Source organism: Pseudopipra pipra, chromosome 25 (genome assembly GCF_036250125.1).
Source record: "Pseudopipra pipra isolate bDixPip1 chromosome 25, bDixPip1.hap1, whole genome shotgun sequence".
Lineage (NCBI taxonomy): Eukaryota > Metazoa > Chordata > Aves > Passeriformes > Pipridae > Pseudopipra > Pseudopipra pipra.
Genome location: NC_087573.1, coordinates 3256034 through 3380208, shown reverse-complemented (window position 1 = coordinate 3380208; position 124175 = coordinate 3256034). Strand labels below are relative to the sequence as shown.

The following is a 124175-nucleotide window of genomic DNA, read 5'->3' as shown; positions in this document are numbered from 1 at the left end:
GAATTTCTTCACAGAGAGGGTGATTAGACATTGGAAGGGGCTGCCCGGGGAGGTGGGGGAGTCCCCATCCCTGGAGGTGTCCAAGGAAGGACTGGACATGGCTCTCAGTGCTCTGGGCTGGGGGACAAGGTGGGGATGGGGCACAGGGCGGACTCGATAATTTCAGAGGTTTTTTTCTCAGTGATTCTATGACACCCCCCGGTGTCCCCATCCTCCCTCAGGTGAAGGTGACCCCCGAGGGGAGCCCTGGCAGCTCCTGGCCGTGGCCTCTCCTTGCCCTTTACCACCCAACCGAGGGACAGATGGAGACAGCCAAGAGTGTCACCAGGTGACGGCAAACAGAGCAGGGACCGAGCGGATCACTGGGCTGAGAGTGTTCCCATATGGAGGGGATGATGCTGCACAGGGCACAGAGGGGACAAGACAAGAGCAGCAGCAGCTTTGAGGTCACCAAGCACTAACACATCACTGCTGCGGGGCTCAGGACCAGCATCACATCACCTTCACCCCTTAAAAAGCGTTTCTTGAAACACAGCATTTAATAGTGCGATTTTTTTTTAATTTATTAAAAAAAAACAAAACATAAATAATAAAGAATTGTAACATTGACGTGAAATACATCTGTAACCAAGAAGAAACAGGCAAAAGCAGGAGGAGGAAATAGCACATGTACGTCCCGGTGGTGGGTTTGTGTGGCTGAGGGTTTGGGAGTGACAGCAGCCACACAGAGAGGAGCAGGTCACAAGTTCAGCGCAGTCACTGCACGAGGTCTCGTGATCTGTTAGATGGTTTCCTCAGCCCCATCTTCAACCATAATTCAGCTGTAAAATACACACTCAAGAAAAGCTAATGTCAACAGTTAATAAATTTCAGGGCTTTTTTTGTTTCTGGTGAAAAGTGTATAAATACCCCAGGAAGAGCTGTAGTTGTGTCCATGACTTTAATGCCCAGCTCTCCATGGACATTACCTGAAATGCAGAGGGATAGCTCGTGTTTCCAAGCAGTGCCACCTCCTTACATAACCAGGGACAGGATGAGGACTGCAGCCACCATCCCCGGGGACTCTCCTGCAGAGCACTGTGCCCGAGGCAGCAGCGATGCACCCGCTGCCCTCCCCACACTCCTCCATCCTCACTTGCAAGACTTCAGGGACACGAGCAGATTTGTTGAATTCTGAGGCAAAAGCAACAATATTTTAGCTCTCACGCCGCCCTCCACCCAGAACAAAATGCTAAATAGTACTTGTGTGGCTCTACAGATGGGAAAACTAAGACAAAGATTGAATGATTTACCAAAATCCCCAGCAAGTGCGTGGCCAGGAGACACACAGAGCTCAGAGTCCCCACTCATCCTCTCTAACTGAGAGGAAACTGCTCTGGTTCTCCCTCTCACAGCTTTGTGTGTGCAGCAGGAATAAACAGCCGAGAATTTTGCTTCCAGGTACAACTCGTGGCTGCTGATACTGATCTGTAAATCCCTGTTTTTATGGCTTAAGTCCTAGCAAGGTGTCTCCTTCCCCGGGGACCACCGTGCTGGGAGCGAGCAGGTGAATCACTGTTTAATTTGTGTTGCTGGAGGCAGGGCAGTGTCAGCAGAGGGATTTCCACATTTTCTGTCTCTGCAGGACTTGGCAGCCTCGGCAGAGGCTCAGTTGCTCCCCTCACAGAGGGACAGTCGGTGTGGCAAAATCATCTGCCTTGAAGGATACTCAGCACTGGTGGTGGAGCAACTTGTTTCCTCCGAGTACAAACCTTATCGTGAAATCTGTGAACTTAGGAAGTTACAAGCTCGATGTTTAAAAACATGAGGTTGTTTCTGGAAAACATGCAGAGACAAAATATTTGCAATAACTTTTGTTTTGAAAGCTGCCAGTCAGTAAAAACATCATTTCTACTGACAGAAACTGAACAAGAACGCTCAATTCCTTTGAGGGGCTCGGAGTACATGGAAATATTTGAGCATTCTGCAAGGCTTTACTTTAAATTTCCTCTGAAATTAAATGTTTAATAAACTTTGCCCCAAATATCAACGCATTTGCAGTTTTTTCCCACTCAGCACTGTCTGAAGAGTTTTATTGTATCCAATGAACCACACGCTTATCTATTGCAAGGCTTGTGGACTGTCTTCTAAGTTTCAAAACAATGAGGGTCCAGGCACGCTCAGGGCCTGACTCAGCAAGACAGAGCTCCCATTTGATGTCTGTTGTGGGAAGGTTGACTTTTTTCCCCATTTTCTGCAGGTTTGAGTGGAAGCTGATAACATTTATTGCTGAGTCAGACTTTGCAAGTACATGACATTAGATCTGGATGAGTCTGAACCTGGGTATGAAACGATTAGAAGGGAAGGAGAAAGAGGTCCAAGTTCAGCTGCAATCAGAGGCACTTTTCCTAATGAGTCCAACAGGGAATAAAAGTGGATCTTCATTTGTCCCAGCCCCAAATTCTGCCCTCCTTCAGCAGGACAATGCAGTCCCACAGACAGAGCCTCTTTCACTCCTGAGCTGCTGCACTTTATCTCTTGTACAACAGTTTATCTCTTGTACAACAGTTGATTGCTCGTCAGCAAATCCAGGCTGTCAACAGGGTTTGTTAAATCCTTTGTCCACACCTTGATTCTCCCTCGGTGCATTTCCCAATTTATGACAACTCCCATCATTTCTGGGACATCCAGAGTGTTACTGACATCAACTTACACCTGCTTGGGGGGTGTAAAACCTTCTGACATCCCCAGAGCGTGGATTTCTGCTCCACACCATCTCAACAGCAGCACAAGGTTATAAAGCAAAGAGAATTGATTCTCTACATCCTGTCACACACAGGATACAACCTGTAATGTCCTGGACACAGCCCAAGAAATCCAGTGACCCTTCACACTGCAGTGTTATAAAAAAATATTGTACTTTATCACAACCCTTCTGTTATTATAAAACATGAGTTTCCACATTAATGTTTTTTCTAAGCTTTCCAAGTCAAATTCATTGATATTAAATTATACCAGCATTTCACTCCCCTTTTCCTGGTGTGTTGGAACAGTGAAAGACTAAAGGAAAAACGTTATTTATCCCCAAAACCTGCAGCAGGATTGCAGTTTTTCACCTGATTTTGCAGCCAAGTTGCAGGGGTTGCACTGAGACTTCTGCAGACAAATTAAAATGAAGCATAATCCCTCAGGACTACTTTGATTCCAAAATAATAATTGCCCAATTGGATAAATTATCACAAGTTCAGCTGATGTAAATATCTAGCTAAGGCCCATTTGCTGATTTAATGAAATTCAGAAACAATTTGTGATTGCATAATGACCTTGGATTCCTGGCTGATAGAATCAGAGGGCTGGAGAGTAAATGAAAGCGTATTTGACACCATGCAGGCTAATAACACATTATTTTATTGCTCTAGCTGTTAGAATAAAGGTAGTGACTGCATGATGGTCCTGTTCTGAGTGTCTGCACAAAAAAAAAAAAAAGGAACTGGTCCTCTCTAAACTTAAAATAATAGTTTTTAAAACTATAATCGTGGAAGAATTGGGGGGGGGGGGGGGGAAACGCTCATTATAAAGACCTCAGCACAATCTTTTGAAGTGCAAACATAATATTTTCTTTACAGATGAGATTGCAGTGTCTCATTAGGAGTAATGACTTAATGGTGTAATTAACAGTGAGCACCCACATCGCTGCCAGCACCTCCCTGGGCTGGGGCCGCGGGTGCAGGGTCACTGGGCACACACCTCCCGTCCCACCTCCAGCCCCGATCCCACATTCCAGAGGGTGCCGCGTCCTTGCCAGGGATGTGACCGTGACGGATCGTTCACCACACGCCAGCATCCCAGTTCTGGGGAGGCAGGGGAGCTCCAGAGCCTGTTCCCGGAGCAGACAGGACCAGATCTCCCCTGCTGAAAGCCCCATCCCTCCTCAGACTGCAGCACGCCCGGGGTTTTTCCATCCCTGCTGTCTCCTGGGTGAAGCTACCGGGTAATTAGGTGGGAGGGGTGGAATCTGGGGAGGGGTGGCTGGTCCCAAGGCAGTTCTCCACAAAAAGGTCCAACAGGTTTCCAAAGGGAAAGGCTGGACTGGCTTTTCCATGAGCTCCACCCCTGGGGCCGTTCTCCTCTCCCAGCTCAGCCAGGATGGTTAAAGTTGCCTGAAAACATAGGAAAGGCTGAATCCCAGCTGGGAGCTGCAAACATGGAGGTGCTTTCCAGGTTGAGCCCCACAGATGTCCCATTTGGGAGCACAGGGAGAGCAGAAAGGGTGAGCAGGCAGGAACAGGGCTCCCTTTATCAAAACCACCAGCAAGCCTGGGCTCTCCTCCTTTGTGACTGTCACTCTGGAAGGGACATAGGATGGAGGCTTCTTAGGCAGCTTCCCAAACACTTCCTACCCTGCAAGGAGGCCAGAAAAGCCTGGAGTCAGTCTGGTGCCTGCAATTCTGCAGAGTCAGGAGAAAGGCAGGCCCTGATCGGGGTTTCTGGTTCAAGGATTTTATAAATATCATAGGAGGCTGTGAAACTCTCTGGGGAAGGAAGTGCAAATCCCACTTCCCGCTGCTCAGCTCTGGCAGGGAACTGCTTATTATCATACACAGGGATTCCCATTTTTCAGTCTAACAACAACATAATGGGCTGCCTTTAATATTTGCTTTCTACAGGCAAGAATTAGCTTGTCCAAAGCTGTAGCAGCCTGGCATTTACTACCAGAGGGGCCTGTTGGCAAGGAAATGACCCTTGGAGAGCTAAACCAGGAGCAGAGACAGGAGCCTGTGCATCTCTCCTGGCTTTAATCACAGGTGTTGGTGCTGGAACTATGCTTGAATTAGCCTTCCCAGAAATCTGGTATCCATGCATCTCCAGGGTGTTTTATCCCTCCTCCCAGCCCACTTGTGAACATGCAGAAGGGAAACACCAGAGCAGAACTACCCCATGGCCAGGCAGAAAGTCACCTCCCTCTTGCTTGTGCCAGCCAGCCAAAGAGAAAAGGACAACAACAACAAAAGATTTTACTCATCCATAGAAAGAAAAGTGAGTTACCCCAGGCAAGGGCCCTACAAGGCCATGCAGAACAAGCCAGGATTCACTCCCAGCACCGTAACTGATGGGAATGGAGCATATTGGGACAGGGTTTTGTAGGATGCTTGACAAATCCTCAACACAGCCCAGCCCAGGGCCACAATTTGCAGAGTGACTTGATCAAAGCTGCTGGATTTGCAGGAGACAAAGAGACATGAGAGGGGACTGGAGCTCCCTGATCGAGGCACAGTCTCCAGCAGGAAAAACTGGGACAACGGAGCTCAACATGAGCAATAACAAGTGTTATTCTTTCAGCTGACAAACTGAGCTCTCTCTGCTCGAAGGCAGCTGCAACCACATATTTTCTGCTCTTACCCAACTTCTTCCTGTGCAGCTCTTGGGAGCCAGGCACTCGCCCACCCCGTGGCTGGGTGGTGCCTCAGTGTGTCACCCTGGTGCCAAAACCTTGTCCTGCCAGCTGGGCTCACCCCTTTCTAGGGCAAGATGCAGCTTCCATTTTTCTACTTTTATTTTGTAAAATTCAGATGATATACTATAGAGTATATCCACAATGAGATGTACTCTATACTATAGAGTATATACACAATGAGACAAACATTGCCTTGAAATTAAATGTCATATGTATTGAAATGAGAGAATGTCTAATTCAATCAGTACTTGCTCCCCTCTTTCCTTTCATGGCGTTTAAACACTTGTTTTCTTTAAACATGGTCACACAATGACTGTGTTGTAGCCAAGGGGTAATTTTTGATTAGCAGGTAAAAGCAGCAATCCAGGTATTTGTCTGCCAGGGGCTGGAAGCCCTTTAAGATCCATGGAATTCCTTCATTACCTGTTCCTGACCTCTCCCAGGGGCTAGCTGGTCCCATCCAGGGTCAGACCTAGTGACTGCCAGTATCCAGGGATTGGACATGGCAGGAACCACAACTCCCCAGACACTCCTTCTGCCCTCAGCCAAGCCCCAGGCCAGCAGCACACCCAGGCCTAGGGCTGCAGGACAGGCTTTGTAAAGGCACCAGTGAGGTAATAATGAACTCACCTGGACCTGGATAAGAGATGTGTGTTTCTAATTAGTGCTTCTGTGTTGTCCTAAGTGGACTTAATCATCCCATGGCCTTGGAGACCCTCCAGCATCTCCAGCATCTCTCACTCCTCCTGCTGTCAGGTGTTAGCGGGAGCTTGTCTTAAACCAGCTGTTTCAGGAGAGGCTGTTCCTCAGCTCTTTTATTAGTTGCTCCCACTATAATTACAATTACAATAACACTTAGACTTTTGAAAGCACTCTTTGTTTTCTGATTGCTTCCTGAACACCGGCGAATAATCCCGGCTTTACGCTGCTTCCTGGGGAGGAGCAGGAGCTTTCCTACAGAAAGGCTGTTATGGAGTGGTAGCAGTAAAGCAAATGGTGAATAGAAGGGAACACAAGGCACCAGGAGAACATCTCAGCCCAGTCATCCTGGGTCCTTTTGGGCAGAGGCAGCGTGTCCCAGTCCCCATCCAAGCCGTGAATTCATCCCTGGAGTCAGCTGTTGCCTCCTCAGCGGATCGTGAGTCATTTCCACTCCAGTTATGACTCAGTTGACTGGAAACTTTGCCTGAGTAAGGGCTGAATGTCTTGCTCATGTTTCTCCTGAGGTTTCTCCCCCTGGAGCCCCTGGGGCAGGGGGTCAGTGCTGCCCCTGCCACCGAGGGCCGGGCAGGTCACCCAGCAGTGCTCAGAGACCCTCAGCAGCACACACTGATCTGCCTTTCTGAGCTAAAGATCACGGGAAGGGCTAAACTCATGGGGTCTGCAGCTCACGAACAGCATCCCCAGTGGAAAATCCCAATTACATCCTCAAAACATTTGGGGGTGCTTTGCTTTTCAACACCTTCCCTCTGCTGCCCTTTGGAAGGAAGGCGTTCGCATAAATAACAGCAGATGCGTTTGCAAATAGCCCAGTCTCCCAGCCCGTGTTTAGCAATAGAAATGAGCGAGGAGGAAACAGTCGCATCTGAAGTGAGAAAGCCGGCAGATGGTTTGCAGGAGCCGCTGCCGGTGCCGGCGCTCGCTGCCCGCGCAGACTGAGGCACCCGGGGCAGCCCCAGCTCCCTCCCGGGGCTCAGCGCCAGCAGGAACATCCTCGAAGTGCTGCTTGGTTTATTTGCCCGCTTTTTTCAGGCATTAGAGAATGTCCCTGCTTGAGGTACTAGCTCCATCCAGCCCCTTCTGCCTCCCCCCGGGCCAGCCCTGGAGACCCCTTTGTTGCACTGCCTGGTGAGTCCTGTTCTCCATCCTGAGCCCTCTGAGCAAAGCACAGCCAGGCCAGGGAGCTGCAGCCTCCCCCTGTCCCCTCAGAGGACTAATAACTGAGCCCCGAAGGTGGGAAATGGGTTATTGCCTACAAGCAGCTTGGTAACAATTTCCATATTGCAAGGAGTGACTCTGAACTCCCACAGCAGGACTAGTTCAGTGTCTGTCTCTGAGAAGGAAGGTTTACCCTGGGACAGGCTACAGCTGGCACTGCTCTGTGACCAACTGCACTGAGCAGCAGCTCCTCTCCTCCCTTCCATCCCAAACCCTCAAGATCTTTTCCTTCAGCTCACGGACCTTCAAAACCCGTGCAGCCATTTGTTCTCACACCCAGCGCTTTCATTTCCTTCTCCACTGGTCACCAAACCCTCGAGCTTTCCAAAGGCGTGTCCACTTGGAAGTGACAAACTCCTGTACGTGACTGATGAGGGTGTGGGTGCAGCCCTGACAGTGGGGAAGATTAAGATGTCATGGGCTAAAGTTGTATCAGCATTTAGCCAGGTATTGGGAGAAAAACTGAACCACTGACCCCACAGCACACAGGCCAGCAGTGACATGAGCAGTGTGGGGGCAAACAGCAGGGGTTTGGGGCACCTGTTCTCCTGGCTTCCCACTAAAAATAGGTGGGTGGGTGTTGGATTGAGCCCAGCTCCAGCCATCAGGCAGCAAGGAGCAAGTCCCCAGCATTGTACCTGCTGGGTGGGGAGGGCTGGGACGAAGCTGTGCTCCCAGGGCTGTTTTCTCAAGGAACAAATGCCAGGGATGAGGGTATTTATCTGCCACATCTCACTTTTACTCAAAACAGCCAAAAAGTCTGCCAAGAACCGCCTGCCCCGTGTGATAAACCAGGATGGGTGCTGAGCTCGTGGGGCGACGGGGGCAGCTCCTAAGGTTACCTTAATAACAGAAAACTGCACTTGCATTTCCAGAGTTGCAGAAACCGCAGAGATATCAGGGCATTTAATCACTTGTTCGACTGCCTGTGCCGTGTGTTGTGGTGAGGTGCTGCATTCCAGGCTGACGGGTCCTGTCACCACCGGGTGCTGCTGCCGGGGCACGTCCCCGGGAGGGACCGGGGAGGCACCGGGGCTCGCCAGCCCTGACAGCACCTCCTGTGCTCATCCTCCCCTCTCCATCCCGGGATTCTGTGACTCTCAAAAATGAGCTGTTGAATCGCAGAGTCATAAAACATCCTGAGCTGGAAGGGTCGTTGAGTGCAAGCTTTGAAACATCCACCTGGGGAAATGGCACCGTGTGGGCGAGGGGTTGGCACACCAGGCTGGCCAGAAATGACCCATTTGTCAGCGGCCTGGCTGCTCTGAGAGCTGATTACAGTGTTTGCCCTGGGTAACCAGGGAACCTGCAGCGCTGGGGTTTATCTGCCCCTTGGCCAGGGTCAGGCTGGTGGTAACGGGGCTGCCCTGGAGATCCTTCCTGCCCTGGTGACTGCAGGAGGCCGTGCCCGTGCCAGGTGGGCACGAGGGGACAGGATTTCCTCCCCAGACTGAACTGCCAGGAGATAAGGAAAGCAAACACACTGGTGTGCATGGGCAGGGCTTGCAGATGGGTCTGGGTGCTGCCCTTGTGCTCGCTTGGCCCCACAGCCCAGCACTGGGGTTTGGGGGTGAGGAGCTGCCTGAGGGATGGGCAGCTGTCCCTGCTGGAGCTGGCATGGGCTCTGGGGCTGGGGGGATGCCAGGCCCACACTGCCTGGACTCCATCCTGAGTCAGCACCTAATAACAGTGATTTCATGTATTTTTATATGTGTATATATATATATGTATGGAGGGAGAGAGAGAGAGAGTATAGTATATAGAATATAGTATATATGTATATATGTATATATATGTATATATATTTATATATGTGTGTATATGTATATATATATGTAGTTTTATATATATATTATATATATTTATATATATAAAACTACATAAGAATATATAAATGCATATTTTTTATTATATAATATATGCATATGGTATATATGCATATGGTATATATGCATAAGATATATTATTATAATATAGTAAATAATATATAATATAGAATAATATATAAGAAACTCTATTATTGTACATTATATAATTTATATTATTTACCTGTAATAAATTTATATATGTTTATAGATATTTATATACAACAAATTATTATATGTGGAATAATAGTCTATTATGATATATTATATTATAATACATATATAATCTGTATTATAATATAATAATAAATTATTATAATATGATAATAAATTATAATGCATAGAAGCTTATTTTTATATAAAGATATATAAATAAATAAATAAATATATTAAAATCATAAAAAGATATGTGTTGGAAGGGACCATATATATATTTTTGTCTTATATATCTTATATATAAGATATATATGTCCTTCTGTCTGTATCTGTGTCCAGCACAGCTCTTGGCTCCTGTGCCCCCTCCATGCCCTGCTCACACAGAAATGCAGCCACCCCATCACCTCCCAGCTCCTGCTGGGCTCTGAGGGGCTGTAAAGCTGCACAAAATAGGAACTAAATCTCATTCTCACACCCGTCAGGAGTGTTGTGCTGTTATTTAGCCAGTTGAAATTCCCTTCCACTCTCAAGTAAGTGAGTTGTGATTCCTCCAGCACTGACAAATCTCGTGGGCAAACTCCAGATGCATCATTATGAGGCTCCAAAACTTAAAGCAAGGGTTTAGGAACGATTTATTTCCCCCAGATCGGGGCAGCAGCCTTGGCAGGGACTGTCATGAACAAAACTGACTTTTCTACTGCAATAAGAGATGGGTGTGTTTTGCTGCAAAGAAAAATAAATCCCTTTTTTTTTTTTTTTTACTGAGGAACCAAATAAGATCTCAGAGTTAATTGTAGAACAAAAGAGGCCTCGATTTCTGCCATCCATCATGGAAAAGGTTGGATCCAAATATACATACATTAAAAATAAAAAGGTATAAACAATGCTTCCTTCCTTAAGAGCTTCCCTGGCAAACCTGGACCCTGCTGGAGCCTGGCTGCCTCCAGCTCATCTTCCTGTTGGTGGAGGCTGCTCTGATGTGGAGCTGAGCCCCCAGGGAGACTCCAGGCACCTCTCAGGACCATTTCCTTGGAAAATGGTCTGTTTTCAGCAGCATCTTTGATCAAATAAAAGCCCAAAGGCTTTCCTTGGCTCTGTGTCCCAGGAGGCTGTTGCTATGTGAGGGTGTGAGATGGGCACTGAGCCTCCCTCGTTCCTTCTCTGCTCTGAGGCCCCAAACCATGTTGGATTATCAAACAGGACCGAATTTCCCTGCAGAGCTCGAGCTGGAGGGACCAGCAAGGTGTGGAAGCCTGAGTGGGATCCCTGGGGGATTGGGGACACCCCACCCACCTCTCTGCTTGGGAGCCATCAGCTCCTTCCCCCTCCAGGAGGGCCTGGGGGGGTTCATTTGTTCCTCTGGAATTCCTGTTCCTCAGGGGAAAGCCTCTGCTTCCACCTCCAAGAGGATTACTGGGGCCACAGGACCAAATCCCTCTGTTCCTTACACCCCTGTAAATCTGGAGTAAATAAATCCTGTTAAGCCATTGGGGCCACTCTGGGCTTACCCAGACAGAAATGGCAGGACTATAAATAAGATCTTGGTTTGATTAGGGAAAGAAAGGCAGGAAAAAAACACTTATAAGATATGCAGAGGAAATATAAGCTCCCCCCCTACAAGTAGTTATGCTGACAATGATGAATTTGTCCATGAATGCCAGTCAGAGAATGAGTCATGTTTCATAAATAAATTAGAGCAAGATATTCATAGAATCATAGAATATCCTGAGCTGGAAGGGACCTACAAGGATCCTCAAGGTCCAGCTCCTGGCTCTGCATGGGACAACCCCAAATGTTCTTAGGAATCTTAGGAAATGCCTTGGTAATATTCATTTAATCCATGAAATCTGTGGCCTGAGATGCCACTAAACATTCAAAATTAAGAGTAATTCAGTGACTCCACATCAAGCACATACAGTTACTGTAGTTGATGTTAGAGCCACACATTTCTGGCAGTGCCCACTCATCCCTTGCTGGAGCCAAACTGATATGGAGAAGCTGCTGAATGGGGTTTACACCCCCTGTCCTCAACCCCTGGGGCCAGGGGGGCAGTGGCAGCGCTGGGTGCTGCCTGTGCCAGGTGACTTGTCCCCTCCCATGGCTGCTCTCCACAACAGCTCTGCCCTCCCTCTCTCTTCCCAGAGAAAGGCTGCTTTTGCAGTCCCTTGCAGTTAAATGACTTGCTGGTGATCAAAACCAAGAGCTGGGAAGAGAGCTCAGGGCCTTGGCTTTGGTGTTCCACCCCGTCCTGCCTCCCCCAGCCTTGCCAGACTGAGAGGCAGAATTATCAGCGGAAGAGTTTATAAAATGTCAAAACAGTTTCTCTCCTGTCAGCCAGAGAATTCGTGTAAATAGAGCCCCTTTAAAGAACCTCTTGCCAGCTCAGAACTCCCTTTCATCTCCCCAGGATTTATTTTATGCTGGTTTTTTGTGGGATTTTAAAACAATCTCTGATGAAGAGCGAGGATGGAAAGTTCTGAGCCCTCGGAGGTGGTGGGTGTGGGGCACCACGGAGCTCCAGTGGGATCCTGGGTCTGCTGTCACCTGCCGGGGGTGACAAAGCCGGGCAGAAAGGCTGTGAAACAGAAACCGAGGGGTGATTTCCTCTCGTGATTCACAGGAGGTGACTGCTCAAAGCTGCCATCGCCTGCTGGGTAATAGCTCTGCGTGCTCTGCAGCAAGCTGGAAAAGCAGCTCTGGGAACAAAACAGTCCAAAAAGCTGCATTTCCCAAGTCAGCAGAGAAAACACAGCGTGACACGGTTCATTCACAGCCCTGGGTGCTCTGAGAGAGAGCAAGAGTGTGGGTCAAGGAGAGCTGGATAACCGGGGGGGGGGGGGGGGGGATCGCTGCTCCCACGGGCTGGGAAAGGTCATTGCCACGTGTGGGAGCCGAGTTGGCATCACACGGGGTCAGTGCTCTGCCCTGGCTGCAGCTTCACCCCCTCCACAGCCACACCCGCAGAAAGCCTCAAAAAACTCCCATGAATTTGAAGACACGCAAAAATATCATTTGTCCAAGCCCCTGTCCCTGCCTTCCTGCCCTGTCTGTGCTTGGGATTCCAGGGGCTGACGAGCAGGAGCTGTTTCAAAGCTGCATCCCAGCCTGTCCCAGCAAACCCACCGAGCCGTACTGGTTTGACAGCCCCATCTCCCTCCTACACTGGAGCTGCACTCCCGAACGAGCTGAGCAAGAAGAGCAAACACACGCACTCACTCCCGGGTTTCGGGAGGTTTAAAATCCAAAGCCACAGAATCCAGCCGAGCAAGAGCCCGTCGGGAGCGCGAGCGTCGCTCCCGTCCTTGCTGTTCCCTGAGCGCAGGTTTCGGCTCTGGAGCAGCGTCTCGGGGCAGTGGGAATGTCTGGCTGTGCCCACAGAGAGCAGCCTCCCGGGAAGGGATGCCATCCTGGGAAGGGATGCCATCCCCATACATGGAGACAGCTGCTGCAGGGAGCTTTACCGGGCCCCTGGACTTAAAAGGAGCAAAGCTCTTCCCGAAGGCAGCTGCGGGGCAGGAGCTGGGAGCCTGCTAGGGAGAGGTGAAACCCACTGCTGGCAGTGCCCCTGCTCGGCCAGAACACAGTTTGGGGCCGTGTTTCCTGCCATCCTCAGGTTGTTGGTGTGTGCTCAGTGCCCTGGGGAGCCCTGGGTTGTTCCACTCCCAGTGTCAGACAGCCGGGAGGAGGGATGGGCCGTCCCTGCCGGGAATGCCGAGGTCGCCACACATGCTGCTTGAGAAACCGGGCAAAGCCACAGACTGCTGTCTGGCAGGGATTAAAATGCCGAGGGAATGCCAGCCATGCAGGTTATCCCTGCTCCTCGGGGCATTTACGCTTTATTTCCACCCTGATCTCTCCCGCTGGGAGACCCCGAGCTCGGGCTGTCCCAGGGGCTGTATGTGGTCACACGTGTCGTGGGCTGCATGTGCTGCTGGTGCAGGGGTTGGAGCAGGGATGCAGAGGGTCAGGGGGCTGTGGGAGCAGAGGTTGGGGCTCCATCCACCACCAGACACGGTCACATCCCACAGCACCATCTGCCAGCTCCAGCCCCCGCGGTGCTGACCCAGCTCAGCCTCCACACACTCCCTGCTCTGCTTTAAATAACATTCAGGACCAGCCAAGGCTGAGGCTCTGCCCCAGAGTCAGTCAGCAGACAGCAGCAAACAGGCATCTGCACCTTTTCTGGCTGTTCCAAACACAGGGGTGAGTCACCGGGAGAATCCGATTTCCAGCACAATTCAAGCTCAGGGAACGGGATGTGGAAGGGAAGAAGAGCTTTCCAGATCTGATCCTCCGCTGACAATTTGCTCTTGACAGTGGTTGAAATCATCTTTGGAACCAAAGCTGCATTCTGAGGGCAGTGAACTTTGCCTTCCAGCACAGCTGTGTGTGTGCCAGGGGAGAGGTTTCTTCAGGTTTTCCCATCTGTGAGAAGCACCGACAGCGCTTTTCTGACACCCCTGTGCCTCTGCATGCAGGGGCAGGTGAAACAATCCCAAATGGGGAGTTTTGAGGGAAACCAAAAGGGCCCTGCTCCTGTCCAGCCCTTCCCAGCTCTGGCAAGATCAGACTGACCCTCCTCTTGCCATGGATGGGGAAAGTGAGGCACAGAGTGACACGACATCGGTCACCCACACCAGGCTCCAGCCTCTCACTCTGGCTGGTTATTCAGCAGACACAATCCCTCTCTGTCACACCAGATGTGATCCTGTTCCACATTCACATCCTCTCTCTGCTTTGCTTTCACTTCCTTCCCAGGGCAGGGAAGAGCCAGGACAGTTCTCACCACTCGCAGCCTCTTGGTTTATGAGTTGCTTTTTTTTTTTTTCCCTATATAGTTAAGATTAAATTTTAAAATCCCAGAAAAAGCCCTCCTCCACAGCTCCTGGCAGCTGCTGGGATGTGAGGAAAGAGGAATGAGGAATTGATGCCTCCCCAGCACTGTGTGAGCACAGGTTTGGGGGGCAACCAGGACCCCCAGAGCCCAGCTGGGGGCCCAGGCAGGGCATTCCAAGGAAGTTGCCTTCAAGAAGGCTGCCTTCTCCTCCCTGCAAGTGTTTTACAGCCCCACCAGAACAAAGGCAGCCGTGGCTGTTGTTGACTCACACGATAAGATCATTGTTGTGGGATTTATTTTTTTATTGTGTGTCACTTCGAAATAATTTTTTTTCGAGCAAATTCGTTCTCCTCCCCTCCGCCCCCAAAGTGAAAAGGGAATCTGTGCTCAAAGCCACAGCTGAGATTGCAGAGAGACCTTCCCTTCCTGATCCTTATCTCACCAGGATGTAGGAGGATCCTTGGGGAATAGCTGGAAGGCTTTCGCTGGAGCCATCCAAGAATCCAGCAAGCTGAGCACGGCCTTTAAATGGCAAAACCATCAAGTGCTCAGGGATCAGGATCCGAAATGCTGTTTAACCCCATCTCACTGTGACATCCCTGGGTTCCATCCCACAGGAATCGCCCTGCTCTCATCCCAACCTGCCCAGCACAGGCTCCTCCTGGAGCCGCCTTCTCCACAGGCTCAGCTAAATGATGTGAGCTAAAAATACACCTCTGAATCCTAATCTAAACCAAAGCCTTAAACTGCAGGCTCACAATGTTCCTCCAGCTGCAGCCCCGCTCACAGCCGGGCAGGTCTGGGGGGCAGCAAACCCAGGGCTGGGTTTCTCTTGGGCTGCAGCCTGGGCAGGCAGGGTAGGGGAGGGCAGAGCTGGGTGGGTGCCACACAGCAGCAATGGGAGCCAAAGGTGGTGGGGAACAAAGTTCCTTCCATCTGGTCCTTTCCTCCACCTCGGGGTGGGTCACACCTGGACACAGGTCTGAACTACAGCTCTCGGCAGCAGCACAGCCCAGGGGAAGGACTGAGCTGCTGGGGGACAGGGGCAGGTTCCAGTGATAGCCAGGAGCTCAGAGGCTGGTGAAGAACTGTATCATCCACCTCAGCATCATCCTCCCACTTATCCAGAGCAGACTGTGCCTTTGCTCGATGGCTGATGCCCCACTGATACCACGGAGGAAGGGAGAGGTGAATCCCGGACCCTCATACGGCTGAGCCTGATCCTTCTCGCTGCCAGTCCCTCCTGCTGCCAGCTTTACTGGCATGTGCTTCCCTAAGCCTCCCAGTGGGAGCACAGTGCGTGCTTAATGAGCACTAAAGGGGAGAGAAGTAGAGGAGAGAGCCCTCCAGCCGGGATCTGGGGTTGGGTGCCGGTAAAAAGCAGCCAGAAGGGGGGGCAGAGCTGATTTCCACAGCAAAACGCTCCCTGATCCCACACCCCGGCCCCATTTGGCTCCTCTGTGCAGGGAGTGTTTAAACACTTTGCAAGCTGTAAAAACCTCCAGCCCAGTGTTTCCTGAGAGTGGGGCTGCAGGAAGGCAGTGGGAGAAGAGCTCAGTGCCCAGGGAAGGAGGATGCAGCACCCACAGCACCCCAGGGCTGAGGGAAAGCCGTGCTCATGTGGGGCAGGGACAGGAGAAGGACACAGGCTCATCCTGCTCTGGTGACAGAGGAGTCACAGCCGCCCAGCACCCTGGTTCTGTCATATTTAGGACAGGAAACAGATGCTGCCTGGTGGAGGAAACATCTGAAGAATATCAGTGCACCTTGTGCTGTCCCCAGCAGGAACCTGTGGGAACAGGAACAGGGGGTGCTGGGTGGAAACAGCCCAGTTCAGCCCCAGCCAGGGGGTGCAGCTCTGCTGGGTTTGGTGGCACCTCCCTCAGAGGCAGTGTCCCCATGGGAAAGCACCTGCCTGGGAAGGAAAAGGGAGGGGCAGATCCAGGGCTGTGGAACCTCACGGGCTGGTCCAAACACCACCTCGCCCAGAAGCCACTCGATTCCTCCCATCCCAAAGCACCTTTCCACCAGTGGGTGCTGCTGCCCCGTCGAGCCCAGTCAGAGCATCCTCAGATGGTGAACACTCTGCTGCCAGCAGCCAGTTTGGTTTGATTTCTCGTTATCCTACTCTGATCTGATTGGTAATTAATTTTTCCACAAGTTTTGCCCATCCTGGCAAAGGCCTCTCCCTGTCCTTACTTTAACCCACAAGGCTTTCCTTATATTTTCTCTCCCCTGTCCAGCACTCGATCCCTTTGTCTGCCATCAATGAAGGCATTAAATGACACTGGTCTCAGTACAGACCCCTGAGGGACAGCACTTGTCCCTGATGTCCACCAGGACACTGAGCCATCTGGATGTCACCACCCAACCAGTTCCTCAGGCACCACAGTCACAGGTTGTCATGATACAGATCTGATCCAGGCTGCCCACTGACATTTTGGATATCAGAGGCTGTTTATGTCCAAAATTAAGAAATACTGTGCTGAATTCTGTCTTCTAGAAACCTCATCTCCCTTAAATTAAGTTCCTCAATCTGATTTTTGCCAGCACAGCCAAGTTCAGTTGCAGGCTGGGACTGTCCATGTTCCCAGCAGTTATTCCACCAAAACACCCTCCAGTCAGGGAGCAAGAAGCGCTCAAGTTGATTTCAAGGAATCTGAATTTGTCCAACTCTTTGGATAGCAGGGAAGAAAGAAGTCTCATTTATTTCTGGCTCTGTCTGCTCTCAGACTGATTTCACTTCCCCATCCTCAGTGTTTCCAGAAAGTTGGGTGGCAGTGGAGGACTCAGTGTCTGGGAAACCAAGTACCACCCCTGGTCGCTTCAGGATTCATTATGCTAACGAGGCACCATCCTCCTAATCATTTCCTTGCTCCTTGCTCATCCCTGGAGAAGGAGCATTCCTACCTGCCCAAGAGCCATGTCACTCTACAGCTCATGTCAGGGAGCTCCTGTTTGCCTCTCTCCTCAGTTCCATCTGGGATGGGAGCAGCTCTTTCACTGCAGACCCACGTTGAGAGGAGTGGGGCATCACAACTGCCGGGCTCCCCGCACATCTCAGCTTTCACACCCTCTCCCTGCTACTTCCCATCACTTCCCACACCTTCCCTCACTTTTTCCATCTTCCACAAACCAGGCACAGGAAAATATGGCCCCCTCTGAACATGACAAGCTTGGCTGTCATACCCATTTCCAGCAAAAAGGGGGGCTCTCACTGAAAACATCACCCGTGCTACGGGTGTTCTTGTCAGGCTGAGAAAGGCCCAAGTAAAAAGTGTTCTTCAGCCACCTCAGGGCCTTAACTGGAATGGTGCAACCTGGATTAAATTGGGTGTTGGAATTTAGTGCTGTGCTCTTCAACATCCTCTGAGCTGCCTCATTTGCCACAGTGACTGCAGAGTGATTATCTCCAGTGATAAGTGGCAGCTTTGCACATCAACTGGGGTTGAGTTCTCGGACTTGTAAAACTGTGGTTTGAAAGAGGAAGCAGTTAAAGCCTTTATTTATGAGTTGCTGGTAAGCAGGAGTGTGGAAGCTTTTCCATTTTTTTCCTTCAAAACAGCCTTCCAGAGCACTTCACTGCCACGATGCTGCTGAAGGGAAGCTGTGAGCTTCAGGAGATGTCTCCAGAGAGGGGAACAGCCCCTCAGTGCTGAGGAGTTTGCAGCTCTGTGGGAAGGCAACACCTGATTTTGCTGCCTGAGCACGGAGGACGCGAGATACTGAAAGAAGTTTGCACCTTGAAGTCACTGGAACGACTGAGCAGCAGCCACTGAAGACAAATCCCACGCAGGGTTCTCGATGCCCGGGTCTCCTCCCGCAGCTCAGGCCAGGGTGGGAGCACCATCATGCCAAACAACAGCCTGGCACTGAGCAGCCTGGATGGCATTTACATCGGCACTGAGTGCTTGGTGGCTTTGTTTGCCACTCTGGGCAACGTCCTGGTGATCTGGGTGGTGAGGCTGAGCTCGGCCTTCCAGAACACCACCCTGCACTTCATCGCGTCGCTGGCGCTGGCCGACATCGCCGTGGGGGTGCTGGTGGTGCCCCTGGCCGTCGTGGTGAGCCTGGGCATCCCCCTGCACTTCTACACCTGCCTCTTCATGTGCTGCCTCATGGTGGTTTTCACCAACGCCTCCATCCTCTCCCTCCTGGCCATCGCCATCGACAGGTACCTGCGAGTGAAGCTGCCCACCAGGTGAGTGCTGCACCTCCACGCTCTCTGAGAGGAGTAACAGGATGATGCCACTCCCTTTTCTGCTTTATCTGGACTGCTTTTATTAGTTAAAGATGGACAAGAAAGTAGCCTGGCCTTTAATGCTCCTTAAAAATTATTACACCACAAATTATTATGTCACCTGTGGTGTAATAATTAGTGCCATTTTCGTGCCATCCTAGGCAACTACAACTCTGCAGGCTGGTTTGTTTTGATTGTCATGGAAGGATTCAGCAGGCTGAATCAATGTAAAATCCATCTAATAGTTATTATTAGGGTTTCTGAGGCAGGTCTTGTAAATAAAACTCTGTTTAGTGTTTGCTGAAAACACAGAAGTAGTAACAAACACACTAAGGGTTAACTTAGGTCATTCACCCTTTATATTTGAGTGGAAAAGCACATAAACTAAAAATGCAAAGCATAACCTCAAGCAGCAAAGAAATCATCATTTCAAGGGAAAGGGCATATGAAATTGAAAAGCAAAATAAAGACTAAGGTACACCCAAAGAAGGTGAGAAATAAGATGGAATTGCTAATGGCAGCAAAGCAGTATCTTGGCAAGAGAAGCACTAAAATCATAGTTAAACAATAAATAATATGGATGAAAACATCCAGTTATAAACAGGGGAAGTTAAGCACAATTCTTACTGATGCTGCAATGTAACTGTTACAAATGTAGGGTTGGGTCTTGTTGCAAGATAAGGTTTGTTTTCACCCCCTAAAGAAAAAAAAAAAACAACAAAAAACTAATGCTCCATTTTCTGATGATGAAACTTTAGTATCTGAAGGTGTGAGTGCTTGAAACCATCCTTTACTATTTTAAACCCTCCCGTTTAACACAGCCTGGGTTTTCTTCCCCCACAGGTATAAAAGAATCACTACAGAGAGAAGAGTTTGGTGGGCACTGGGGCTGTGCTGGGCTCTGTCCCTGCTGGTTGCACTTGTCCCCATGTTTGGCTGGAACAAGTCAAGAGACTCCAACTTCCCCCGGTGCCGCTTCATGTCCGTGATGAGCATGGATTACATGGTGTATTTTGGCTTCTTCACGTGGATCCTTGTCCCCCTGCTCATCATGTGTGCCCTGTATGCTGAAATCTTCCACATCATCAGGACAAAGCTGAGTCAAGGCACAAGCAGCGTGAGAGGGGCTGGAGCTTTTTATGGGCAGGAGTTCAGGATGGCCAAGTCTCTTGCGCTCGTTCTCTTCCTGTTTGCAATATCCTGGCTGCCTCTGTGCATCATAAACTGCATTTCCTATTTTTACCCTGAGACTCAGATCCCCCAGTTTTGGATGTACTTAGGAATCCTGTTATCCCACGCCAATTCTGCCATGAACCCCATTGTCTACGCCTGCAAGATAAAGAAGTTCAAAAGCACGTACCTTTTGATTTTAAGGACCTATATCCTGTGCAAAAACCCAGACCCGGCTCTTACAGAGCAAACAACAGACCCACCATCATAAATTAAGTCTGTATAGACCAGGCAACTGATAAACCACTTGGCTTTGCTAAGGAACTCATGGGAAAATGAAGCAACATGTAGATCTGAAGGTTACCCTAAAGCTGTATGTGAATATATGTCTTTGTATTATATCAGTCCAAAACACAGAAGGAAATACTGTCTAGTGTCGAGGGGTTTTTTGTTCTTTTTTAACATAAGGGTTGGAAGAATTGACTGAAAAACAGGCTAAATGTGTTCCTTGCTGTTTGTAATCCAGCAGCTCACAACCTCACTGTTTTCACATCTTTTGTCTTCTCTGTCCATTTAGACTAAAACTTGAGTCTGGTCAACTTGTGCTGCAGCCAGGGTTGTCACATTGTCATGAATAATAATAATAACTATTAGATGGATTTTACATTGATTCAACCTGCTGAATCCTCCCCTAACAATCAAAACAAACCAGCCTGCAGAGTTGTAGTTGCCTAGGATGGCACGAAAATAGCACTAATTATTACACCACAGCTGACACAGCCCCCTTTTAAGGAACATGGGTCAAACTGAAAATAGGTCATTAAAGGCCAGGCTACTTTCTTGTCCATCTTTAAATAATAATCCAGATAAAGCAGAAAAGGGAGTGCATCATCCTGTTACTTATCTTAGAGAGTGTTGGCATCTGCTCCTTTAGCTGAGACCAGACATCTCATTTCTTATCTGATGCAACCCTTGTCCCAGCCAAAGCTCTGCCTCCTTACACAGTTCAACTCGATAGATAAACAAGCCAAAGGAAGGCACTGCACAAGTACATCAGAGTTTGGTGCATGATCTCTAATGATCAGTGATGGAACCGATTGCTTTCAGCAGAAAAACAGGTCCCACCTCACGAGCAGGAAATTATTGGTGAGAACAATGCACGGGGGGGACTTTGCTGATGTGTTTCTGGTGAACTGAGGAAAGAGGGAGCAACACTGCACCAAATTCCTGGCAGGCTGCCTGCCAAACTCCAAGGGAACAAGGTACAAGGATTGGGAGGAAGAACAGAGAGGGGACTGAGAGCAGGGGAAGTCATCCTGCCTTCTGAGAACAAGCTCCCTGGCCCTGCTCTCCCTTCTGACGTTGCAACCAGATGTCAGCTCCAAAATGCCAGGGAATATCACAGGCACTGCTGTCCCTGCATCCTTCACAGCACCATTTACCCCATGAGCTGTTTCCACTCACCCTCCTAGAGCTGGACAATTTATGCTGGACACAGACACACTCAGACACATTCCTGCTGTGAAAGCTTGTCCTGAGGGAGAGAAAAGTGCAAACACTTTGAGCAGAAACCTCCTGAAACAGTGAAAATGGGAGAGCCAGAAACAGAGGACACAGAATCCTCTGTTCTGATTAGCAGATGCACTTGTCACAAGTTCCTGGAGCTACAGGAATTTTATTTAAGAGTTTGCTGGTGGCTGCCATTACAAGCTGTGTATGACCCTACAGAGCTCTTGGCACAGGAAAGGGAGAGACAGAGAGATGCTCTGGGATGAGTTTGGGGCTCAGCAGCAGCCACACAACAAAGAGGTTCTGTGTCACCTCCAAGGGCTGTGCCACACTCAGCCCCCCAGGTACACACCCACAAGGGCTGTGCTGGGGTTGGCAGCGTTTCACAGTGGACATGGAATGGTTGTGCTGAGTCTCAGTGAGGAAACACCTGCATGAAAACCCAACACCCCCGAGCTGGGCTCGAGGAGGGGGAAGCCTGTGGTGAGCCACCTCCCTTTGTTTTTCTAACTTATTGGTGTGGGGGAGTAACCTTTGTTCAAGCCAGGTAAATCTTCAGACCTTATTTCTCTCTGTTATTAATTTTAAACAAAAATTAAACTAAATTAAAAAACACTGTGCACAAACCACACTCATCCCTTATGAATCTCTTCACAGCAAAAAATACTAAGGAGTAATATGGTATTTTTCTCTCTTAAATAGAACTTGAAGAAACTGCCACGACTGAGATGAGAGCAGATAACAGCAAAGCAAAGACCATGGGCTGTACTGTGGAACAGTCTGTGGCCTGACCCACACACCAGATTTCAGAACATAGAAGTGTTTAGCCACACTTTTTCACGTGGTGGTCCCTTGGACCTCCAGCAGCTGCCGGGAGGAGGAGACAGGACAACCCACCGAGGGTGGCAGAGGTGGAGCCCCTGCTCTGCTGAGCGGGGCTGGAAAGGCACCAGAGCCCCGCGTTTAAGCGGAATTAAACCCAGCCCAGGCACGGCTTGGTGCTGCCATCAGGTGGCACATCCAGCATCGCTCCTCTGAAGCCTCTCAGATGTTTCGGCCGCAGCTCACAGGAGTTTGTAGGGCTCTTGTCCTGCCCCGGAGATCCCGCTGGAGGAGTGTTTGAACAGCACGCATGCAAATATCAGCGTTCTCAGAAAACAGAAGTACCTGCAAGAGTCTGGCACTCTCTGGTGACCGCAAACAAGGAGGTTTCTGAGGCCCCGAGGGCTGAGCCAGCAGGAAACATCCCTCCCATTCAGCCTTGAGCAGTTGGAGATCCCCGAACTCCCCGGGACGACAAACCTCCCATCCGGGGGAACGTGCAGAGGAGCTTCTCTGTGGCTGCTCAGAGTCACTCGTGGTAATTTATTCCCCAGCTGACGATGAAGGGATGATTTTTCCCTCTTTGCAACGTGTTTAGAACATTGTGGGTAATAACACGTGAATGAGAAATTTTGGCTGTCACGCTGTGATGGTGCATTGCTTTTATGGGACCCGATCAGGAAGCAGCATTTGCACACAAATATTTCATTATCATCACCTCAATAACAGAAAATAACTAATCAGAGCACTTGGCAATCAAAAAAATATGCCAAGTGCCATGGCTGGTGACAGAAAAGGGAAACACAAGGGCCCAGACGTGGATAGATGCAGTTCTCTTTGGTAGCTCAGTAATGGAAACTTTACAAGTGCAGGGAGATTTCTACAGAAGAGGAAATACTGTATTAAAAAAAAAAACCAAGGCACCTTCAATTTGCCCACATCCTTTGGCAATCGGTTTGGAACGGGAGACCTGCATTTCCCCTTGTGACTATAAAAAGAGCTGATGTTACAGATGGCAGTGCTGGCACCCTCAGGGCACTGCAGGCCTTGGTGGAATGTTCTGGTGGCTTTTGATGTTCAGAAAGTGGAAAAAACCATTTTTATTTCTCTTGGAACTTCATCATCACACAGCCAGTGGTGTCTGATTCTGCTGGAAGACCAGAGTGCTGTAGGTAACCTCGTTCTGAGGATGGGAGAGAAGCCACAAACATTACAGTGTTTAAGCACTGCCTGTCAGCAGGAATTTACCACTTTTAGTTTGTCCTCAACACCACACACCACAAACAGTCTGTCCTTACACATGGGGAATTAATATACACTAGGCTGGTTTGTGCCAGTGGTTAGTCAGTCTCAAATTTACCAAAGAATTAATATCACAAAGGCAAACTGCAGAAATCCTTGCCTTTTAAAAAGATTTCTCCTAAGCTGCCTAATCAGAGGTTTAGTTAAACCCTTGAAATACATGGAGAGTATAATATGGTGTTTCAGCTCTGTATTTTTCCTCCTAGTGCCCAGGGACCTCCTCAGTACATCCCTATACTTCTATAAACACAGGCTGAAGCCTTGGATGCCCAAAGTAAGCCCTTTTCCTTAGTCAAAAGAACTCCTGACTAACACTCAAGTCTCTCAAGCAAGTGACTTTTCTCCCTCCCACCCCCAAATTAATATTCACCACCCTGTCAAGAACGTGAAGTCTCTGCATTAAAGGTTAGAAATAACAGTTGTGACCTTTACCTGGGTGTTCCTGGCACATTCTCCAGGTGCTGTTTGCTGGAAGCAAACTTCCCCTTGGAAATTTTGGTGGGATTTCTTGCAATCTGGGAAGGAGAGGGATGTCAGCCTCAGCTGTCTGCACTGGGTTTGGAGGGGCTCGGTGGTGGGTGACAGACACACAACCTGTAAAATCTGTCACAGACCTGCCCTGCAAAGTGGGCATTTTGGGCTGCCAAGTCCCTGCCCACCTGCTGGAAGTGGCCAGGATGAAAGGGACTGAGAATTTAGTGTGGCCAGGGTTGGGATGAGAAAAACCCACGAGCAACAAAAACCTCCCCAGCTCATCAGTGGTCAAGTTAATTCTCCCACGAAAACAGCCCCTGAGGAGTTATTGGCAGGGGTGACCTGTTCATCAACGCAGGAGTTACTCCAGGCAGACACAATTTTAAAATTTCAAAGTAACTTCTGTAGTTATCACCACTCTGCTGTTACTCCCTCCTCTGTGCTACTTACTTTTTCTGGAGAGGTAGATGATGGCAAAAACCAGGACAGTCAGGAGGATGCCAGAGATGAAGGCCAGTGACATGTACAGTATTTCACGACTGTTCATACACAGAAAATCGTGTCAGAAGCCCCAGTTTTAACAGAGGTGTTGGAGCATCAGCAGTGCTCAAATTCACCAAACTTTATGGAGTGTTAACACATTTATCCCAAGCAGTATGAGATGAAAAGGTGCATATTTGCCTTAAGCATCACTAGTGCACAGACTAGGAAACTGCAATGAACTTTTTAAACCCCCAGGACATTAAATATGTGACATAAACCCCCTCCCTTGCAGAAGGAGGCTGCAGTCTCAGGGTTTGGAGGCAGGAAATAAAGGTGGAGCATTTACCTCTCAAACCAGCATTTAACTTGTGAAGCTTCTAATTCAGTGTGGACAGTGGTGTGGACAGTGGTGTGGATGGTGGTGGGGACAGTGGTGGGGACAGTGGTGGGGACAGTGGGAGTAGTAGAAGTGGGTGTAACTGGAACAGAAAAAAAAAATTATCAAATATTGGTTTTAAAACATATAAATTTCTCCAAACAACAAGAACTACATTCAGGCACGTGTCTGCCCAGGGCAGTGTTATTTTGTGTATAATTCTCTCTATCAGGGGGCTGAAAGTGGAACCACCAGACAGGAAAATGCAGTTGTTCATGTCATTACTGTCCCAGGGCAGCCTCTGGCAGCCATGCAGTTCTTCCACACACCCCCAACATCAGCTCAGGCAAGAACACTGCAGCTAAAAAAAACTGCCTAAAAACTAAAATACCTGGTTGTGAGGAACGGCCTCCCATTCTCTCCAAGCACTAATGGACAGGAAGAGAAGCTGAAAGGAGGGGAGGGGAAAAAAGTTGTATTTATATATACAGGTATGTAAGCAAAACAAACCTGTCGCCCTCTTTTAACTCGAAGACTTGATTTAGTTTTTATCCATTTTTTTAGGAATCTTATAAAACTGGCACAAAGCCACACAAACCCAGCAGTTCCTCAGCAGCAATCCTGCTTCCCAGTGTCTTGCTCCTGGCACACGTGGTCACTACGCCCTGATGGGCACGTTGCCTTCTTCCCCCAAAAATGGAGGATATTTAAGACTTAAAAAGCACCCACAGGATTATTTTTGCAAGAGCTAAAACCCAGTCCACTTTGTGAACCTTTTCATAATCAGCAGCTCTGAAAAATTCCCCCCTTGATGTTTTCCTTTCTGAAGTTAAATTGACTCTTCCCACCAAGGCAGGAACAGTAAGTTTCTTCCCAAATTTGGGGGTGGAATCTTGAAGAGAGGGCTGAAAGATAGGGAGTCTTAAAGACAGTCTACTACAAAATCCCTACCCTGGTATTTCTCACCACGTGGGTTTGCAATATGCGTGTTGTGAATAATGTGAAAAATATCACAACATGAAAATATCACAACATGAACATATCACAACATGAACATATCACAACATGAAAATATCACAACATGAAAATATCACAACATGAAAATATCACAACAAACTCTGCTGCTGCCACTTTTCCTACTGCACCCCATTGTTGCCCACATTGCAGAGGACTCAAACCATGAAGAGCTCCCAGTTTCCAACCCCAAACCTCCCAGTTTTGTGTTTGCAGGAACTAAAGGAACCAGAAATGATACAGCTCCATCTTACCTCCCACCATGGAGAACTCCCGGGGTGCCAGCACACCAGTTCAACCACTTGGCTTTGTGCAAAGAATCTGTCACACCAGCGAAAAGCCCCAATGTCATTGAGACGTGGGGTTACAAAAATGTGGAAGTTGAGCAACTTCACTTTTCTTATTTAAATTATCACAAGACAGGAAATTATGCACCTGCATTTTCTGGAACTGCTGAGCTAAAAAAAGTAAGGCAGGTTGAGTTTAGACTGCCTTAAAAGTCACGTTCTGACCCCCCAAAAACACGTTTTTTTGTGCTGTTGTATTGAAAAGTGGAGAAAACTCACTTTTCCCCCACTGAGAATTGTAGCAATTCTTAAAGAAGTGGGTACTGGGCACACCCCACTCTGCTCCCTGCAGTTCATGTACTAAATAAATCACTGCCCAGCACAAAAAGGATGAACTTATACAGGTCAGTGCTTTGCTCAGCTGAGATATTTGAGTTATAACAAAATCCTGCAGGGAAAAGTTTCCTTTGGAAAGAAAATGGAAGAGGTTTATCCTGTGTATTTTATCATAACAGACATGGAATTGTTTCTCTTGAGGCACAAGGAAAAAACCAAACCAACAGCTTTTTTTTCTCCTATGAAAATCCAGAAAAATCCCACCCTCTAAACTCACCCATTTCCCTGTTTTAAACTTATTACTGAAGTCATGTTTTCCGGTAGCTTTTGACATATTTCCTGCCAGATCACTCTTTTCCCAGAACCAAAACACTTTCATCACTACACAAAGCTTTGTTGTGAAAAGGGGGTTTTCAGCTCATTTTGAGAACAAGGACATTCATTCTGAGACACTCCAAGCCCAGGACCAGATCAACGGCAGCACAAATCACCGATTTTAGAACATTTGCAATGACAGCAAGTATCTGTGGGTTGTTATCACAGAGAATTCTAACCCAGAGATCACTTTGAGCACCAGAATTTGTCTCTGTGAAGTTGTGTATCTGATCTCTGCAAGTGTTCATGACCACACCAGGAATCCAGCACACACTGTGGCTGCAACTAACCCCCCCCTCTAAACAGCAGTGGTTGGGGTGACCCATCCAGCGACTTCAAACACAACCAGGCAACGACTGTTGGTAGTGAAACACGGCAGAGGGGTTGGGTTTTGTTTGTTTAATGATGTTTTAGACTCATAGTTTCCACCAGCAGTGCACTGAGACATGTCAGTGGGCTCAGATGAGGTCACACTGCTGCGTGTGCGCCCTTGGACAGCGCCTTCAGGTCCATGATGCACTTGGCAATGCTCTCCTTCTGCTGCAAGAGAGGGAAAACAGCTGTCAGCACACATCTCAAGCAAACTAGATTTTTAGTGCATTTTAGATAATCCTTTTTCACACCCCTGAGTTACAGATTTAAAGGGATGTAGCGAAATCAGAGGTTACATCCAAACAAGGACCTGCACTGAAGCAGGAATGGAAGTCATGGAATCCCAGAATGGTTTGGGTTCAGAGGGAGCTTAAAGCTCATCCAGTTCCATCCCTGCCATGGGCAGGGAACACCTTCCACTAGCCCAGGTTGCTCCAAGCCCCATCCAACCTGGCCTTGGACACTTCCAGGGATGGGGCAGCCACAGCTGCTCTGGGTAACAAAAGCACACAGTGCTGGAAACTTGGTTTTGTTCTGTTTCTTTCCTTAAAAGCAAGGACATCCAGAGCCCACCTGCAGACCTTGATCTGCCAAGGTCCTACACAGAGAACTCTGAGTCCCCTGCCCTGTGAGCTGCACATCTCATCACAGCTCAGCTCTGAGCTGCAACAACAAATGCTACACACAATTCTAGTTTAACACAAGCACCTGGTACCCAGGAACTGGGCTCCTTAGCTCTTCCTCAGCAGTAGGAATGTGCTGCAGCCACATTTGGAAGTCACCCAAGGACACCCATCATCTCCTGGCTTAAATTAGAATCCTTTGTAGCAAATCTTTGTACAGACTAAAACATAAAGCAGATAAAAAACAGCAAATACCTGTTGGGGTGTGATGCTCTGAATAACATTCTTCTCCACCCACTGAATCATGTAATCCTGTTCCTTCTGCCTCTTTAGGGTCTGCAGGGCCACTTGGTAGTCCAGCCTCTTCTTCACCTCGTTGTACACCATCATCATCCTCTCCCGGTAGTTGGCTTCCAGCAGCATCGCAACGTTATTCTGCACAAGCAGATGAAGTCAGGAGGTTAATGTTTGGCAAGAACACAAAGCAGCAGCAGAACTTGTTCTGTAGCAAAAGGGACAGAATCACAGGATGGTTTGGGCTGGAAGACACCTTAAAGATCATCCACTTCTACCCCCCTGCCATGGGCAGGGACACCTTCCACTGGCCCAGGTTGCTTCAAGTCCAGTCCAACCTGGCCTTGGACACTTCAGGGATGGGACAGACACCACCTCTCTGGGCAACCTGTGCCAGGGCCTCCCCACCCCCTGAGTAAACAATTCCTTCCTAATCTCTAATCTAACCCTTCCCTCAGTTTGAAGCCATTCCCCCCTGTCCTGTCACTATCTGCCCATATAAAAAGTCCTTCTCCCTCCTCTGAGTCTCTGGGTCAGGTGGTGGAAGTGGCCCTGTGTGCAACACACAGACAGCAAACAGTCTGTAACCTGCTGGGAGTACAGGAGGCTCCCAGATTGGGCAGGGCAGGCTGCAGGGGGGAGGGCAGCAGAGCTGGCACCACGTACCCTCTTTGCATCAAAGAGGTAAGAGCGGCCCTCGACCCGCCACTGCTCCTTCTTCTCCGCCTCAATGGCCTTCTGGAGCCCCTCGATGGCCTCGTTCTTCACAGCCAGAGCTTTGGCTACTTTCTCCTGGAAGAAGCAGCAAGAAACACCCTTCAGAATGAAAGTCAGGCTGAAGGAAAACAACCTGCAATTAACTTCTGGAATGGTGCATTAAGATTTGAGAAACGTCTGTGTGAACTGCCCTGCGCCAGGGCTGAGGTTCCAGGGTGGCAAAGCAGAGTTAAGGTTCAAAATCACAGAATCCCAGGATGGTTTGGGTTGAAAGGGACCTTAAAGCTCATCTCATTCCACCCCCTGCCACAGGCAGGGACACCTTCCACTAGCCCAGGTTGCTCCAGGCCCCGTCCAACCTGGCCTGGGACACTTCCAGGGATGGGGCAGCCACAGCTTCTCTGAGCAACCTGTGCCAGGGCCTCCCCACCCTCACATTTCTCCCTAATATCCACCCATCCCTGCCCTCTGCCAGTTTGAAGCCGTTTATACTTTAACAAAACCACTCCTTATTAACTACTACAAAGTCAGATTGTGGTTTCTTTGTTACCTCGTTAAGTTTGTCAGCAAAAGCTGCCACATCAGGCCCGAATCTCTTGATGCCATAAATGATGACTGACAATATACAAAGAGCTGCCACTGTCTCGTGGTTAACAACATAGATTTCCTTGGAAAGGAGGTAAAGCACGAGGCCAGTTCCCAGCATGTAGGGCCCTAAAGAAAAAAAAATAAAGCAGCATTATTTGTACAAGGCATGAAGAAACTCAATAAATTCAAACACCTGACAGGGAGCCAGTTTAAGGCTTACAAGAAGATCAGGAAGTGTTCTTTTTTTCCAGGACAAAAAGCAGAGTCGCAGTTCCACTCAGGGAAAGGTGCCAGGAGGAATCTCACCAGAAATGGAAGCAACTTGCACCTGGCACTGCTGCTTCTGCTCACTCAGAAACAGGCAAAAATCCCTGTTCAAGTGTTTTGAGGACCAAGAGGCAACTAAATCTTCCTACAAAATCAGGCTCATGGCATTTTTTTGCCTTTAAATGAAGTGTCTGACTTCAGAGCCAGGAGTGCAGCACTGGGTTGTCCTTCACAACCTGCACATGCAAAAAAACTAATTTTCACTAATATTTTACCTTTTCAGCAGCCAGAACTGGTGGACAGAACTACGTAACTAAAAATGGTAAAAGCAATGTAGGAAAGTTAAAACCTGTATTAGTAAACAGTAAAATAGCCTATATTAACCTGTGACTCCTGTTTTAGGGTAGAGAAACTGGAAAAACTCCTCGGGGATCAAACCATGACGAACTTCTCCTCCTTTCTCAGGCAGAGGTGGCAAAGGAGCCAAACTCTGCTGAGTTGTGTGTACTTGTCTTGTGGCGTGCAGCACACTATAAACAACAACAAAAAGTTTCAATTATGGCTCTTATTAAAAAACCAGACACAAATAATCCCCAAAACCACTCTCAAATGAGGCTCAAAGAGATTTCCAATTAAATAAGCAGGTAACAGGTGAGGCACTAAAATAGGTTCTCCAGAGAAGCTGAGGCTGCCCCATCCCTGGAAGTATCCAAGGTCAGGTTGGATGGGGCTTGGATAATGGAAGGTGTCCCTGCCCATGGCAGGGAGTGAAATGAGATGAGCTTTAAAATCCCTTCCCACCCAAACTATTCTGTGATTCAATGAAGTTGCCATTTATTGGATCGATGAAGTTGCCGTTTATTGGACGCACCTCCTTCCAGGAAGTGGGTGGGACTAAATAACCTCCAGAGGTTCCTTCCCACCGTCCCTATTTTACACTCACAGAGCGTTAATAAGAAAAATGAAGACAAACAGCCAGAATAACGTTGCTTAAGCACAAACAGAGGCTGGTTTCAGAGAGGCTCCCACAGTACTCACCCCACGGCCACGGGCGGCGGCGGCAGCGCCCTCAGCGCGGCGGGGGCTGGGGGGACAAGAGGGCACAGAGCGCGTCAGGGCAGAGCCCGGCCAAACACAGCAACGACCCCCCGCCCGCCACCCCCGGCCACTCACCGGCGCGGAGGACGAGGCGGGAGAGCATGGCCGGAGCGGGAAAGCAGCGGGAATCCTCGGGAAAGCAGCGGGAAGAGCGGCGGGACGCGACCCCTCGTCCCGGTGACCGCCCGGCCGCCTCGGCGCTGAGATGGCGGCGGAGGAACTCTCGCGAGAGGTGAGCTCAGAGGCAGGGCGGGGAGGCGGGCGCTCTCGCGAGAGGAGGCGGCGGCGGGAGACACGTGTGGGGGGCGCCGCCGGCTCCGCTCCCGCTGCCGCTCCCGCCATGGAGGAGCCGCCGCTCCCGCAGCTCCCGCAGCTCCCCACGGCCCCCTCGGGGGACGCGGCGGCTCCACCGGCCCCCGTAGACGGCGAGCCCGCGCCCGCGGCCGGCCCCGAGTGGAACATCCCGCCCAACGCGCCCGCCTGCATGGAGCGGCACCTGGAGCGCGCGCGGTACCGCGCAGGTAACGGGGGGGGGAGGCAGCGGCGTGAGGGGTGTCCGGGGTGTTCCAGACGGTCCCCTCATGGCTCCCCTGGTGTGTCTCTCCTGGTCTCTCTCCCGCAGACGGGGCCCTGCTGCTCGGCGCGTCCGGGCTGAACGGGCGCTGCTGGGCCGGGTCGCTGTGGGTGTTCGCCGACCCCCGGCGCGCCCCGAGCGAGGGGTTCTGCACGGCCGGCGTGCAGACGGAGGCGGGGGTGGCCGACCTGTGCTGGCTGGCGGACAGGGGCATCCTGGTGGCCTCCGACTCCGGTAAGCAACGGGGATACCCCCTCTTCCCCTCTGTTCCCCATCCTTTGCTGAGGTGTGTCCCCTCTCCCGCTGAGGTGGGTGTCACCTGCCCCTCCACGGACGCGGGTGACATCCCTGCTTTGCAGAGGTGGGTGACATCCCCACTCAGTGGAGTGACCCTCCACTGAGATGGGTGACATCCCCACTTCACTGAAGTGGGTGACCCTTTCCCCATCTCATGGGTGGGTTTTTCTTACCTTTTCACTGTGGTGGGTGTTCCCTTCTCCTTCATTGAGGTGTCCCCTCCTTCCCCTTCTCTGAGGTGGTTGACCACTTGCCCCTGCCTTCACTGAGGTGGGTGACATCCCTCCTCCCCTGAGCTGGGTGTCCCCTCGCTTCCCCTTCATTGAGGTGGGTGTTGCCTTCCCCTCCTCTGAGGTGAGTGACATCCCTAGTTCACTGAGGTGGGTGACCCTCTCCCTGTCTCATGGGGACGTTTTCACTGCAGTGGGTGTCCCCTTCCTCTTATCTGAAGTGGGTGTCTCTTACCCTTTCACTGGGGTGGGTGTCCCCTCCCTTCCCCTTCACTGAAGTGGGTGTCATAGGTGGGTATCCCTTCCCCTTTCACTGAGGTGAGTGTCCCCCCACACCCCCAGGTGCCGTGGAGCTGTGGGAGCTGGAGGAGAACGAGACCCTCATCGTGAACAAGTTCTGTAAATACGAGCACGACGACATCGCCACGTCGGTGTCGGTCCTGGCCGGCAGCACCCAGGCTGTCAGCGGGGGCAGGGACTTCTGGTGAGTGTCCCCAGCCTGGTGAGTGCCCCCAGCCTGGTGTCCAGCGCCCCAGGGCTGGTGCTGGGTGCTGACTGCTCGCTCTTGTCCACAGTGTGAAGGTCTGGGACATCCCAGAGCAGACGGTGCTGCACTCCTACAGAGGTGAGTTCCAAACCACCCCATTGCCCTGCTCCTCCTGGCCCCTCAGCTCCTGCTGCAGGCTGAGCTTCCTCCTGCAGCATCTCCAGTGACCTCCCACCTGCCAAACCTCACTCAGGGCTGTGACTGTATATTTGCCAGTCTTGTGAAGTTTTTGCCATAGTTTTATTTTGTAGTCTGTTGTTCATTTCTCCCCACGGAACAAATGCTGTAAGGTTTAGTTTGCCTTGCATCCCTGAAGTGTATTTTAGAGTATTTCTTCTGCACTGAAATCTTTCTTCTACTGAGCCATGTTTGTTTTGAACAACAGCCCATTTGAGATGCTGATCTCTGGAGATGTGATGTCATCATCTCTGGAACAGCAGAGACCATACTTCAGAATCATAGAATCACAGGATGGTTTGGGTTGAAAGGGACTTTAAAGCTCATCTCATTCCACCCCCTGCCATGGGCAGGGACACCTTCCACTAGCCCAGGTTGCTCCAAGCCCCGTCCAACCTGGCCTTGGACACTTCCAGGGATGGGGCAGCCCCAGCTTCTCTGGGCAACCTGTGCCAGGGCCTCCCAACCCTCCCAGGGAAGAATTTCTTCCACATATCATTTAACCCTTCCCTCTGTTAGTTTGAAACCATTGCCCCTTGTCCTGTCACTGTCTGCCCATAGAAAAAGTCCCTCTCCCTCCTTTTTCGAAGCCCCCTTCCATCACACTTTGATCCTGTCTGGAGAGGTTCCCTCAAGCTCAGCTGTGTCACAGGCACTTGTGGTTGGGTTTGGCAGCTCATTGCTTTGGCAGGAAGCAGTTGGCTGTTGCTGAGTGGAAGTTACTGGGTGTCTGGGCATAAACTGTTCTTAGTTACCCTGCTGACCCTTCAGAGGTCCTTGGGAATACGCAGGAAAGTTGGATACAATCTCTGAGGCTCTTTATCCTTTTGTGCTTTGGTAGCTCACTCGGCGGCAGTGACATGTGTGGCTTCCTGTCCTGGTAAGGACACTGTGTTCCTGTCCTGTGCTGAGGTAAAGCTCACTCTGTTGTCTAAATCTGCCTGATAAAAATGAGATTTAATTTTAGTTATTTACAGTTTAATGCACTCAGAAACCACCTCTTGTGTTACAAGCTGCATACCTGAGTTAGTAGAGTATTCCAGTTTGATAAGTTGATAATCAGCTTACCAGTCTGATTCCTAGAGGTCTGTATTGAATTTTGGGAGCTCCTAGTTCTGTCCTGGGTGTGATTGAAGGCTGCAGTTAATGGCAGCATCATTTTAACCCAAAGGAAGAGGAGGGGGTGGTTTTGACTGGAGGTCAGCAGCAGTTCTGTAGTGAATGTGAGTTTATGCCACAAAGACATTGTAAAACCCTTTTTATTCCCTTTGGATTTATAGGACAACAGAACTTTACTCTGGGACACCAGATGCCCTAAACCAGCTACCCGAATTGGTATGTCTCTGTACACAGCCACTGCTTGTGCATGAGTTTGGGTTGGAAGAAATAAATTATTTTGTGCCTGACTTCTGTGTCTAACTCCCAGTCTAGTGATGTGATCCTAGAAAAGCCTGTTAAAACCTAAGGAGGTTAAAACAGAAGTATGATAAGCTTAAAATACTTGCCTTAGTGCTGTAGCAGTGCTAAATGAGATAGTACAAAGATATTCCTGCTCTGACTCTTTCCACACTCATCCCAATTTCTTCCCTTGCAGTTTGCAGTGCCTGTAATTACCTCCCTACCTCAATCATGTGGCATCCACAGAAAAGTGACATCTTTGTTTTGGGTAAGAACCTTGGCTTTCACCAGGCAGGTCAAGCTCTTTTGTTTTCACAGTGACCATTTTGCTCCTAACTTCCTTCTCCCTCTGCTCCAGGTGATGAAAGTGGAACAGTTGCACTAGTAGACACAAAGAATCCTGACTCTGCCCTCAGTGCCACTGTGCACGCCCGGAGCATCACGGGCTTTGCATTCTCTGCACACAGGTACAGTCTGATACACTGCTGTAGGACATGTGACTGCATCCCCTTGAAAACCTTATTATTTTGGGGGGTAAAACAAAAAAGAAAGTACTAGTTGTCTTCTTATCAATAAGATTGTAGCAAAGAGTAGAGTAAACCAAACAACATCTCACTTTTGACACGTGTGATTATCTGTGAGAACAATTCTGCAGTTTCAGAACTACTGACCCACTTGCTGTGGGGATTTTTCTAATTAAAGCCACCTCTGACTGAAGAAGGATCACTTGTTTTCTGACTCTAATAAAATATTCTCAGTGCACTGACAACCTGCCAAACAACGGTGAAAACATTTTTGTAAGATTTTGTGCCTCTTAATTCACTGTACCTGGGTGAGGATCACTAGGAATCCTACTTTTCATAAGTTTATCCCTAACAATTCGTGTATTTGATTGTTCTAAGCATGGTTTCATCTCTGTCCTCCAGTTCACCCTTACTGGCTTCAATCAGTGAAGACTGTTCAGTTGCTGTTCTTGACTCAGACCTCACAGAGGTGTAAGTACAGGCAGAACATGTTCACTCTTGTGGCTGTCTTACTGTCTTCTCAAGTTAATTATTTATCTGTAGAATCCCAGAGTGATTTGGGTTGGAAGGGACCTTAAAAATGTCTTCTTTCAACCCCTGCCATGGGCAGGGACACCTTCCACTAGCCCAGGTTGCTCCAAGCCCTGTCCAACCTGACCTTGGACACTTCCAGGGGTGGGGAGTCCACAACTTCTCTGGGCAACCTGGAGGTGAAAATATTCCTAAATGGGGGAGCATCATCCAAAAAAACCCTAGCAGTTAGGAATTGCAGAAGCCTATAAACTCTCAGTGTTTCCTGGCTAATGGAATGTTGGTGTTTTCCAGGTTCAGAAACCGTTCTCATCGAGACTTTGTTAAAGGCTTATCCTGGTCTCCTTCAGACGATGCCTTGCTCACTACAGTTGGATGGGATCATCAGGTTTTACATCACACTGTCCCTGTACCAACTGGTGAAGCTTCTGGAGTCAACTGTGTAAAAGAATAGTTTTATAAACTCATGGTCCAAGTTCCTTCCTGGCATCACTTTGATTCTGCTGAAGTCAAAGGTGTGTGTGAACTGGAGCGGGGATGGTCTGTTGTCTGCCTTGAGGCTTGTGGCTCAGAAGGTTCCTGTAGTAATTTTGAATTAGGCCTGAGTTAGTTACAAACCAAGCTTTGCCCTCTCCTCGGGAGTGCTTCTGTAATATGACTTCAGTTTTACCCAGAGGAAAAAAAAAAATTTGCTTCAGGTACAGAGGAGACTTGGAGAGATGGGGAATTAGGTGTAATGAAAAATAAACTTAGTCAAAAAGATTGGATTCCTCCCTCAGTTCCCCAAACCACCCATGGCATTAACAGAAACATTTTCTGAGGAGGTTTAACAACACACCTTCTCTCAGGTGGGTGTGAGAGCCTTGCCCTTGAGCAAAGTTCTTTGCTCTGAAATTTAATTCTTCCAGTGGAATGGGAAGACATGTTCTAATTCAAAGACTAGAAGGGTTCCAGTGTTGTCCTTAGTGCAGCACTTGGTTTAGAGCATTGGGCTTCAGTACCAGTGTGGATCCTGTGCTGAGCACTGCTTGTGCACTGGTATCAACACCTGTGCTTGGTGAGAGGAGTCCTGTACACTGTATAATGAGGCTCCCAGCTGTAGCCCTGTAATTAAACACCTTTGTGATGGTGCTGAAATCCTGGGACCTGTGATGCTCAGCCCCAGGGCCAGTTAAAGGGACTGAAAGCCAGAAGTGAGCAGTTGCTGTGCTGTTTGACACCATATTTCATCTCCTCTGGGCTGAAGGCGACTTACTCAAAGATAAGACCTGTGAACAAAAGGTTTCTGTAAGGGAAAAACTGGACTAAGGACTTCAGTTGTCATTTGCTTGCTCCTGTAACAGGCTCTGCTTAGTGATAAACCAGACTCCTCGTGCACTTGTGATGAGTGACTCTTGTGCCAGAGACTGAGGGGACAGAACACTCCCATAATCCCCAAAACAGACTCCACACATAATCCCTAGAGGTGTTTTTTTGTCATATATCACATCCATTTCTAACTAAACTGTTTCCCTGGAACATATTTAACTGAAAAAAAAAAAAAGTCATTGCTCTGCATGAATTGCTGCTGCTCTAGATATGGCTTGGTCTGGCCTAGTATCTCCTAGACAGAATTAAGCAAGTCTTGGCTAATGAAACAAAAATACTGTTGAAATGAATGTTACCACTGGTTCTTTAGCATGATAGCAACACTTCAATGTACACTGCTTCCAGTGTTTATCCCTGCATACACATAGGTTTAGTTGTGCAAAGCCCACACTTAATTTTTAGGCAGACTAAGCTTTCCCAGGCTCTGGACTTTTCTCATAGTCTTTGTAAACCTCACCTGCTGCTTCTTTAACTCCCATGTCATACAGGTGTTTACAGAGCAAACCTCCTGTTCTAGAGCAGTGTATGACAAGGAGAAGGTAAATGATGATAAAAACTGACACGTTTCCTCAAAAAATCCCCTTGGAACCACAAAGTCCCCTCTTGGGGACCTCTGATGCTGTACTGAAACAGGTCTTGTGCTGGTTCTGAAAAAGTTGTCTTGGCAGATGGTTTTTAAATAAATCATAGTTTTCATTTGTAACTGGGTTTAAAGTTTCACTGGGCCAGTTCTGTAGCACTGAAGAGCCAGCTGAGATCATTCACACTGTTCAAGTTGTGGTTTCAGTCCCTGATATTAAAACTGTTCTTAAATAAATGATCACTGTATTCCTGTTTAATGCCAGGGTGCTACAATTCTTCAGCACTAGGTCAAGGCAGGCTCTGTGTCCTGCCTGTTCTCAGGAAGCTTTTCTTCCCAAAACTCTACCTTGGGTTTCCACTGTGCATAGCTAGAAAGTTTAAATGTCAAACATTCAGTTCCTCCTGTTGCCACACATAAGCAAAACACAACAAAAAAGAGCCATGGTGGATGGTGAAATCTATATGGACAGCAGGTCATTACTGATATATTAATTCTGGATTTAGAAATAAAGACCAAAAGAAAGTGCTTTTAGCAGCTGGCAGATGTTTGTTGTGCCACAGGATGGCAGCAGCTGCCCTTGACAAGGGGCAAGGCAGCACCTCCCTAACTCTGCACGTTGCATTAAAGAGTATCTCCTTTTAGTTTTTTTACCATTTATATCTGGGTTTTTTCACTATCATAAGAAAAACATAGAAGAGCAACAGTTTAAGAGTCACTCATGTTATGCAGCTTGGCTTGCAGTTAATTGTACTGCTGCAAGCAAGGCTGGAGTAAACAGCACATGGACACAGAGGCAGGAGGGCACAAACACCAGCAATCCCACATCAATCCCTGTAGACTTTGCAGCTTTCTGCAGAGGAATTAGAGGGAATTCTCTGGGGTTTGTGGTTTGCTGTCCCCGCACTCCCCACCCATCAGATTTGGGGATGCTCATCTAAATAGGTTGTGGCTCAGGTAAAGGCTTCAATGTACACAAGGCACACTTCATGGGGAGCCTGGCTCTGCAGCCAGGGCTGGATGAAAGAGAGGAGCATGCAAATAAGTTTAATTTTGAGGAGTGGAGAGAAGAAGCCACACTCTGAAGACGAGCCTTTATGCTGCTGCTTGCGTTGCTCACCGTGCTTTCAATTTGAAGCACAACATTCCAGTTGGGACTTGTTACAAGTATGTGAGTTTCGTTCCTAATGAAAAGCTCAAACCCAAGAACTATTTATAGAAGCTGCACAAACTCCTCTCTCTGCCAGCCTGCCCAGCCAGCTGGATGTGAGTGACAGGGCTCTTGGGGCTTAGCTGCCCATTCATGCCTTGGCTGGGCTTCTAAAAACACCAAAAAGGCCACAGGGTTTATATCAGCTGCTCAGGAGAAATTGGACCAAGCCCTGGCTAAGCTGGAATTCAAATTGTTGCTGAGCTATGTTTTCCTGTCCTTTTAATCTGACGTGCAAAGATCTCAATCTTGCAGCACACACCCCACTTAAACAACGCTGGAAAAAAGTCAGACCACACGTGTGATAAAACAACACGTCCAGAAATATTTAATGCAAGAAGGCTGGTGTTCAATGGCACTCATAAATAAGAGACTTTGTTCAACACTTTACAGCTAAAGCTCTGTTATACTCCATTAGCTGGTGCTTTTGGGGAAGAGGCAGCTGCAGGGGATAATTTCAGTTGTATCATGACTCAAATGACCAAACTGCATCAGAGAGGGTTGAAGTGAGAGTAATTCCACTGCCAGGCTTCAGGGTTGCTCTCAGCACTGCCTGGGCTGTGAGGCAGCTTTGCTCCATTACTACCCCTTAGGTTTTTTTGCTTCTTCATCTCCTGTTGCTGAATTTACACAGGGAACCAGCTGGGGAGGAGCAGGGACAGGAATCCAAGTACAGTTTATCCACGTACCTGACAGAGTCACCTGCCCCAGGAAGGGGGAGCTCTTCCCCGTCCCTGCAGCCCTTGCTCTTCATCAGAGACTTCCCTTTGTCCCCAAGTGCTGTGGCTGCCAACAGCTCTGACAGTGGCTCCTTTGTCACACAGTTCCCAACGGCCCTGACAGAAATGTCTTGGTTGTTACTGAAACACTAGAATGCTGCATGCATTGAAAATGCATTCAAAAGAAGCAGGGATAGCCCAAAGTGTCTGAAGAATAGGAGAGTTCCACTGCTTAAAATGTGTGCTAACCAGTTTTACAACTGGGAGCAGAGTCCAGCCTGAGTTAGTGACAGCTCAGTCCACTGTGCATTCCCAGAATGGGTGTTCTGGAATGAATAATGGCTGTTTTATAAGGCTGGTTTACATTATCATGCTTCTAATAGTTAATTTATACCAATATGTCAGCTAGAAATGAGACACTCCGTGCTCTGTGACATCATCTAACAACTCCATCTGAATTGTGTGTCTGGGTTGAAATAGTAAAGGTGACATTGGAGTGTCACATTTTGCTCTAAAAACTTGAGGATATGCTCAAATTTAGAATTTGTGAGGTGGAAAAGTGCACACACCCCACACTTCTCCAGACCTATAGTGGGCAAAGACCAATCTTAGAGGGCCAAAGTCTCCCAACGAACATTTAAATTTAAAACTGCTTTTGAGAACTAACTTGCAGTTATACTTTTTTCAAAGCAATAAATTATCAGGAAGGAAAAAATTAAGTTGCAATATTATCAGAGAAGCTTCTTTGTTTTCTTCCAAGTTTAACTGGTGAAGCTTCATCCAATACTAAAACATGACCCTGAAGCCACTCAAGCAGGACCACAGCTTTACCTCCACAGATCAGTAAGAATCCTCAAGATGCTCCTTGCATGGAGAAACTTTTATGTTTTGAGGTGGGAGTTATTCCACATGACACCTGGCACACTTCAATATCCACAGAGTTACTCCATAATCACTTTTCTCCATAAACATTTTTTTTTTAAACCAACACCCAGATATTTAAAGCCAATTATTTCAATATTGGCTGCGGTGAGCATTGGAAATCTTCCAAGTCACTGCGACTTACTGGCATAAAAATGCCCTTTAAATTAGCTATTAGACTGATTATGGTATTTGCATTTTCATTTTATTCACAGCAAAGTAAAGTTCAGAATACTTTGAAGCTGCTGCAGTATCTGAAAGGGCTGTTAAATTACTGGGTAAAACTGGAAATAACACAGAATGCCAATGACATGACATGAATATCAAGATAACTTTTGAGAATTCCACCATGAAGGAATATTTATCACTGAATTCCAGTTGAATTGTAGAGCAAAATCTGCTTACAGGCACATGTAGAGGTGTGTGCCAGGCAGGATAAGCTGGAGTGGAACTAATTTATAGCATTGAAAATAGAAAGTGCTTTCCATAAAAATAGACTAATGTCTCAAAGTGCTTTTAGTTTGTCAGTGATTAGACAACATTCTCTACAAGTTTTTACAGTTATCTTACAGAGATTTTCAGCAAGTTTACCTACGAGGAAGAGTTTTAATTTCTAGTTTCAGGAAGCTGGTTATTCAAAGCTTTGGTCAGCTATTGTGAGACCGCACTGCTCACTCTGGAGTATAAAATACCTTTTATCTTTAAGGCTTCTTGTATCTCCCACCCACTGCACAGCCCCAACCAGCTCCTTCAGAGGCAGCAGCAGGAAGCAGCACAGGCACATCCAGCACCTATGGAAGCAGGGGGAGCCAGCTCCCTCAGGGATGTCACTGCAGCCACCCCACACAAGGACTGTAACCACCTATAGTCACACTGAAATTTGGCTGCTTAGTCCCCAAATCAAGCAAACTAAAGCCAAGTCTCAGTAGAGCAGTTTACAAGGACGCTGTGGCTGAGCTTTTAGGGGTGGGGGTTACATGGGTGTGAAGTGGCAAGAGACCCCTCAGGGGAAGCACCACCAGCACAGCACCTTGGCAAGTCACTGGCACCCACCAGCTGAAAAGAAAAGGATTGCTCCGCGTCCTAAGTCTCCAAAGGGCTTCAGAGCCGTCCATCCAGGCCTCACAGCCTCCTTCCACGAGGAATAATTACCAACAGAGACATTTCCAGTGACCAAAAGGCACAGCAAAGCAAGGCCCCTGCTCCCAAAGCTGCTCCCTGGAAGAGGAGGACAGGCCCCGACAGCCAGGAGCTGTTATAAGGCATCAGCATAATTGATTTGCTCCAGGCTGTTGAAGGAGATGGGGATGGAAGAGGTCAGGATCTGGACATCCTAAACTCTCTTTCTATCCCATTGGCCTCACACTCTTATTTTAATCCCCCTACCCTGAGCTATACACTGGCTTGCTTCCATAATGCACATCTCCCAGTTGGTTTCTCCCTACTCCCAAGCATGTTGGAGTTAAACCAACTCAAAAAAAACCAATCCCAAACCAACTTTTCCAGTGGTGATGCTCTTCAAAGAGAACTAAGGACACTCTTTGGCTTTCTTAAGACAACCTATCAGGCTGCAATTCTGAAAATAATCCAAGGGGAAAATGGGGAAAAAGGCAAACCACGTTTGCTCAGGTGACAAGGCAGCGGCCTGTCTGCAGTAACTTACTCTCCGTGACAGTCTTTTGAGACAAAAGTCCGAGTCCCAGGGTCATCCCCCACCTTCTCCAGCAGTAGTTTCAAGCAGCACATTCGCTGGCTGGGTTGGGACCGTCCCTGGGGCCCATGGAGAAGGAAAGGACCATGCCAGGCACCTTCTCCTCCCCTCCCAGCCGGGTGCAGGTGGCAGAGCAGCCCTGGGGACGAGCCTACCGGTGGCTGCTCTGGTAGGCGTAGGAGATGGGCTGGCGTGTCCCGGGCCTGACCGTGAAGGTGTTGGTGGGTCCGCCGTACTGGGGGCTGCCGTGGGCAGGTCTGCAGGGAAAACAGAGGGAAAGTCACTGAAAGCCAAGGAAACCCTTCGGTTTTAGTCAGGATTGTGGTTATGTATTTTATTCTTGTTCTAGGGGAGCAGGGTGATTTTTGTGGCTTCGTGTCTCCAGCCAGTGATGTGGGGAGGAGGGGGAGATGGGCACCCACTGGGACCATCTGGGAGCAAGGTCACAGCTGGGACTAGAGAGGAGCCATGGACAGTTGTGAGGTGGCGGGAGGAGATCCCAGCTGGCAGCGAGCGCATGAGCCAAGGGGCAACGACTTCTCTGGAGCCAAATCCAAGGGACACTGAGGACAGGGAAGGGTCAGCTGAGGGGGACACACATACCTGCTGGCTGCCAGCACGCTGGTGGGTGAGAAATCCCCGTTCTGCCCCTTGTACTTGGCGTCGGCCCCGGTGCTCCCGTACACCGTGGCCTTCCCAGCAGCATCCACGGACGGCCGCCTGCCCTGCACCCCCGAGGGGCCGTTCCTGAGGGCAGGGCCCAGGCGGCGGGACCCCTCCCCAGCCACGGCGCTGAACCCCCCGGGGCCGTAGGAGGAGAGGGTGCCCGTGGCCCGGGGGGCTGCGGCCGCCCGGGGGTAGGAGCTGTCGGGCTCGGACACGTACAGGCGCTTCTTGATCAGCGGGCGGGGGTTCGGATCGCGGCCGGAGTAGCCGCTGGAGCTGCTGTAATCCGGGAACTGGGGCGTCAAGTCGCCGTTCCTCCGGCTCTTCTCTGAGGGCAGCGGGGCTGGCGCCTCGTGGTTGCCCCCGTAGCGGCCCCCGTAGCCAGGCCACCTGAAATACCGTGGCTCCTCCGCGCCCCGGCTGCAGTCAGGGAAGCTGGGGCACTTACGGTTCTCCTCCCGGCTCGGGAGGGGACCCTCGTCCGCCTCGTTGCTGAATTCGGGGGGTGGGGGGATAATCCCGTAGTCCAGCGCCGTCTCCCCGTTCTCCTCCTCCCTGGGCATGTGGCGGGATGGGATGGGCTGGTTGGGCTGCCCGGAGTCCAGGAGGCCCCGGAGCAGGCTGGAGGCAGCGGCTCGTCGGTGCCCGGGCAGGCTGGGGGGCTGTGCCTCGCCCACCGCCCGCACATCCCGGCCCTGGTCCGAGGAGCTGGAGAAGGAGGGAGGTTTGCTCCATCCAGACCCTGCTGAACCTGCTGCAGACGGCCGGGGCACCACGGTGAAGGAGTAGGGCTTGGACTCGTGGCGGAAGAAGCTGGTGGAGGTGGTGTCCGACGAGGCACTGCTGAGTTTCAGGGGTGGCTTCGCCCGCAGTGCAGACCCCACGTCCCCGCCCTGGCGGCCCCGCTGGGCGCGCTGCCGGGCTGCCAGGAGCAGGGCCATGGGGGACCCCCGCTCCACCCGCTCCCCCGTCACCGGGTGGATCAGCACCTCCTCCTGCCCCGCTCCAGAGGCACCCGGGGGGCTCCTGGCTGAGCTCCCGGGGCCGGGCGGTTCAGCTGAGCCTGGGGCACAGGGAGGCTCGGCTGAGCTGGCCCCAGCCCGGTGCACTTTGTACTGGAACACGGCCGTGCTGGGCTGTGCTGCCGGGCTCTCTGCGGGGGAGACGGGGGCTGAGGGGGAGGTGGGAGCAGGGGGCTCCTTTGCTGGTCCCTGAGGTTGGTCTGGGGGGCTCAGGCTGCTGTTGGGAGACCCAGGAGCAGGGGTCAAGTCCTCTGTGGCCTTGCCAGTGGTAGGAGTGGGATGGTCCTCATGATCTGTCTCATCCTTCTCCACAGCAGCCACTGGTGCTGGAAGTGGGCTCAGGACCGGCTTTGGCAGCAGCGAGTCACCTGCTTCAGGGGGGCCCTTCCTCAGGTCAGGGGGGCTCTTCCTCTCATGTGGGGTGCTGATGCCATTCTCAGTGCCCTGCTTCTGGCCCCCTAGGGCAGGTTTCCCCTCTTTCTTCAGGGACAGCACAGCCTCCAGCTCGTTCCTGATCGTCATCACGCTGCGGGTGTGAGTGGCAGGGCTGCTCTCTGGAGCGGTGACCGTCGCGCTGGGAGAGCCCCCGTTGGTGCTGGGGGGGCTGCTGGGCACCTCTTTCTTCTCGCTGTCCCCTCCCTTAGATAACCCCGTGTCCTTCCCAGCAGGTTGGGGCTCACTGCCAGCAGGCTCCCGGCTGCCAGCACGGCTGGTCCTGCTGTCGGTGGGCTGGGAAGCAGGCGGCTTCTCCACGGGCCTCTCCTCCCTGCGCGGGGAGCGCAGCAGGGCCGACAGCTCGTGCCGCAGCTGGTTCAGGTTGTTGGCGTCCTTCCAGTCATCCTCGCAGGTCGGGTAGTCCGGAGGGGGCAGATCCAGGTCGTTGGCAGTGAGAGGCTCAGGTTTTGGAGGAGAGTCTCTCCCGGCTGTTTTCAGCGGGGGAATCTTCTCCCCCTCGGGCAGAGGGGACCGGCGGCCGGCGGGACTCGCCCCTTGGCTGAGCCCTGGGCCCGGCTTGGGGCTCAGGGGCGGGGGTGTCAGCACAGCTGGCTTCGTGGCAGGTTTCCTTTGCTCGGCTTCTCCCCCCCCACGAGCCTTGGCCGCGGGTCTGATGGTGAAGCAGGGCGGGAGGGGGGGCCGGGTGTGCGGCTGCCTCGGGAAGGGCTCCTGCCGGAGTGGCTGGTTCTCCTGCACGGGGATGGAGGAGGAGCGGGCCGGGGCCGGCGGGGGCACCTTGAAGGACCTGGGGAACGTGAGGTGAGGCTCGGGGCAGTGCTTGGGCTGCAGGCTCTCCTTGGGGCTGGGGGCAGCGGGCACCCTGGGCTCAGCAGGGCGGAGAGGCCCCTCGGCATCCGCCTGCCTCGTGTTCAGCACCGTCTCGGATTTCCACTTGGAGATGCCGGAGGTGAAGGGCGCAGGGTCCTGGATGAGCAGCGAGGCACCCGGTGGGGCTGGGGGGATGAAGTCTGGAGGAGCTGGTGTGCTGGGGGAGGACAGGGCAGAGGCTGGAGGTGGCGGAGCTGCCACGGCAGGAGGGGGTGGCACCAGCTCGGGTGGTGGAGGCGGCGGTGGCGGCAGCACTTCGGGGGGTGGAGGGACCGGCGAGGCTGGAGGGGGTGGCACAGGCGCCGGTGCTGTTGGAGGGGGCGGTGGGGGCACTGATGGTGGTGGGGGGATGTCTTCATCCAGGTCATCCCCCTCCAGAGCCTGTGGGCGCAGGTCCCCCACGGAGCTGTACATCCGGTAGTTGCCATTGATCCGGGAGCCAGAGCCTGGAAAAAGGAGCGAGAGCACAGCAGTGTGAGCACCTTCTCCACCAGCACTGCCATGGCCAGTGGTCCTCCCAGAGAGCCAGCCTCTTGCTCAGCTTGTTTAAGGTCACTATGCCTCACCCCTTGGAAATTAATTCATTTCCAATGGCTTCAAAAAATAATTAATAGCAGGCTCTATTTTGGCACGGAACTCTCAGGAGCAGACTGTCTGCTCCAGAGCTCCAGCCACACACACTTCCTGCCCCGAGGGCACAGCCCTGCTGAGCACTTTGTGCTGGCCAGGACTCAGCAGATAAGATTCCTTACCAAGAGCTGCTTTTTCCTCAAAGTCTTCTGGTACTGAGGGTGTTGGCACAGCCACCCCATGGGATTCTTGGGCATTCTGTAAGAGTTAAAAAAACAGAGCTGTTAGTTTTATGCTCAGGGTATCAGAGAGAAGCAGCTGGTTATTTGTCCACACAAACAGGGGCCTGATGGATCTTCCCAAGACACGGAGGTCTCTGTGGAAGCTGCTGTTGACAGGTGAGTCAAGTGATGAGGGCTGCACGAGCCATGGCCACAGTTCCCTGTGGTCAGGTGCAGAGGGGCTGGACAGGAGCACAGCTATTTACATCCCACCTCAGAGCTCCCCAGCCCGCCAGCAGCAGCATTGGCTTCTCACCATCCGTGTACCAAGCACATTGAACAGCTGCCATGGGTTCTGTGGGCCTTGCTCTCCAGCAAGCACTGCCAGCTCACACCACAGTCACACACACACCACGCTGGAGTCACAGACACACCTCCAGCTCTCTGGGAGACCGGCACCAGCATATCTGAACACTCCGGGGAAAACTGCTACTTGTGTGGTTTGTGTTCCACTCTCAATTACTCCCTTCACATTCATGCTGAAAACTCAGCAGTGCCTTTAGCTGGCACAGGACCATGCAATTCAACAGCCCACACATCCGTGGGGATGCCTCCAGTGAGGGCACTTTGGGTAATTACAGCCACCCAGAGAGAGAGATCCAGGGCAGGCTGACTCACCCCAGAGCTGATCAGGGCTCCACCTCACACACCTGCCAGGAGCAGAAAGCCTCTCCTTCCCCCAGTGACTCACTGCTGGGATTGCTCTGAGGGGCCTGCAGTGGCTCAGGAACGTCCATTAATGCTCCCATGTGCAAACCCAAACTGGTGCTGGGTCAGGCACAGACACAAGTGAGGCAGTGGCTGGACTGTCACACACCAGCACTGGGAGAGACCAAGTCCTGGGACAATTTTGGGTGCTACAAAGATATAAAATTATTACAGTGTCCAAAGCAGGGACACAAAAATGGTGCAGGGTCTGGAGGGGCCCTACAAGGAGCAGCTCAGGGCACTTGGTCTGTTCAGTTGGAGAAGAAGAGACTGAGGGGAGACTCATTGGAGGCTGCAGCTCCTCACAAGGGGCAGCTCCAATCCCTGCTCTTTGTAAGCAGTGACAAGACCCAAGGGAATGGCTGGATCTGTGTCAGGGCAGGGTCAGGTTGGATATCAGGGAAAGGTTCTTCCTCCAGAGGGTGGTCGGGCACTGAACAGGCTCCCCAGGGCAAAGGGCATCGCCCCAAACTTGCCAGAGCTCAAGGAGTGTTTGGACAACGCTCTCAGGCACAGGGTGGGATTCTGGGGTGTCCTGTGCAGGGCCAGGAGCTGGACTGGATGATCCCTGTGGGTCCCTTCCAGCTCAGGATATTCTCTGATTCCATGCAATGACACTCTGGGAGCAGCAAACTCACAGGCAGTGGTCAGGGACATCCCATCCCATTCCCAGGCTCCAGGTCCACCCTGTTGCACTCCTGCTCCCCCCAGGCAGCTGTTTGCACTGTTAACAGCCCTTTACAAAGGAAACATTATCCTGCCATCAGCCTGCCCCTCTCCCGGAGTGGTTTCCTGCACACAAAAGCCCGGATAATGATTGAGCCCCTGCCCTTTGCCTTTCACTGCCACTATCACCATTTTTACATCAGGCTGCCACGGGATTCCAAAGTCTCCTTGAGCAAAGGTCAAGTTGGGTTTATTCATCCAGCCCCTTCCAGGCTCAGACAGCACGTTAAGGTTTCACACAGCCCTGGTGTGGAGAGCTCAGGAGGTGCCTGATGGGCAGAGCTGATTTAACAGCAGCAGCCTGGGCTCCTGCAGAAGAGCCCTGGAATGCTCCAGCTTTGGACAAAACAATAAGAAAATACACATATTTCACTTGCTAGGTCCATCACCCTGCAGATGACCAAGGATCCTCTATAACCACATGGGAATGAGCCAGTTACTGGTGAGCCAGGAGTGAATGAGTGGGAATTCACATTCCTGGGATTGCAGGATGGATCAGACAACATTTTGCTGATGGAGAAGCCAAGGTCTGCTAAGGCATCAGGACAGATCTGTTAGTGGCAAAACACCAGGCTAGGTGGGCCTTGTACCTTTAATATCTAGCTATATATCTATCTTTATATATATATATATATATATATATATCCTTTTATATATACTTATATATTTTTATATATATATAAAATCTGAGAACTCTTTATTGGTCCTAAAGATACAGGGCAAGGTAGAAGAAAGATCCTTAACTTCAACTGAAAGCCAGAGGGAAGGCCAAGGCCAACAGAGGTATTTTATGAGCCAATAATGACACTGTCCTGAGTAATGAGATATCAGAAACTACAAAGAAAAAAAACCCCAGCAGCTCCCATTTGCTATGGAAATCCACTGCTGCCAGAGCACACCGAGGATACCTGCTCATTTACAGGGCAACAAAGATGTCTGGGCACTGAATTCAAAGCAGAATATGCATCACATGTTTGGAGAGGAGTGGAAAGGGACTGACAGTCGGAAGAGAGCTATGCAAAGCTGGAGGAAACAGTCTGCACTTCAGAAATGAAGTGGTAATTTTGGACATGTCATTTCAAACTGGGCAAGCCTGTTTCACACCAAAAACTTCTGTTAGCAGTTGCTAATGCTCAGCATCTCTCTGAAAAAAACCACCCATCCCCACGTCATGAGCTGGCTCCTGAAATGGAAAGCATCCCCAGTACCCTGCCAGAGCCTCCAGAGATGGTTGGGAAGATTGTTCCCTGCCTTTGCTCGGGGTGTGACCAGCCCTGCAAACCTCCAGCTGATTCAGAGCAGGCTCAGGGTGCTGGGCCAGGAACCTGCATTTCCAGTTCGTGGCACCAGGCTCAGATTTGTGCAGGGGAAGCTTTCACTGGAACCACCAGGAATCACTTTTCATCCTTGGAACACAGCAAGATGTCCCCAGTTATGAGAAATAAAATAAGGGGGTTTTTATATGTGAAGTTGTAAGGTATCCAAGTTCCAAACTGGGTCTTTTTAAATATAAAGTTCCTAAAACTTAAAATCTTTCTGGGCCACTTGGCAAATTCTGAACATAGGGGTTTCTTTTTCCTCTCTGGGCTAAGAACAAAGGAAATCCATCATTTTTCACAGAGGACTCCTCACAGTCAATTGGAAGGAAGGGAAAGCCCCTTTTCGGAGAAAAAGAAACCTTTTTAGGCAAAACTGAATGTATTAAACTTATCTGAAAAAGGGTGGGATTTTGTAAAACTATAAAATGCATGAGATTTAAACCCAAGGGGTCTTTCACCCCGGAAACTTGGTGAGAGGAAGACCCAGCACGCTGAATAAATTCTTCCTTGTTGATACAGTTTCTTTGTTCCACGAGTTTATGCCATCTTTCTAAATTTAAAAGAGAATTTTTTTCCCACACAGTGAAGGGAGTCTGCCTGTCCTCGTGGTCCCTGCTCTCTCAGGACTCTTCTCACCCATTAAATGAACAAGGTTTGAGGTTGCCATTTAAAAAGACCACCCCAAAATAACAACTGTTGAGCACCCTGGGGTCTCAGGGAGGCCAAGGATTCCTCCAGATTCCTCCAGAAATGAACTTGTTTCTGAGCCAGGGGAGTTTGGTGGTGAGCTGGAGGAATTTATTCCCCCAGGATGCCAAAGCCCTGCCTGCACATGCAGTGCTGGGGAAGGCAGAGGGTCAGGGGGATGTGGTGGGACCCCCTCCTCCTGCAATCCCCGGCGTGGGACAGCCAAAGGTGATCCACAGGGAAGGAAAGTGCTCCACGTGGGAAGAGCTGCCAGGTGCAGAGGCACAGGGAGCTGCAGGGCAGGGTGTGTTCATCCTCCTGACTCACTGAGCTGCTCCTCAGAGGGGGGGTGGGAGGAAAGGGTTAAGGCAGGAGCTGCAGAACAGCCCAGTGCAGGTATGGACGTGGCAGCAGAAGCCTCTGTGCCATATCAAATCATAATCAAACCTCGTCAAAATAGTGCAAACACCACCCAGCACAGGCTGGTCCTTAAAAATATGGCTTATTCCTGCTAATTTCTTCAGTTAAACCTGTCACTGTCAGAAGAGAAGCTCAGGTTTGTGAGGGACCCTCACAAGGGCAAAAGAGCCCCAGGGTTGGTTGTGCCCCTGTGGGCACCAAGGCTTGGGTGACAGCCCTCAGGATTTATCCCAGGGGCATTCCAGCTGTTCATTCCTCTACCACACACACTTCCACTAGCAAAGCATTTGAAAGCTCTAAAAAAATGCAAAAGGCCAGCTGCACCTTAAAATCCTGCTGATACAGTCACACCTCCAAACCTGTGCTGCTGGAGAGGAGGTTTTCAGGCACAGTCCTATGGTTACTTGTCCTGGATCCCAGATGAGGTTTTTCACCTGCTGGGAATCTTTTGCAAGGCATCACAGAGGGAACAACCTCTTTGTAACCCCACAACTTCCCAATTATGCTTTCAAATAGATAAATAAACTCCCCTCCTGCTTTGTCCTTCAGATAACACCAGCAAAACCCCACGAACACCTGATTGTGTCACCAGAGCAGCCCATTTTCTGCTGAAGGTGATGGCTGCTCTGAAGGACAGGGATGCACAGGGAAAACCATCCCTTGCTCTCAGAGAGGATCTCCCCATCAAGACTAAAGGCTTTTAAGTGTTATACTGTCTCCAGACTGAGGGTATCAATTCAGATTCAGCTCCTGCCACCTCCATAAAATCTCTGAGCAACCTGGTCTAGTGGTTTTAGGTTCCTTCCAGCCCAAACCATTCCATGATTCTATGAATCCTGCTCTTCACTGTGCTCTTCAGGGAATAAGACCCCTGGAAAGGTGTGGTGCATGGGGGGGAGAGCTTGCTCAGCACACACAGCAGGGGAACCTCAAAGCCAGCCACAAGCAAGTGTGGTTTCTGGAGTTAAAGCCACCCCCAGGCCCTCTGGTCTGGCTGTGTTGGCCCCTTGCTGCTCCAGTCTTTGCATCCAGCTGCTGCTGGAGCACTGGGAGCTCTTCAGGGAATGGGTTTGTTCATACAGAGATTGAAAAAAATCACCCCCTGCACACCTGCAGCATCATCTCCTTGTTCCTCTGCTGCAACAGGACACAGCTCTGCTATTGCTGTCTCCAGCAAGATGCCTGATTCCAGGAGAGATACTGCCAGCAGTGGTTGGATAAACTGCAGTGCAAGCCTGATCTATCATCTACATGCTCAGCAATTTTTTTTTTAATTGAAAATGCAAGTCTGATGATGCTCACACCTCTCCCCCGAGTCCCTTGCCTGTGTCCAACACGAGCCCTGAACTCACATCACCTCTTAATCCCTCCTCTCCAGTGTTATTACAGAGTGGTTTTGCTTTTCATTTATTCTCTCCCCTGGGGTAGAGGATGAGAGCAGCAGCCAGCCCAGCTGGTTCTGGGCACCAGTTCCACCCCGGTGTTGCAATGAATCCCAGCAGTGAGCTGGGTACTCACCAGGGGGAGGAAAGTCAGCAGCGGCCGGACCCTGGGACGAGGTTTAAGTGTTGCTGTGCCAGAGTCTGTCACTGTCCCAAAGCGGTTGTCACCGTAATACACCTCGATCACATCACCTGAGGGGAAGAGAGGACTGTTAGCAGCCAGCACTGGGATTGGGAAACAGGGAAAACAACGCTGGACAGCACCGGATTTTAAAAAGCGCTCTGGAGAATTTGCTGCATCAGCTCCCAGGAATGTGCAGAACCCACCAGATTCTGAGCAGAACCTGGGGTTTTTTTGGGGGGTGAGTTGAAGACAGAGGGAGAAAGGTCCCAGGTGTGCAGGACAGGCCCTGACTACCCTGTCACACACCTGCACAGCACAGAGAGCCTTCCCAGAGCTCTGACTGATGGAATTGAGTGAGCCCAGGTGCCAAAATCGATTCTGAAGGGCTGATTCCAAGTAGCAGATAACTTAAATCTACCCCGGGGGGGGTCAAAAGTTAGCACAAGCACTCAACTCACTCCCCTCCCAGATTACATTTAGGGAAGGAAAATGCTTCAGGAGCAATTGGATCATCCCTTTGCAGTGCTGGGAGGATCCAACCCCCAGGAGAGCAGGGCAGGTGTGCACAGAGGTGACACAAACCAGCTCAGAAGCAGGATCCAACCCTGGCTGATCCGTCAGCAGCTGGAATTGAGGAGGGAGGCAGAGTAGGAGGAGGCAGGAGAGCTGAACAGAAGGAGGGAGAGCTCCTGCCCTTCCTCACTCTGCTCTGTGGGCAGAGTGCTTGCACTGAGGCACAGAATTAATTCCAGGAGCTTCACTCACCCCTGTCACTTAGTGGAGAGGGACAGCAGAGGTGTCCCTGGGCACTGGCTGCCCTGGCTCGTGCCAAGCAGGACCAGGATGAGCAGAGGGAAACCCCTTCCTGCACCACTGGGACACAGGGACGGGATCAGGACACGCAGGGGCTTCCCAAGGAGGTTGCAGCTCCATCCCTGGGGATGCTGCTGGAGCCATTTGTTTCTAACCCTGATGCAATTGGCACTGGGGGCCAGATTGTGCTCATCAGACTTCCAGACCCCATCCTGCCTTACAGGGAAATGCTCCAAATGACTTCCCCCAAAATACTACTCTGGATGGAGACACTGCAGCTGACAGCCCCAGATCCCCAGTGCTACAAGCAGGAGAAGCCATTGGGTGCTCCTGGTTCCCAGCCCTGTGCTTTCACCTTGAACCACACCTTTCTGGGCCTGGTTTATTTCTGACAGTGAATAAAGCTCATAAAATTAATTTAATTACGTTCTTTGTGTCTGATTAACAGCATGAATTAACAAGCAGAAATATTGAAGCATGTAAACCCCACCTTGGCTGGAAGGAGATACACAAATAACTCGTAGCCAAGGAGACAGACATTAAAGAAAATATGAGGGTTTGAGGAAGGAGGGGGAAAGGAACAAAATGGCTGTGATTGGAGAGAAAACTCTGCAGGAGGGTTCCCTCCCAGCAGAGTCTGATAGTGAAGAAGGAAGAAGGGAGGTGCAGGAGAAGGAAAAAACAACCAACCTCCCCCTCCACCCCAAAAGGCAGACACCAACAAGTAAACAGCTTTCTTTTTTTCTTGCCTAAAAAGTCTGGGGGCAGAGTCCTCAAAGCTGCTCCCCCTGCTGAAGTGTGAGGCACAGAAACAGTTTCTGTCAAGTGTCCCCACCCCAGGCTGCCATGGCACACAGCTGAGCTCCTCACCAAGGCTCTGCCCTCCTGGGACGGGCAGACATCAGGAGGGAGCTCCCAAGGAAACAGCTTTACACCAAGTCTAGTGGAAAACAAGAGGAGGGCAAACGCTTCTGTGTGCATCCCACGGAAAGGAAAGCACTTGCATGAACACCTGGAATGAAGAACCTGACCACACCAGGGGCTGGGCATGAGCAAGCACAGCCTCTGCTGAACTTACAGGTTTGGAGGCAGGTGAATTCCACACAGCCTTGGAACATGCCACTGAGTCCAGCAAGCACGTAAGCTTTTCCTTTCACCCACCCACGACACCACAGGTTAGGCTGGGATACACCCAGGAGTGTCCATTGTGCTACCACTGTCCTCACAACTTCCTCTCCCTTATCCCCAACTTCTCCCACTACAAGGGATTCTTTACAACAGCTTTCAAACTACTCATCAGCCTGCACTTCAGGCAGTGTGGTTCTCCCAAGGGTTTAACACTTCCCTGCCTGGGAGGGGCCCGAGCACACAGGAGGAGCTGCTGGAGCCCCAAGGAGGGCAGAGAACCCAGCAATGAACCTGGAAGTGTCCAAGGCCACGTTGGACAGAGCTTGGAGCAACCTGGGATAGTGGAAGGTGTCCCTGCCCACGGCAAGGGGGTGGAACAAGACGATCTTTAAGGTCCCTTCAACCCAAACCACTCTGTGATTCTGTGATGATTAATTTTATGGGTGACCCCACATTCAGTGAGTAAGTAGCAAGAATTAAGGCCAATGCACTACAAGAGTTTGGACTCAGGCAGCTTTGTGGAGCAGTGATAGAGCAGTTCTGAGACTTGAAACGATGAGAGTTTCATATTAAACAAGTCACTGGGTAAACTCAGTGAGAAACTGGATTAAAGATCACAAGGACTTTGATCCTAGATTACTAAGCATCTCTAACCTGAATGCTTTTAATTAAAGTAAAATGAAGTGCTTGTAGTTGTGTTTTCTTTGCTAGATAAACAGGACTTGCCTGCTGAGAGGCTGTCACCAGTAAGACCTGTGCTCTGCCAGCCTCCTTTCCTGGAAGGAGGGATCAGGAAAAGCAGCCTGGGAGGCTGTCGGAAGCGGCTGCCCTCAAATGACTGGCCCTGCTCTGGCCACTTTTTGACATTCAGCCTGTCCTGGAGACATCTGTGTCCGCTCAGCCACAGGAAATTCAATAAACAATTTGCAAAGCATGCAATGGAACCTCTTCCTCCTTGGGGGTTGCATCACCTGGAGTAGGCGCAGCAGGTTTGGCACCAGGTTTGGCACCGGGGTATCCACAGCTCCCAGAGAGGAGGAGGAGGAGGAGGAGGAGGCATCAGTCACTATATTCAGGAATCTCTGAGTCAGGGACATGCAAACCTACACCCATTCCACATTGCTCAACTTGTGTTTACTTTGTATGAGAAACTAAGGTGGGGATTAGCAGGAGCAGTGGACTCCTCTTGGCAGCAGCAGCAGTGGTGGTGGCGTGAAGCTATGCAGGAAATATTCCAGAAACAGGGCCAGGGATGGGGCTTCCCCGGGTAGGACTGTGGAGCTGTGGATACCCAGGTGCAATAAAAGCTGCCCCTTGGACTGAGCTGTGAGCTCACCATTCCTCACACCGACTCACAGCACTCCAAACGTGGTCACCCAGCCTTGGGGTGTCACACCACCCTCCACAAACTAAACTAAGGACAGAAGCACCACGAGGATGCTCAGGATTGATTCAACAGCTCCTATTTAGGCTCAGATTTCAGCACTCCCAGCTTTTCCTTTGCAATCTGACCCACACCTGAACGGAATGCTTTTGTACTGTAGAACTGCAGCCACGGAAATCAGGCTTGTAATAAGCAGACACAGCAACTTTCTTTCTTTTTTTTTTTTTTTTTAAATCCAAACCACATCAGAGAGAAGCTGGAATCCTCCTCAGATTTACGACAGTTAGAAATCAGCAGTTTTCCTTCTGCGTTGCAGAGCTGCATGAAACTCCCTGTCACATTTTCATTTTATCTTGGTTTCAGCAGCTTGGCCTTTGGGGTGTAACCACCTTGCAGTTGCTTTCACAGACAATACTTCACCCTGCACAGCTCAGCAGGCAGCGCTTCCACTTTTTTTTTTTTTTAATCTTGGAAGACTTTGTTGGGCTCTTACAGCCACCAAACTCCATCCACAAACTGCTATCTTCTATCTACCTGGCTCCATTACTATTAATTTGGCTCCCTCCTCCACGAGCCTCCAGGGCACCGTATTGCAATTAAAACCACAAAGAAACACAAATAAATCCCGAGGAATATGCAACCCTCAGCTCCCCCCAGCGCTGCGAGAAAACAGGTTTATGAGTAAATAACTAAAAGCTGGGGAAGGCGCGGATCAAACATGGCGTGGGAAAGAGCGACGGGGAAGCAATCAAATAGATCCACAACGACTTCGCAGCCTGTTTTAGTCGGGTTTAACCTCCCGGAGAGCGGCGAGCCCGCCGGGACGGACCCTCCCGGTTTGCGCATCCCGGGCCCGCCGAGCGCGTCGCGGAGCTTCCCGACGGGGCGGTGGATGAGCCCTGTCCCCATCCCACCCTTTTCCCACCCGTTCCCGGCCCGCACCACCCCTTGGCCGCGCACGGCACAGCCCCCGAGCCCCCGGGGCGGGCGGGTTTGGGGACACTGGCGGTTTGGGGACACTGACCGGTGCCACCCGCGCTGTCCGAGGTCACCTCCTGCGTGAAGATCCAGGGCGGGTTGGTGGCGAACAGGGACGTGGCGGTGGGGCTGGAGTGGCGCTTCCCGAAGAGGCGGCTGAAGGTGCCCTGCACCGAGTGGTGATGGTGCTTCTTCATCCTGGCGGAGCCGGACGCTCCCAGCCGGGCATCCCCGCGCCGAGCCGGGACGGGAGCGGGGCCACAGCGGCGGCGGGAGGGGCGGGGATGGTCCCACCCCCGGACCCGCCCTCGCCAGGTGCCCCTGGAGTGTTTTCCGATCAGTCACACGCCGAGCAGTTGGGTTTGGGAGTCGTGGAGTAACCTGAGTTGGAAGGGGATGCACAAGGATCATCAAAGTCCAGCTCCTGGATGGGAGCCTGCACGGGACAGCCCCAAAATCCCACCGTGTGCCTGAGAGCCACGTTCCTGGGGACACATCCTGTAGGAAACCAGACATTTAATACCGTAGGAAAAGGACCTTGGCTGTAGTAAATACTCATTACCCACGTGTTGGCATCAGGCAGCAGGGAAAGGAATAACAGAACCATAAAATATCCTGAGTTGGAAGGGACACACAAGGATCATCCAGTCCAGCTCCTGGCCCTGCACAGGACATCCCAAAATCCCCCCCTGTCCCTGAGAGTGTTGTCCAAACACTCCTTGAGCTCTGGCAGCCTTGGGGCTGTGCCCACTGCCCTGGGGAGCCTGTTCAGTGCCCAACCACCCTCTGGGGAAGAACCTTTTCCTGAGATCCAACCTAAACCTCCCTGACACAGCTCCAGCTGTTCCCTCAGTCCTAACTCTGGAGGGGTTTGACCTTTCTCTCACTCTCTCCTGTTTCTCTGCCTATTCACCTGCAGCTGAGACCTGTCCCATGGGCTGGGATCTCCCCCCAGGCCTTTCCAACCCCCCCACGTGCAGTGCACTGGACCTGGAGTCCCTGAGATCTGCAGGTGTCAGAAATAAATGGAATTATCACCAGAGTCAGGGAAAGCTGCCGGGTAATCCTTTCCCTCTGCCCTGGGTATGACAGTGAGCAAATTAGTGCTGAGTTTTTAGGGAGCTGAGTGTTTAGGAAGCATTCCAGAGCCCCTCTGCTCATCCCTCCTGGCTTCTGTGGGACTGTGCAGCCCCAGGAACCCCCCGTGTGACCCGAGTGCTCTTTGGGTTTGGGTGGTTTCGATGCAAAAGCTTCAAGGCAATGGGACTTGACCCCCAAATCATTTCTTGTTTCAGGTACAAAAGCAAATTTCTAGCATTGCTCATGATTTTTTGAGTCAGGCAAGCAAAAATCGAGAGTTAATGAGTAACGCTGGCTATTAACAAATGCAGGGGATTCTGGAGAACTTTAAACCCAAAATAGCTGTGGAAACATTAACTCTGAAACTCAGCTCCCAGCTTCAGGCTCAGGTCATCTTGTATCTATTTCTATTTCCACCACATTTTAGAGTCAAAATGATATAAATTTCTTTTTTTTCAGTGATAAATATAATTTATTTAATCACTTTGGAATTACGCTTTTCTTGTGAAAAGCATCTTTTTTTTTTTTTTTTGCCTTAAAGTACAAATTAGGGTAAAATATTAAATCCCCCATGAACAGCGAAAAATCAGCACTGTTGTGATATTCTAAAAGGAAAATCCTGGCACAAAAGGAAAATCATGGCACAAGCTGCCAGGCAGTGCTTAAATAAAAGTGAATTAACATGAATGGCAAATGGGGAAGGAAAAGGAGAGTTAAAAAGTTAGAACTCAATGCTGTGGTTGTGGTATAGGGGCTATAATAATTTCGGGGATTTTCCAGGGAGTTTAACCTGGGCTGCAGATGTGCAGCTCCATCGAGGGGGATCTTCCTGGCTGGGAGGGGTCAGCCTGCTCCTGCTGCTCCCAAAATCCGCTGGAGGAGCGGCAGGTGACGCCGAAGGGGTGGCTTTGTGCCGAGCAGGAGGCCTGCAATTAGTGGGACTGGCACCCTTTGTGACAGTTATCTTAACTGCTCTCTGTGTGAGACAGGGCAGGGAAATGCTCCTCAAACACCTGCCCTGGGACACACCACAGGGACCCGTTTTGGCCAGGATGGCAGGAAAAGGGATAGTGTTCCTATCCCTGCTTGCAGGGAAGAGGGGTGATAGGATGGAAACAGCAGTGCTGGAACCAGCTCCTTGAGGGAACCGATCCTGCTGAGCTCCAGACAGAGTCACAGAATAGATTAGGTTGGAAAAGACCTCTGGGGTCATTGGATCCAACCTCTGGCGTTTTCAGAAAATTCACTGGCACGTCTCAAAAGCAGAAATCAGGTGAAATGAGGGACCTGCCCACTGCTGGAAAGACAAAGGATGTGATATCTCTGCAAGGTAGTCAAGACATAAGTGCTCACTGATATCCACAGGCCTCAACTGAGCAAATTAAACAGGAAATACAGAGACACAGTCATGGAAAAGGGGAAGGAGAAGAGGAACTGTTTGAAGAAGCGAAGCCAATAAAATTCCATGGAATGAAAAAGCCTGGGCTCGTGCACAAAGGTGTCCCACGAAGTCTCATTAGAGCAAAGAGACTTCAAAGTGTCTGCAGGGCTGCAGAGGTGCTCTGTGGGAGCAGGAAGGTGTGATTCAGCTCCCTGCCACTGCTCCGAGGTGTTCCTGAGCCCCAGGGGTGGGGGGATGCCAGAGCCCTGCCCGTGCCACCCCACCAGCGATGCCTGTGCCTCACCCTGGGCGGTGAGCGTAGGAAAAAATCACCCTCACAACATGAAGGGATGTGTGTTTTGAGGTGAATTTATTATCCCAGGGAACACCAGCTGCTAAACAATTCTGCCAGGGTTCATGTGCACACTCCCATTTGTTTGTTCCAGATGAAAGGTGTTTGTTCTTTGCCTTCCACCTCCCAGAAGAGCACAGACCTCCCCTCAGAAGTCCAGAAAAGAGGCCTGGACCAGCATGAAGGGCGTGCTGGGTGTGCTGCTGGGCAGGGGGACTTCTGTGAAGTGCATGCAGAGACATGGGAAAGTTGCCCAGTTTGGTTGTATTTTTAAGGAAGGACAACTGCCACTCAGTGACTGAGGCCACACAGCTGAAGGGACTGGTGGGCTGGGCTGGGCACGAAGCTCGGGCAAGCGCTTGGAAGATCTCCAGCAGATTTTATAGCAGAGAAATGGCCATGTGAGCACTGCTCTGATGTAACACGCCGTGGTGTGAGGCTGCCTTTGATCCTAACACGGGTAAACACCCCAGAACAATCTGCTTTTGCATCAAGGGTGAGGAGCTGCAGATGTGGATCGTTCCCTGCCGCACTCGCAGGTGGGCGAAGGGATTGTGCAGCGAGTGTGGCTCCAGAGGGACCTGGAGGAGGGAGGGAGGGAGGGCAGGAGGGATGGGAAGAGAAACTCCCATGTGTAGCTGCAGAGCAGCACCTGTGGAAAGAGAACCAACTTCTGTCAATGGGGGCAGGGGGTCCCTGCTGCCAGGGCCCCATTTCAGTGGGGGTGGCAGGGCCAGCAGGGCACCCTGGGTGGTTCCCACTGGGTGTAAATCCTAATGCCCGTGGCTGAGCCCCTCCTCTGCACCCTCTGCCCGAGCAGCCCTGCTCAACCTGGGCACCCCTGTGACATCCACCACCCTGGTGACACCCCCGTGGGCACAATGGTCCCTGTGATCACAATGGTCCCCGTGGTCACAATGGCCCCTGTGGTCACAATGGCCCTGACAGCCCTGACAACCAGCACTACCCACCCTGCCAGTGCTGCCTCCTGCCTCCCCCCCCAGACAGCCCCACATTCCAGGGTCCCCACCGGGGAGAGAACCTCACAGGTGGGTGCTCCAGGCTCAGAGCTCTCACCATGTCCCCATCCTGAGGGCAGGGGTCTGGAAGGTCCTTGCCCTGAGGGTGACCAGGGCGAAAAGGTCCCGCTGATGTCACTGTGGTGCCTCATCCCTTCCCCGCTGCGCAAATCCCGCTGCTGCCGTCAGACGGCTTTGCCCCCGTGGGGCTGAGAGCTCAGAGCAAACCGCACGTCACAGCCCTGGGGTGGCTCCTGGGGTGGCTCCTGGGGTGGCTCCAGAGGGACAGGAGAGGAACTGCAGGAGACAGGCAGCGCTGGCATCCAGGCAGGGCTCCGGCAGCCGCCCAGGGAACGCTTCGCCTGCCCGGCTGAGCCCTCCGAGCTTCCTTGGTTGCTGAACCAACCTTCTCCCTGTGACCCCTCCCGTGGGATTTTCTTTGATAGACAACAGACAGTTTGGGAGGGATTAAATGTATGAGTGGGTGCAGCAGGATTACGTGGGACTCTTCATTCAGGCACGGAGCGCTGGCAGTGCCGTAAATAGTGCTGTGGGCATTAAGATGGTGCTTCCCCTCCAAGGCAGTGATCACGTAAGCAGGTGCATTCACATGGGCAGGGAGGATGTTTCTGCAGAGCTTCAGGTGCTCCAGAGGATAAGCAGGAACCTCCAGGGCAGATGAGCCCCACCACAAGAGCAAAGCCCAAAGCTCAGCACTCCCAGGCTTGGTATCTGCCCGTCACTGGAAATGACTGTCAGGTCTCCATTGCCCAGCAAGGCTTGCCCATCTCGAAGGCATCTACATGACTTAGCAATTGGGTTGTCACAGGAGCTACAGCCTCCCCTCCACACCCCAAGTACGTGGGATTAATGACATTAGTGCTCCCCACTGGGTGGGTGCAGCAGCAGCAGCACAGTCGTGTGTGTACTTGTCCCTTCCAAAGAGAGAATGTCCACGAGCTCTCAGCGTGCATGTGTGTGAATATAAAATCATTGCTGAACAGATCTAAGTGCAGGGGTACACAAACCACACTGAAAGGACTGCAGTGGTACAAAATCTGCTCTTATTTTATTCCCTGGGGAAAAAAAATGGACTGAGGTTTCCTTGTGACAGCAACTGCTGAAATAACCCGTGTCCTGAGCTCCAGCCTTGCGGGTGCTGGAGAAATGAATGACCCTGGAGAAAGGAATGACAAGAAGAGGTGGTGAACCTGTAGGGGTCTGGTGATTCCCCTCTAAGACTTGAAGGAGATTCCTAAACAATCTGCAGAGTTGTGGGCATTCCCCTGCTAATAGGTTTAGGAGCCAGGGAACGGAAATAGAGCACCGAGTACGTCACGGAAACTGGGAAACCTCTTTACAAGGTTAAAAATAAGCAGAAAGCAGAGTGTTTATTTAGAACAGCCAGGAGTAAAGTGGCTAATTGCTGAGGGAAGAGCCAGTTTCCATTCGCACAGAGGTGTCGTCAATGAAAGCAAGACAACTGAGTCATGCTTAGGTAACAGCAGAGATATCCTGGCAGTCAAGCACAGCCTTGGAGCAGCAGTGGGTCACAACTCAGCCCCATGTGTGTCTTGGGGCACGTCCACACCCCCTCCTCTGCAAAGGGTTCTTACAAATGCTTGGGCAAAACAGGCTGTTTGTGCTGTCCTTGTCCCCCATGCTGTGCCTTCGTGTTTCAGGGGGGGAAACCCACTTAAAGGCTCAGCAGGAGCCGTTCACGTTCACCCAGAGGGGTGGTGGGAGGTCTCTGCAGAGGCCCCTGGAGCTGCTGAGCTGATGCTCAGGCTCTAAAGGGCAGTGTCAGGTTTCTGCCATCACTGCTGTGTCCCATTACCTGGTGGGTCAGATTGTGTTGAACCATTTTCCTGCCTCCTTTGCCGTGGCTGGGGTTTGGTGAAGGCTTTCCAAGGAGTGTGTGCTGCTGTCAGGTACAGCTGTTACAGCTGAGGCTCTGATCTGGGACTGGGGCTCTGCTGGAAAACAGTGTCCCCTAAAAGTGATGAAGGGGTGAGCCAGGTCAGACTGAGAGCAGGAACATCAGAAACTGTGAAGCACCTTATATTCACCCTGCACAGTTACAAATAACCAGCTGAAATGCCAGTCAAGAGAATCAAGTCCTTCCTGTCTCATCATGTGCATCCCCTCAGCATTTGTTTCCAGTAATTTGCTTTTATATTTCCAGAACATCACAGGATTTTTAACTCCCTTTCTCTTTATGCAGCACCACCTTAGATTTTTAGCTAAAGAAATGTAAATACTTGACTTCTCATCATTTACACTGTAATGTAAAAAGCCCTCCTTGTCTGTTTAACTTGCTGGGTTTGGCCACCACTACACAACTCTTGCACTGGGGCCTTAAGCACTGATGAAGATGGCAAAGCATGGGGGCAATATTACAATGCCTTTGTCTGGCTCTTTTGCTCCACAGGGAGGATGTTTCTGCAAAGCTTCAGGTGCCCCAGAGGATAAGCAGGAATCTCCAGGGCTCAGCCACAGGCGGCTGAAACACCAGAAGCCCCCGGCAAAGACCACACGAGACCCAAGGGAATGGAGAAGACCAAAGCAAGGCAGGAGCTCTCCAGCACACAGCCCAGCCCAAAGAACAAGCCCTCTGCAGCACACCAGCAGCAGGACCAGCCTTTGGCCAGTCGCTTCGTTCCAGTTGTTGTCCACACTGGGGGACGTCCCCTCAGCTCCTTCAACTTTGTCTTCTACCGACGGACACTCTCCAACTCGTACTGCCCCTTCTACACCGTGCAGAGGCCCTACTGTGGGTACCAGTTCCGAGAGGACACCACCCATGGCAAGATACAAACGGACCTGGAACCTGCCGACGTTCGCAAATGGAGACCCTTCCGTAGCAAAAAGCTCTAGTCAGGACCAGGGAAGCCCAAGCAGCAAAGCCCAAGCAATAAAGCCCAAGCAATAAAGCCCAAGCAATAAAGCCCAAGCAGTAAAGCCCAAACAATAAAGCCCAAACAATGAAACCAGCAACCGGTGTGACTTCAGTTTTCCATTGGTGTCTGAGTTATGACAAGCAGCGAACACGTGAGCCAAGGGGTGGGTGCTGAGGCTGTGTCACTGCTCCCCAGAGAAATATGCAGTGTGGATTTTGCTCTAAAAACCCGGTCCAACTTGTCCTGTCGTTTACTGGCAGCTGCTCGTGCAGAGGCACTGGGTGTCAGCAGCACAGGGCACTGAGTGAGTGGCCACCCAGCCAAGCTCATCTGCACCAGCCCGGCCCCAGCACAGGCTGCAAAACCTGGGAAGGTTTCATACAATCACAGAATGGTTTGGGTTGGAAGGGACCTTAAAGCCAATCTAGTTTCACTCCTTGCCATGTGCAGGGACACCCTCCACTAGCCCAGGTTGCTCCAAGCCCTGTCCAACCTGACCTTGGACACTTCCAGGGATGGGGCAGCCACAGCTTCTCTGGGCAGCCTGTGCCAGGAGCTCACCACCCCCTCACAGGGAAGAGTTTCTTTCTAATATCTGACATAAATTTCCCCTCTTTCAGTTTGAACCCACTAGTCCCTGTCCTGTCACTCCAATTCCTGATGAACAGTCTCTCTCCAGCTCCCTTGCAGCCCCTTCAGATACTGGAGGGCTGCTCTGCCTCCACACAACCTTCTCTTCCCAGCTCTCTCAGCTTGAAGCCAGCTTCTCATTTCACCAGCTCCTCTAAATTCTGCTCCTTCTTTGAAAGGCCATTTTCTTTCACTCGGCTTTCCCAGGCTCAGGCAAAGTGGTGTTCTCAGTGACTGGAAAAGCATGTCCTGTTTGTGGCACACATTCCAGAAGGCAGCAAAAGCAGTTCAGCTTTTGCACTGCCCGCTCTAGAGAAGCGGACACACCATCATCAAGTGCTTCTTGAAACACTCGGTGAGCCTGTATCCACTTTTAATGCACAACATTCCTGCTGCTGCTGAACACCTCAGTCCTGCAGCCCCTCTCTGTGCTCCGGGGCTATTCCAGCCGTGTCCCCTGTGGGGTTGGATCAGAGCCCAGGTTCCTCTTGCACGATGGGGACCTGGCGGTGAGTGCAGAATTAGCACATCCAATTATCTTCCTCAGCCTAATTCCCTTTTCATAACTGTTTTACGCTTGTGTAATCCTGCCTGTTTTAGCAGAGTTATTCCTACTTCGCTTCCGCGCGTACGCAACGCTGAGCTCTGAACCACGCAAGAGTTGGGCTCTTTTAGTCATCAGATAAGTCTTTAAACTTGCTAGATATAAAAAAATGTGTGTTATGGGATGAACTCCCTGTGGGCAGAGACCCAGCAGTCACATCCTAGTGGAGGATTTGGCTCGTGCTGTGTTCTGTATTTTATCCCCCCGTCCTTCTCCTCTGGGTTGTTGTTACTCATATTTACACGGAGAATTTTTTCGTGGTAATTCATCACAAATGAAAACTGGAGCTGCATTTAACTCCACTGGTGTCAGCCAAGTTCTGGTAATGCACCAACCAGGACACACTCCCGGGATGAGCAGAGTGTGGGACAATTCTGAGGAGAAAACACCCAACTATCAGAACCAGGGAGACTGAACACTGGGACCCTGCAGCTGAGGGGGGGGAGGCACCTTCACCTTCCTGGTGCTGGCAATGAAAGCACTTAAAGCTTTACCATTTAAAGCAATTATGTTTCTATATTTATCTCAGCACACCAAATTTACCCTCAGAAGCATCTCTTCTAGGAGCTCACGTGGTACTTCCCCCTCCCTGAATTTCAGGCTCTAGAGCCCTGTTTGGAATCCTCTGGCAGATCAAGCTGAAGGGAAATCAAAAAGGCAGTAACAGCACAGAGAATTCTGAGTGGTTTTCTCTCTTTCTTCTTACTCTGATTTTGGTGTAAAACTTATTTTTCATGTGATGTCTGCCCCCACGCCCCCCCAATGATAAATGAAGTGGATTAAGAGATTAGATCATCAAGGAGAAAATTCCACCTCCTAAGCTCCTGTTGGGCCTGTAATCTGCAAGACTTCCCCATTTTACCTCTTTTCTATTTTAACCCTGAACTCTTAATGCCTGGCAGGAGCCCGACACCCCCCTGAGCCTCATTGGCTGGGCAGGGATTTGCTGGGTACTTAAATGTCACCCTCTTGCCCAAAGAGGGTTTTGTGCTTTTGAGTTTTCCCGGGAGGACGCGTCTTCTGCATCCACCACGGAATTGGTACAGCCCTCGCACCAGGCAGCTGGTTCTCCCTGACACTGTGACCCCTGCAGAGTGCTGGGAGCATCTGAACTTCAAAGGCAAGAAGCAGAACTTTGAGAATTTTTATTCTCAGGCTTCACAAAACCTCTTTTTTTTTTTTTTTTGGCTGCAAAGCCACCAGCCCTCGGTGTGGAGATGGGGAACATGGACGGGAAAACCGTGGAGGAGCTCAGCACCACCGAGTGCCACCAGTGGTATAAGAAGTTCATGACAGAGTGTCCTTCTGGCCAGCTCACCCTCTACGAGTTCAAACAGTTTTTTGGCTTGAAAAACCTGAGTCCTTCAGCGAACAAATACGTTGAGCAAATGTTTGAGACGTTTGACTTCAATAAGGTAAATATTGTCCTTCCCGCTCAGCTGCGCTGGGATGGGCTGTGCTCTGCTCCCTGTGATCCCCCGCGGTGTGTTTGGGTGTGTGTGATATTGAAAACGTCCTGAGTATGCACAGCCTGATTTTCTGTGGCCTCATAAATTGCAAAATCAGTTCTGGGAGGTGAAAAATGCCAGCAAAAAACCCTTCGCCCGCTGCCTGTTCTGCGAGAAAGCAGACTTCTCCCAGAGCTGATATTTTCCTTTTGGTTTTAAGTGATTAAAACAGTGGGGTTTTATCTGGCAGGCTGTGATCCCTTTAAAATGAAGTGCCCTTTAATCCTTAAGTATCAAATGTTGTGACAGTAAGGAACAAGTGGTGTGAGAACAAGGGCTGCATTCATGCAGAGACAGCGAGTTCCCAAGCCACGAGCCACAGTTTACAGAACAGATCAGGTCTGTTTTGCATTGCTTTAAATTATAAATGGATTAGTTTCATTGATTTTTTTTTGCCATGTGCTCTGTCCCCTGTGATAAGGAGCTCAGGTCCTTTGTTCCCTGTGGGGAGGGAGGCTTTGCTCCTCGGGCTGTTGCTGTGCTGGACCCCCAGAACGGGGCAGTCCTGGAGCACCTGGACATGTTTGGGAGTGCTGCCAGAAGAGCAGCTGGATGCTGAGTCTCTGAGAGGAAACAACATCCTCCTTCACTTGCAAATGATTTGAAATTGCGCCTCCTGTGAGGTGAGGAATATGTTTTATTGCAACTCAAAGGCTTTAATGGCCTTAATCCCATTGAAAAAAATGCAAATCAGGCCCCAAATCCTTCAGGTGTTTGCTTGAGCCTTGGCCTTTACCTTGCTCACTGCCCCATGTTTCAATGCATGCCTGAAAAGGGAATTGATGCACTGGAAATCCTGCTGGGAATGGGGCTTAGCAGCTATTTATACCTAATCTGGCTCCTGCAGCAGTGGGATAAAGCAGATGATCTCCTCCTGAACCGGCCGGCGGAGCCGTGGCTTTGTTCATTGACAAAACCCTGGCTTATGCTCTAATGACCTGTCCCTGGTTGGTAGTACAGAATGATGGAATCATTAGGCTTGGAAAAGACCTCTCTAAGATTATCAAGCTCCTCCATGTTCACCACTAACCCACATCCCCAGGTGCCACATCCTTTTGAGCACTTCCAGGGAGGTATGTGCCACGTCCCACGTGCCAGTTTCCTTCCAAGGGTCATGGCAATGCTCTGTGGTGGGCAGGAGGCACTTCAGCAAAGCTTACAGGAGCTGTGACCATCATGGGCAGTGTCTGGAGGCAGGCTGGTGACCTGGGAGCTCATCCCAGCAGCTCTGCAGTGATCCACAGCCCTGGGAGCGAGCCCTCTGTGGGTCCAGCTGAAGGTCTCCTGATGCCATGGCAGGAGCTGGAGGTGGGCAAACACCTCGGAGGAAAGTCAAAGATAAAAGTGTTTGTGCTTCTGACGTGACCAAATGTGAAGCAAATACAGAAATGGCACAGGGAGCATAGAGCAGCATCTAGGCCCAGATGTCACCAGCATGCTGGGGTGACTCCTCATGTTATTCCTCTCTGGGATTTTTTCATCCAAGACCCCCTTGCAGCAGAAAAGAGCTGTAGATGTGTGCAGGCAGGATGAGGTTGTGTAATCCACCAGGACTCATCTGCATAAGCCTGTGCCTCTTTGACCCCTGAATTACCACTGCTTTGCATAAAGAGATTCCCTGAGCACAGGCTTTGGAGGCTTCCTTAGTGCCCAAGCCAGGAACACCCACTGAGTTCATTCCTTCCCAACAAATAACGGTCCGAGGTTGGATTTGATGATCTTGGAGGCCTTTTCTAACTTCAGTGATTCTCTAATTCTGTAATGGCTCTGCACAGATTAACATGGAGCCTTGGTTTTAACCACTGGGCATGCAGGGGACCCCCACCCCCCTGCCCTCTGCTGTGCTCCACAAGCCCCTGTCTCAAGGTGGAGGCCACCAGTGGGGACCAGTTCCAGCAGGGACCTCCAGAAGTGACCAGGAAAATCACACACTGCCTGACTCTCTTCTTTTAATCTCATCTTAGCTTCTAACCTTCTGCTTTCAGGATGGCTACATAGATTTTATGGAATATGTGGCAGCTCTGAGCCTGGTCCTGAAAGGGAAGGTGGACCAGAAGCTTCGGTGGTACTTCAAGCTCTATGATGTGGACGGGAACGGCTGCATTGACCGGGGAGAGCTGCTGAACATCATCAAAGTGAGTGGGCTCAGCTTTTCCATTTCTATCACAGGTGGTCATTACAGGCAGGTAGACAGAGAGGTTGTAAGAGGAACATTCCAACCCAGCTAATTCCATGGTAAATTAGTAGGCACTGGCCAAACCTGCTGCTTGTCCTCTGCCAGTCCTCCCTGGTGGACCTGTCTCCAACATCCCACACCTCCCATGGCATCTGCACACTCTGACACACAGCAGCCCCTGGTCTTCTCCTGGCTGTTTAACCCCATCCACTGAAACTTGGACTGAGATAAGCACTTGAATTTAATCTAAGGGTTTTCAGAGGTGAGCAGCTCCTGGTTTATCCCAGCATGGCCACTAAATCTTGTAAAGCATTGGCTGCCTTTGGAAGTGATTTTAAACTCCAGGTTTTTTTAGACAAGACTTATTGCTTTCAAAACCTAACTGCCTGCAAAATAGTTTAGCCTCTCATGGTCTCTGGTGTCTCAGGTCCCTTGGCCACTTGTGCTGATGGATACACAACCTGCAGAGCACTCAGTAATTCCCTTGTGTCCTTCGTTCCCTCCAGGCCATTCGAGCCATCAACCGCTGCAACGAAACGATGTCGGCTGAGGAGTTCACAGACATGGTGTTCGACAAAATCGACATAAATGGAGATGGTGAGGGACTTCCCTAAGCAATTCCAATGCTCCCACCTTCCCCCTTACCTGCCAGAGCAATTCCAGGTGCTGGGCGTCCCAAAACACCAGGATATGGGGAGAGCTGGCAGAGGGTGGCTCTCCGTGAAGGTTGAGCTCCCTGTGCCCTCTGTGGGCTGCAGCTGGCCCAAGGGGACACTGCAAACTGCCCCTTGTCCTACTGGCAGGGTGGGGATCTGTGGCGGGGTTTGGGGTGCACAACTCACATATTTAAGACCCCAAACTTAGAGTCTGTACAACTGCTGGGGGGGGGCTGCTGCGACACCATCAGAGAGGCTGCAGGATCTGACAGCCCCTTCCTGAACGTGCTCCCGCAGGTGAGCTGTCCCTGGAAGAGTTCATGGAGGGCGTGCAGAAGGATGAAATGCTGCTGGACATCCTCACCCGCAGCCTGGACCTGACACACATCGTCCGGTTGATCCAGAACGACGGGAAGAACCCGCACGAGCTGGAGGAGGCAGCGGCTGACAAGTAACCCCCTGGGACGCTCTCCCTGCGCCTCCACTTTTCCCCCCTTGCATTATTAACTCGTGTCGTGGTTGTGGGAGCTGGTGAACTGTCCCAGTGCCAGTGTGTGGCCAGGCTACCCTGTTAGTGCAGGGACCAGGACCTGCTCTGAAGGTGCCGCTCCCCCGGCAGATGGTTTGGGGGAGCCGGGGGGCCCTGCCCGGCGCTAGAGGAAAAGCTGCTGCAAGGAGGGGATGTGGACACATGGAAAACACTCCCCCCACCCCGGATTGCCACGAGCCCTGAGCTGTGCAGGGCCCTCTGGATGTTGCTGTCGAGCAGAGTGGGGGGACAATGTCACCTCCCCAGGCAGGGGAGCAGCACGAGGCTGTGCAGCCTGAGAACACACAGACAGCACCTCAAAATTTAGGCTGTGGCCAACACCAGCCTCTGCAGCCTTGGCAGGGGACAAACCCCAGGGCTGCCCTGCACTTGGCCCCAGTGAGAGGGGTCCTAGAAAAGCAAAACTAAACCTTCCCCTCCCGTTTATATTTCCAGAGCAAGCAGTCACCATTTTTGGTCACCTGTTCTTTGATTTATTATTAGCAATGATTAGTGATAATGTAAGGTAAAAACATTTACGAGCTAGAAAAAGGGGAGGGGTGAATGCAGTGGCTTTTCTTTGTTTAAAAGCATTAAAAACATCGAATGGTGCCTTTTTTTAACAACCACCTGGACTTTAAGGGCATTTTTCTCCTTGAAGTATCTGGAAGTAATAAGTACTTCCAGGCAAGTAGAACCAGACATAAGTACTGCAACAGCAGTAACCTGAGAAGGAGAAGCTTTGCACGTTTGTAGGAATATTCCTGCACATTTTACCACCTGGACAGCAAAATCCAACTGCCCTGTGAGTTAGACTTGAGCATCAAGGTGGTTTTAACCCCAAAGCCTGCGTGCATTTTGGAGGGGTGGGTGAGCTGCTAGAGGCGGGCGAGTGCGGCGCCCGCGCCACGAGCATCCGCGGTACCTGAGCCTGGGTCCCATCACCTCTGACATGGCATCACACACAGTCCCCCACGGAGTAAAAAACCCCTTCTCAGAGCGCCCCTGGGGCCCAGCAGCCTCGTGCCATGAGCAGGGGCTGCCCCCAGGACCCCGCACACGCACAAGGGTGGCTGTGGGAGCTGCAGCCTTGCCCAGCCCACCCCCCCTCCCTGAGCCGGGGCTGAGCCTTGGCTGCTCCTGGAGAGGAGCTTCCCCGTCTGATGGGAGCAAGTTTCAGGCATGGTGAGGCAATACAGGACACCAGGAAGGGTTTCTTGCCCAGCTGAAAGTCTTGTTGTTTAGCACTGGGTGTTTGCAACCTCCTGAGCGTTATTCCTGTGCGTCTCGTTCACTGGGCAGTGCTTTGCCTGGAAGCTTTTGTACTTCCAGTCTTGTAGTGAACTAATAAAGATGCTTTACAACATTATTCCAGGTTGGGCTGCTTCTGTCTTTCAATCAATCCTTCTCTTTCCAGCGGGACAGATTAACTGGCTCATGCAAGTGCAAAACCCCTTTGTTTTGACTTTATTAAAATAGTTCTTTTACAAGAACAGGCACAAGCTGTGGGGAGAAGTCTGATTTCTTCAGGATCAATGTAGAAAAGGAGCTGCTCCCAGGTTCTTGCATCCCATGGGTGCTGCCTGCTCTTCTGTACCTCATCTGCATCGTCAGGTAGTTTTACCTTTAGTAAAACCCTTAGTAAAACCTTTAGTAAAACTACCACCCCCTGGGTAGTCCTACAACTGTTTCTTCCAGAGCTCTGCTTTACCCACCCACATTTCCAGGCACATCCTGTTTTCCTCCTTCCTTGCAGCCCCACAACTCCCTCCTGCCCTATTTCCCACCCAAACAGAGCAGCAGGTTCAGGCTCTGGGGTTGTTGTCAGGCACAGAAACACACCATGGAAAGGAACCCTTTGATGGGCCAACCTGTCCACTCACACCAGTGCAAGAGGGAGAAGCTGCAACTGCTTATTAAAGGTGGGCTGAGCTGTTTACTCAGTGTGTAACACTCCTTCTTGCAGCACAATTAACTCCCCCACAAATGACCAGCACAAAACTTACAGCACTTTGGCTTTACAGCACAAGGAGGGAGCTAAGCTGAGCTCCAGCCCCTCCTCTGCACCCAAAAAGCAGCTCTGACAAGCCCAAGTTCTATTTATAAAGACAAAGTTATTCTAAAAAGGCTGTGTCAGGACTGCCAGCAGGCCAAAGACACCTTTCAAACCTCAGTGTCTCTGTTCCAAAGGATGTTTTTTCAGCCTCTAAGAAAGCAAATAAGAAATAATTAGAAACTAATGTTGTGACTCTCCTGGCCCCAGCTCATGCATAATTAATTTATTTCCAAATAGTGGTGGCTGTTGAGGTGCCACAGGCACATTGCTCACCCCTGTGACAATGTCCCTGGTGCTGGGAGGCAGCACAGCCTCCCTGGGGAGTGTGGGGGAGGATTTTTGGGGAGGGATGGGCCTGGGAGGCTGCACGGCCACACTGCAGGTCTGACCCCAGGTCCCAGCTCTGCCTCTGCTTTGGGGTGACCTGGGACCAGCCCCTGGAGCCAGGTTTGTTCAGAAGAGCTGTAGCTGCACTAAAATTATAGAGTTATAGAACAGTTTGGGTTGGAAGGGACGTTTAAAGGTCACCTAGTCCAACTCCCCTGTGATGAGGTGGGCACAGAATTATGGAATCATTAAGGTTGGAAAAGACCTCTGGGATCATCAGCTCCACCCTGTGCCCGATGCCCACCTTGTCCCCCAGCCCAGAGCTCTGAGTGCCACATCCAGGCTTTCCTTGGACACCTCCAGGGATGGGGACTCCCCCACCTCCCTGGGCAGCCCCTTGCAATGCTTGAAAAACACCTTCCACCAGCCCAGGTTGCTCCAAGCCCCGTCCAACCTGGCCTTGGACACTGCCAGGGATGGGGCAGCTCCCGGGGCAGCCCATGCCAGTGAACAGTAAAGAATTCCTCCCTGATATCTGCTCTGAGTCTCCCCCGTGTCGGTTCGCGGCCATTCCCGCCCGTCCTGTCCCTGCCTGCCCGAGCGAACCCTCCCTGTCCCTGGTTTTTGGGAGCCCTTTGGACGCTCCCCGAGGTCCCGCTCCCGTGTCCGGCAGCGCCCCCTGGCGGCTCCATCGGGAATCCCGGGAATCCGCCGGGATGGGCCCGGCCCATCCCAAAATCAGAGGGAAAGGCGATGATGAGCTGAAACGGCAGAAACATCCCCTCGTGTATCCCCGAGAGGTGGGGCGGGAGACCCAAAAGGCAAAGAAATGGCACAAAACTCGCTCTCAGACTTCCAAAGGTCTTTTTTCCACTGCACATCGCTGATCCCCTGTTCCTGCAGCACAGCCCTGATCCCAGAACACCAGCAGGCTGCCTTAAATACAGGATATCTGAGGGTGATGCGTGTGAGATACTTCCTATAGTTCCGAGGAGCTTTTTCCTTTGAAGAAAAGGAAGAACAGAAAGAAGAGAAAGGAGAAGGGAGGATAGTAGGGAAAGGGAAGGAAGGGAGAGAGAAGAGAAGAGAAGAGAAGAGAAGAGAAGAGAAGAGAAGAGAAGAGAAGAGAAGAGAAGAGAAGAGAAGAGAAGAGAAGAGAAGAGAAGAGAAGAGAAGAGAAGAGAAGAGAAGAGAAGAGAAGAGAAGAGAAGAGAAGAGAAGAGAAGAGAAGAGAAGAGAAGAGAAAGAGAAAAGGAAGGAAGGAAGAAGGAGAGAGAAAGAAAGAGGAAGGAAGGGAGGAAGGAAGGAAGGGAGGAAGGAAGGAAAAAAAAGAAAGAAAGAAGGAAGGAAAGAAAGAGAAAAAGAAAGAAAGAGAAAGAAAGAAAGAAAGAAAGGGAAAGAGAGAAAGAAAAGAAAGAAAGAAATTAATTTTAAGGAATTTTTCCATACTGGCAGAGCTGCACACAGGTGCTTTGGGAATGACCTGGACACGAACCTTCCCTCTGGGCAGCCACTGAGCCCCAGCTGCCCAGGGATGAGCCTCCCCTCTCTGAACATCATTTTAGGGACCCAGAGCCAGCCTAAGCACAGAGCTGGGTGCAGTGATCCTCTTTCCCTCTCAGCCTTTTATTTCTGCTGCTCAGCAGTTTCTCCAGGAATGCATCTTCCAGCTTTCTAACCTGACTGTTCCACCTTGAAACCTGCCCAACCTCAGGGGCATCAAGCATTGGGAGCAGATGGTAGCCCAGAAAAATCACATGGCATTTGCCTTTTCCAAGCCGTCCCGTTGCCAAATTTAGCCCCGAAAGAAATCCGATCAGCCAAATCCAATTCTAGCCGGGCTGTAAGTCTGGAAAACGGATTATGCAGAATGCCTGACATCAACAGCTTGCTGCAAACGTTGAGTTGAGTTTGGGAAGAGATCAGGGTGTTTATACCTATGGATTTAAAAATAGGACTAAGACCAAAGCAGCCTGTGATTCCTTGACAAAAGATTACACAATCAGGAAGAGGGACAATTTTCCACTGGGTTATGCCAGCACTGACACAACTATATCCACTGTGTCCATCCCAGATCTGCCCAGGCCAGAGGAGGTGGAAACATCCAGCTCCTGAGCCCTAAATTCCTCAGGGTTCCTGCTTCAGCCCTGGCAGGGTCACAGTGGGGGCATCTGCAGCACTGGCAGCTCACTTTATTTTAAGCACCCATTTCAAATTCCATTGAGAAATATCATTTTTTTACTCATATTGTTGTGCTTTTTGCTGCCATCACAGGAAAGTTAAACAGAGGAGACTCATTCCCTGCTCTGCCTCTGCAGCAGCGTCGTCATCTCTGCCTTATCTCTGTCTTACCCAGCTCTCACACCAACACCTCCCCTAAATTCAATATTTCAGCCTCACAGGCTACAGTTTCACTCAGAGGCTTGGGTGCTTACACAGGTCTTCACTTCCATGCTCAGTAAAGAAACAAATGCTACGAAGCAAAGGGTTTTAATAAATATTTCTTTATTCAAGTCGTGTGTTAGAAAATTCCTACCAAGGGCTGTGCAAGTGCTCAGTGCTGGGTGCCCTCTGCACCCCAGGAGAGGGGTGCTGGCATGAGCCCACCAAACAGCCCCTCCAGTGCTTGGGGCTGAGCAGGATTAGAGAATTTAAAGCATTGAAGTCAACCAGCAACGTGCAACTACAGTAACTAAACAGCCACTTCAAAACCGTGCAAGAAGCAGAGTTTCAGAGATGCTGAAATTCAAGGAATTAGAGATTTGGATCCTCTAATGAAAACATTTCTCCACAAGTTGAATGTTTTCATTCACATTTCACAGAAGTGAATGTTTTCACGCAGGCTCTCGAGTCAGAAGTGAGATTTTTCTGTCAGATCTTTGGCTGATAAACTATTGACTTGAAAGAGCCTGAAAGAGCAGCATAAACCAGGAGTCTAATCAGCTCTGATAAGTAAGCACAGCACAGACTAGTGTGTATTTACAGAGAACTCTTAGAAAGGCTATTTTGAAGTGGAAATCTCTATGATTTGAACTCTAGCACTGATTGTGCCTTATCCTGAACACTTCCTCATGTCCCTGAATTTAAACACTGGCTAAACTGTCAAGACCACAAACCAGCAAACTAATCAACTAACGACAGATAGTACACTCCTAATTAAAGGCCACGAAAAAGGGGTTGTAAATCGTTTCATTGGTATGACCTGGTCCACTGACCCCAGGGGAAAATTAAAATAAAACAGGCAAACTCATGTTATTTTTTCCTGATTAATTTTTTCTTGTAAATGAGCCAGTAAATCCAATAAAGACGACCCAAAATATTGATTCAACCCAAATTGTTTTTCCACATACATACATGTAGAAATATGGGTTAAAACAGCAGAGCTCAGCCTGCAACGTGTGTGAATTTTGTATCTGTGGTTAAATTAAGTCCAGTGTAAAACCACTGTACTGCTTCATAACTCGGATTTTTGTCACTTTTTCTATTCTTTTCAAGGCCAGGCTGGACAAGGCTTGGAGAAACCTGATCTAGAGAGTGGCATCCCTGTCCGTGACAAGGGGTTGGAACTGGAGGAGTTTTAAGGTCCCTTCCAACCCAAACCATCCTGTGATTTAGGATTGGGTGGTCCTGCCAATAAAGCAGCACAAACCCTCTCACTGCAGAGACACTGCCAACCAAAACTCTGCTCTCCCCTTTATCTCTGCTTCCACACAAAACTTTCCCCAGTGCAGTGAAAGCCCTGGAGCTCCTGGAGCTCACCCACCCTTCACAGAGCAGAAGCTGTTCCAGAGTGATGATTCCCTAAAAACCAAGGGCTCAAAAGGAGCCCAGTCCCACTTGTGCCCTTCTGTCCTCTAAATGGGGCCCTGAAGAGGAGCAATTCCTGTGCTGCTCAGTGTTTAGAACAGCATTTATCCAGCCCCTCAGAGACCCTCTGGACAGGCAGAAGGAGCAGACTCTGGTGCACAGGAGGGAGGGGAAGGAGTTACTGCTCCCCCTCTCCAGCCCATGCATTGTTTCCCTCAGCTCTGTGTGGTGCCTTGGCTACTGCTCTAGTCCAATTCTCATTTTTGGACTCAGCAACCTGTTGGTCTTCCCTAATTTGACATTATAGGCTACAAAATACACACCCAGACATCCTGGATGTCTGACACCTGCCAGAGCCCCTCTGTTGGTGCCACTGGTGGTTTGACGTGTTGTATCTCTGAGTGATGCAAACACCAGGACCACTGCCTGGCTTTCTTATCTCCCCATCCTGTCTGTCCTCAGACTAAAACCCTGCTCAGGATCTGCTGCAGGAAGCCACAAAAAAAAAGTTTGTTCCTTGGGGTGTAACCAAAAACCAGAACTGGCAAACACAGTACTGTGCACACAGAAAGACTTATTCATGGGCCAAAAATAGTCTCTGGGTACCAGCAGCACGTGGGTTTTAGGTCGAGATACGGCTTCTTAAACCATCCAAGTTTTCATCTGGATGCTGAGATTGGATTACAAGGGAAAGTCCCTACCACCCTAGAGGAAGAGTCACACTTGGAGTCAGCATCACACTTTCAGCTGTACCAAAGCTGAATTTTCTCAAAGTGCAGCACTCTTCCTCCTCTGCTCAGTGATCCAACCCCCGGGGTTCACATCCATTTGCAACATCTTCATCACCCACTTGTCTTTCCTGGCTCCGTCAATGAACTCATCAAGAGACAACTGCCCTGTGGATGAGATGAGGGGGACACAAGATGCAGAGTCAAAAGGGGAGAGATAAGAGAAGAAGAAGAAGGCAGGAAGCAAATACCATCCCTGTTCCAGATAATATGCTAATCAGACAAGAGCTTGCTTCATTCCCCCACCTGGTTCAGGCCAGGGCTCTGAAAGACAAACCACAAGCTGTGGCCAGTGCATTCACCTGCCCCATCAGAACAAGAGACATGAAATGTCTCAGTAGCTCCCCCAGGCTTCTCCAGGATTGCAAGTCTGATCCTGCAAGCCCCAGTTTGGAACCATTGTCTTTATTCAGGTTATTTGTGCTGAGACCAGGACCTGCCCTCTGGCTCTTGGGGCTTTCAGAGGATGAGATCTGTGTGGCATCAAAATCCACACAGAACAGTGACTCCTCTGTATTAAAATAACAATAATTATGTCACCCTCCTCCACCAAGTTACTTTTGATTCTATCAAACAGAGCAGAACCAAACCCGGGGTGTCTGAGCAACACAATAGTCCCAAGGGATTTCTGGAGAGCCACAGTCAGAGCCAGCCTGCCCAGCACAGGTACCTCTCATTAGACACGAATGCAATTTGTGCCACTGATCACTTACCATCCCCATTCTCATCCACTAACTCAAATATCCTGTCTACAACCTCCTCTGGGGTGAGCAGTGGGGTCCTGTCCTCCGTGTCAGACCAACACGCCCTCTTCAGCCTGTAGATAGACTGAAAAGATGTTCACAAATTAAGAGAAGAACTGGAAAGTGAAAAGCAGTGAACTCCATTATCATCCCAACACTGTGAAGGTCTTTCTCAAAGGCTGTGGGTTTGACCTCTCTGGTAGGCTCTGCCACTCAGCAGCCTCAGATCTGGAATGAAACCTCTGACCTTACACCCACACAGGCTGCAGATTTACCTCAGCTGCTCTTTGAAACTGCTGCCCTCCTGTTTTCCTCACATGTATTGGTCACACCTCGGGGTTCCTTTGCAAAGAACAAAGTGAGAGTTTCACAGATGGGAGAGTCATCTGACTCTACCAGGATTTTTTTGCTAACATCCAAAGCCAGGCACAGCTGGACTTACCCAGCCCTCTCTCTCCCAGGGAACTTGTGCCCAAGCTGCAAGATCAAGCCTGTATTAGCACGTGTTTTGACCCACAGCTTCTGTTCCACTTTACCATGGGAAAGGGTCAGATTTTATCTATTCCTCCCTTGACAGCCACCTGTTCACTGTCACCTTTACTCCTTAGGCTGAAGGGTTTTGTCTAAAGTCACCCCAGAGAGGGGATTAGCAGTGGCCTTACACAGTTCTTGCAGTTCTTAGCTGACCTCAAGACTAAAATGGGATATGCCCCAGACAGGCTGACCCGATTCCCCCACACCTGGGGCTGCAGGTAACCACCTGCTCACGCTTCCCAGCCAAAATCTGCTTTCCACACGTTCCATTCCTGATGTGTTCTTGATATTGCCTTTCCCCTGAGATCCTAGAACGTGTGGTAACCACTGACTGAGCCTCCCAGGCCTTGCTGTGCAGGGGGAGCAGCACCTGAGGTGCTCCAGCACAAGCACCAAGGTATTCACATCAAGTAAGAGCACAGGCCCCCTGGGTCTGACTGTCTGCTGAGCCCCAGAGGATGGTTCAGGTTGGAAAAGACCTTCAAGATCACTCAGTCCAACTGTTAGCCCAGCACTGTTCACCACTAAACCATGTCCCCAAGTGCCACATCTACATGGCTTTTAAATCCCTCCAGGGATGGTGACTTCACCACTGGAGAACCCTTTCAGTGAATAAGTTTTCTCTAATAACCAATCTAATAAGTCTCCCCTGGTGCAGCTTGAGGTGAGTTCTTCCTGCTCTATCATTTGCTACCTGGGAGGAGAGACCAGCTCCCACCTTGCTAATCAAATCACAGAATCACCTAAGTGCCTCTTGTCAGACCTTCACACAGTCACTGATCAAATCTAAGTGCAGAACTGCAGGAACCCAGAAAGGAACCATTAAAAATGGATTTCTGTACTAATTTGTGCCTCTCAGTGTGTTCTCACCAGCTACTCAGGCAGAAAACAGCTCCTATAAGGGGCATGGAGTGAAACCCTCTTCCAATGCAATGAATCTTGGTGTGAAGGGGTTGAAAGGAAAGGCAGGGCAGAGATACAGGATCCCTGGACAGAGCAGCAAGGGCCAGGCTGCCCACAGGGGGTATAACAGACCCCTCAGACACCCCACCAGGCTCCAAACCACTGAGCACAGAACCCTTTCCCCAAAGGTCAGGCATTTTCACTCCATCACCATCCTTGAATCCTGATTATCACAAGCCCCACACACATCATTATGTTGCCAAAGAACAGTGATTGCTTAAAGAGGAGATGAAGCAATGCCTACTTACATCAACGATTTCCAGCAGCTCAGGTTTATCTATGCAGCCATTCCCATCCTTGTCATACACTTTGAACGTCCACCTCAGCTTGTGTTCCAGTTTTCCTCTCAAAACAAGATTCAAGGCAGCTACATATTCCAGAAAATCAATGGTGTTATCCTGGGGAGACAGAAAAGCAGCAGCTGGATGACACTTAACTGGGTATGAGTTGATAGAAAACTGCTTTGAAAGCTCTAGAAAACCTGGATTGAAGTTGCCAAAAAGGTATTCCAATGGGACAGCTGTTTATTTGGCACTTCAAAGGAGGTTTGTGCCAGCTCAGCACCACCAGTAGGCACAGCCAAGCCCCTCTGAGGAGTGTGACAGTGGGGAGCAAAGCAATTCTCCTGCAAAGCAGTGCAATAAGGGGGGGGGACACCTGTCAAACTGCAGAAATTAGAGATTTAAATGCCCCACAAAATGACCTGATCAGGGAATCACAGAATGATTTGGCTTGGAAGGGACGTTAAAGGTCATTCTCATTCCACCCCCTGCCATGGGCAGGGACACCTTCCACTAGCCCAGGTTGCTCCAAACTGTCCAACCTGGCCTTGAGGATGAGGATCAGTGCAGGAGACATTTGCTTTTTGGGGAAGAGATTCTCAGTGACCTCAGCTGCCTCACTGCTGAGCACCCAACCATCACCCCTTTCCCCACCCTTCTGTCTGGTTTTATCTTGATTGAGCTGAGGAAGGATTCAACAATGGACATGTCACCAATCTGAAGAAGGCAGCAAGAACACCCCCAATAAAGGATTTACACCAGGATATTCATCCTCCTAAAAACCTCACCCTGAAGGGATTCAGGGCACTCTGGAATATGGTCCTCATAAAGATCCACACCCTCCCCAGGGCCCCTTGGGCACCTCCCAGCCCTCCCCACCCTCAGCAAACCCCTGGGAGATTTTGGGCTGGGTGAGCCCCTGTCCCCACAGGCACCAAAATGCTCCACAGCCCCTGGGAGCAACAACTGCTTGTGCTGCCCAGAGAGCAGGAAAAGACAATTGAGAAGTTGTTTCCATCTTCTTATTGTATTACCAATAATCCTTTGGGTCGTTAGGTCCTGATCAACTGATTAGATACCCTCAGGATATTCAAACAAACTCCCTGCCTAAATTTAGTGCTCTTTATATATCAGCATCCCTTAAAGACAGGGGGTTTTGTCTTGTTAGGAAAGCTCCTATTAACTAGGAATGGGACTTCATCTGTTGTGCACATTGTTTGCTCTGCATAACTTTCATAACAAAATTTGGGACCTGAACTTTTCTTTCTTTCTTTTTTCTTTTTTTCCCAGGAATGTGGGTTTTTCCAGCTTCAGATTCTGAGACAAGTCTGACCTGCCCACATATTCCATAGGGGTTTTTTTATCCTTTCTCACAAACTGACTTTTGTTGCCACCCCACTGTGATTTTGCCACTGGTTTCAAAGGGAGCATGAGGGAAATCAGTTTGTCAGAGAGGACTGACTTTGTCTCCCCTTCTCCTGTATTAATACACAGCAACAAACAACCCCACAGCTGGTATAGGATCAAAAGATTCAGGAAAAAAGAATTGAACCACTTGGCAAGCATTGCTTACCCATGTCTAGATGAGAAAAGCAACTGTGTGACATTATTTTAAGTACTTAAAATATCCCAGGCCAGTGTTAGGCTGCCTTTGGCAGCAGAGCCTGGGTATGTCTGAACTGTGACTAAACCAGAAAGCCCACTTTTTTCCAGGTGCCTGATGACAAATACAGCAAAGGGAATCAAAACCAGAATGTCAGAATTGTTCAGCATTCCTTTGCTTTTGGAAAGCCAAGCTAAAATCAATATTTTGTTATATACCACCTGTTCATGCTATATATATACATATAGAAACACACTCCCTCCAACATATAGCAAGCCTGAGCAGGAATTTCCTCCACTGTAATTCCCCCTTTATCACAGCAGATAAATAATTTTTCCATGTAGCAATCTTGGCTGTTTGAGGATCTTTCAACAGCACTGTCTCAAAATGTGACACCGCTAAAATTCAACCTTTTAATCCAGCCTTAGTCCTTTAAGGGGACACTCTGATCTTAATTTGGGTAGAGATTTAGGAGAAGATAAGTCCCTCCCAGGCCAGTGCAGCCTGTGCTCCTCCTCATGCCTCAGTGCCAGGAAGGGTGAGCACTGCACTGAAACACCTGCAAATCCCAGGAAAAGACACACAAATCATGACACAAACAACTGTAAAAACCCCTCACCACTTACCCCGTTCTTGTCAAAAGCTCTGAACATGTTTTCCACGTACTCTGCTGCCTCCTGGTTGTTCTGGACCCCGAAGAACCTCTTGAACTCGTGCATGAAGAGGGTCCCACTGGGACATTCCACCACGAACTTCTTGTACCACTCCTGCAGTTCTGCCACGTCGATCTCCCCTTGCTCCCCTTCAGCGTTGGTAAACTGCTGTCCCATTTTGCAGGTTAAAAAAAACACCCAACAAAAACAGAAGGAAAAGAAGGAAAACCTTCCCAAATTCCTTTGCTTGTAATATCCTTTAGCTGCTGTTTCCTTCCTATTTTTCTTCTGGCTGCCTTGTGCCTTTATTCGATGTTAATTCTGCGTGTGGTTATTTCACCTTCTTTTCTTGGTGTTTTATCTTCTTCTTGCCCCCTTCTCTCCCGAGTTCTCACTGCTCCAGTTCCTGGTGCTCACTGGGTGATCTCAGGGTTGCCTCTCTGCACTGGAGCACTCTGGTCTCAGGCAGGTATAAAAGTAACTAAGATCATTAGGAGATTCCCTCCTATGAGCCCCAGAGACCTTCAGATGTTCTGAGCTGTGCCCTATTTAGAAACAAACTCCAGAGGGTCAGAGGCTTTCTATGCATTAATGCCTTCGTGGCAAAGAATTTGAGAGCTGAGGGTCCCTTTTTACACACTGCAGATTTTCAAAGGGGAAAAAAAAGGATTTTAAGGGAAATAACATTAGTTTTTTTCAATGCTGGCTTGGGGGGGGGTGACTCAACTGCTTTAGTGAGATGAGGCATAAGAACAAATAACAATTGCAGGGAGGAAATCCTGAAAAAAAACAAGCACTCCCGTGAAAAAAACCTGCTAATGCATTAATTTAATTGAATACCTGCTATAGGCTGTGCTCTATACAAAATGGGTGAGAGAACCAGTAAATAGGTACAAAACCACATTTTCCTCTTATTTTCACAATTCAGTCTTAGAACCTTAAGTTAAAAATAACAGGAACAGTTTATTTCCTTATTTTTAAGAGTTCCCCTTTATCCCCTTTTCCCTCTTTAGTGCCTTTATCCACGGAAACACTCCAGTCCCCCCTTCCCACTGAACTTTGCTTATTGCTTTTATTACAGATACCCCCTGACCTCTGCCTGCTCAGCAACAGCCACAGCTCAGACCCTCCTCTCTCTTTACACCACCCAGCCCTCCTTCCTTCTCTTCCAGGAGCCCACCAGCTTTTACCCACATCAGACCAATTGTTCTGAGTCCAACCATTATCTGTGTCAGCTGGAAAGAATGACCTGTAGCTATAAATGTGCCCAAGCCAGCCTGTTATCTTTATTAAGAGGATTGGAGCAGCATTAATAGGAAACAATGGACTCCCTTATTCTAATGCTGAGGCCCTGAAGGATTTAAGCTGCTCACTTTTTTTGGATCTTCCTTTTTTTTTTTTTTTTTTTTTTGGCTTGGTTTTGTAATAAGAGTCTCTCACAAGGAAGAATACTGGCTAAGAATCAGGCTAAAATTTGATATTGCAGAACAGTAGAGCAATTCATGCTGCACTGGAGGAACAGGGTTTGCTCTGAGTCCACTCACACCTCTGAGTAACCCATCAGTGATATTCCATGTGTATTCCATCAGGGATATTCCTGCAAAATCCAGAGATTTTAACTTTACACTTTTACATGTATAGTATAACTTTATGCTTCTACATTTTTACATTTAAGTGAACCCAGGCAATGAGTGGTTTCACTCAAGAGAAAAGCAAAAAGAGGATATAGACAGTTGAGCAGAAGCATCCCATGGATGGGAAGGGCCAGAGAAGTTGCCAGAAAGACTATTCTATTTTAATTAAAATATTTTTAGCAATAATGTAGAGGAATTGTGTTTTCAATCCTCGTGCCTAGAGGAATTCAACACATTCAATGAACTCAATCCTTCCTTTTGTGAATGCTTCAGCCAAGCTTCAGCCCCTGACTCTGAGATCTCTTTTCCACAGCAGAGCAGCTTGAGGTTCTGGCTCATCAGGAAAAATAACAGCAAATCCATCCCCCAGTGTTTTCCTCTCAACTAAACCCACTGGAAAGAAGCCTGTGGCAGCCACAGTGGTGTTTACAAATTATTTTATGTAATTTTTCTAGTCATCTTAGGTAGTATCTGGTGAGGACATGAGTTCTCTCAGGGTCACAAACAGCTCCCAGGCCACAGAGGTGCTGCCAGGACAGGGGTGGGGAGGACTCATCTCTCTTTTCCTGCACACCTGAGGACTCACCTCTCTTTTCCTGCACACCTGGGGAGTTTTGGATGTGCCCTTTGGAGCCTCCCACCATTTCGTGCTGCTCTCCTGCACGGGGAGGCTGCCTGCTGGAATGTGAGTGCTCAGAGCACTCAACAAGACTCCACATGCCCAGCACTGTTGCCTTGACTCATTGCATAATTTTGTTTTGCCTTAATGGGAACTCGGTGATCTGTTCCCAGGAGAGAAAATGGTTCCTCTTTTGTTTTGATGGCTGCAATCTCCTCCAGCCAGGAACAAAGGGCTGCAAGAGGCCCGGGTTACAAAGCCTGGCTGCTGCTCTTGCAGGTATCATGACACACAATCGCGTTGATAAAAGCAGTGATACTAATTTGGCAGTGAAATAAAGTAAATCCTATAGCTCCTGGTATGAAAATTCCTCTGCACATCCTCTCGTGGTGGTGTGTGCTCTGCAGACTGCACTGGAGGAGTCTCTCAGCCAGCACAGTGTCACTTTATCAGGGACAGTTTATCAGCCAAAGGATTTCTTAATTTGATTCGAAAAAACGGTGCAGGCAGAGGTAAATATAGGCAGAGAGAAGTAAAAATAAAAATAATTCTTTCTAGAAAATGCTACCATGAAGAGGTTGGTCCTTTTTGGCTGCCTGAAGGAGCAGCATCAATGCTGTGTATGTCCTGTCAGAATGAACACTTTGGATGATTAGTTACCAACAGGCAACATCTGATTACATGTCCTGCCTAATGAGTTATCCCAGAATTATTACCTATACAGCTCCAAAGCTGTGGAGTTTCCCAGCCAAGAGCATGGAAAAAAGACAGCTTATTTCCTGTCAGCTCAGTCCCCAACATGCTGCCACACGCTCCAGCAGAGCTGGGAGAAACTCAAGAGGGAAAAAAAAAAAACCACCAAACCCTGCAGAGAGCTGGGAAGACTCATTTGTTTGGCATCTGCTGCTGCTTGGGAAGGCAGTGGAGGCTGGGACAGAGGCAGCAGGGTGCTGGCAGGGATGAGGGGACCAACTTCAGTCAAACTGGAGGCAGAATGAGACCCGAGGAGCCCTCCCCTGGTTGTTTTGCCACGTTACTCCCTTATTTTAAATCCCCCAGCCCTGGCCTGCCCCGAGACCCCTCCTGTGGGTTGAGCATCTCAACTCTCCTTCCAGTGGGCCCAGAAAGAGCAAAACTGTGCCCAGGGCAGCTCCCACTGCTCCAGCCAGGGAGTGCAGGACAGGGAGCAGCATCACTGCTGGTGTCATCCCCAAAGCTCCCCGAGCATCCAACCACAAACAAAGCAAACCTGAAGCATCCTTAAATGTCCCCGTTGTCTCCAGGCGGGAGGGAGGCGTGGACAGCAGGAATGTGGGGAGGATGAACGGCAGCTTTTGTGCTGAGCCATCTGAGGAGAGATCAAAGATCCTTTTATAGTTGGGCTGGGAGTTCAGCCCAACACCTCCCTGTGTCTCTTCCCAGTTGCTCCCAAGATTGCCCATCCCGTTGCACGCTTTTATACAGCAGGAACAGCACCAGGGGGGATGTAATATATGTATTATTACACTGCACTGCAGGAGCAGCTGTCCCTTGGTTTACATATTAAAGTACAACCAACCAAACCCATCTCACCCCCCATTTTCACTGTCACCCAACACGCTGACCTTGGAGTGTCACCTTTTGTCTCCTGTTTATTGGCAGGAAGATTGTATTATGTGCTGACAAACTCCTGCTAATGTTATCCCTGAGTGGCACTCCGTGCTGAGTGAATGAAGCCTGAGATATTTACCTTGCACTTGGCAACCTGCAAGGCAAACTTTCCAAGAAAAACGTTGAATTGCCTTTTCTGTGTGTGAAGATCTCCAAAATCCTGCACAGCTCCAAGCCCTGAGCTGTGGATGTCAGTCAGCCTTTCCAAAGGCAGGACTCTGCACTCTCCGTAGTCACCACAGATGGGAAGGAAAAGGGAAATTCCCAATTTTTTTTATTTCTTTTTTTAATTTTTTTTTCTGGTTCATTGAAACTGGCTGGTAAAGTATTGTGTGATCCTTGAAACCAAGATTCACCACTGAGTCACAGCTCTCCACCTACGAGGAAAATAAATAAGATGTGAGGCTGGAGGGTGGGAGACTGAGCAGGGACCAGGGGGGAGATGCTGCTGAGCCCCTTCCCAGGGGTAGGTGTGATCCCAGAGCAGGGATGGAGTGGGAAAGAGGAATATTTTTTATGTTTTCCAGAGAAAAAACTGCATTCCCGTGGCTTTGTGTTCATCAGAGGTGACTTTAGTTTTTACTTCATCCCGTATATGGATTTTTATGGATTCATTTAGGACAAGAGGAAATGGCCCCAGGTTGTGCAGGGAAGGGGTTTAGGTTGGATAACAGGGAAAATTCCTTCACTGAGAGGATGGTCAAGCTCTGGAATGGGAGAGCCAGAGGAGTGGTGGAGTCACAGCCCCTGGAAGAGTTCCAGAAACACGTGGATGTGGCGCTGTGGGACCTGGTTTAGTGCTGGTTAATGGTTGGACTGGATGATCTTAGAGGGCTTTTCCACCTTTAATGATTCTGTGATTCTGTAACTCGGCAGAATATGCTTCGAATGGCAAAAAAAACCAACCAAAAAACCCAAACAGGAATGTTTTGTTTTCTTTCCAAAATATTCCATTTAAACCGGAAAAAAAAAGCGTCAAATTTAAAAGGAAATTTTCTTTCCCAAATATTCCATTTAAAAGGAAAAAAAATTCCCATTTACAAGGTAATTTTCACTCCTAAATATCCAACTTACAAGGCAAAAATATACCTCATTTAAAGGGAAATTTTATATCCTAAATATTCATTTTAAAAGGAAAGAAATATTTCCCATCTAAAAGGAAATTTGATTTCCTAGATATTCAATTTAAAAGGGGAAAAAATATACATATATCCCATTTAAAAGGAAATTTTACTTCCTAGATATTCCATTTAAAATGGAGAGGGAGGGAAGTTTTAAAAAGAAATTTTACTTCCTAGATATTCCATTTAAAAGGAGGGTGGGGGGAAGTTTTAAAGGGAAAATTTACTTCCTACATATTCCATTTAAAAGGGGGGGGGGAGAGAGAGTTTTAAAAGGAAATTTTACTTCCTAGATATTCCATTTTAAATGGGGGGAAAAAAGTTGTAAAAGGAAATTTTACTTCCTACATATTCCATTTAGAGTGAGGGGGGGAGTTTTAAAGGGAAATTTTACTTCCTAGATATTCCATTTAAAAAGGGGGGTGAGTTTTAAAAGGAAACTTTACTTCCTACATATTCCATTTAAAAAGGGAGGGGGAAGTTTTTAAAAGAAATTTTACTTCCTATATATTCCATTTAAAATGAAGGGGGGGAGTTTTAAAGGGAAATTTTACTTCCTACATATTCCATTTAAAAAGGGAGGGGGAAGTTTTAAAAAGAAATTTTACTTCCTAGATATTCCATTTGAAGGGGGGGGGGAAATCCCGTTTAAAAGGAAACTAATTTTCCCAAATATTCCACTTAAAACGGGGAGGAGAAACCAGCCTAAAATGAATTTTTTTTCCCCTAAACATCCCATTTTGAAGGGAAGGGGGTCTCTCTAGAAGGAGGGGGTGGTTCGGATGCTCCTTCCAGGTTTTTTTGGGGGGGGGGGCAAGCAAAGGCCCCCTCCCCTCTCCCCCCGCGGTGCCCGTGGGCGGGGCGGGCGCTGCGGCTGCGCCGGGCTCACCTGGGCAGGTGAGGGCGGGGCGGGGCGGGCGCTGAGTGTGCGCGGCCGCGGCGCTCCCCGAGCCCACGCGCGGGCCCCGCGGGGCGGCCCCAGAGCCCCCGCGGGCGCGGAGCCGCTCCCCGACCCGCCGGCGGCACCGACAGACGGACGGACGGACGGAGCGGGTGAGCGGCGCGGGGATGGGATGCGACGGGACGGGAGCGGCCGCGGGATCCGCCCTTCGCGCAGCTCCCGGGCGGAGCGGGGACCCGGGCAGGGGGGAGAAGCCGGCAGGACGCGCGGGGCTCGGGGGATGGAAGGGCGGCGGCTCGGCGGGAGCGCCCCGATCCCGGCGGGATGGGCGGGGGGGGCGGGGGTGGTGGTGCCAGGGGGGTTCGTGCGGCTCCGCGGGCAGCCGGGAGGGCAGAGCCCGCTGAAAATGGCAATTTATGGCTCCCTTCCCCATCGGTCCTAGCCCCGGGCTACGCCTTTCAGGTCGGGGTAAAGCGAGGCCTAAAGTTAGGGCGAGGGTGGTGTTTGCCCCCCACCCGCTTCGGCCGCTGCTGTTATCACTCCAAAAACCAGCACTGGAACAACTCGTGCCCCTTCCAACTTAATGGGCTGCCGGGCCCGCGGTAGAGGGCTGGGGTTTCCAGGTTGGGCTGCAGGGTCTGGGAATTGGGAGAGTTCACGGTGACTGGGAATTGGGAGAGTTCACGGTGACTGGGAATTGGGAGAGTTCACCCTGACTGGGAATTGGGAGAGTTCACCGTGACTGGGAATTGGGAGAGTTCACCGTGACTGGGAATTGGGAGAGTTCACGGTGACTGGGAATTGGGAGAGTTCACGGTGACTGGGAATTGGGAGAGTTCACCCTGACTGGGAATTGGGAGAGTTCACCGTGACTGGCAATTGGGAGAGTTCACCGTGACTGGCAATTGGGAGAGTTCACCGTGACTGGCAATTGGGAGAGTTCACCGTGACTGGCAATTGGGAGAGTTCACCGTGACTGGCAACTGGGAGAGTTGATCGTGACTGACTGGGAGTTGTGAGAGTTGATCGTGACTGGGAATTGGGAGAATTCACCGTGTTCAGATGTGTTGTGGAGGGGGGGGCGCCGGTGGATGGGAGAAGAGAGATGTAGAGATCTCGGAAATGTGGGAGCTCTGGGTTCCCGGTGTAGGGAGGTGATTAAGTGTCAGATGGAAATTCAGTTTCTCCGTGGGAACGTTTGTCTTTGTAAAAACGGATACAGATCCATGAGGTACAGGGTGATGTAATCAAAGGTAACAAGCAAGGAACGGGGGCTGTGGTGTCGAACCCAGAGAAGACCCTTCCTTCTTCAGAGGCTTAATGGACAAGGTGGAGCAGGAACACTGAATATATTTGGGAGTGCAGGCGGAGAGTGAAAGCATCTGTGCAGCAAAGCCCAGCCGGGCTTCAGGCCGCGTTTTCCTGGTGCACCGTGTGTTTTTGGGCTCTCTGGCACCACTCCAGGGCCCCGAGAGTCACCACAGGCTGTCCCTGACCTTGGTCACTGCTCTGCTGTCCTGGGGAAGTGGCTGCAGGATGTTTGCTCCCTTCCCGAGTTTGCTGAAGTTGTTCTCGTCGGGGTGACAGTCTCCTCTCCCAAGGAGAAGTGTCAGACTTATTAAATAATAATTAGGGTACAGGGAATAATTACATCGCTGACCGTGCATTACACAGGGATGTGCTAATTATCCCCACACACCATCCAGATCGAGTGGGAATGAAGCGAACTGGAGGATCCCTGGGTCCGGAGTGAGGGCCAACCCTCCCTTGGCAAATCCCAGGAGTAGTGAGAAGACATTCCCGGAGTCTCCGGCATTACTGGCCCCCCCAGCCCTCCCGGATCGAAGTTGAAGTTTGTAAGAGGCTGACTCACCGTCTGAGCCCAGCAGTGGGATTCAAGTTGATTTGCTCTCGGTTATTGTGTCAACAAGTCCTCGGTGATAAAAGGTCATAAAGCATTGTAATGCCGGGCACTGACAGGCGCTGTCTGCGGGCCGGGCCGATCGAGCCCAGCCCTCGGCACCCGACTCGTCTGCTCTGAGAGGGGCACTAATTTCTCTTCTCTTTCTGTGGGTTTGAATTCACTGCTGGCCTTGCAAATGCAGCGTTTGTTGTTAGAAGGGACTGCTTGTAAAGTGAAGTGTAAAAGAGGCGGTGGAAATGAGCCTTGGGAAGGATTTTTTGTTAAAATGCCACTTTTTTTTTTTTCCTTTCCAAGAGAAATCCATATGTGCTTTTGCTTTTGATTCTGGACTTTGTGTCTTTGCAAACACGCTGCAAAGTTTAATTCTGAGGGCATTTCTGACATGGAGAACTAACACAGCAGAGTTTCAGGAGCATAGAATAATTTTGATGATTGCTTCCTGATCCTTTGCAACTCCTGGGAAACACTCTGCTAATGTGCCCACACATTTTCAAACTATTATTTAAAGATGATTTGCAGTTGAAGCTGAATATTTTCTTTGTTTAACAGATAGACTAAATTGTGTTTGGATTAATTTTGTGTGAGCACTTGCATCTGAATGGGATCTACAGGTATTTGAACAAATAAAACCTGTTCCTAGACTAGTTCTTGGATAGGATTTTTTTAATCTTCTCCATCTCTGCTACTAGACATATTTTGCAACTCCTGCAGCAGTATTCAGGGCTTATGGCAAAGGTTTTACTTAACCTGTAACTGCTTTATTAATGGGAATATTTGTAATTTCTCACCTCTGTTTCAAGACTTACAAAGGAATATGGGGGATGCAGCTCCTAAGCACGTGTAGAAGTCCCCTGCTAAAATTCAAAGACACTGAATGTTTCCTGGCCTTGCAGAGGGACGTGCGTTAATTTTGTTTGTTTGGCTTTGTTCTACACAAGGAAAATATTGTTGGTTGGCTGCAACTGTGTCGGCAACACGGGGCTACTTAAACGAAAACATTAAGTAAACAGCACTCGATTTTTTAGCAGGAGTGCAGGGCAGACTTGCAGTTCATGTCCTTCTGGATAAACATCCTGGTTATTACAGGTCAGTGGTGTTTGCCAACGATTATGCTGCTTTCAGGGCATTCGTGAAAAAGCCATAAAATGACTTTGGGAGGCACGTCTGTCTCTGGGATAAAACAGCCCCTTCCACCCCAGCTGGGCTAAAGCACCTGTGAGTTTTTCCCTCCTCCTCGATGGCAGGTCTGACAGGACTGAAAAGGAGCACGAGATCGGCTCGGCCCCTTTGCTGAGGCTTTGGAAACTCTGCTGCCTGTTCTTGCTGTGGCTTGTTCGTGGCTTTATCTGCAGCTCGGGTTCGCTCGGGGCTCGCCCTCCGCGCGCTCGGCGACGGCAAATAACGCGCTCTGGAAGGTTTAATAGCGAGTTGTTGTCCTTGTAACAGTCCTGGTCCCCGCTCAGTGACGTGTGAGTAACTCCTGCTGGCAGAGGAGTCGCCCAGCTGAGTCCCAATGAGTGGTTTCAATGTGCAGCAACACGAGAAATACCAGCGGTAATCCAGCGGTTTTTCGCTGGACGAGTTCAGGTGTTTTTAGAGCACTGGGGTCCTGACTGAGCTGGAGCGGTGGGTGAGTGGTTGTCCATCCCTGTCTCTTGCAGACCATGGCGTTGCACCCGCGCAGGGTTCGCCTGAAGCCGTGGCTGGTGGCCCAGGTGGACAGTGGGATGTATCCCGGCCTCATCTGGCTGAACCGGGAAGCGAAGCGGTTCCAGATCCCCTGGAAACACGCGACCAGGCACAGCCCCCAGCACGAGGAGGAGAACACCATCTTCAAGGTGAGGCAGGGCAGAGCTCGGGGCACAGGGACAGAGGGCTGGATTGTTGGCCCAGGAGCTGGACAGGCATCTCAGGAGCTGCTTCCAGGCACATTTCATCCTATTTATCTGACCTCAGAAAAGCCACTTTGTGCACCTGGATGCCAAGGTTGGCACTGCCTGAGTCGGTGTTGAGTTCTTTAACCCTTTCCAACCACCAAAGGCCAGATGGTGTCTGAGGCCTGGGCTCTGGAAGATTGCTGCTCCTTGTTTCATCTGCTGGGTTTAGGATGTGGGAGCTGCCTTGCTCTTGGCACCAAACCAGTAAATGCTGTTACATAAATCTGAAGAGGTCCCACCACCAGCTCATCACAAGCACTCATCGCTGCTGCCACTAATATTCTTATCCCAAGGGATTGATTATAACTCCCTGCACTCCTTGGAGGAATTTATGGCCTCTATCTTGGAAGCATCTTGGGCTGATAGTCTGATTTTTGAGGTGAGAGAGCCACTGGACATCTGTGGCTGCCCTTGCACTCCATTTTAACCAAGCCCTTCCTCCTGCACAGTGTATGGCTCCACTAAATGACTTCTGCTGTTGAACCTGAGAGACCTAGAAAAACTCTGTGCATGACCCTCTACAGTTTGTACTTTGCATGTTCAGAATTGCTAATGATTTTCTGAAATTCGGATTTCCATCCTTTTTTTTTTTTCTTTCTCCTTCTTTTAACGGGGAAGAGCTATTAAAGGGGGGGAATTTCTGTTGTGGTTATCAGAGGAGCTCTGGTTCAGACTTGTGCAGGAGAAGGGTTTTGCAGTGCATTTGTTTGGAAGCCTTGGTTCCTGATAAAAGCTGCTCTGTGCAGATGGCTGTGGCCTGAGCTCGGTGTACTTTGTCCCCAGGCATGGGCCGTGGAAACAGGGAAGTACCAGGAAGGAGTGGATGAGCCAGACCCTGCCAAGTGGAAAGCCCAGCTCCGATGTGCACTCAACAAAAGCCGGGAATTCAATTTGATGTACGATGGCACCAAGGAGGTGCCCATGAACCCCATTAAAATTTATGAGGTGTGCGACATCCCGCAGTCCCAGGGATCAATCATTAATCCAGGTGAGGGCCCTGCTGCCACAGAGCTGCTTCCTGGGCAGGCATTTGTCCAACAATTCCTTCCCCTCTGTGCATTAACTCTCGAGCTGCCTTGGTGTGCAGCAGAGAGCAGCTGCCATGGGTAAGCCTGGGCTTAAACTAAGAGGACCTTGAAGCATATTTTAATACCAGTACTAAGATGAATAAAGCTGCACACAGTTGTGTGCTCTCTGCTCAACAGTCTCATATTGGCAATACTGTATCTTACTTTATCTGTGTCTTACTTTATCAATACTTTATTGTTAGCTCTCTAGAACTATTTATTAAACTGAAAATATTGTGTTGTACAGATCACATTTATCCTTTCACTTATATTTGAAAAATACACAAATAATTATCCAATACTGTGCACAACCAATATGAAGATTTTATTGGGTTTTTTTCAAGAAATGCATCACAGTGTTTCACACTGACCATCCACCCACAAGAATGTGCTTGTTTTCAGGTTCCACTGGCTCAGCTCCGTGGGATGAAAAGGATAATGATCTTGATGATGAAGAGGAGGAGGAATTGAATCAATCTCAGCATGTCCCTATTCAGGAGACATTTCCATTTCTTAATATCAATGGTTGGTGGCACAGACTAATGTACTGTTGGGGCTATTTATTTGTAAATTGGTGCATGCTTGAAGTAAGATCTTGGTTTATTGAAGAACTGTTGCCTTTTTTTTTTTTTTTTAAGAATCTCCAATGGCTCCAGGCAGTGCAGAGAACTGCAGCCCTGAAGCTGTGTGGCCAAAGAATGAACCTCTGGATATGGAAATGCCCCCAACTGCACTGCAGCACGACTTCTTCAGCAGCCCTGAGCTCTGGATCAGCTCTCTGCCAAGTATGTGTGTGGGTTTGTAATAGTGCTTCTGCCCTTGTACTTTAAAAAACCCCAGTGTTTTCACTTTTTGTCCTGTGGCTGTTTACTTGTTTGCAACAACTGTGTAAAGTTTGAATGTTCCTGTGACTGTAGAGTGGGTTGCTGCAGTCCAGAAAGCCAACCCTGTCCTGGGCAGCAGGGGAGGAGGGGATTCAGTCCCTCTGCCCCCTCAGGTGAGACCTCACCTGCAGAGCTGCCTCCAGCTCTGGGGAACAACAGCACAGCAAGGACATGGAGCTGCTGGAGCGAGCCCAGAGGAGACACCAAGTTGATGAGAGGGATGGTGGAGCAGCTCTGCTGTGAGGGAAGGCTGAGAGAATTGGGGTTGTTCAGCCTGGAGAAGAGAAGGCTTTGGGGTGACCTAATTTTGGCCTTCCAGTACCTGAAGGAAGCCTGCAAGAAAGAGAGGGACTTTTCATAAGGACATGGAGTGGCAGGACAAGGGGAACGGCTTCAAACTCACAGAGTAGGTTTAGATTGGATATTAGGAAGAAATTCTTCCCTGTGAGGGTGGTGAGGCCCTGGCACAGGTTGCCCAGAGAAGCTGTGGCTGCCCCATCCCTGGAAGTGTCCAAGGCCAGGTTGGACAGGGCTTGGAGCAACCTGGGCTAGTGGAAGGTGTCCCTGCCCATGGCAGGGGTGGGATGAGATGGGCTTTAAGGTCCCTTCCAACCCAAACCATTTGAGGATTTCTGTGATTCTATGGTTCCATGAGGTGTCTGCTGCTGATGCTGAACACATAGGAAAAGCCACAGTGACAGTTTCTCTCTCAGTGACAGACCTGGAAATCAAGTTTGAGTACCGAGGGAAGGAGACCGGACCCACGACGACCGTGAGCAACCCGCAGGGGTGCAGACTGTTCTACGGAGAGCTGGGCCCCATGCCAGACCAGGAGGAGCTCTTTGGGCCCATCAGTTTGGAGCAAGTGAAGTTTCCAGGAACGGAGCAGATCACCAACGAGAAGCAGAAGATCTTCACGAGTCGGCTGCTGGACGTTATGGACAGGGGGCTGATCCTGGAGGTCAGCGGCCACGCCATCTACGCCGTGCGGCTCTGCCAGTGCAAGGTCTACTGGTCCGGGCCCTGTGCGCCTTCCTCCACCACACCAAACCTGATTGAGAGGCAGAAGAAAGTCAAACTCTTCTGTCTGGAGACATTCCTGAGCGGTAGGTAACTTCTGCTTCTGGGAAACAGCTTTGGGTGCTGGTCTGGGCACTGCTGGAAGGGGTTGGTCTGGGTGCACTGTTTGTTTGGCTTGTGTGTGGAGTGTGGGTTGGGGCCACCATCTCCCTGACTTCCATGGAGCAGATGCGTGGCATAAGAAAGGGAATGTACACTCATTTAATGCTCTGAAAGACATTGGAGGGCCTTGCTTTTAGAAAAAAAAAGCTCTTTGGGTGCAAGAAAAAATACGTAATTGTGTATGTGTAAGAGGTGTGTAGGCAGGACCTGGGATGATACAGGGAGGTGGGGTGGGGTGTTTCTAACTGACAGAGGACAACCCTGCATCATTCTGCTTTTCTTCCTAGAGCTGATTGCCCATCAGAAAGGACAAATTGAGAAACAGCCACCCTATGAGATCTACTTCTGTTTTGGAGAAGAGTGGCCTGATGGAAAGCCCAGGGAGAGGAAGCTGATTGTGGTGCAGGTAGGAGCTGAGGCTCTGAGGTGACACGTACAGGGTGGTGTTTGGTCACAGGTTGGACTTGAGGATCTCAGAGGATCTCTTCCAGCCTAGTTGATTCTGTGTTTCTGTGCCAGCCTTGTTGGGTTTGGTGTGTTGTCTCTGGATCAGTGCCCAAGGATAGCAGAGACTTGTGGCTTCTGACACTGGGAAAACCCCAGTAGGGCTGGTGAGTTTGGGGAGAGCAGATACAAACATTACACGTGTTGGATAGAATCAGTCTGTGAGTGCTCTTTAGATCATTGTGGAAACCACCCCCAGCATCCAGAACGGGGGATTCCTGCAAAATAATGGGGATATTCTGTGTGCCACTGGCCTAAACCAAGTGCCTTCCTCTCCAACAGGTCATCCCAGTTGTGGCCCGGATGATCTACGAGATGTTCTCGGGTGACTTCACGCGCTCCTTCGACAGCGGCAGCGTGAGGCTGCAGATCTCCACCCCTGACATCAAGGACAACATCGTGGCCCACCTGAAGCAGCTCTACAGGCTGCTGCAGAACCACCAGGAGGGGTGGCCCATGCAGGCCCCCCCCCTGCACATGGCACAGCCGCTCCCGGCGCAGTGACAGAGCCCCGGCTTTGCCTCCTCTGCCCCGGGGGTTTTCTTTCTGTTGTACATATAGAAAAGTGTTTCTTAACCAGTGCCTTGCCTACACCTGAATAAACAAAATCTGTAAATCTGGTCATCTTGATTCCATAATTTCATAGGTGCTTTTGTTTTGGAAGCCCTCAAAGCAGAGGGGATTACAGGAATGCTTCTGACTCCTTCACCCTTTTCAGCTGTTTGCTTAAGCCACCCCTGTGTATAAATCAGATTTTCGATTCTGTAATATTTTTTTTTAATCTGCTATTGATACATTGTATATAAGCACTTGATCATTAGAGGGGGAAAAAGAAAATAATCTGCTCTATTAAAACTGCCTGGAGAATATCACCTTGTCTAGTTTTTTCTCTTTAACTGGGCTGTAGCAGCAAGCTGGGATGCTGATGCTTCTTCTACTGTGCTTTTTTTTATAGGGGTGTGTATACACAGGCACTGTAAATGCATATATCACAGAGTTTCTAGGGTTGGAAGGGACCTCTGGAGCTCATCTAGTGCAACCCTCCTGCCAGGGCAGGGTCACCTGGAGCAGGTGACACAGGAATTTGTCTTAAAAAAAAAAAACCAGCTCTGCAAACTCAGAGAAGCCACCTGGAGAAGAGAAGACTCTGGGAAGAACGTAGAGCACCCTTCAGTACACGAAGGGGCTTCAACAGAACTGCAGAGGGATTTTTTTACAAGAGTATGGAGCGTTAGGACAAGGGGGAATGGTTTTAAACTAAAAGAGGGAAGATTTAGGTTGGATATTGGGAAGAAATTCTGCTTTCTGAGGACCGTGGCACAGGTTGCCCAGAGAAGCTGTGGCTGCCCCATCCCTAGAAGTGTCCAAGGCCAGGCTGGACAGGGCTTGGAGCAACTTGGTCTAGGGGGAGATGTGAGGAGGGGATGATACTTAAAATCCCTTCCAACCCAAACCACTCTGCGACTCTGAAGCTGTAATGTCACATCACAGCTCTGCGCGCTGGGCGCTGCCTCTGGCCGTCCCCCATCCCTTCCCTCCCCGAGCTCTGACGTTTCTCCCTATTTCTGCTCCCAAACAGCCTTTTCCTTATCCACGGCTCCGCCCGGGAAGGTCGCTCCGCCCGGGGCCGTGCTCGGTTAGATCCGCCCCGGGATCGGGGCCGTGCTTGGTTAGATCCACCCCGGGATCGGGGCCGTGCTTAGTTAGACCCGCCCCGGGATCGGGGCCGTGCTTGGTTAGACCCGCCCCGGAACCGCGGGCCCTGCGGTGTCTCCAGGTCCATGGCCCTCGGGGGCAGCGCCCTGTCCCCTGCGCTGCTGGTGGCGGCGGCTCGGGATGCTCTGGGGCCTCGGGATGCTCTAGGGCCTCGGGATGCTCTGGGATTTCGGGATGCTCAGGGCACAGGGAGCAGGACAAGGCGGCGGCTGCCGGCTGCCCGTGCCCTGCACGCTGCCGGGGAGGTGCTGGCGGTGTCGGCGGGGCTGAAGCCGGCGCTGCTCTGGGACTGCGGGGCCGCGGGACCCGCCGAGCTGCGGCGGTACCTGCTCGGGCTGCGGGCTGCGGGGCTGGCCCCGAGCCGCCTCCACGTGCTGGGCATGGGGGGCTCGGCGCTGCTCCTGCACCCGCGGCTGGCCCGCGGCAGGTTGGAGGGGATGCTCCGCGCCCGCCCCGCGCCCTTCGTGGATGTCTCCGCCCGGAGGGGATGCCCCGCGCTCTGCGGGGCGCCGGAGGCCGAGGCCATCAAGGGCCACCTCGCCTCCCTGCTGGACCACCTGCGGGATGCCGAGGCCGCCGGCGCCGGGCCGGTGTCCTGCAGCGAGGTTGTGCCCGAGGACTGGAACCTGTGCCCCGTGGTGGGGGTGCTGCTGGGGTACCCCGCGGTGTACACCTTCTCCGGGGAGGAGGGCGCCGAGAACTGCCTGGCACTGACACCGCTGAGGGTGTTCACGGTCCAGGCCTCCTGCCCCAGGATAAAGGACGGTCTCAGGGTCCAGATTTACTCCTTCAGCATCCCGGAGAGCCTCCACACGGAGCTGGGAGAGGTGCTGGATGCCTGGTGTGACGAGCTGAAGGAGGCATTCAGTGCACAGAGTGACTTTGTGGATCTCTGCATTTCCAGCGAGGTCGTGTCTCTTCCAGCAGTTGCCTTGTAAAACATGAGCAAACTTGGACTTTTTGGCCTTTCTTACATCGAGGACCGAGGCAAAAGATCCAGTTCCCCTGTGTGTGACCCACTGCATCTCTTGGCCCCTGAGCACCAAAAGGCTGAATTGTGACAGTCTCATGCTCCTGACCTCACAGGCCAGTGGCACAACAAATACATGTGCTTTAAAGAAGACAAGAGTGTGGATGTGTGTGCTCACAGCTGCTCTGCAGCCTCGGTCCTGCCTGCAGATTGTACCCTGTAAGGGTGTATTTATTTGCTGTGAGCAGCTGAGGGTGAATAAAAACTTTGAACACCACGGTACTTTGAATTTATGAAGTTTATTGGAGGCTCTGTGTTGTACTTACTGCTCATACAAGGTGGTGTCTTGCACTGGGTCGTAGCTGAGCCTCTGCATGAATGAGGGGCAAGTTCTGTAAAACCTGCACAGTGCAGCTCAAAAGGGGCTTAAAACCTCTGCCTCTCTCAGATTAACGTGGTGCTGGCAGTGAAAGGGAAGCAGGTGTGGCTGAGGGAATGCTTGGCCACAAGACAGGCTAGAAAAGCAGGATAGAACAGGGCCTGGTAGATGGGAGGTGGAAAAATTGCTCAGAACAAGCACGAGGGGAAAACAAGGGGACTGTGCTAAAGAGCCTCCCTGAGCCAGGTTTCTTTGTCAGGTACAAGTAGAGATGGTGCAGGTCAAAAATGTCCCATAGAGGGAGGCAGTAAATAAAGGAAGGGAATTTGGGGGGCAAAAAACCCAGGGAGGCTGGATCCCAAGGGTGTGGGATGCCCTGTCCCTCCCTCCCTGTGTGAGACTTGTCAGTGATGACCAGAGTGGCTTTGTCCTTCAGTGCCACGGGGGACAGGGCAGTGCAACCTTCAGCTGGAGCAGAGTAACCAAAGCAGCTGAGGGAAGGGGTGATATTGCAGCATTTATTGGGAGTTTGTCTGGAGTGAGACCAGCTCAGGATGTGAACCAAACGTGCAGGTACAAAACAGCAGAGGGTGCACTGCAGCGAGGTCACAGACTTTTGGGGAAGCACAGTCAGTTCCTGCAGTGAAGTCAGTCATCAGGGAGGTCCTTCATGGCCTGTAACTTGCCAGGAAGGTGGCAATGGCCACTGCTGTGAGTGCCACCAGGAGGGGGATCCAGTGACCGCGCTGCCTCTGGGGGGAGAAGCAATTGTTAGTGGGAATTTCACAGAGTTGGAAGGGACCACAGGGATCGTCAAGTCCAACTCCTGGCCCTGCACAGGACCATCCCCAAGAGTCACACCATGAGCCTGAGAGTATCATCCAAATGCTCCTTGAACTCTGTCAGGCTTGGAGCTGTGACCACTTCCCTGGGGAGCCTGTTCAGTGCCCAACCACCCTCTGGGGGAAGAACCTTTTTCTAATACCCAACCTACCCCTCCCCTGACACAACTCCAGGCCATTCCCTCAGGTCCCCTTGCTGGGGAAGAAACTTCTCATCTCATCCCTAGCAGACATGTCACTGATCTCTCCACACTGGGGGGTTTTCCCAGGCGGATGTGCAGCCCTGGGGTTTGGGGCTGGGGACTCCCACCTTGGCCCGCTGGCTGTGGGAGCGGTTGAGCTCGTCGCGGCACTGGCGCAGCCTGCTCAGGCAGGAGCGGTACTCCTCGCTCAGGGCCTCCAGCTCCGAGCGCAGCTCCCAGCACTGCAAGCACAGCAAGGGGGGGTTACCGGGGGGGGTCCCCTCCCTTTTGTGCCCACGCAGCCTGGCAGGGCCCCCGCAGAGGCTGCAGAGCTTCACCCGCGCGCGGGCACCGCCCGGACCGGGGGGTCCCGCTCCTGCTGCCCCGGTGTCCACGTGTGCCTGTGTGTCCACATGTACCTGCAGGGAACAGAGCAGATCCCGGGGTTACTGGGAATGTGGTGGTGGAGGCAGTGCCCAGTCTGTCACCACCTCATGGCCTGCCTGGCTTTGCTGCCAACCTTCCCATCCCCCCAGAGAAAGGAGGGATAGCGATTTTTATGACCGGGAAGAAGACGTGCAGTGCAAACTCCTGTCAGGGTTTGCCTCTCATTCTGAAATTCATCCTCCATTTCACTGACCCTGACAGGAATCCCAGAGCCCTTTAAACCCTCTGAGGCATGGGACACATGGGACAGGCAGCTTGGTTGTGCTGCACAACCCCAAAACCCAGGGAGGGCCCTTCCATGAAGGGCACAAGACCCTGCTGCCATTCTGATGAGCAGATCATTGGCAGCAGCTGTGGAAGGAGCTGCCCGTGCCCAGAGGCTTCAGGAGCCAAAGAGGGGGCAGCTGGGCCCCCTCCCCAGCTGTTCCCTCTTGCTATGATTGTGCTTTATAAACCCTTCCCCAGGGGATGCTGGGTAAGACCTGTTGGTGCTGGTTTTCTCTCTATTTTGGATTAACATGACAAGCTCTTCTCCTGTGTGGCTCTCAGCTCTGATACAGTAAGTTATAAATCATTTTTTATAAGTCCTTTTTTGATAAATCCTTGCTGTCTGAACACTGCTTGTGGGGCTGTTAGTTGGCAGAAGGATAATTTGATGGAAAGGAATGTGTAAAAGGCTGGAAAGGCTTGGATTATTTTTTGCAGCCCTTGAGACTCTGCCTGTTATTCATATTATTGTTATTATTGCAAGCCTTTTTTTCCCTTCTCTCTCTCCTTTGTGCTCAGGGTTTTGGTTCTTAATGTGGCTTTTCCCTGTGAGGCTCTTGAGACTCTTGTCTGTGCCAACAGAAATGAGTTTGTGTGGAGAGGGCTCTGCTGCTACAGCCAAGGGCTGCTGGTACCTTGTCCTTCCATGGAGGTGCTTTACTGGAGATTTAGGCAAGGCTGGTATCAGGATAAAAATTCAGCAGAGAGAATCCTTACAGGGGACACTAAGTTTGAATTACCTCCAGGACCTTTGGTGTGTTGTGCTGCTGCTGGAGCTCTTAAACCAGCAACTATTCAGTGACTTCCTCACCTCATTCTCCTTTGCAGTGAGCTGGGATGTCTTTTTCTGCATCTCATCCTTCAGACTTTCTTCTCCCTCCTCCTCCTCAGGGTGCTCTAACAGAGTGTTTTGGTTTTCCTTGGCAGGAATGAGAGGTGGGGTCTGGGTGGTGAAAACCTGGTCTAGAAAACAGTCAGGCTGCTGATGAGAAACAGGTCCAGGCTCTGGGTTTGCTTTAGATTTTGTTTACTCAGGAGTTTAAGGATAATATTTACATGTTACACACACAGCAGAAGGCTCAGGAGCTCAGTTCATTATCACAGGCCTGTCTCTGCTGTAGCTACATGTTAATCATATTTAGAGCAATCTTTCTCAGTAGTTGCCAGAAATGGAGGGGAGGGAGATTTAAAATGCATTTTATTCCTTTTTTTTTTTTCCAAGTACAGCTGTAATTGCAATTATAAACTGGAATGTGTTTTGTTTGGGGGGAAAAAAATGGCATAGCCACTGAAGTAGAATTTGTAATGCAATCCATTTATTTTTAAAGTGTTTGCCATCATAAATACATTTCTGTTTTAATGTTAACTAGCAAAATGTAATAACTCGTTTTGTGCAGCTCTAAAATAATCCTTTATTCTACACCAGTGTAGACTTCTCCTAGAGTCAGGACTAACATTCTTGTGTCCAGGGAGTGCTAAGTGGGGGTTACAAAGTTTGCTGACCTTTCCTTTGCACTGCCACCTCCTGGCTCTTCTGTTGGTTGTTCTGGATCAAGTCTGCGAACCCAGAAAGGCACATTATTGTCCACAGCACCTGCAGAGGCCTCTTACCTTGTGCATCTCTGTGGTACTCACTGTGCAAATGGCTGACTGTTGCCTCCAGCATTACCCTCTGCTTTTGCTCTTTTTGCAGTTTATCTGAAATAAAAACAGAGGGAAATCAAGACTGGTGTAAATCTCTGTATCTTCATGTGACTTTTCCCTTCTCCACAGGTGTAAAGTGGAGCAGATATTGTTGCCTACACCAAACTTGCTTCTCTGAAGGGATGTGATTCTTAGCTGTTCATTGCCCTTTTGGTTTTGGCAGCTTTTTCCAGTGTGCCTTACGTTCCACTAATTTATGGTTTATTTTAAAGCTGTTTGTGTGAGACTTATTATGAAATTAGAACTGCCACCCATTTGCTATTCCTTAGTCATGTTTTAAAATAACCACATGAAGTTTGCTTGTCTCTATCCAAAGCAGTGGTCTAGGACACTATTAGCTCATATTTATAGGCTGGTAATTCCTACCACAAGCAGCACCTCAGACAGTAAGAGGTGGTGGATTCACCATCCCTGGAGGTTTTTAAAAAGACATTGGATGTGGCCCTTAGTGCCATGATATAGTAATTGGAGTTGGATCAAGGGTTGGACTTGATGATCTTGGAGGTCTTTTCCAACCCAATCTATTCTATGATTCTATGATTGTATAGGCACTGCATTGCTGTGTTTGATGGGTCTGGAAGGATGCAAAGCCCTAATCAAAGCTGAGAGCTCAGCTTTGATTTATTATTTATTTTTGTTCGGGTCTCCCAGGCCATCCTTTCTTCTAGGAAAGTCACTTGACTTCTCTGAAGTCCTTTAATCTAGTTGGAAATGGCTTTTGGGGGCCCTTTAGAAATCAGAAGCTGAGGTGTGCAGCGCACTGAAAGCCAGTGGGTCTTTTGTGTGTGTGTGGCTTCAAGGACCCGAATTTCAAGAGTACTTCCCTTATATCCTCTGGCACTATTTCCCTGCACACCGTACCTTCAATGGCAGTGATGTGCTGGGCCTTGAGCTCGATGTCCTGGCTCAGGGCAGTGGCTCTCAGGTGGAGCGCGGCTTGTTCTCTCCGCAGGCTCTGCAGCGCCCGGTGCAGCTCCTCGTTCTGTGCCTCTGCTCTCTGGGGCCAGGGGAGAACCACGGCGTGGGTTGGGATGGAGAGACCTTAAAGCTCATCTTGTTCCACCCCCTGCCACCTTCCACTAGCCCAGGTTGCTCCAACCCCTGTCCAACCTGGCCTTGAGCACTCCAGGGATGGGGCAGCCACAGCTTCCCTGGGTGAACTCCTGCATGGAGGCTGTTCCTGCAGGGAACCAACATTCCTACAGGGAATTACCATTCCTGCGGGAACCAACCTACCTGCAGCTCACTCTGTAAAGTGTGGAAGCTGGTTTTGAGCTCGCTGTGGGCTGTGGTCACCTTGGTGAGTTCGGCTTTGAGGGCAGCGTCGTGCTCTTTCCAGAAGGCAAGGTCCTCTCTCGTGGCTGCCAGGCTTCTCTGGGGAGAGAGCAAGGGGTGGGTTGGACCCACAGCCTGCTGGGACCATGGCAGGCTGGCCTGGAGACCAACGGCTGGGCTGGGCTGGGGCACTGCTGCCTCCTGCAGCACCAGGGGTGTGTGTGTGTGTGTATATATATATATACTTACATATATTTATATATATTTTATATACATATATATTTATACACATTTATATATTTTATATACATATATTTTATATGTATATTTACACATATTTTAAAAATATATATTAAATATATATATATTAAATATATATTTTTAAAAATATATATTAAAAATATATATTTAAATATATATATTATAAATATATATTAAAATATATATTATAAATATATATTATTAAATATATATATTAAAAATATATATTAAAAATATATATTTAAAATATATATATTTAAAAATATATATTATAAATATATATTAAAAAATATATTAATATATATTTTTTAATATATATTTTTAATATATATTTTTAAATATATATATTTTTAATATATATTTTTAATATATATTTTTAATATATATTTTTAATATATATTTTTAATATATATTTTTAATATATATTTTTAATATATATTTTTAATATATATTTTTAATATATATTTTTAATATATATTTTTTAATATATATTTTTTAATATATATTTTTTAATATATATTTTTAATATATATTTTTTAATATATATTTTTTAATATATATTTTTTAATATATATTTTTTAATATATATTTTTTAATATATATTTTTTTAATATATATATATACACACACACGCACACGATAACCCGTGTGGGGCTGATGCCCTCTGATGGACAGAGCAAACATGGGCAGAGTGTTCCCTGTGGAACACTAATTCCCAAGCTCCCAGCAGGCTTGAGAAGCCTGGTAGTAACTTGGGATAAGATTTACTTGTTTTTCTGCAGATACCAGTTATCCTGTGGGTTAAAGCAAACTGCTGCCTCTTGAGGGGAAAAAAAAAAATCATCTATTTTCATATAAAAGAGCAACTCCAGAAAAAGCATCTCTGGGGATCTCATGCCCGGGATGTCCCTGTGTGTGGCTCGTTGCTCCCTGAGTGTGCAGAGCAGGGAATGGGACACAGGGAGGCTGCAGGAGAAGGGATTACAATTTAAGCTGACAAAGAGCAGCATGTTTCCCCAGCTGCAAGCTGGCTTTAAAACCTTGGTGTGCAGCTCACACCATGAGCACAGGTTGCATTAAGCTGCTTTGGGCTTTACTCAGTGGCTAAAAAATCATATTTTTGTATCTTTGTTGCCTGTCCTCACCTTTCCCCTGACATGTGTTTTGTTTGTCACGGTTGGACTGAACTGAAGCCAAGGCAGGTGTAAAACATGTTCCTCACCTGAGAGTTTTGCAGCTGCTGCTCTGTTTGGAGCTTGTCCTCCAGCATCTTCTGAAGGGCCTCTTTTGCCTTCTGCTCATAGGTCTGCTTCTGGTCCTCCATCTCTATCAGGATCTTCTTCACACACTCCTTTGAGTAACTCTTTAAAGGGAGAAATGAAGTGCTTGAAGGGTCTTCCCTGACAGATTCCTAACCTTGTGAAACCTGAATATTAGCAAATCCAGAGTGTGTAAATGCTGCTGCCTATTTGCTGTGGAGCAGAGAGGAAAAATCCTTTTTGGATATGTATCTAATCTGGATTGATCTGGAAACTGAGACCCGACCCAATGATGTTTTGGTGTTTTTTCATGCCTATTTTTTGCCCCCCTGTGTTTCTCAGGGGCTCAGACATTACCTGGGTGCAAGCCTGCAGCTGATTTTCAAGGGCCCTTAGTTTGCACTTCAGTTTGTCTTCGTTCAGCTGACCCTGGGGAAAAAAATAATTGAACTGATGTGTGAAATCAGGATCCACCCAATATGCCCCCACTCTTTTGTTAGTTTGTGTTTTGATAAATTTTCTCCCTTCATCTGTAATATTGTGGCTAAATTGGATCAAAGTCTCTTCAGTGCTGAATTCAGGTAAACCTTTGTGAACTTGGGATAAATGGGATATGGGGGAAGCAAAAGTTTTATGGACTGAGAAACTGTGCTGAGGCAGTTTCACTGGTTGCTGAGTGAGGTGCTGGCAGTGAAATTATAAGTTAAGAGGCAGGGGATTTGAGTCTGGAAGGGTCTCTGAGCACAACCCTGTTCCCTGGCTCGTGGTCCCTCCCTGCCTAAAGCTCCCTCTGGTGTGACAGCCCTGACTCGCTGGTTTCCTTGGGAAATAGGTCGGGTCTGTGTTGCAACATCTTTTAGTTGGGCAGGGGGACAGAGGGCAGCAGTGATGATTCATTTTGCTTGTTATCATCATCTCGGTGTTAGTCAGGCTGCTTGGGCTTTGTGAAACCAGAGTGTTGCAAATTCAGATAAAATTTCCAGCAGAGAGTTCACACAGGCTGTTTTTTCCACCAGCAGTGCTGAGAACACCAGTATCCTCTCTGCTCACCGCTGTTTGAAGTCACACCTCTGAAAAGAAACTCCTTGATGTTGCAGGAATAGCTGTTAGACCTCAGCAAAAGCAGATTCCCCTGTGCCTTAGCACTGTTTAAATTTGCACAGAAGCACATTTAGAGCCCCAAAGACTAAATCTTCCCAGTTCAGTTGTTGGTGCAAAGAGCTAAAGGCTCAGGAAGTAAGTGGAATTCTGAAAAGCAGTTTCAGATGTGAAATATTATGCCTAGTTTTCCTCAGTGGTTTATCTTACTCTGCCTGCAGAGGTTCATGTTGGAGGGTGGTGCTGTTCCAGCTGTTGTGCACAGATGTGACTGTGCTGTGGACAAGGCAGCTACACTTTGGAGCAGAAATCATGGAATCAAAGAATGGTTTGGGTTGGAAGGGACCTTAAAGATGTAAATTCCCTAAATGGAATAAGCTTTCCCCAGAAAAGTGATGTGAGCAAACCTTGGTCAAGCCCTTATGCTGAAGATTAACTACGTGAAAGGGGCTGTTTCAGAGGAAAAAAAAAACCCAAAACAACTCCTCAAGTCCAACCAAACAAAAAACACACACAAATAAATACAACAGCAAAAAAACCCCCAAACCCTACAACCACAATCATCAAGAGAGCCCCAAGTCACGTCCTATAAGCCAGGCAGGGGTGAGGATTAGGGCTAATGTGCTCAAAATACACCCTCTGTGGCAAATACTGTATTTTTTTACACTTCCACAGCCCTGTTTTTCAGAGTCTGATGTGACCTGAACAAGCAGCTCCAAATCTCAAACTCTCCTGCATTTCTCCACTGCTGTCATTTAAGTGCCATGTAAGTCTTTTAAACTGCTTTTGGCTGACAGCTGCAGTGTTTTGGTTGTCCTATGACTGGGGAATTCTCTGATACTGCCTCCCTTAGTCATTTTAGAGAGCTGGGGTAGGGTTATAATAATAAATGCCGTTTCTGGAAGGCTTCCAGTTTGCCCAAGCATGATGCTTGTGCTAGAAAAATAAGTCCATATAGCAGCAGTGATGTGCTGGAAATGGCAAAGAGCTTAAACTCTGCAGAGCAGTTTGAGGTATTTCCAAAAATCAGGCTCAGCTTCAAATGCCAGGAAGAGGAGAAAAATACACTAAAGCAGCAATTTTCTTTAAGAGGAGAATAGCATAAAATTAATTACTCTTGATAATCATAATCAAGACTCTCTCAGCATCCCTCATCTGGCAGCGTTGAGTTTTGCAGCAGATGGGGGATTTAAGGCACAGAGCTGGGGTGGGAAGAGCTCCCTGAGCTAAAAGTGAAATGGTGGGAGGGGGAAGGAGGCACCAAATGCTTCAACCCTTCACTTTGGCACCCCCGTCCTCCTGCAGAGTGTTCACCTGCTCCATGGAGCCAGGAACACCAGCAGCACCTCTGGAATGGGCACAGAGTGGTTTCTGGAGCTCCAATATCATCCATGTGTGTTCAACAGCAGGTTCTTGAAACTCAAAATACCGGCAAAGATTAAAAAGCTGCTGCAACAAGCACTTGGCATCTCACCTGGGCCTGGGAGAAGGCAGCCAACCATCAGCTTGTCCTGTCCCTCCCTCCCTTTGCCAGCACCTCCTGTGGCTCCAGGAATTCCCCTCCCAGCAGCACCACTGGCTCCAGCCCCCAGTTAATTTTTTAGGCTGCTGAAAGGTTGGATGCAAGAGGCAGCAGCAGCAGAGACAGAGGAGCAGCAAAGAGCACCCACCTGTTTCTGATCTGAGGTTTCATGGCTGCTTCCTGCAGACTGTGGCAGAGGGTGTTTTTTCCTGCTCATATTAGATTTGAAGAAGCAAATGGAGGAGGAAGTTTGAAACCACAGGATGTGTCTAACACGAGGTTTCTCGCCCAATAATCGCTCGTTTTTCTGCCCCGACACAACTTTCAAAGCCCTTTTTTTTTTTATTTTTTCAGTGACACAATGAGCTATAAATTGATTTAATAATCCTAGAGAAAAGCTTAATATATTACACAAGATGAATCACCTTAATTTTGTGTCTTGATAGCAAAAAAAAAAAAAAAAAGGGCCTGGGTTCAGTGATGCCCAGAGGATTTTCAGTCCAGGGTTTGCCAGGACTTGGGTGCCCCTAAAATCTTTATTTTTGTGAAAAAAAAATTTAAAATGAGGTTCAAAATGCTGGAAACTTGTTTTGACTAGAAGAGAAAACTTGGTGGAAGATTATTGTTCGGGTTTATTCCAATTTTTTCCTCATTTACACCCAGCTGTTGGCTTATATTTAGGAAAAAGTGGGAAAGACAAGTATAAAAACCTCCAAAAAACCTTAAAGAAGGAAGGATTTTTGGACTTCCTGTTGATGAGGAAAGCAAAGCACATTTTTTATAACGATCTTTTGGGGTGTTCTGGTACCTGCCAGGATTTCTCTGAGGCTTCCAGCAGTGTGGAGAAAAGCTCCTGCAAAATCACCATCTTCTGCTTGAGCAGCAGCTCCCGGTGCAGGGCCTCCTGTGGGGAAAGGAATTAAAATTGGGCATGTAACACCCTTATTATTATTATTTAATAATTATTTTAAATATTTAAATATCAAATTATTATTTAATAATAATATTTTTAAAGCATTATTCCTGGTGAAAACCAGCTTTCCCAGTGGGTGCTCAGAATGCTTTGGTACCTACCTTCAGGTAGTTGGACAGCTGCATCATTTCCTGCAGGGGAAAGGGCAAATGTTTAAAAACAGGATTATATCAGTTTATAAACACTTAACGAACTGGCTACAAAATCTGAATGTTTTGAAATAGAAGTGAATTAACAGCCTATATTTGCATGGTCGGGGAGAGCCTGCTGGGGTTTGTTTGGGTGGGTTTTTTTCCGGGGAAATGAAAATATTTTTACAGCAACTGACTGTGTTGTAGTTGGGGTGTTTTTGCCTTGGAATGTGTGACATCAAGGCAGGTGCTGAGTGAGAAGAAATCAGTGCCTTTCCTATACCAGGAGTGTCATAACTTTGGAAAATACAGTAATTTAGCACCACTCAGTGTCCCAGTCAGAAATTCATGGAATGATTTAGGTTGGAAAGGACCTCAAAGATGATGTAATTCCACCCCTTCCACTAGCCCAGGTTGCTCCAAGCCCCTTCCAACCTGGCCTTGGACACTTCCAGGGATGGGGCAGCCACAGCTTCTCTGGGCAACCTGTGCCAGGGCCTCCCCACCCTTAAAGTAGAAAATTTCTTCCTCATATCCACTCTAAATTTGCCCTCCTTCAGCTGAAAGCCACTTGAAAAACTGATTTAATTTGTAGGAGTTCCAGGCTGGTCATTCCCAGTGTTTTGCTTACCTTATTAAAAACTGCTGTTCCACAGCTGCAATAAAAACCAAAGTGTGTTAGTGAGGTGTGTGATGGGGGGTCTGCAGCCGTCTGTGCTGCTGGACACCCTCTGCCACCCCCCCCAAGAGGAGGCTTTGTACAGCAAAAGCTTGTGCCTTTTTGAGGGGGGAACATTTTGGGCTTGGGAAGCTGCTGCTCTGTGGGATCTGAATTCCCAGCCCAGGGAGGGAGGGCAGGACCAACTTACTCTGTCTGCTGGCTCGAGTCTTTCACTCCTTCTCTTGGATTTGTGAGGGTCTGTGTTCCTGTGAAGGCAAAGTGAAAGGGTGTGAATGATCCCCCTGCCTGAGGGACCATGAACTTTGTCTTTTAGGGTGTCCATCTCCACTCCCAGATGGCCCCTAGGATGGGCAGCAGTTTAAATAGTGTCCAGTGACAATAATAGGGGCAAGAGGCAAAGAAATGTCCTGTTCTGATGGACAGAGAAGTGGAAGCTGAGTAATCCTGCAGAGATCCCCCTCTCCTGTCCCCTGGCTCCATCAGCACTGACAGAGCTCATCATCCCTATTTACATCCCATAAATGTTGCTCAGAGGGTCCCAGCCTGGGGGGGCTCAGCCAGGGAGCTGCTGTGGCTGTGACTGGTGTGAGACTTTCTTGTATCCAGTAAATCATGTTAATGTAGGAAGGAGGAAAAAAAAAAGCCCCCAGAGCTCTGGATAATGCTGGGACAGTGACAGGGAAGCTGTAGGGCAGAGCAGCTGCTTGGCAGCACTGGGGGTGAAGCTGTGGGCTGGTTTATCCCTCCACAGGAAAAAGTATTCCTAATTCCTGCAGTGTTCAGGAGAAACTCAGACTGGGATGGTCAAAGCTGGCTGGGGAGCTGGGGTTGGAGGGGAGCCACCAGCTCATCCCAAAGAGTTTGGTGATGCAGGCAGGGAGGTGAGAAAGGGATGCTGTGGATGCTGCTGTGCTGGGAAACCAGAGCATCCCTCACCTACCTTGGGTGTTCACAGAGTCACTTTGCCCAGGAATGGTTTCTGCTGGAATGCCAAGGGGGACATGGAGGTGGAGCAGGGGCTGTGCAGGGGGTGATTTGGGGCTGCTCCACAAGTCCTGGAATGAGAGGGCAGCTTGAGTCAGTGTCTCTCCAAAATAGGCTGAGGGAAAGGGGTTAAGGCCTGGTCAGGCTTGGTAGCTGTGGTGACTGGGTGAAGAGCCTGAAGAAACCATGGCAAGTCCACAAGGATCTGCTGCTTTGGCTGCAGCAGCTCCAGAGCTTTTTTGGGAAAGTGGAGGGAAAATCCAGCTGGCTGCTGGGGTGGGAGGAATGGCAACACCAGAACAGGTCAGGGAATCCCCTCTAAGTGTCTTGACATCTTTTTGGGAAAGATGAGTACTTTGAGTGGCAGGGAAATAGGTCCTGGTTTAGGTCTCTGCTGCCATTTGGCTGCCTTGGAGCAGAGGTGCCAGTTCTGCACTGGCTTCCCCCGGGGCTGGAGCCTTGATATCTCTGCAGGAGTAAATAGAGAAGGCCCTGTGAGCCTGTAAATGCCTGTTCCAGATTCCTGTGACTAACCCTGGTGAACCAAATGGCAGCAGGAGGTTGGTAATTGCTCTGCTCAGTCTTGCTCTGCTCCCCCTGCAAAGGGAGTTTGAGGGTGTGCCTGGGTAAGTCGCCTCATGTTTGATTGTCTGTGCTCACACAAGTTTGTGAAGCCCCAGGGATGAACTCAGGGAATGGTTCATTTTACACAGATAGAAGTTTAGGAGGCAATCTCTTTGGTTCTGACTGGGGTGTTTTGCAGCTTGCCACAGATGTTATTCAAGACAGAAAGCCCTCTGGGTTCCTGTCAGCTGTGCAGCACAGGGCTGGCAATGGGTGCCAGGGAGTCTCCTGATCCCTCCACCCTTCCTGCTAACAGCAAAGGTGGCTGGAGGGAACCCAGGTGCTCAGAGCTCGCTTAGCAAGGCTAAAATAACCTGTGTAAGTGCAAACCTGTAGCCTGGCAGCTGGGATGTGGGGTTGTGCTTGGAGGAATGGCAGAAAATGCCTGGCTCAGGGTTCGGAAAACAGGAGAGGAGCACTCAATGTGTGTGCCTGCACCTGACTGCAGGGTGTGAGGAGAACACGTGTTTTTGTCCGTGCAAATCCCACGTTTTGGCTGCGCTGTGACGTGGATCCCGGTGTTTTGGTGGGTGCTGAGCTGTGCCGCGGGGGCGGGGGTTACCTGGAGCAGGACGGTCGGTGAGGAGCCCAGTGGGGTTTGCGCCTCCGGCTCCTGCCTCGGGGATGCCCTTCCCGCCTCGCCCGCCAGGTTTCTCCTCCTCAGGAACTCCCTCTGGCGCGGGCTGTGGGGTGGCTGCCCCGCTGCCCTCGGGAGGTGCCGGCAGGTGGTCGCGTTGTTCCTCCTGCGCAGGTTCTCCCTGCCCTCCTGCCGCCGCTCGCACTTCTCCTCGTAGCTCTCGCCCGAGCGCCGGCGCCGCGGCCGGGACCCCACCCCGGGCTGGCCGATCATCCTGGGCTGTGACCTCCCCGAGCTCCTCTGTCCTGGTGGGACTGAGGGAAAAGCCACCGTTTGAGTCAGAACCAATCGTTTCTAAGGTTTAGTGAGTGTGAGGTGTTCGGTTCTGGAGTCCTCAGGCAGGGGGTGTAAATGCTGCTGGAGAACGACCTGCAGGGATCCCCGACAGGAGGGTGTAGCCAGGTGAGGGTCGGCCTCTCCTCCCAGGCAACCAGCAGCAGGACAAGAGGGCACAGTCCTAAGCTCTGCCAGGGGTGCTTCGGGTTGGACATTAGGAAGAACTTCTTTTCAGAGAGAGGGATCAGACACTGGAAGGGGCTGCCCAGGGAGGTGGTGGAGTCACTGTCCCTGGAGGGGTTTAGGAAGAGGCTGGATGTGGCATCAGTGCCATAGTCTGGTAGACAAGGTGGTGTTAGGTCAGAGGTTGGACTCAGTGATCTCAGAGGGCTTTTCCAACCTTGTTGATCCTGTAAATCCATTGCCCATGAAGTCTAAACCACACCCTGCTGATCTTGCTCTGTTGGGTGAGTCCTGACCCGGGATTAGCCAAGCTCTGGCTTTCTTTCATTGCACATACAAGTGTAGAGACCAATTATTATTCCTTGGGATTGATTAATTGTTAAGTTGTGCTCAAGGACTGGGGGCACAGGCTCTTAGTTTGCCTCAGGCATGAATTCTGCCCCATGTCTTGGGAATTTGGGGCCCAAATCAGGCAGTGGCGTGGCCAAAGGAGGAGATCCTCCATTCCAGCACTGTTGCACTGTCTACATGTGTGCACAGGGTGCAGGGATTGAACCTCCTCCCTCCTCATGACTTCTCTGCACAGTTGCAAGTCACCACTGTGTTATTCCTTACTGGATTTTGGTGGTATCTGTTGTATTTGAGCCTTTGCCTCTGCATCAGTTAAAGGGAAAGCTGAGCAAGAACTACCCAAACTGCTTTTCATTCCTCCCCCTCTCTGGTCCCCTGGCCCCATCAGCAGTGGCAGAGCTCATCATCCCTATTTACATCCCATAAATGTTGCTCAGAGGGTCCCAGCCTGGGGGGGCTCAGCCAGGGAGCTGCTGTGGCCATGCCTGGTGTGAGATTTCCTTGTATCCAGTAAATCACGTTAATGTAGGAAGGAGGGAAAAAAAAAAAGAGGAATTTTAGTCTCTGAAAATTCAGGTTAAATGTTCTTCAGTGTGAAACAAAAACCACCAAAACTTCATTGGTCTCATTCTGTCTCAGGCAATTAGGAAGTTATTGAGTCTAATGGGAAAAAAAAATGGGAACAAGTAAGTCTCATTTACACGTGAAATACTTCCATGCTTTTGAGTCTGCATTAAAATCTGCTCTGTAATTCTCTTTATTGGCCTTGTGTTCGCTGTGGAGTGCTCAAAGCTCGTTCCTGGTGCCATCTTTCACTGTAGGGGCACCCTTTGCAAATAACACAGTGTTTTTTGGGTGGTCAGGTGCCCACAAGCCCCAGCCAGGGCAGTGCTCCGAATGCTGAGCATTTTTCAACTGATTTTGCTGAGTTTTAGACAAGGTCCCATTAAGTGTCCTGCCCAGTCTGCGCTCATCCATCTGCTCCCGTCAGGAACAGCTCAGCCCCTTTCCCACCTGCACTGTCCCAGGGCTGGAATAGCCCCAGTTAACCAAAAATGCACTTTAAAGCAAGGTAAAGCTTAAAGAAACACACAGTCCATTACTCACCCCGAGCTGAGCAAACTGTTGAGGCCTTCTTGACAGGCTAACACTCTATTTCCTCCTTCTGTTACCCCAAATCACCCTCTCTAATGAAACATGTCCTTTATCTGTGCTTTCCAAGCTGTTACACTTCTTGCTTCAAGGGAAACAAGAAAAAAAAAAAAAAAACAAACCAACAGTGCTTCTTGCTGGTTCATGTTACAGCTTCCCGGTGCAAGTTTTGTGTAGGCTGAAAGTGGGGTGAAAAAAGAGGAAAGAAGGTGCACGTTGCTGCTTTTAGTCTCTGCTCCCCCCCAGTCCTTTCTGGCCCCAGTGCTGTGGGTGCTCCAGCACTTACCTGGCCCCAGGGGTCCTGTCCTACCCCTGGACTGCTGTGCAGGAGCAGGGTGTTATCAGGCATGAACACGCTCCCACTGCCATCTTCTTGCCAACCACCTCGTTTTCTGCTCTCACTCTCTTTTTTTCCTCGCTCTGTAAAACAGGAAACGTTGCAGCTGCAGCCGAGCCCCGGTTCCTGTCTCTGCTCACAGCCCCGTGTGTGGGACACAGGGCCCCGGCTCACGGGCACTTGGGTTATCTTGGGAGCCCAAACTCTCTGCAGCTTCTCTCTAAGCAGACCTAACAATTATCTTTTGGGCCATCTACTGGTCTCCACCATGCAGAGGTCGAGTGCTGGCTCATGGAACTGCTCGTGGCACTCGGTGACTGGGTTTCCCCAAAGCTGCTTTGGGGTAGAGAAATCCAGACTTAGGGAAGCACAGTAATGCTATTATTTTAAGGGCTTTTTGCGGATTGGAAAGGAGGGAGAGGGGGGGAAAAACGTGTTTTGGCAGCTGAGGAGAGCTCAGGAATGGCAGAAATTCATTAAGGTCTTTAGAGAAGCGAAAGCTTTGTTAATGCAAATCGAGAGGAGGTGGGTTTAGCCAGCTGGGTGCTGATAAGGGCTCAGTGCCCTGGTAAGGGTTCTGTGCCCTGATAAGGGCTCTGTGCTTGTGCACGTGGAAAAAAAAAGAACACAAGGAAACGTAGAGATCTCGTAGTAATGTAGGATTTATTTTTACAAAGGCCAACCTAGAAGGGATATAAAAAGTTTCCTGGTTCTTGTGGCCTTGGGTGATTTGTGCTGCTTGGCCCAAATCCCTGTTCTAGCTTGTGTCCTGTGGTACTTGGTACCTCTGCCTTGGTGGCTTTCCATGGAGGAAGAGTTTCTGAAGATTGAGCAGGACACTGGCAGCAGATCCTGCTGCAGGACTTCTCTGAAGTGCCTCTTGGGTGCAAAAAGCCAGTTGCAAGAGTTCATTACTAAAAAGATTGTTTTCCTGCCGTGTTACAGACTTCTAGAGCGTCCTGTCTTGAGTTGCCAGGGTGTGTCAGCACGGGCTGCCCAGGAGGTGTGGAAGCAGCTGGGTTAACACCCAAACCCCTGCTGCCTGGCCCAAGGGGGTCCTGGCACACTGGTTGTCCCGGTGACTACGTTCTTTTGAGGTTTTCCACGCGGTAGCTGCTCCTGATGGAGGAGTCGAGGAATTCGGGGGCGAAGTCCCGGAGGAGGACAGCAGTGCCCACCACCCAGGGGGGGTAGTGCAGCTCCCGCTGGCGCAGGAATCCAGCCTTGACGATCTCCAGGGCACACTCCTCCTTCGGAGCCGGTTTGTCCCGGAGAACGTGCGAGACCGCTCGCACAGCGCTCTCTGGAAAGGGGGAGCACAGGGAGGGAAGGAGTGGTGTCAGATGGAGGGGCTGCCACAGGCACCAGCCAGGGTGTCTGGAGAATTCTCAAACTGACAAACTCTGGGGATCAGACCAAGCTTAAGGAGGCTTGGAACAGTTACAATAACAATTACAGCTACGCCCTTCCTGTTCCTTTCCACCTCTTGAGTGACCATGGGGTGGAATCCCCACCTCCCCTGCAAGGATAGCAGAGTTAAAAGTCCCAGGCCACTCTTTTTAAAGAGTTGGGGTCCTGTTTGCACCATTGGACAGACACTGCAGGCAGAGGGTCCAGCAGTGGTGGCAGAGCAGCCTGGAGCCAGAGGGTGGGCCCAGCTTGGCTCTGCCTGGGAATGGACCAAGTCCTGAGGCCCCAGTGGTGCTGAGCTTACCTGTGTTGATGTAGCCCAGGATACAGAGTGTGATGGAAACATTGACCTTGTCCATGATGAATTCGTGTCGCAAGGAGCTGAAAAATCCATCCAGGGCGAACTTGGTTGCGGAATAGGAGGCAGCAAACGGGGAGCCGACTTTACCTGGAGCAGAGACACAACGCTGGGGTTCATGTGCTGGGCAGGCACCAGCTCTCCCTTCCTCCTGCCCTTCAAGGAGCTGCAGTATTGTGATTTAGATGATGGAGTAAACTGTCATGAATGCTTGAGGGAAATAAACAAATGCAGGAATGTTTAAATTGTAACATGGCACGAAACACCTTCTGTTGGGGATGATACTGTTCCTGCATTCAGGAAGAGACACCCACAGAGAGCAAATCATGTTTAATATGTGGCCATGCACGTAAAACAACTGCAGTGCTACGCATGAAGGTGATTAGTGGGTGACTAGCAGGACAAAATATAAGCTATAAATCTCCCAGAGGACTTGAATTGGGCATCCAGGATCCAGGTCTTGCTGACCCTGACTCCCAGTGGGTGGCTCTCTGCCTTATGGTCCTTGTTCTGTCACAGCAGGGATCCCAGAAGGGATGTGGGCAGGGAGAGGCCCCTCGTGTGCTGACCTGCCAGGGATGAGACCACCACGATGCTGCCCTCACTCTCCTTCAGCATGGGCAGGGCTGCTGTGGTCATGGCCACATAGCTCAGGAAGTTGGTCTCCAGGAGCTTTCGTATGTGCCCAACGTTCCCATCGAAGTAGTTGAAGGTGGAGTGACCGATGTGGTTTAGGATGAGCATATCCAGGCCACCTGCAAGCAGAGCACGTGTGCTGTTAGCAACAGGCTGAACAAAGCAGCTTCCAGGGGGTTGAAATGACCCCCAAAGTGTGGCAGGGGATGTGCTGGGCAGCGAGGAGGGGCAGCTCCACAGCACCTACCCCAGGTGTTCTCAGCCTCCCTCACCACCACCTCGGGGAACGAGGGGTCCTCCATGGAGCCGCTGATGTAGCGGGCAGAGGCAGCTCCCAGCTCCAGGCATTGCTCCACCACCTGTGGGGACGGTGGGAATGGTGTTGGCACGGACTCACCTTCATGGAGCACCCCCCATCCCAGGCTATTGCTGTCTCAGGGCATCTCCCTGTCCTGCTGGAAACCCTGCTCCCTTTATGGGACGAGACATGTTGCTTGGAAAACTGATTCTGTCTGCAGAGTTGAATGACAGCACATCTGAGCCAAATATTTAGTGTTTAGAAATAGGGATGTGATTGCTTAATGTTAGTGTTTTGATTCCATTTTATACAGGATACAAAACCAGTTCAGAATTGGAGAAAGGGCAAGGGTTGGTCAGACGAGGACTTGAGCAGGCCTTGTCTGTGGTGGTGGAGGTCAGAATTCACAGCTGGAGGCTGCAGAGAAGGAAATGCTGTGCTGCCAGCATTGAAAATGCAATTTTTGTAGTGGGTGTTGTGTGGATGTGGGTGTGTGTGTGGGTGTGTGGGGGTGTGTGTGTGGGTGTGTGTGTGTGTTAGAACAGGCTCGTGCTGGGGATACACTGGGGTGGGTCTGGAAGGTGTCTGTGGTGTTCCCATGTGGGTATCCTCATCCAGCCCGGCTCCACTCGCCATTTACTTTGTGCAGCTTGGCCTCAGTCCGTGCCGTGAGCAGGAGGTGTGTCTCCATGCGTGCCAGGTGATAGGCCATCTGCTCCCCGATGCCGCTGCTGGCTCCCGTCACGATCACCCGCTTCCCCCGGAGCATCTCTGGAGAGGAGGGCGCGGAGCTCAGAGCCAGCACAGCCCCTGTTGTCTCTCCACACGTGGGCACTGTGGCTCCTCTCTGGCCCTGCCGCCCCTCACCTTCGGGTGCGGGAGCTGCGGGCACCCCTCTCCAGACCCCCGCTGGAGCCCGATCCTTAATCCCGGCTCGGTGGGGAGCACGTGCGAGGCTCGAGCTCTGCACCCAGCCTGGCCTGGGAGCAGGGAGAGCCGGCTAATGAAAGGATTAAAGCGGAAAAGCGCACATTTCCCAAGTCAGTCATTGACAGAGGTCGCACGCTGCGTGTCCCAGCAGAGCCGGTGTAACCCCAGCAGTTCTTCCCCTCAGCTCAGGAAGGACATTGAGGGGCTGGAGCAGGTCCAGAGAAGAGCAACGAGGCTGGGGAAGGGACTGGAGCACAAGTGCTGTGAGGAGAGGCTGAGGGAGCTGGGGCTGTTCAGCCTGGAGAAGAGGAGGCTCAGGGGAGACCTCCTCACTCTCTGCAACTCCCTGACAGGAGGGGGGAGCCAGGGGGGGGTTGGTCTCTTTTCCCAGGCAACTCTCAGCAAGACAAGAGGGCTGGGTCTGAAGCTGTGCCAGGGGAGGTTTAGGTTGGAGATTAGGAAGAATTTCTTTGCAGAGAGGGTGCTCAGCCATTGGAATGGGCTGCCCAGGGAAGTGGTGGATTCTCCATCCCTGGAGGTTTTTAAGATAAAACTGGATGTGGAACTTAGTGCCATGGTCTAGTAACCACAACAGTAGTGGATCAAGGGTTGGACTTGATCTCAGAGGTCCCTTCCAACCCAGCTGATTCTGTGATTCCTGTGCTCTGACCCCTTGCACGGGGGGCTGCCTGCCCTCTCCTCCCAGCTCTCAGCCCTCCCACACTCTGGCTTCCCTGGCTGTGCTCCAAAAGGCCCTTCAAGTGGCCCATGCCCCTCTGCATGGCACGCTCTGCCACGCTGGCACAGCCTCCCTGTGGTTGTTTTTTCCCCATGACTTACCTTCGTTGAAACTCGGAGGGGCTGAATAAAAATAAAAGGCCAGTGCTGCTCCCAGCAAGGGGATGAAAATCTTCAGGAGCAAACCCATCCCTCTGCAAAAATACAGGCAGGAGTGAGACAAACCCCACAGCTCTGGCCACTGGAGGTGGAGGTGGCTGCAGGCTGCAGATGGGGCTGGGAAGGTTTGAGCTGGTTCTTGTCTTGCGTAAGTTTGCTGGTATCTGTTGGATCTTTTCGTTGCTCTGCCAGTGATTTAGCAAACATTAACCTAATGAAGAGTGTGGCTTTGGACTTTAGGCTGTCCCTTTGCACCCTTGGCCTGCCAGGAGCTTCAGGTATGCTTTTTGAGAGCATTCAAGGGAAGGCACTGAACATTTTCTCACACCGTGGAGTGGTGGGTGTGTTTTTTGGTGGTTGCTTTTGGGGCTGGGACACCTGTGTTCCCCCAGAGCAGAGGGGGGATGGATGGACATCCTTCTCCCTCCACTCTGCTTCTAAAACAGAAGCAACACTTCCCTTCCTCATTGGCTGCCACAAGGATTTATTTATCAGTGGTATCACTGTGGTACAGGTTCACAGAAATATCTGGAGAGAGCAGGGCTGGCAAATTTGCCTTTTGCAATCAGTTATGATGTTTCTGGCTTATCCTCCATGGTATCACCATTGGTGCAATACTGACAGTTTGTTGGGTGGCCCTTACACCTAAAAGATTACACTCTTAGAGAATGGCTTTAAGCTGAAGAAGGGTAGATTTGGATTGGGTATTAGGAAGAAATCCTTCCCTGGGAGGGTGGGGAGGCCCTGGCAGAGGTTGCCCAGAGAAGCTGTGGCTGCCCCATCCCTGGAAGTGTCCAAGGCCAGGTTGGACAGGGCTTGGAGCAACCTGGGCTAGTGGAAGGTGTCCCTGCCTGTGGCAGGCGGGTGAAACTACCTCATCTTTAAGGTCCCTTCCAACCCAAACCATTCTGTGATTTTATAATTCTATGAATTTGGCCATTAAAGTAACAAATAGGCTGAAATATTCCCAAAAATGAAATAATGAAGGATTATTGCCCCAATTTCAGCCTCCCTGTGAGAGCCAAGCCGGTAGAGAGCCGCGCCAGCTTTTTAGCAGAGAAAAGCGACAACGCACAAAGCCATCCTGTTAGTACATTTTATTTAACAATTAGCTTCAATAATTAGGTTTTTCCGCGAGCCAGAGGGGGCGGGGACAGGCAGGGCTGCGAGACCTCCCTCGCCCCTCCGGGTGCCGCCAGCGCATCGCGAACCGAGCGGCGGCGATGCCCGCCCGGGCTGCCCGGCACAGGGCGGGGGTACCCGGGCCAGCCCTCCCCGGTGCCCCGCGGCTCAGAGGGGCGGCCGGGGGGTGCCGGGGGCGGCGGGCAGGCGGTAGCGGCTCCTCACCAGGTAGTCGAGGAGCTCCGCGGCGCAGTCCCGGAGCAGCAGGGGCAGGCGGGTGGAGCTGTAGCGGTAGTAGAGCTCCCGGCGGCGCAGCGCGGCCCCTTTGAGGATCTCCAGCGCGCACTCGTCCCGCGGCGCAGGCACCTCCCGCAGCACCTCCGCGGCGGCGCGCACGGCGCGGTCTGCGGGGATGGGGGGCACAGAGGGGCACCCGGGGCGATGACGGGAGAGGGGGGACCCGGGGGGGATGAGAGGAGAGCGGGGGAGCACGCAGAGGGGATGAGGGGTATAGAGAGGGGCGAGTGGGGACCCCCAGGGGGCACGAGAGGAGAGCGGGGGAGCACGCAGAGGGGATGAGGGGTACAGAGAGGGGCGAGTGGGGACCCCCAGGGGGCACACGGAGGCTTAGGGGTGGGTGGGGACCCCGAGGGGGATATGGGAGGAGGATGGGCGAGTGGGTGAGTGTGGAACCCGAGGGGATGACGTGAGAGTGAGGACCCCGAGGGGCTCAGAGACAAAGGGGGACTCGGGGGAGACACGGGGGGGATGAGGGGGGAGTGGGGGAGCACGCAGAGGGGATGAGGGGTACAGAGAGGGGCGAGTGGGGGCTTGAGGGGCACAGAGATGGGCGAGTGGGGAACCCCAGGGGGCACACGGAGGCTTAGGGGTGGATGGGGACCCCGAGGAGGAGGAGGGGCGAGTGGGTGAGTGTGGAACCCGAGGGGCTCAGAGAGGGGATGAGGGGAGAGTGGGGGAGCACAGAGAAAGGTTCAGAGAGGTGGGTGGGGAGAGGCTCGAGGGGCACAGAGAGGGGTGTGTAGGGACCTGTGGGGCACACGGGGGGATGAGGGGAGAGTGGGGGAACACAGAGGGGGGGATGAAGGGTACACATGGGGTGGACTTGAGGGGCACTTAGAGGGGTGAGTGGGGACCCCAGGGGACACACAGAGGGGCTAAGGGGAGAGCCAGGGGTCAAGGGGTCCACAGAGGAGAACATGCAGGGGCTGAGGGGCAAGTTAGGACCTTGAGGGACACACAGGACAGTTGAGGAAGACACAGGAGCAAGTGGGGGAGCACACGGGGCTGAGGGGCAGACAGAGGGATGAGAAAATGTCCAAGGGACACATAGAAGGGCGAGTGGGATACCTCAGGGGCTGAAAGGGGAGCAGGGGGTCAAGGAGTACATGGAGGGGCTGAAGAGGGTACACAGGGGATAAGGAGCACGTGGGGGCAGCTGAGGAAGGCCACTTTGTTAATGTGAAACAGAGAGTGGGGCTTACAAAATGTTTCCTAAAATTGGACAGTGTGCATGTCAAAGCATAAATAAATTGATAAGACTCAGATCTGCTGCCCTACAGAATGTGCTGGGAGTACGTGAGCTCTATGTCTCAGATGAGCCTGACAGCAGAGTTGGGGTATAATGGCAGGGCTGCTCAAAAAGCAAACTGCAGTGAGTGGGTTGTATCAAAACAAATTCCACCCAGAAAATGCAAAACACATGCACTGCATTCCCCTCCTTTGCTCCTGTATCAATAGGTGGGATTGATGAGAGGGAGGTGGCTGGTATTTGTATGAATTGAATGTTTGGCTGTGCCAGCCTGTAAGCAGTGGTTGGTTTCACATGACACGGGGAAAATAAATTAGTTTTGAGACTGGTTTTGGTGGCAGAGAGGTGGAATCCCCCAGAGATACCCCAGAGGTGCTGGAGGAGGAGCAGCAGCAGAGGGGAGAGGAGGAGTTGGTGGCAGAGGGGGTTGAGGGGCAGGATGGTGTTGCTCAGCTCCTGACAAGTGCATCCAACAGCACAACTCTTACCAGTGTCAATGAAGCCAAGGATGCAGAGTGTGATGGAAACATTAATGTTCTGAATGCTGAATTCCTGCCTCAGGGAACTGAAAAATCCATCCAGGGCGAACTTGGTCGCAGAGTAGGGAACAGTAAAGGGAAACCCAACTTTACCTGGACACAGAGTGAAGTTCTGTTACAGCACAGGAAGCTGCTCTGCCTGAACCTCTGTTTTGCCCTTCATCAGAGAGAGTATTTTCCCCAAGGGGAGTTCACTGTTAGTGAACTGTCATCCTGGCACCTGAACAGCAGCATTACAAATATTCCTGTTGGCTTCTAGCTCTTTTAAGGTCTTATGGCCAACACCATGGCTCATGCCTCTGCTGAGGGTATGAGCCACCAAAAGTAACCACAAAACCCTCAGTGGGGAGAGGTGGAGCAAAGTTGAAACTCCTGACCCTGCATCCTGAGCTAAACTGATGACCAGAGCACTGCCCAGCACACCAGCTCTGGGGTTTAGTTGTAGGGCTGGTCAAAAAGCAAATTGAGGTGATTGGATTGAGCAGAAAACAAATTCCATCAAGAAAATCCCAAAACAATCTGGATTTGGGTGCTGGGGTTGGTTTTGGTGTTTGGTTTTTTTGTTTGGTTGGTTGGTTGGTTGGTTTGGTTTGGTTTTTTGTGAGCGTTAAGCAGTTGTGGCTCTTTTAGGATGCCTGTGTGCTACTTATGAAAATCAGCCCACGGTGTCTTTTGGGTGAATCCCATGTCACCCACCTCGCTCCCCACTCACCTGCCATGGATGAAACCACGACAATGCTGCCCTCACTCTCCTTCAGCATGGGCAGGGCTGCCGTGGTCATGGCCACGTAGCTGAGGAAGTTGATTTCCAGGAGCTTTCGTACGTGCTCAACGTCCCCATCGAAAAAACCAAAGTACGAGGCACCAACGTGGTTAAGAATGAGCATGTCCAGGCCTCCTGCAAGCAGAGGAAAGGGTGTTAGTGTTGGGGGGGAGGGAGAGGGCTACAACCAGCAAAACAGCCTTTCCTGGGAAGTGTAATCAGAAGAAATCAGGTTTTTGGGTCAGAGCTGTGGCCCGTTATCTCTGGGGTAGGGATATACTGCAGATGGTGGCTGCCAGTAAAAACTCTGTTGTGATATATTGCTTTTTGGTTCAAAACACAAATGCCACGGCACAAGGGAGATCACCCCCAGCTGCGTGTGGGCCCTGGGAGGGAGAAGGGACTGTGCATTTCCACAGCCGTGACCCGTGACCGCGATACCGGCGCTGCCGAGGGGCCGCCGGCCGCTCCAGCCCCTGGGTGATGAAATCCAGGACCGTGGCACTGCAACAGGATGTCGTGAGGGCACGGGGCTGAAAACGAGAGCGCAGTTCAGTTTGAGGGGCAGTGGTGAAGCCAGGCAGGGGGCAGAACCAGGGGGAAACTTCTCCCGTCTCGCGCCGCCTCTCCCACTGTTATTTTTTTTTTGCAATAAGCCTGGCCAGGATGAGATGCCCTGTTCTGCTGTCCCTCTTGGAGAGCAATGTGTAGACATACCCAGTGAGGCCTGTGCCTCGCTCACCACGTGCTGGGCGAAGGCCATGTCCTCCATGGTGCCGCTGACGTACCGCGCCGAGGCCGCTCCCAGCTCCAGGCACCGCCGCACCACCTGCCACCGACACAGCCCGTCAGGAGCACCCCCTCCCCGGGCTGGGACCAAAAGGGGGGGGCTGTGCTCCCTCTGTGATGTGCTCCCACCTTAAAACAGCGGTTTGGGAGCGTGTTTGGAGCCTTCTAAGCTTCAAAGGGAGCCTGGGAAGTTATTCCTGCACCCCAGGCGGTCTGGCTCCTTCTCTGTGCAGTCTGGAACCGCACGTGTGTGTGTGGGGAGAGCAGGGGCTTGGCCATCACTGCAGTGGAATGAGGGTGTGTGTGTGTGTGCTGAGGCAGCCTGTGTCCGTGGGGATGTGTGTGCATAAGTTCAAATCCTATAACATGTTCTGCAGGGGGGGTGTGTCTGCAGGAGAGGGGGGTTTCTGTGCACGCACAGGGCAGCACAGGGGTGTCTACCTGCGAGTGCCACCGTTCCCAGCTGGGACCTGTGCTGTGGAAATTACCTGTGGGGATATTCCTGCGTGGGGGGTGTACCTGTGGGGTGAGGTTGGCCTTCCCGTGTGTGCCCTGCTGTGAAGGTGCGTGTGGGAATGCCCGGTTTGCCATTTACTTTCTGGAGCTTGGCCTCTGTCCGTGCCGTGATGAGGATGTGGGATCCCATCCGTGCCAGGTGATAGGCAATCTGCTCCCCAATTCCAGTGCTGGCTCCAGTCACAATCACCCGCTTCCCCTTCAGCATCTCTGGGGACCGAGGCACAGGCATTTAATTTATCCAAATGCTGTTAGAAGAAAAAACAACCCTAAAACTCAAAAAAATCCCCGAACACCCTACAGAATAAGCACTTAATTGGAAGGTAAATGAGCCTGTGAGTGCAAAGCATCCAGCACCAGGACATGCCTCCCATCTCATGGAAAAAGCCATGGAGTTGCTGTAGCTCCTCATGGAATGCAGCGACACAGGGACAGCGCTTGACTCTTTCAGCAGCTTTTTCCACGAGTCAGGACAAAACTCACCAACACCCCAACTATTCTGTAGTAAAAATCATCCACTAAGTGCATTCTCTGAACTTAAAATCCATTATTTAAAAGTCATGTTTATAAACTCTGTTGTTACATGCTGGAAAACGGAGCGTTCAGAGCCCTCTCCCCCTCAGCCCCCTGCCTCACCTGCTCCCCCCGGGAAGGATTTCTGCATCTTCCTCGCTCGGTTGGATTTCAAATCTTCATTAAAACAACTTTCTGCTACCAGCCACCACACAAAGGCTCGGGCTTGGCTTGGTCCAAGCTCTGAATGGTTTCCACGCAAAGCATTCAAATGTGGCTTTTCATATTTTTGCTTTAAAGGCAGAGTCACTTTGGATACTCACCCGGTTTGAAATTCTCCCTCGCAGAATAAAACCAGAAGGCCAAAACCAATCCCAGCAAGGGAATGAGAATCTTTTGCAACCGACCCATGCCACTGTGGAGTGAGGAGATACAGCATGAGAGAGAAGGAAGGAACCAAAAAAAAAAAAGAAAAAGCTCTCTGCAGAGCTGCTCCAGAGGGAAGCAGCGATGAGAATCCTTAAAAACCTGTCAGCGGAGGAGCTGCGACTTCCAAAGCCCTGGAAAATCACGGGTGGCTGGATGAGAGGAGCCAAGGCTTTGATTTGCTCCCCGCTGCTCGGCCTGGCCAGCGGGGCTGTTTGGGTTCTGCCTGGCTCTTTTCATATTTCCTGTCCTACGTTAAAATGCAGAATTTTGCACAACACCCTGGAAGAGGTGTGTCTTTGCTGAGCAGCATCAAGTTTCACTTGGAGAACATCAGAGGGAGCCCAGTGCAGGTGGTTAAACATCCTCCTTTATTCCTACAGGCACTGTGCATGGATGTGACCCGGGTCTGGCCCTGGGAGAGCGACTGGGGGGCTGCTGTGCCATGGGGGGACACACAGAGAATGTCCCTGTGCTCCCCAGGGTGTCACTGCTCTGTGCCCAAAGCTGGCCAGCGGGGGCCCAGCAGCACATCACGCTCCAAAACGGCTCCAGAAATGCTTTGCTGGGGCAGGGTTTAGATTTCCATCTCGTTTTTTGTTCCCTCTGGGAGCAGATGAGGGAGCAGGGGCTGAGCAGAACCCATCACCAGGGTGAAGCCCGTCCAGCTCCAATGGGTTCTGTGGGCACAGAGAGGTTTGCAGTGAAACACTGAGTGTGTTTTCTGCACAAATAAGGGGCCTCTCTGCTGTGGTTCCTGCCTTGAGTTTTGTACAAGCTCTGCTCTGACTTTAGATGAATATAATCTCGAGAAAAACCCACTAAGCACCCTCTTAACTCCCTGAGCCTCAATAGCAGCAAATTCAACGCCATGGATCTTGTGCAATAGGGATAAACCATGTTCCAGCTTTGTTGTGCTACTGGGATCTTCACTGCAGAGTCCCAGCACCTGCTGTGGGATACTCCGTGTGCTCCTGGAATTGTCTTGCTGGAGCCTTGGCCTCCTCTGCCAGGGGAAGGATGTGTTTGCTGGGGCAAGAGCCTCACCTGATTTCTTGGTGGAAATCACTTAAAGGTTGGACTTGATGGTAGAGGTCTCTTCCAACCTAAATAATTCTGTGATATCTGTGATCTACAGGACAAGGGCTGCTCCATGGGCTGATTTCCTGGGAACAAGTCCATGGTTTTCCCTTTCAGACCAATCTAATGTAACCAGCCAGAAGGAATTATTAAATGAAATTTTACCCCTCAATTGCATCTTCAAATAAAGATGCTTTAATTCAGTGGTGTACCTGGTAGGTCAGTGGAGCTCTCTGGCCTTACTACTGCTTTACAGATTACTTTTTTCTTTTCTGCCTTTCTTCTTCTGTCTCAACTTTCCCTGTGATAAGAAGCACTCAGCCCACGCTTGGTCAGATAACACCAGTGAACTCACTGCCTCTTCCTGTCTCCCTTTGCTTTGAACTTGAGTCACAATTATGGGGCAACCATTTCATGCCTTGGCTTGGGGAAAAAAAAAACCCAACACTGAAGTAATTAACGATATCTCAGCTGATCTTGTCTGTACTGCTGGCAGGGAGAGAGGCTCTTTAGATAGTTTAGTTTATTACCAGCATTAGGATACTGCAGTAAAGCAATAACCAGCAACCTTTGTGCACCATGTGCAAGCGTGACAGGAAGGTATCGTGCTCTTTGCTCTGCAGCAGCACGAGGAGATGTGGGGATGGAGGCAGGGGGGGATTCTGGAGCCGACACTGCGCTCGCCTCGCTGGTGGTAACGAGAATTCGTGGGGTCGGGTTGGGTTTTTACCAAGTAGATGATAATAAAGGCTTGAAATACTGAATATTTCGGCCGAAACTTATGCAAATTTTCTTTTATAAGCAGTTCACGTGCAGTTCAGTGCATGGAAATGAAGCTGGGGTGGTCCCCAGGAGGGTCGGGGGCTGTGGCAGGAGCTGCCGGATCCGGCCGCGCTTCGCTGCCCACGCGGGTTTGCTCTTGGCCACCCGTCCCTTCCAGGGTGCTGCTGCTGCTCCTCACTCCCACTCGCAGCTTTTTCTGGCCTTGTTTTCCCGTGTGCAACTTAAGAACTTGTTTTTGCCTTTTTCCTGGGGGCGGGGAGTGAGGGAAGGCACAGGAGGGCAGGGAAAGGCGAGGACGGACAAGGGTTTTCTCGTCTCAGCTGGTCCAGACCTCGGAGAGGGGAGC

At 50.3% G+C, this 124175-nt stretch overlaps 11 protein-coding genes and 2 long non-coding RNA genes across 16 annotated transcripts; 6 read left to right on the top strand and 7 right to left on the bottom strand.

Annotated features, from left to right (window-relative positions):
• Positions 1-17743: 17743 nt before the first annotated feature.
• ADORA3 (adenosine A3 receptor) lies at positions 17744-20069 on the top strand. The gene is made up of 2 exons (XM_064635970.1): positions 17744-18431; positions 19314-20069. The coding sequence occupies exons 1-2, from the start codon at positions 18082-18084 to the stop codon at positions 19909-19911; spliced, it is 948 nt and encodes a 315-aa protein (XP_064492040.1). The 5' UTR covers positions 17744-18081; the 3' UTR covers positions 19912-20069.
• A 2199-nt stretch (positions 20070-22268) lies between these two features.
• On the bottom strand, positions 22269-24934 carry LOC135402627 (uncharacterized). The gene is made up of 3 exons (XR_010425194.1): positions 24198-24934; positions 23706-23788; positions 22269-23154 (listed from the first exon to the last, which is right to left on the bottom strand). It is a non-coding gene; the product is annotated as an uncharacterized LOC135402627 (long non-coding RNA).
• Positions 24935-27002: 2068 nt separating this feature from the next.
• ATP5PB (ATP synthase peripheral stalk-membrane subunit b) lies at positions 27003-30786 on the bottom strand. The gene is made up of 7 exons (XM_064635968.1): positions 30653-30786; positions 30518-30563; positions 29864-30009; positions 29175-29338; positions 28574-28699; positions 27869-28048; positions 27003-27158 (listed from the first exon to the last, which is right to left on the bottom strand). Exons 1-7 carry the CDS (start codon positions 30678-30680, stop codon positions 27087-27089), a joined length of 762 nt encoding a protein of 253 aa, XP_064492038.1. The 5' UTR covers positions 30681-30786; the 3' UTR covers positions 27003-27086.
• WDR77 (WD repeat domain 77) lies at positions 30783-37040 on the top strand. The gene is made up of 10 exons (XM_064635967.1): positions 30783-31098; positions 31200-31385; positions 32021-32162; positions 32254-32303; positions 33244-33314; positions 33683-33737; positions 33997-34068; positions 34159-34267; positions 34727-34795; positions 35150-37040. The coding sequence occupies exons 1-10, from the start codon at positions 30783-30785 to the stop codon at positions 35307-35309; spliced, it is 1230 nt and encodes a 409-aa protein (XP_064492037.1). The 3' UTR covers positions 35310-37040.
• A 1278-nt stretch (positions 37041-38318) lies between these two features.
• C25H6orf132 (chromosome 25 C6orf132 homolog) lies at positions 38319-55257 on the bottom strand. Its single transcript, XM_064635966.1, has 5 exons — positions 55002-55257; positions 50605-50720; positions 45128-45203; positions 41968-44821; positions 38319-41621 (listed from the first exon to the last, which is right to left on the bottom strand). Exons 1-5 carry the CDS (start codon positions 55150-55152, stop codon positions 41516-41518), a joined length of 3303 nt encoding a protein of 1100 aa, XP_064492036.1. The 5' UTR covers positions 55153-55257; the 3' UTR covers positions 38319-41515.
• LOC135402628 (uncharacterized) lies at positions 44742-48129 on the top strand. Its single transcript, XR_010425195.1, has 2 exons — positions 44742-47237; positions 47373-48129. It is a non-coding gene; the product is annotated as an uncharacterized LOC135402628 (long non-coding RNA).
• Positions 55258-63030: 7773 nt separating the features above from the next.
• GUCA1A (guanylate cyclase activator 1A) lies at positions 63031-69159 on the top strand. The gene is made up of 4 exons (XM_064635931.1): positions 63031-64336; positions 66415-66564; positions 67112-67202; positions 67559-69159. Exons 1-4 carry the CDS (start codon positions 64139-64141, stop codon positions 67714-67716), a joined length of 597 nt encoding a protein of 198 aa, XP_064492001.1. The 5' UTR covers positions 63031-64138; the 3' UTR covers positions 67717-69159.
• A 3500-nt stretch (positions 69160-72659) lies between these two features.
• Positions 72660-84185, bottom strand: GUCA1B (guanylate cyclase activator 1B). The gene is made up of 5 exons (XM_064635748.1): positions 83528-84185; positions 79519-83146; positions 77257-77406; positions 75482-75596; positions 72660-74876 (listed from the first exon to the last, which is right to left on the bottom strand). The coding sequence occupies exons 2-5, from the start codon at positions 79720-79722 to the stop codon at positions 74749-74751; spliced, it is 597 nt and encodes a 198-aa protein (XP_064491818.1). The 5' UTR covers positions 79723-83146; positions 83528-84185; the 3' UTR covers positions 72660-74748.
• A 1283-nt stretch (positions 84186-85468) lies between these two features.
• On the top strand, positions 85469-93837 carry IRF6 (interferon regulatory factor 6). 2 transcript variants are annotated; one of them, XM_064635586.1, is made up of 9 exons: positions 85490-85622; positions 87177-87417; positions 89056-89232; positions 90115-90319; positions 90801-90923; positions 91037-91183; positions 91996-92388; positions 92752-92870; positions 93251-93837. In XM_064635586.1, the coding sequence occupies exons 3-9, from the start codon at positions 89059-89061 to the stop codon at positions 93470-93472; spliced, it is 1383 nt and encodes a 460-aa protein (XP_064491656.1). In that variant the 5' UTR covers positions 85490-85622; positions 87177-87417; positions 89056-89058; the 3' UTR covers positions 93473-93837. The 2 variants fall into 2 exon arrangements, with proteins under 2 accessions (XP_064491655.1, XP_064491656.1); XM_064635585.1 differs by lacking the exon at positions 87177-87417 and having other exon boundaries at positions 85469-85622.
• An 861-nt stretch (positions 93838-94698) lies between these two features.
• Positions 94699-95931, top strand: C25H1orf74 (chromosome 25 C1orf74 homolog). The gene has a single exon (XM_064636164.1). It carries the CDS (start codon positions 94750-94752, stop codon positions 95620-95622), a length of 873 nt encoding a protein of 290 aa, XP_064492234.1. The 5' UTR covers positions 94699-94749; the 3' UTR covers positions 95623-95931.
• A 606-nt stretch (positions 95932-96537) lies between these two features.
• TRAF3IP3 (TRAF3 interacting protein 3) lies at positions 96538-111752 on the bottom strand. Of its 3 annotated transcripts, none has more exons than XM_064636159.1 (16): positions 111170-111752; positions 108847-109175; positions 107617-107731; positions 106864-106921; positions 106626-106650; positions 105965-105994; positions 105699-105794; positions 102628-102699; positions 102234-102374; positions 100712-100849; positions 100337-100472; positions 99407-99469; positions 99275-99328; positions 98583-98734; positions 97186-97476; positions 96538-96785 (listed from the first exon to the last, which is right to left on the bottom strand). In XM_064636159.1, the coding sequence occupies exons 2-16, from the start codon at positions 109132-109134 to the stop codon at positions 96702-96704; spliced, it is 1743 nt and encodes a 580-aa protein (XP_064492229.1). In that variant the 5' UTR covers positions 109135-109175; positions 111170-111752; the 3' UTR covers positions 96538-96701. The 3 variants fall into 3 exon arrangements, with proteins under 3 accessions (XP_064492229.1, XP_064492232.1, XP_064492230.1); XM_064636162.1 differs by having other exon boundaries at positions 97186-97299; XM_064636160.1 differs by lacking the exon at positions 111170-111752 and adding an exon at positions 110839-111144.
• Positions 111753-111864: 112 nt separating this feature from the next.
• LOC135402725 (11-beta-hydroxysteroid dehydrogenase 1-like) lies at positions 111865-115940 on the bottom strand. The gene is made up of 6 exons (XM_064636163.1): positions 115693-115940; positions 114563-114693; positions 113872-113983; positions 113558-113743; positions 112935-113078; positions 111865-112523 (listed from the first exon to the last, which is right to left on the bottom strand). The coding sequence occupies exons 1-6, from the start codon at positions 115778-115780 to the stop codon at positions 112303-112305; spliced, it is 882 nt and encodes a 293-aa protein (XP_064492233.1). The 5' UTR covers positions 115781-115940; the 3' UTR covers positions 111865-112302.
• Positions 115941-116831: 891 nt separating this feature from the next.
• LOC135402563 (11-beta-hydroxysteroid dehydrogenase 1-like) lies at positions 116832-122228 on the bottom strand. The gene is made up of 7 exons (XM_064635862.1): positions 122069-122228; positions 121864-121955; positions 121107-121237; positions 120440-120551; positions 119672-119857; positions 118909-119052; positions 116832-117275 (listed from the first exon to the last, which is right to left on the bottom strand). Exons 2-7 carry the CDS (start codon positions 121949-121951, stop codon positions 117040-117042), a joined length of 897 nt encoding a protein of 298 aa, XP_064491932.1. The 5' UTR covers positions 121952-121955; positions 122069-122228; the 3' UTR covers positions 116832-117039.
• Positions 122229-124175: the final 1947 nt, after the last annotated feature.

Excerpts from the sequence above, each read along its gene's own strand:
- ADORA3 (XM_064635970.1), top strand. The coding sequence starts at position 18,082 with ATGCCAAACAACAGCCTGGCACTGAGCAGCCTGGATGGCATTTACATC. Across the intron at positions 18,432-19,313 it reads CGAGTGAAGCTGCCCACCAG|GTATAAAAGAATCACTACAG; the intron begins GTGAGTGCTGCA and ends CTTCCCCCACAG.
- ATP5PB (XM_064635968.1), bottom strand. The coding sequence starts at position 30,680 with ATGCTCTCCCGCCTCGTCCTCCGCGCCG. Across the intron at positions 29,339-29,863 it reads CCCTAAAACAGGAGTCACAG|GGCCCTACATGCTGGGAACT; the intron begins GTTAATATAGGC and ends TTTTTTCTTTAG. Across the intron at positions 28,049-28,573 it reads ACCTCTTTGATGCAAAGAGG|AATAACGTTGCGATGCTGCT; the intron begins GTACGTGGTGCC and ends CTGCTTGTGCAG.
- WDR77 (XM_064635967.1), top strand. The coding sequence starts at position 30,783 with ATGGCGGCGGAGGAACTCTCGCGAGAGGTGAGCTCAGAGGCAGGGCGG. Across the intron at positions 32,163-32,253 it reads AGCGGGGGCAGGGACTTCTG|TGTGAAGGTCTGGGACATCC; the intron begins GTGAGTGTCCCC and ends TCTTGTCCACAG. Across the intron at positions 34,069-34,158 it reads AAGTGACATCTTTGTTTTGG|GTGATGAAAGTGGAACAGTT; the intron begins GTAAGAACCTTG and ends CCTCTGCTCCAG.
- C25H6orf132 (XM_064635966.1), bottom strand. The coding sequence starts at position 55,152 with ATGAAGAAGCACCATCACCACTCGGTGCAGGGCACCTTCAGCCGCCTC. Across the intron at positions 45,204-50,604 it reads TGCTGACTTTCCTCCCCCTG|AATGCCCAAGAATCCCATGG; the intron begins GTGAGTACCCAG and ends TAACTCTTACAG. Across the intron at positions 44,822-45,127 it reads TGAGGAAAAAGCAGCTCTTG|GCTCTGGCTCCCGGATCAAT; the intron begins GTAAGGAATCTT and ends TCCTTTTTCCAG.
- GUCA1A (XM_064635931.1), top strand. The coding sequence starts at position 64,139 with ATGGGGAACATGGACGGGAAAACCGTGGAGGAGCTCAGCACCACCGAG. Across the intron at positions 66,565-67,111 it reads AGCTGCTGAACATCATCAAA|GCCATTCGAGCCATCAACCG; the intron begins GTGAGTGGGCTC and ends CGTTCCCTCCAG. Across the intron at positions 67,203-67,558 it reads AATCGACATAAATGGAGATG|GTGAGCTGTCCCTGGAAGAG; the intron begins GTGAGGGACTTC and ends GTGCTCCCGCAG.
- GUCA1B (XM_064635748.1), bottom strand. The coding sequence starts at position 79,722 with ATGGGACAGCAGTTTACCAACGCTGAAGGGGAGCAAGGGGAGATCGAC. Across the intron at positions 77,407-79,518 it reads GAGCTTTTGACAAGAACGGG|GATAACACCATTGATTTTCT; the intron begins GTAAGTGGTGAG and ends CTGTCTCCCCAG. Across the intron at positions 74,877-75,481 it reads AGTGGATGAGAATGGGGATG|GGCAGTTGTCTCTTGATGAG; the intron begins GTAAGTGATCAG and ends TCTCATCCACAG.
- IRF6 (XM_064635585.1), top strand. The coding sequence starts at position 89,059 with ATGGCGTTGCACCCGCGCAGGGTTCGCCTGAAGCCGTGGCTGGTGGCC. Across the intron at positions 92,389-92,751 it reads TCTGGAGACATTCCTGAGCG|AGCTGATTGCCCATCAGAAA; the intron begins GTAGGTAACTTC and ends TTTTCTTCCTAG. Across the intron at positions 92,871-93,250 it reads GGAAGCTGATTGTGGTGCAG|GTCATCCCAGTTGTGGCCCG; the intron begins GTAGGAGCTGAG and ends CCTCTCCAACAG.
- C25H1orf74 (XM_064636164.1), top strand. The coding sequence starts at position 94,750 with ATGGCCCTCGGGGGCAGCGCCCTGTCCCCTGCGCTGCTGGTGGCGGCG.
- TRAF3IP3 (XM_064636159.1), bottom strand. The coding sequence starts at position 109,134 with ATGATCGGCCAGCCCGGGGTGGGGTCCCGGCCGCGGCGCCGGCGCTCG. Across the intron at positions 102,700-105,698 it reads CCTCAGAGAAATCCTGGCAG|GGTCAGCTGAACGAAGACAA; the intron begins GTACCAGAACAC and ends TTTTTTCCCCAG. Across the intron at positions 96,786-97,185 it reads CCCACAGCCAGCGGGCCAAG|AGGCAGCGCGGTCACTGGAT; the intron begins GTGGGAGTCCCC and ends TTCTCCCCCCAG.
- LOC135402725 (XM_064636163.1), bottom strand. The coding sequence starts at position 115,780 with ATGGGTTTGCTCCTGAAGATTTTCATCCCCTTGCTGGGAGCAGCACTG. Across the intron at positions 114,694-115,692 it reads CCCTCCGAGTTTCAACGAAG|AGATGCTCCGGGGGAAGCGG; the intron begins GTAAGTCATGGG and ends CCTCCTCTCCAG. Across the intron at positions 113,984-114,562 it reads CTGAGGCCAAGCTGCACAAA|GTGGTGGAGCAATGCCTGGA; the intron begins GTAAATGGCGAG and ends CCGTCCCCACAG.
- LOC135402563 (XM_064635862.1), bottom strand. The coding sequence starts at position 121,951 with ATGGGTCGGTTGCAAAAGATTCTCATTCCCTTGCTGGGATTGGTTTTG. Across the intron at positions 121,238-121,863 it reads GAGGGAGAATTTCAAACCGG|AGATGCTGAAGGGGAAGCGG; the intron begins GTGAGTATCCAA and ends CTCGGTCCCCAG. Across the intron at positions 119,053-119,671 it reads CGTGGTTTCATCCATGGCAG|GTAAAGTTGGGTTTCCCTTT; the intron begins GTGAGTGGGGAG and ends CTCTGTGTCCAG.